Raw genomic sequence first — 144,179 nt, forward strand, 5'->3', positions numbered from 1 at the left:
TAGAAATTAGTTTAATTCAAATTTATGATTACTAATGAAAGATAATAATCTGTTTTCATTCTGACAGATTTAAAAAGCAAACAGAATATTGCTGTTGGAATTCCAAGCCTTTCAAATTCTATAACAAATCTGCTATGCACGGGTAAAGATATGAGCACCATTTTGGAGAATACATAAAATGAAATTGAGAAATGTTGACTAATTTACACAAGCTAGTAAGTGGTAGGGTTCAGAATTTTGAAGAGTTAATTTCAGAATCCCTGCTGTAAATCAACATAAGATGTTTCTTTTTAACAAAGTAATTATATTCAGGCTTCAATTAAAGTATTCTGTTTTGCCACAAATAATTTTATAATTTTTAAATGCATTTTGGAAATATATATTATGTAACTGTACATTTTAAAGACATTTTCCATGGCCATCAAACTTTTAAAAAATAATATGGAAGATGATAAATGAGAGTGCCAGTACTATAATGCAGTGAGGATATCATCAATGTTTTATTACTAACTAAGGGCTGGTATGTGATACATTGACATACTTAAACATTACTCATAAACACAGAAAAGGTACGACAAATATGACTTTTTTCCCGTATAAAGTTACTTTCCCCAAAAGCCTTCTAAATATTTTCACAAGTAGCATAATTGAGGATAAAAATTCAAATTTATTCTCATTCTGAATTGGAGCGAGCTGGTCTGGTCAGGGGCATCTTGTCCACAGGGTGGATAGAGTCTGCCATCTTGTCTTCATAGTGGAGGAAGGTGAAGCCCCTGCCACCCAGATGATGAACAACCTTGAATTCCTGGACGCAGAGGCTGAGACCTGGATGATAGGTTATTAAACCTGTCAGTCTAGTCCCTGGGACTGAGTGTTTCCTGTGACTCTGCTCCTTGAACTGGACCTGCTCAGGTCCCATTATGCCATGCCACGTGCCTCTGTATTTGTGTCCTGTGTCCTAGTTCCTGGATCCTTTCATTCTCTTGTCACCCTGGAGTCCCACTTCAGCTCTCATTCGGAACTGAATTGAGTTGACGGTATTGTGTTTCTTCTTTTGTTTCTCTCCAGGCTTCAAGGTTCAGTTTTCTAACAGTCATAAGTATATTTGCTGGCTGCTAGTCTTTGAGACAGTAGTCAACAATTCAGTCACTGGTCTTTTAATAAAGATTAAAATTCAACCTCTCAAAATATGGCTTCTCTGTTTTCTCACTTTGTAAAAGTTCCTAAGAAGGATTAGGCATTCAGTCTAAATTGTGATTCAGCATATGCAAAATTGGAAAGCCTAGTCTACCTGAAGATGAGGGAAATCAATCACTAGCTGGGATTTCTTGTTTTGGAAATCAACACTGGCTAACTCAAACTTATGTTCCAAGTGGTCTGGCCTCAAACAACCCAATCATTGGAGTTTAGTGCTTAATAGCATCTTCTGGGTAGTAGAGATGCATATGGGAAAGTTGTGAGATGCCAGAAAGGCAAGTCACTTATTTCTTACTTTTCCTTCACACTGAATGGGATATGTCAAGGCATGGTAAACGTATTGTGTAAAATATCAAAATCATGGGTTTATTTTAAATATTATCTGAGTTATGCTATTATTGGAAAGAAATAAGATAATGTAAGAAATATAAAACATTATGTATTTTAACACTGGTAGAATGAGCCAACAAAAATAACTTGTCTAGCAAGCACTATCGTATGTCTTAGATCAGGCCCTCAACCATATTCTCCTTAGACCCAACCAAAGAAAGGAAGGATGGAAAGAAGGAAGGAAGGAAGGAGGGAAGGAAGGAAGAGAGAGAGAGAAGAAAGGAAGAAAGAAAGAAAGAAAGAAAGAAAGAAAGAAAGAAAGAAAGAAAGAAAGAGAGAAAGAAGAGAGAGAGAAAGAGAGAGAGAAAGAGAGAAGAGAGAAAGACAAAAAACAAAGACGTACAGGAGAAGGAAGGAAGGAAGGAAGGAAGGAAGGGAGAAAGGGAGGAAAGACAAAAACAATGTATCTCTATTGAATGTGTATTAAAAAGATAGGATATAAAGAGTTCAGATAGAGATTTCTTCCAGAAAATGTATGTTGTTACTTAGGACTATTTTTCTAATTTTAATTTCTCTCCAGTCTTCATGAATCATACTCTTCTGTTTTTACTCCATCTACTGTGGTCATCATTTCCATTTGAAGTCTACTACCTCCATTTCCTTCCTAGCTGCTTTCACTCATGTGTAGTCTTATTTTCCATTATAACCTCCTGCATCTCAAGATTGCATATCAGAAAGGATGAATTTTAGTTTAGTTTGTTTGTTCCATTCTTCTGAACTTAGATTTTTCCCCATATTTTCACACATGTATCTACAAATTTCTTGGAGGCATATCTGTGTTCCTTGTAAATGTTTCATCAGTTCTTACCAAAGCTATTGCAAAACAGTTTTTCTTATCTCAATCCCTGTGTCAAACTAATTAAAAAATATCTGCTAATTCTATAATTTAATCCTTATAGTATAGTTAAATTAGCTTCTTTTCTAAAAAAATTGCCCTTATTATGTCTGTTTTCTACATAATTGATAAAATGTGCCTTTTTGCATCCTGTTTAAATTCATTGTGGTTCATCATGGTTGAAAGAAATTTGTTTTGATTTATACAAAAAACAAGGCCCTAATTCAGAGAAAGAAAGCGGAGGAGTAGCTGGAGGCTAAACAAGCTCTCACATAGAAAGCAGTTTTAGTGTTCCAGTGAACAGTAATAGGCTAAAGAATCACACCAAGTGTGCCATCACAGTACAGAGAGTTTGGCCAAGGAGGGAAAATCCAGGCAAGCAGACAGATCTGAGCACTTGCTAGTAGCCACAGCTGCAGTAGTTGTGGTGGAAGCGGAAGAGGTCGCAGCTGCCATACCTATAGAGAGAGTCAGGGACAAAGGTGTCAGAAGCAGCAGGTGAGCAGATTCTACTCAACACCAGCATGAATGGACAAGGAGTAGATATCTTCATCCTGCAGATCACAGACCAGACATGGCCTAGGAACCAAGACTGACATGAGTAGAACACTGATATCCCTACTCCTTCTCAGGAAGCCAAGGAGGGAAGGCTTCCCCTCTCCCACCATCAGTGATCTCCATATTTGATAGTGACAAAGGCCCAGATGAGCAGCTAGCTCCAACTGAGGCCTCATTTAGCAACTCATTTAGCAAGTCTCAGGAGCCTGACCTGCCATACCAGATTCAGTGCCACAAAGGGTAAAATCAACCCACCCAGCAGAGGAAACCTTTCCCCCCAGGAGTGACTTTCTTCACTGGGTTAACATCCAGTGGCTGCCCCTCCCTACAGAAGCCTAGACAAATGATTGAAATTCAGTAAACATAAACTCTGAGAATGGCTCCAGGCTCAGCTGTGTGAGTTTGTCCTGAGCTAGCTTCACAGGGAAAAGCTACTGTTTGCTGAAAGGCCGCAATTCTTCCCAGAACCTAGCCTCATCACATCAACTCCAAACTAGAGGAAGCAGCCATCTCGCTCTTTTGTGATACTCACTGAACTAGCCCGGGAGTAGAATCATAAAATCTTGGGTAAAGCAGAGCATTTTTCTGCCTGCTCAAACAAACTGACTTAAGAAACCAATCAAGCCACAGGAAAACCAAACACCACAAGAAGTCCAGAGACTCTACCAAGAGCCTAGTTATGGACAGAGGGGAGATATAGGATCTTCTCATGAGCACCATATGCTCCCCCACCCCCCAGGAAGATCTCTTTTTTCATTTATTTTCATTTTTATTTTTTAATGGTTTCTATTTTTTTCTGTCATAATTTTTATTTTAGGTGTACATGTATGTGTGTGTGTTTATTTTTTAAATCTCTTTTAACCTTTTGGTCTTTTTGTTTTTTAATTTTTTCTTTCTTTTTGCATGACATAAATTCTGCTCTGCTCATCCCCAGATATACACCCATCATCGATTATTAGATCTTATCCCCCATTGTGTACATACTTAACCCAGAAATTTATTACTCATTTTACAACCTCTTAGGCTTAACTTCTTTAATAGCAGTATTATCTCTTTATACTTATACAATTTTAAAGTAACTAATTTTAAAATTTTCTATTATTTAGTTTTTCATGTCTCCTTGCTATCCCCCCTGCTCTAATCCTATATTTTCGTCTCTCAATATCATTTCTTTAAACATACATAATGTTTAGTACTTCACTTTTTAAATTTAAATTTTTACGTTTCCATTCTTTTTTTTTTTATGTCTCTCCTATCATTTTGTCCAATCCATTTCCCTCTCTGAGATTAGGTCTTGGTTAAATTCACTATTCTTTAAGCCCTCCACATAGCTCTAATCGTATTTTTCCCCACATTTCTCCCTAAATCTAATAATTTCTGGTTTGCCAATTCCTACTTTGCTGTTCTTAGCCCACTAATCCATAGATTGTATCTGCAGCCATTTTGACTGGGCAACTACAGGACTTTGGTAGATGCTTGCCTTAAAATAGTGTTCTAGCACAAAATTTCTGTTATTTTCATACGAAATGGGCAGAACAAGCCAAAAAACACACAAAAAAGGCAAGTCCGAGTATCTGAACTCCAACTCATGATAGTCATGTGACAGTACAGTTAGTGAATAATCAAGAGGAGAGTTCCCAAAAAGCTCTACAAATACGACTGAAAAACATGATCAAAAAAAAAAGATTGAAAAACTGCAAAGGACTCAGGGTGAGCATGATAGGGATCAAGAGAAGGCAAACCAAAAGTTTATACAGGAATATCATAAGCGTGAGGAAGCTACTCAAAAACTGATACAGGAATATTGTGATTGTGATGATGCTACTCAAAGGTTAATACAGCAATTTCATGAGCAGGTTGAGAACACTCAAAGAGAAATAAAGGAATTTCATGAGTAGGCTGAGAACAGTCAAAGAGAAACACAGAACTTGCATGAGCAGGCTGAGAACATTCAAAGAGAACTATAAAAATTGTGTGAAAATTAGGAACCTAATCAAAGAATAATACAGTAATTTCATGGGTGTGATGAGAATATACAATGATCGAGAGGCATCCATGGAATCCATAAACAGATTGATGAAAAAATTCAGGGAGACCACAAAAGGAATGTTGATGGATCTTGACAGAAGGAATGGGAATCCAAGGAAACCATCACCAATCATTTAAATGATCCGAGAATAAACACTGACCAACAAATTAAGGAAGTAAAGAAGTTCAGACAAGATCTAAAACAAAGTTCCAACGAAGATTTTTTGCCACCAAAGCAGACCAATTAGAAGGAAAATAAATATTTTTTTAAAAAGTATAAAGACTTGACAGTAGATTACACCATGTGTAAGATCGAATCTCAGGGATTGAAGACAGACTAGATACTATAGAGAAAGAATATATAACTATCCAAGACAAATCCAAGAAATATGAGAAATCTAGTCAACATTAGGAAGACACCATCACAAGGCCTAATCTGAGGTTAATAGATGTACAGGAGCACCTAGAGACAGAAGTTAATGGTCTAGAAAAAAATTTTAATGGTATCCTAGCAGATAACTTCCCAAACATGCAAAAAGATAGGCCTACTCAGATTCAAGAAGCTTTTAGAACCCCAAACAGGACATCCTACCATCACATTATCATCTTCACAGGATCAATTCAGACCAAGTAAAAGATCTTTAAAGCTGTCAAGGAGAAGAGATCAATCACCTATAAAGGGAAACTAATTAGAATCATCTCAGATTTCTCAACAGAGACAATTAAAGCAAGAAGAACCTGCAATGATATATGCCATGTCCTCAAGACAACTATCAACCAAATATACTGTACCCAGCTAAACTCTCCTTCATAACCAAAGGTCAAATATAAAAGCCTTCCATAACAAAGGAAAACTTATAGCTCCACCTAACCAGACTTACAAAAGATACTTAAAAATGTCCTACGCATAGAAAACCAAGACCACGATAAACACTAAGAAACTACACCTAAACTGAGAATCCAAGAACCACAGGAAGAACCCAGTTGCTGCACCCCCCCAAAAGGTGGATGATATAGCAGAAACTACACACTGTTGTATCACCAGTCAGTTATGGAAGAGATTAGAAGGAAATTCAAATGTTCATGATATTCAAAGAAATGAACACACAAATTACCAGCTCCTCTAGGACACAGCAAAGTCAGTACTCACAGGCAACTGGATAGCTCTGAATTCCTACATCAACTAATTGGAAGGTTCTGAAACCAACAAATTAATTAGACTATTGAACCTCCATGAAAAAGAGCAGCAAGATAAACTCAAATCCAATAGACAGAAAGAAATAATTAAAATTAAATCATAATTGAACAAAGTAGAATCCATAAAAACTATAGAAGGAATGATCAAACTAAACAGTTGGTTCTTCAAAAAAAATAACAAAATTGACAGACCCTTAGCAAATCTTATCAGAAAAAGAAGAGACCAAAACCCAATAAATAAACTAAAAAAATGAGAATGGAAACATCACCACAGAAACAACCAAGGTTTGAGACCTTGACAGAAATGGACCTTTTCCTAGTAAATACTGACATATTGAAACTAAACCCAGACTAGTTAAACCATCTTACCAGGGCCATATCAACCACTGAAATAGAAAGAACAATAAGAGACATCCCATCTAACAAAAGCCCAGGACCAGATGGATTTACAGCGGAATTCTACAAGGCCTTCAAAGTAGACCTCACACCAATACTGCTCGAACTCTTCAATGAAATTGAAAGAGAAATTTGACAACTGAACTCATTCTATGAAGCCATCATAACCTTTATCCCAAAACCAGGCAGGGACTCATCAAAGAAAGAGAACTATGGACAGATTGCTTGGATGAACATTGATGCAAAACTTCTCAGCAAAATTTTGGCCAATAGCCTTCAACAATTCATCCAAAAAATCATACACCACAATCAAACAGGATTCATTTCAGGAATGCAAAGCAGGTTCAACATATGCAAATCAATTAATGTAATTAATCACATCAACAAGAACAAGGATAAGAACCTCATGGTTATCTCAATAGATGCAGAAAAAGCATTTGACAAGATGTAACAAACCTTTATGATGAAAGTTCTGGAAAAATTAGGAATCCAGGGTACATTCCTCAATAAATAAAGGCTGTATACGACCAAGCTTCATCCAGCATTATATTTAGTGGAGAAAAACTAAAGCCATTTCCTCTTAACTTAGGAATGATAGAAGGAAGTCCATTCTCGCCACTTCTCTTCAATTTAGCATTAGAATGCCTACTACAGCAATGAAAATATGGAAAAATTAAAGGGATCCAATTAGGGAAGATGATGTACAAGTCTCCCTTTTTGCAGATGACATGATCTTGTATTTAAAGAATCCCACAGATTCCACTCCGAAGCTGATTCAAAACTTTTGCAAAATAGCAGGGTATAAAATTGACCCTCAAAACTCATTATGTTTTCTGTGTATCAACAATGAGAAAAGCATGGCTGAAATCAGGAAAGCAACTCAATTCCTATTAGCCCCACAAAAAATAAAATACCTAGGAATTAACCAAAGAAGTGAAGGAAATCAATGATGAAAACTTTAAAACCTGAAAAAGAAAATCAAAACAGAACTTAGAAAGTAGAAAAATTTCCCATGCTCCTAGATTTGAAGGATCATTGTGAAAATGCCAATACTTCCCAAGGCTATCTAAAAATTCAGGGCAATACCTATAAATATTCCAACCACATTCTTCAAGGAAATAGAAGAGGCAATTCAAAATTCATATGGAATAATAAAAGACCCCAAATATCAAAAACGACCCTTAACAGGAAGAACAGTGCTTGAGGAATATCAATACCAAATTTTAAACTGCTACAAAGCCATAGTAATCAAAACATCGTTGGAGTGGCATAAAAACAGACCTCTTGACCAATGGAATAGAATTAAAATCCCAGAAATGAACCCTATATCCATAAATCATCTTTAAGACAGCTAAAAAATAGAGTGGAAGAAAGACAGCCTCTTCATTAAATGGTGCTGGCAAAATTGATTAATCACCTGTAGAAAACTACAGCTAGATCTTTATATTTCACTCTGCACCAGAATCAACTCCAAATGGATGAAAGATCTCATAAACAAAGCAGACATCCTGAAAATATTACAGTACGGAATAGGAGAAACTTAAGGTCCACTTGGCACAGGCAGAATTTTTCTTAATAGATATTCAGAAACACAACAAATCAAAGAAAGCTTGAACAAATTGGGTTGCATGATATTACAGAGCTTCTGCATGAGAAAGGACATAGCTAGCAAAATCAGCAGAAAGACAATGGATTGGGAGACGATTTTCAGTAGCAATAAAACTGACAAGGGTCTCATAAGTAAAATATACCTGAAACTCAAAAAATCGAATCCCCCAATAACAAATCCTCAAAGAAACAACTGCCCAATAAATAAGTGGGCTAAAACTTACGGAAAACTTCTCTGAAGAGGATAAAAAGATGGTCAATAGAGATATGAAAAGCTCAACCTCCCTAGCCATAAAAGAAATGCAAATCAAACCAACAATGAGATACCTCCTTATCTCAATTAGAATGGCTACAATCAAGAACTCTAATAACTACAGATGCTGGAGGTGATTTGGACAGAAAGGAATGCTATTGCATTGTTGGTGGGAGTGTAAACTTGTTCAACCACTTTGGAATGAAGTAAGGAGTTTTCTCAAAAGTCACCACATAGAACTTCAATACGACTCAGCAATCCCACTTTTTGGCATTTACCGGAATGATCACAAAGAAGACCATACTAACGCTACCAGCACAACTATGTTTATGGCAGCATTATTTACTGTAGCTAAGATAGGAACCAACACAGATACCCTTCAGTAGATGAACAGATTAAGATAATGTAAGATAGATAGATGGATAGATAGATAGATAGATAGATAGACAGATAGATAGATAGATAGATAGATAGATATAGAATGGAATTATATGCCTCCATCAGAAAGAATGGCATTGCCCCAGTTGTCAGGAAATAGAAATGCTTGGAAAAAAATATATTAAGTGAAGTAAGTCAGGCCCAAAGAAAGATAGTTCACATGGTTTCCCTTGTTTGCAGTAACTAGTATATGTCTGGGACAAGCAGAAACAGTTAAATAAGTGGATGTTATGCAAAATGAACCCTAAGATAAGGACTCAAATGTTTCTTTTTCTTACTATTGTTTTTAATATATTTCTAAGATGATTTCTTTGATGTTTGTATTTTCCTCCCCTATGGTACATCTCTGTTTTCAGTGTATGTTCTTTTGGTATAACTAGGGAAAGGGATGGGATAAAACAACTTGTTTAAATAGGGATACAGGTGGACCCATTGCAACAATGAGATGTAGAAGACGTTATGCTGAAAAATGAACTTTACAACTTTGACAGAGGTAGTGTGGGAGTGGGGAGGGGTGAAATGGGAGGGCAGGGATGGTAAGTAGAAACAATGGAGTTATAACAATGCTTCACAAGAAATATCCTCATTACCTTGCTCATGTAATTGTAACCCCTCTTTTCGCTATTTTTTACAATAAAAGAAAAAAACTTATTAAAAGAAAAAAATTTCTTTGGGACCATTTTTCTTCTTAAAATTATGAAGCAAAAATAGCTCTAAGAAATAATCTTTTTCAAAAAATATTTCAACCCTTAGGTAAACTACATCATACTTCAATATAACAATCATCACAAAATAGAAATTCTTCAACTAATCTATATTTTCATACACAAAATGCTGTGGCTATTAGTTTTGTGTAATTTTAATTATATTTTTTAGTTGTGCAATGATTTCTACTTACAATATTTTCTAACTTCTGTAATTATACAACAGTGGCTGTATACATTAATTTACATACAATAATATTCAATGAAAACAGAAGCTTCAGACTTTCTGAAGAAGAAAGTTTAAGCAGTAATTTAAATGTAAGGCATCCGTTGTATTGAGTCTAAAGTCTTTTCCTCCAAGTTATAATAGTGCATTCATATTATTACTTTTCTCTTCATACAACCCTGAAATCACTATTTCAAAGTAACACAAACAGAAAAACCAAAACAATCTGAAAAGAAATCACAAATCCTAAATTATAATAAAATAAGAATATACAAAATAAATATGAGCAAGAGAAAAAAACAATGGCAGAATAACAACAGAAATGTATCCTTGCTTTCTCTAATGAAGAGATTCAGAGTCCTATGAGCTACTCCACTCCTAGAGCATCACACCAAGTCTGCTATAATTATATAAAGATATACAATTCCAAGGAAGATTTTATACTGTCTTCACAAGAAAACAAAAATCTATGAAAAGTGGCACAGCCATGAAGATGACTGCTGTGAATGTGTTGGCCAACATATTCAAAAGCACAGCTGTAATGTGAAAATAATGGAACTACATGGGATAAAAACAAGAACAGAAGTGTACATCAGAGACAGCCATATCCAGACACAGACACAATTCACCATACCACTGGATAGTCCATACTGTCGCTGGAACCACATGTATTAAGATCATAGCATCTCTCCACACCGTTTCTCTCCTCCTACACTTAGTGGTCTAGACAAAAATCTAATTCCAGTAAAACAAATCACAACAGAAAATCAAACCAAGAACTGGCAAATCACCCAAGAACTTAGAGAGTTACCTATTATTAAGATCATAGATTCCCTCAAATTAAAACCAAGTAGTCCCCAAATGTGCAGTCAAGGCAGTATAATACCCACAATAAATAACCAGGTACTAGAACAGACAATCAATGAATTGGATGATATTTTTCAAAAAAAAATTTACAAATACTGTAGAAAATTGTGATTCATGAAAAGATAAAAACAACCTCTACAAGGCAATTTGGGAGCAAAATCAGACCAAATAAAGATTGGCAAAATAACTCATATTGATTATGAACAGAAAGACAAATACATTCTGAGAAAGTAAAGGATTTCAAGGAAAAAAATAGATGCTTAATTGAAAGATATGAGAAGACACAGCTAAAAACTAACCCCCTGAACCTCCCTCACAAAAACTTAAACATGTAAAGAAAGTACATACAAGACCTAAAACGAATCTTCATTAATAAACAGAAGCCCTAAACATACAAAATTAGAAGACAGTGAAATCTAAAACAAAGTAGAAAGTCTCCAAAAATCAGGGATCAAAGACAGAATAGGTCTAATAGGAAAGAGGAGATATTTATTTACAGCAAATCCAAGAAATAAGATACGTCCTTGCCAGAACTCAAGACTCAGTTCGAAGAGCAAATTTGGGACAGATAGTTACCAAGCAGTAGAAGAGCAGGAAACTAAATGAATGGGAAACAAATTACAGAATTCCAGCAGAGAACATTCTAAACATCCAAAGAGAAAGGCTCATTTAGAGAACTGATGACTTTAGAACACCAAACAGAGAGTACCAGAACAGAGCAACCCACCATCACATTGTATTCCATTAGAGGATTATTAGATATAAAGAACTGGATGCTTAAAGCTGTTTTAATGATTGATAATTTATACAGCATAAACAATCAGAATAACTACAGAGTTCTAAGTTGATTTGGTAAAAAAGGGGGCCTGGGATGATAAATGCAAAAATATTAAAGGCAACTACTACCAACAGTGAATACGGTCCCAGGGCAAACACTTCTTTACAGTTGAAGGATATATAAAAATATTTCATGACAAAGAAAACTTGAAATTATTTATTTCCACTGAATCAGCATGGTAGAAGTTAATAAAATATCATACACGGAGAAGATCAAGAAGACCAGGAACTGGGTATATAACATGGTTCCTACCAGAGAACAAGACAAATATATTAATAGATCAGACACAGGTCCTATGACAAGGTGTATAACATAGCAGTACTTATCCAATATTTCACAATCTTAACTTTCAATATCAATGGACGTAACTTTCCAAGTAGAAGACATAGATTATACACTAGTATCAAAAAACAAGACCCATCCATCTAGTATCTACAAGAGAGACAATTTATTGACAAAGTTGTAAAGTACATTTTTTTTTGTCATAATGACTTGTACATCTTAAATTGGGATACAGGTCGACATATTGCATCAAATCAATATTTTAATGATGCACCTCAAAGTGAAAGGCTCGAAGTAAAATTTTCAAGCAAATGGACACCATAATCAGGCCAAAGTAGAATTACTAACATAAGATAAAATAGAATTCAAATTAAAATTAGTAGGAAGATACATTACATATTAATAAAGGCAACTCTCCATTAGGAGGATATAACAAGTCTAAATACCATTGTCCTGAATTCTGGAGCATCCCACTTCATGACCAAATACTATTTAACCTAAAACCCTTCTCAACATATCATTGTCAACCATGGATTGGTCATCCAGGAAAAAGCAAGAAGCTGCAGACCTAAATAACTACATTGACAACATAGCCCTAACTAACTTCTACAGAATATAAATTCAGTGTCAGAATACACTTCTTCCCAGCTGCTGATGGAAGATTCTCCAAATGAGAACATATCCTATGTCAAACAGGGATTCTGTCCAAATTGAAAGAAAAATGAATTGACTTCCATATCTGGCCAGACCACAACAGAATAAACTTAGAATTCAACAGCAAAAGCAAAATAAATAAATAAATAAATTCTCAAAATCATGAAGACTGAACAACTAATTGTTGAATGACCAGTGGAGAACTGAAGAAATTATAATGTAAATGTGAAAGTTTCTGAAATTTTACAAAAATAAACACAGAAAATAGTAGCTCCTCTGGGACACAGTAAATGCAGTACTTAGAGGAAAATTTATCATTCTGAGTTCATACACCGAGTAACTGGGGAAATCTAAAATCAATATATTTTTATTGTGAAAATACTGTACAGAGGGGTTATAATTACATGAGCAAGATAACGAGTACATTTCTTATCAAGTATTGTTGCCTCCTCCTTTGTTTCCCCTTACCAGCCGCCTCTCCCCCACCCACCCTGGCCAAAGCTGTAAAGTTCATTTTTTGACATAATGACTTGTACTTCTTAAATTGGATACAAGACGACCCATTGGATCAAATCAATATTTTAATGATGCACCTCAAGCTCGATGAAAACAGGAACAAGCCCAAACCCAAAGTAGTAGAGAGAAACAAATAATAAAATTAAATACAAAATAACTAAATAAAGACAAAATAAAACAGGATGATTCAACTAAACAGAGTTGGTTCTTAGAATAAATTAACAGAATGGACAGACAATTACCAAATCTCACTAAGAAAACTACTTATATAGATAGAAACTTAAATAGAACGCCCACAGATTGGGAGATCTTTACTTGCTATGCAACAGAAAAGGCCCTTATATCTCAAATATCCTTAGAGCCCAAAAAGTTAAATAAAAAAAATCCTCAAAGAAACAACCACCCTCATAATAAGTGAGTTAAAGACTATAAGGGAGACCTCTCTGAAGAACAAATATGAATTTGCAATAGAAACATGAAGAAATTTGCAACATTTCTGGTCATAAAAGAAATTCAAATCAAAGCAAAATACACATTCCATCTCTTCCAGGTATAATGACCATTATGAAGAAAATTAATAATAACAGGTGTTAGGCAGGTGGGGATGTGGCCAAAAAGAAACTTTACTAAACTATAGGTGGAAATGTAAACTTGTTCAAATTCTCTGTAAAGAAGTATAGAGGTTCCTCAAAAGAGCTCCCCTATGACCCAGCAATCCCACCCATGGGAATTTATCCAAATGACCAAAGCCATCACCACTCTAAAGTGGCCATCACCACTTTAAAGCTTCCATCACACCCATTACAGCATTATTTTCCATAGCTATGATATGAAACCAAGCCAGATGTCCCTCAAAAAAATGAAATTCTATGCTTCTGTCAGAAAGAATGACATTACCCCATTTGTAAGGAAATGGAAAGCCTTGCAAAAACATATTAAATGAAACAAGACTGATCCAAAGAATCATAGGTTGCATTTTTCCCTCATTTGGAAAAACTAGAATATGTCTAGGATATTCTTAACAAAAAATCACAATAGCTCTGTAGCTATATGCATATCACAATAAAAAAATAATGCTTAACAAAACTAGCTCCATGAAATGGATGGAAGAGAATTGTATAATGAAGAGTTTGTATTTATTTCGTTTTACTTTTTCCCCCTTTCCTGTGGTCACTGTTTTTGATTTCTGTACCATTTGTCTTATATATAAGTTTATCTGATTTGGGGAAGGAAGAGAAATCACAGAAATGATGGGAAAAAGAATAAACCAAAGCAACTTTAATACTTTGGGAGAGTGAGATATCAGGGTGGGGGGAAGCAAGAGAAAATGAGGAAGAGTTAACATTGATCAGAAAGAAATGTACTCATTTCTGTAACTCTAACCTACCCATGTGTATATCACATTTATAATAAAAAACAACAAAACAATAAAAGAAAACAGCAAATAGACAAAAAGGAGACATTACAACAGAAATAAGCAAAACTGAGTGAAATAAATGAGCACTTTGAAAACCTTATGCCAATCACTTGGAGAATCCTGGAAAACTTGATACTTTCCTATACTCCAAGTGAACCAAGAAATGACACAAAAGAAGAAGTAATGAAACAAGAAATGTCAATATACCACATTACATACAAGAAAAATCTAGGACTCAATGGATTTGCGCTGAAATTGAGGCCTTCAAACGAGAACTTATAATATTCATGTAACTCTTCAATGGAATAAAAAGGGATACAGAATTGTCAAGCATATTCTATGAACCTAGAATCAGATTCTTCCCAAAATCAGAACTCCCCCCAAAAAGAGAACTATAAACCCAACTCTTCCATAAACCATTGATGCAGAACTTCTCAATAAATTTATCACAAACCAATTTCAACAACCTTCCAATTAATCATATGCTATGATCAAACAGGATTCCTCCTAGGATACAATTTATTTCAATAAACAAGTCAATTAACATAATACAGTCCATCAACACAAGCAGGAACAAGAACCACAATAGAAATCTGTTGACAAGGTCCATTACCCCTTTATGATTAAAAGGTCTGAGAAGCTAGGAATGCATGGGATATTCCTCAATATATACAGAGTATGTATATGACAATGATATAATAAGCATTTACTTAATGGTGGAACCATGAAAACATTGTCTAAAATAAATAGAAAAGAATGTCCACTCTCTCTGCTACTCTTCAATAAAGTAATGGACTTTCTAGCAAGAGCAATAGACCAGAGAAAAATATAAAAGAGATCCAAATAGGGAAGAAATAAAACTATCCCTTTTTCAGAGGAAATGATCCTGTATTTAAAGGACCCTATATTTCCTCCCTCAAGTTAGTAAAGGTGATGCTGCCTTCAGCAATGTAGCATGGTATAAAACCCACAAGAATCAGTAGTTTTACAGTGTTACCAACAATGAGAAGATCCAGGCTGAAATCCAAAAAACAACCTCATATGTAATTAGCCTCAAAATGAAATCATATCAAATCAAAACAAAACAAAACGACAACAGAAAGCTAGGAATTAATTAATTTAACTAAAAATGTGAAGGACCTCTACTATGAAAACTTTAAAAATCTAAAAAGGGAAATTAAAGAGATTCAAGGAAATGGAATGTCTTTCCATGCTCCTGGTTGGAAGAATTAACATTGTAAACACTGTAATACTGCCCCCAAACAATTGACAATGCAATACCCATAAAAATTCCAACAATATTCTTTAGTGAAGTAGAGAAAGCAATCCAAATTTGATATGGAATTTCAAAAGACCCTGAAAGGAAAAAGAAATGCTTAGCAGGAAATGGTGGAATATCAATATCAAACTTCAAACTCCATCAGTAAGCCAAAGTTATAAAATTAGCTTGTTAGTTATAGAAGAATGGACTTGAGACCAATGAAACTGAAGGCTTAGAAATGAACTCACGGGCCTATAGTCATCTTACACGCGCACACACACACACACACACACACACACACACACACACACAGTAATTCTATTCATCCATCAGAAAGGATGATATTGCACCAGTCTTAAGGAAAATGAAAGTGTTGGGAAAATCATATTAAGAGTAAGGAATGCAGACTCAAAGAAATATAGGTTTTATGGATTCTTTCATTTATGGTAGCTAGAAGGTGCCAATAAATCTAGAAGGAAACAACAGAGATTCGACCTCACCCTAGTTAGAATGGCCATTATCAAGAAAACTAACAATAGCAAATGCTGGCATGGATGTAACCATTTGTGAACTCTATTACACTGTTGGTGGGAAATTAAACTTGTTCAACCAATGCAGTATGGAATGCAGTATAGAGATTCCTCAAAAGAGCTCCCCTGTGACCAAGTAAGTTCTCTCCTAGGCAATAATCCAATAAATAACCAAAAACAGCTCAACCTGAAGCTACCATCATAACCATGTTCAGCGACCGGCCCAGAGTTCAAGGACTGGAAAAACATAACTGCTGGTATTTATTTCCTCAAATATAAACTTTAGTCTTAGATGCCAAATCCCTCTATTTGTCCTAACTAGCATAGGACTTAAATGTAGTGGGGTATAAAATGGCTTCTTTGTGAATGGTAAGAAAAGATGAAACCAGTCTGAGAAAAGGGGAATTTTTTTGTTGGTGGTGGTCATGGGGCTTGAAGACTGGGCTTGGGCACTGTCCCTGAGCTCTTCAAATCGAGGTTAGTGCTCTACCACTTGCGGCACAGTACTACTTCTGGTTTTCTGGTGGTTTAATGGAGATAAGAGTCTCAGGGCTTTCCTTCCCATGCTGGCACAATCCTCAGATCTCAGCCTCATGAGTACCTAGGATTAGTGGTGTAAGCCACCATTGCCAGGTATAAAATGGGGGATTTTTATTAAAAAAAAGAAAATCCATATCTTCACCTATGTCTAAACCTCAGATAGCACTATTAGAACAATTTCCCCTCAACTCATTTCATCAGATATTTGTTAATTTTCCCTTTTCTTTCATGTGGGAATACTTTGGTCAATATCATCTCAACTGTGGAAATGGTTCCATTGTATGCTAATCACTAGCACCTAAATCAAAACTGTTACAACAAAACAAATGAAACCTTCATTTGGAATAATTATTTTTCTCTTTCTTATTACAAATTTATTCTTGTTGATTCCCTAATATGATATTGCACCTCCTAACAGAGTGATGACATTTTTTTTCTGTTCAGCAATTGGTTTTCTCTCACACGTGGTCAAATATTTAAGAATTCAAAGATTTCCATTGATAATTCATTAAGATGAACTATAAGAAAATGTGCATTTCTGGAATTTGGTCTTCTTACATGCACAGGCTTTCTATGATTTGTTTTGTTATAATGAATTCTATTTTCCAATCCTCCTGTCACCAATTTTAGTCTCTCTGATCAGTCTTTCTGATCCTCTCCTTGGAGTCTCATTTCTGTCTGCCTTATAAAAATGTTAGTTGAATGACTCCCAGCTTCTGGTTTTTGCCTGACTTCATGTAGGCTGTGATAGCAGCCCTGACTGGCTCAGCTTAGTGGAGATTTTTTTTTAAAGAGGTCTATTATCAAAGAAGTAGTTTTTGTGGATCTTAGTGATCCCCTGGCCTCGTGTCAATTGGTTTTTCTCCTACAGATACAAATCATGGCTGTCTAAATTCCTGTTTTGATTGTCTCAAAATGAGGCAATCTGGAATCATTGCAAAGCCATGAACAATCCTCTGAAACCACTACAGAAATGATCTGTCAAGATGGCTTTTCAAGGTTGACGGAAAAATGATCATTTCCAAGCAGCAACTATAAAACAGGTCACATCCCTGGGAGCCGACCTTTGGAAGGAAAGCAGGCTCCCATTCCTTCTATCTCTTATTAGAATATATACCACAATATTCTGCAGTTGTGGTCAGCCTGGAGCACATTTTCCCAAGAATATTAGGTAGTGTAAAAGAGAACTATTAAAATGAATGTGGAAATACTTGTCTAATACAGACTGATTTCTCTTGCTTATATCTGTTGTTATTTTCATTACACTTGGGATTAGACAAGTGGCAATGTATTAATGAAATAAACATTCAATTTACTTTCATATATCCAATATAATACACAACCCCTTATGGAAAGTTAAATCACACTATAGAAATAATGTCAGAAAAATAAAAATAACCCCAATATGTATAATCTGGCACACACGCACACCATCATCTACTCAGAAATTCAGTCTATATAAATATTTATTTCGTACAAATAATAACAATTTAATGAATGAATATGACTTTTAAGTATCATTTGAAATACTCCTCATATATATGATTTTATACATTGCACCTAGACAGGAATTTAACAGCCATGTACACATGAAATTTCCACAAACTAAGCTACATGAAAGGAGGCATACCCTCATGTACCAGCTGGAGAACATGTGGTGTGAATTTTTCCACAGTGCTGAACACTTCCACCTAATACCAAGAGTCATGTGTAATAATTTATTATTTGATGTAAAGCTGAGTGCTAATGTAGAAAACACAGTGAGTTATTACACTAATCTACAAAAATGAAATATATTATTTAATTTCTAATGCTACTAAATTTTAAAATTCATAAAAGATTTTATTAAAGCTAAATATTTTCACTTGCTTCTGATCTATAGCTACTAAAATTAAAATTATATATGAAACATTCAATATTAAGAAGTCAGTAATAACTGACCTGTTATTAAAATGATATAGTATTAAACTGTGATTTGAATTTAGTTCTTACAAATTGTGATGTGAAAAAGATTAAATAGAATTATGAGTAATATTTTTTAAACTAACCATCTGTTATTTGTTTCCTAATTGTCTCATTTATTCCTCTTGGTCCAAATCATGTCTTTACCTTAATTGTTTAGTTTTCTATTTCATCTTTATTGGTTTATTTATTGTGCACTTTTTCAGTTTTTAGTGACAGGCATGAGGCTGAAAATGTTATGTTAGTTTATTATTTTCTAGGTTGAAGTAAATTTACTGCTCTCTACATCTGTTATATTCTTCTCTCTAAAGTATTTCCACACTCCCATTTCCTGTACTGCTGCTCTCATGAATTTTATTTTTATTTTATTGTTAAGATAATGTACAGAGGGGTTACAGTTACATAAGTACGGAAGTAGATTCATTTTCTTTTCTTGTTACCTCCTCCTCCATTTTTCTTCCTCTTCCCTCACAAAGCCACTTCAAATTATTTCCAACATAATGTCTTGTGAGTATCAGTGTTGCATAAGTTACCTCTTCGTGTTTTGTTTCACCATTTTGTTTTTTCCCCTTCCCTTCCCTACTTCAGATCAACGTATATACAATCCCCAGAGTAGCAAAATCAAATACAGTAACTACAGGGGATAAGCTATAGGTGGGGAAAACATGAAAGATAAAAAGAAATCATGTAATAAATTAAGAAAAATAACAACAAAGAATATGTATTGGAGTTCATTTTGCTTAGAATCATCTTATATAGTCATATGTACCTACCTATGGAGCTATGCTGCTCATATAAGATTATTCTTGATGTATACAATAGAGCTCACCTATTACCCAGTAATCCCACTTCTGGTCATTTACCCAAGTGACACAAACAGCGTCATTCTAAAGCTACCAGCACGACTATGTTTATCACAACATTATTTACCATACCTAAGATATGGAACCAACACAGATGTACCTCAGTAAATGAATGGATCAAGCAAATTTCACCCACCAACTCCCCCACACACATATACACAATGGAATTCCATGTTTCCATCAGAAAAAAAATGACACCAACCCATTTGTAAGGAAATGGAAGATCATGGAATAAATCATGTTAAATGAAGTAAGCCAGACCTAAAGAAACATAGGTCCCATAGTTTACATTATTTGTAATAATTTGTTTACATCATGGATAATCTCATGTATTTTAATTTGACATTTTGTTCTATGTTGAACATGCAATATACTACTACATTGTTTGTTATTATTTCTATGAACAGGCAGGGTCCAATACTGAAATTGGTGTTATGGCTCAAGTGGTGGAGTGCTAGCCTTGAGCTGAAGAGCTGAGGGACAGTGCCCAGGCCCAGAGTTCAGTCTTCACAAAAAACGAATAAAAATACAGATATTTGTTGTTCAAGAGATGTGTAGGGAGAGGACATCAATTATTCTATACAAGGCACCTTTCATAATGAATATTGCAGCAATGTGAAGGTTTGTTAAAAGTTTTAATGTCTTTTTTTTTTTTTTTTTTTTTTGGTCGGTAGTGGGACTTGAACTCTGGGCCTGGGCGCTGTCCCTCAGCTCTTCAGCTCAAGGCGAGCGCTCTACCACTTGAGCTACAGCGCCACTTCCGGTTTTCTTGTGGTTTATTGGAGATAGGAGTCTCACAGTCTCTCCTGCCCGGGCTGGCTTTGAACCGCGATCCTCAGATCTCAGCCTCCTGAGTAGCTAGGATTACAGGCGTGAGCCACCAGCGCCCGGCTTAATGTCTTTTTTTTAATTGTGAAAATATTGTACCGAGGGGTTACAATTACATGAGCAAGATAATGAGTACATTTCTTATCAAGCATTATAGCCACCTCCTTTGTTTCCCCTTCCCATTCTTTGCCATCCTCTCCTAGCCCCCCATCCAATCCTCCTTCCCTCCTCTCCCCGCACCAAAGTTGTAAAGTTCATTTTCGACATACCGACTTGTACATCTCATTGTTGCAATGGGTCCAACTAGTTAAACTATTTGTTTTTCCCTTCCCCTCCACAAATTATAATAACACCAAATACAGTGAAAGCAGGGGTTATACCATAGAGGAGTGACAAAGTAATAAAAAAAAAATCTTATAAATATGTTAGAAACAATCGCATAAAAGAAAAAAAAAAGATTTCAATACATACCTTAGGGTTCATTTCCCTAACATCAACTTATTTGGCCTTTTCTGCTTGACTCAGACATATACTAGTTATTGCAAATAAGGGAAACTATGGGACCTATGTTTCTTTGGACCTGGCTTACTTCATTTAACATAATTTTTTCCAGGGCAATGTCATTCTTTCTGATGGAGGCAAAGAATTCCATTGTGTATATATACCACATTTTCCTGATCCATTCATCTACTGAGGGGCATTTGGGTTGGTTCCATATCTTAGCTATGGTAAATAAGGCTCCAATAAACATAGTTGTTCTGGTAGCTTTAGTACAGTCTTGTTTGTGATCATTTAGGTAAATGCCAAAGTCGTCATTAGGAGGTACTTTGAGAATCTTTCTAGGATGACAACACCATTTTTTATAGGTGCATGTAAATTTGCAAAGATCAAAATTAAGAACAAATTATTGATTAGCAACTTCATTAAGTAGAGTTTGAATCAGGAGTCTTGATAAATGACCCACATCACAAATCTTAGTCCTTTGCTGAAGCAGAAGTATCACAGAGTTGAGGCCAAAAAAGTGAGAGACTGTGTTTTTTTATTCCGTTTTTTTGTTATTTGTTACTTGAACTCTGGGGCAAGGCACTGTCTCTCAGCTCTGCAGCTCAAGGATAGCGCTCCACCACTTGAGCCATGGCACCACTTCCAGCTTTTTCTGGTTATACAGTGCTGAGAAATCAAACACAGGGCCCCATGCATTCAAAGAAGCACTCTTATCACTGAGCCACCTTCCCAATACCTGAGCTACTGTGTTTTAAAAAATCATCTAAACAACATTTGTTTTCTGCTTTCGATCACATAATCAAATACATGACTATCTTTTTATATTTTTGTGAATTGTCATACTTCTAAATTTATATTAACTTCAGCCACTGTATTCTTCAATGCATTAAGTATCTCTGACAGTTTCCTTCTGTGAAGATTGTTTTTGCATTTATAATTTCTTGAGTCATTTTTGTTTTTTTATCAAAATCATTTTATATATTATGTTGATGGGTTATCATATATCAAATACCTTCAAATGAGCATGCAGAGTCTAAACATAGCAGTATGAATATTCCCATACAGCTCTTGTTTATCTGTTATGCACTTTCAATATTAGGGATTTTTTATCTCTCTTTCTCTCTCACTCACTTTGTTTCTCTTTCATGCTCCATGTCTACAACTTAGAATTTCTGCTGATCTACTATTATCCTCCAGGATCCACTGGATTTGTGGGAACATGATAGGGACCATAAATTACCCTTGCATTCTTTCAGAGTTATAATTTTGATGTGCTATCATCCTTTCCCATTTTAAATGGAGAAACAACAGATCTAGGAATTCCTGTTCACTTTTATTACTATTATAAATTTTATCTCATAGGAATCATTGGGACAGATAAGAAAATTTAGCATGTGCCCTAAAAGTTCTTTTATTTGCAAATAACATTTTTATTTTATTATTGAAACAAAACTATCTTATGGAAAGTAAACTGAAGTTGTTCAGAGGGATGAATAACAAGGTAATGGGGGAAGTGAGTACACAGGATAGACATTATAGAGGACAGATCCTCGGTGCAGTTTATCATGTACACTTTGTGAGAATGACAATGTGCTGGAACTATAGAATAAGTCATTGCATACTGATATCTGTATATATCATATGTTATTTTTATTAATATATGCATACATGTGTGAATATGCCCTTATATATGTACACATTTGTTACCATACACACAAATATACACATACACGTGTATAGATGTACACATGGAGAAAGGCACATAGTGATAGTCAACACAAATTTTACAAGTATTGAATATGGCTCAGACAGAATGCTTGGAACCAAATGTGTTGATTTTCTTTGTCTCTAAGAATTCTTTTACCACCCCTCTTATATCTTAAAAGTGGTAGGTTTTGACAGATTCAACTTGCAAAATTCAGTACAAGTGATACCAAGTCACACAGAAATCTCAGCAGCTAAAGGTCATGTGGTCATATGTTGACTGAGGTCTTGCTGATATCCTGGCCAACAAACCAAGAAAAAAAAGAAAGTATATTTAATGTATTAAAGTTTGAGAGTAAATTGTAACCTGTCAATAAATATGTAGAACACAATTATGCCTACAAAAATGATGTGCATTTCATTTATGTGCTTGGGGACTTGGCAAGTGACTTTAGGTGTGTCTACACTAGTACAATCAACGTGAAATAAGCCAGCATTTCTTCATTTAAGATACAAAGAAAGGATACAGTTTGACACATTGTAACGATATGTATAAGACACTATATTGGGGTGTGGAAGTTGAGGAAGAAGTTGGCCTCTGAGTAAAGGATGGTGTGGTAAAACAAAGGAGGGATAACAGTGTTCATTAAGAAATGTACTCATTACCTTACTCATGTAATTGTAACCCCTCTGTATAGTATCTTGAGAATAAAAAAAAACTTCTCTACTTATAAGAAGTTGTATTTGTCACCCAACATCTGTAAAGTATTGGTTTTAGAAACACAAGCATGTTGAAATTTTGGATGTTCAAATTCTCTACATAAACACAGTATATAATTTACATTAGAACCTACCCACATCGTAATGCAGTGTAATTGCTATGAAAATTGTTACTAAATTCTATGTTTGTAATTAAAAATAAAACTGTCTACAGGCACATTTTTTTCAGATATTTCTATATACATTTTTTGGATGGAATTGGGAGTGCTATTTTGAAAAGCACAAAATTCAGGACCAAGAGGTGCCTGCAAAATGTAACAAGGCTCTAATACAACATCATTGCCTAATATGCAACTCCAAGGAAAAGTGAGTTGAGACATATCTGAAAGTGTAAACAACCAAGGACTTTTTAGAAATGCAGCTGCCAGACTTCTTATGGAAAGCTGTCATTACCCTTTGTGAAACACAAGTAAACACTTCACTGAAAGGTAGGCAGAAATCAAAATGAATGCAGTTTTCCTTCACCTTTCTGTCATGCTCAGTCATTATCAATCAACAGGTAGTAAATCTTGAGGAATCTTCTAATATGAAAATGTTGATGGAGTGTTTATATGCAGAAAAACTGGGGAGGTTAACTTTTTCATTTAGGACAGTCTGTATTCTATGATCCAGAAGAGAGAAAACTAGGTAACCATCCACTTACAACTTTCTATATAATCCTGATTTTATCAACATGTTATCTATCCATATCTATACCTCAGTGAGTGGATTTTAAAGAATTTAGTGATTTAAAATTTAAATATAAATTTGGAATAAATTAGTTCCAAGGCATTACAATAAATGCTTAAAAATGCATTATATTAAGATATTTAGAAACAACTGAGAAAGCTTAAGACTTTTTATTGGCAGTGAAGGGATATTAGAATTTGGTTTTCTATATTTTAAGCAATTTTCAAAAAGCATTGGCAAAATAAAATTTACATTTGCAGCAGTCTTGACACTTACCAATTTTTGTATATTAAAAGGAGAAAGCACAAGTCTTAACAATATGTCAATGGTGTCCTCTTATTTATCTCTAAAGGTTTATGTTTCTGGTCTCAATATTAAAACTTCAATTTTTAAAAATCTTTAGCTAGTTGTGCAAAGGGGTTTACCTTCCTTACATCATTGTTGAATAGAATGTATGTGCATTTCAATGTACAATGCATCTTAATAGAACTTTCCATTTTTCTTCTTTCCCTTACCCCAACCCCACATATCCCTTGAAGTTTCCTATTGATATTCTCTCATATGTACATTGAGTGTTATGACTGTATTAGTCCACCATTTCCTTCTCCATCCTGCTGCCCTTCTCCATGTAAGCCCAGCTCTCCGTTCTAGATATGTTTCAACTTCATGGTATTTTGTTAAATTGCTGTTCCTTTCACATTTGTCTTTGGGCTTGCCATATCATCTCTTCCATGCTTGACCTACATTATTGAGGTTATTTCTCTTCATTTTTTATCTGTGAATGCCTGAGATAGGTCCTATTTACCATTCACTTTTTGTCCTAACTCCAGAATTGGACCTTCAGGGATTCGAATAGAGATTTTTTTCTCTCTACAGACTCAAGAGAGAAGGAAAATAATTACCATGCCTTAGCATTATGCTATCCATCATGAAATTCTATCATTTATTACTTCAGCAATCTAACTTTAGAGTCATGTTTTCTGCATCATATTCATACAGTTTAAGTGAATATTCAGGGTCATTGACCTAGTATTGGAAGTTAGGGATGATCTTCAATTTCTGATGATAGAAGCAGGAGTCAATTTTAATTATGCAGACTCCACTATGTAGTGATCCCTTTATCTTCTAAATTTTCAATGAATTTTGCTTTACTTTTTATTAATAATTAGGAAAGTTTTATTTCCGTATTTTAAATGTTTCCCCAATTATTTTAATTGTTCACATTAAGCTGGACTGAAATATTTGCCCCCATTTCTACTACTAGTTCAAGTTAATTCTCTTTGGCTTTTTTTTAAAGACAAAGGGAAGAGGGTAAACTGAGAGATGATCATTACTCAGATATCTCCTTTCTCTTTTATTTGTGCTATTCTTCTTGAAAGGAAGACTGGAGTAGGGAACAAAAATGATGCTTGGCCTCCCCATACACGGGAGCATTCCTGGCATGTCACTTGTTGTTTCTCTGAAACACTTAAACTGTTTACTCTTGCCTTCTACATAACAGTAACCTAATTGTGGCTTCCTTAGTGCAGGAAGAAGCACAATAACAGGTTTTCAACTGTAAATTTGTATTTTTTATCTGAACTTACTTCCACCAAAAATATAAAGCTTTGTCTATATAAATGTAAACACACTGATAATCCAACATAAGTTAGTTAGGAATAGACAATTCTACTCAGTTCCCAGCTCTTCTCCTTTCTTTCCCTCCCCTCCACTTATTTACCCACCCTTCCCTTATTCTCTGTTTGTTTCTCTCTCTTCAAAATTCATCTCTATCTTCTCTCTTTTTCTCTTCCAGTAGGAAGTGATATGGTTTATCAGACAACACATAAATAATTGAAAAAATATTTTCTTCTTTTTTGTGGTTATTTATTCTTAAGAACTGAGTTCTAGCAGAGCATCAGTGGCTTGTACCTAGCCACTTGGTACATTAAAATTTGACAATTGCAATTCGAAGCTATCCCAAGTAGATCACTCTAAGAGATTTTTTTCTTCACTTGTGGTAAAAGGAAGAAGTGGAGGTGTGGCTCATGTTGTATAGTGCAAACACTGAGAATTAAATTTCAGATTGAGCTCAAGTCCAGGAGTCAAACCTCCCAGTACCAGCAAAATATAAAACATGAGTACTCTGTATTTGAACATTGATATTTCTTCAAAAATTCATAACCAGGACAATTTTCAAGGTACAAGACATCTCATCAAAAGCTCTTTCACATCTTAAATTGATTCCTCTGCTTGATTCACATTATGGAAAATAGGAGCCACACTTCACATTAAAACATATGAGCATTGCTAATCAGTTCTTATCAATTTTCCTTTAAAGGAGACATGGAAGAAAAACTCACTTGAGTTGCGTGAGTTACATTTGACTCATTGACAGACTTTGGCAAATAAAGGAGGTTTTGTTGACATGTAAGGAAGTCTTTCAAATGGTTCATTAGGAGAGAGAACAAGCTAGCTGCTGTGCAAGATTGAATCAGAGAAAGTTTATTCCTATGATATGGTAAAGAGAAGCTCATCTCATAACACTCTATGCAGACAGTATCAAAAGGATTAAAAACGCATGTCCATCTTGTAACAGCCAAGCTTTCATAAACTAAAACCATTTCCTGAGCTATGAAAATATGTTAGACCAAAAGGAACTATGTTAAATATAGTTAATATCTGAGTGACAGGTGTACAAGGGTGTTGTAATCACAACTAAACTAATTTTTTTTCATCATATCCCTAACAAGAATTTCCAAGACAGGCCTTGATAAATCTGTCATAGAAGGCTGGGCTTATGAGAATGGTAAGTATGTTTAGGGTCCAATATCTTATACAGTCACTTAGGTTGCAAATCTCTCTTACTAATTTCCGTGTCTGGAAAAAGTGCTTTCTTGCAGGCATCTAAAGCATTTTTGTGCCACTGTGAATATTTATCATTTCAATTCTTGTAATTATATCTGCCTATGTAACGATCTTTAGTGCTAAGAATAATAGTGAATAATAGTTTCTGTACCTTTGTTCCAATAACAAATCTCAGATATACTGCATTTAAAAATATAAATGTAGCCAGGTGGCAGTGGCTCACACCTGTAATCCTAGCTAATCAGGAGGCTGAGATCTGAGGATCACAGTTCAAAGCCAGCCATGCGATTCTTAGCTACAATTAACCATCAGGAAACCGAAGTTATACTATGGCTTAAGCGGTAGAGTGTTAGCCTTGAAATGAAGAGCACAAGAACAACATCCAAGCCCAGAATTCAAGCCACATGACTGACTACACAAACTGGAAATACATCAATTTAGCAACTTACAAGTCTCAACCTTTTATTTGAATTCTTTATTCCACCTACTTTCAGTTTGCTTAGAGTCAGCTACATTTACAATCATGCATGTATATTCATATACACATATATTCCCATTCTCAAATGACGTACTAAATGTATCACTATAATAAAAATAATATAGATACTGAAAAAGACACTTTTGCAAATGTAATTAAAATTTAATTTTTTCAAATAATACATTATTAAACTATTGATGAAAACGCTGAGATGTTTCAAATATTAGAGTGCCTGCATAAAAGCAAGTTTCTCAGTATAAACATCATTATTTACATCCTTCCTTCTCCCAAATAAAAAATCCTATAAATAACTACACAATTGTACTACATGTTCCTTAATCACTGATTGAATACACACAATGGTATATTATTTAGACACACATAATAATAAAATCATATCATCTTCATGGAAATAGGACTGGAAATCTTCATTTTAAAGCAAGAAGCCAGACTGTGAAAAGCAAATATTAGATTTGTCATAGAGGAAATGTAGACTTAGAAAACAATATGACTAATCCTGGAGTAAAAGATGGAACTGATTAGAGTTGGAAACAAGTGAGAGAGGAGATGAAGAGAAATAGTGTGGAGGAAGTATGTTCAAATACTTTGTAAGTTAGTATGATGACATAAAATAATAGAATAAAAATAGGATAATGAAATTAACGAAAGCAATAAATCTTATCAAGCTATGTTACATGGACAAATGTGTATAACACAACAAAAACACTTGGTGAAATTAATATTTGCTAGTAAAATTGTAGATTCATATTTCAATTTCCATTGTTAGGCTGTTTCTCTGATAAAGTAAAAGAAAAAATTGGTTTTGCTCATTTGGAAAGGCAATCTTGTCCAATTAACATTAAATTATTCTAGATATTTATATCGAAGTGAAACTGTTCAATCAAAATAATTATTTTTTATTTGAGAACATACTGTACAGAGGGGATACAATTACATGGGCAGGATAATACATACATTTCTTACCAAGCATTGCAGCCTCCTCCTTTGTTTACCCTTCAACTCCCTTCCCAGCCTCCCGCCACCCCCCCACCCAATCATACACCCCTCCCCCCTCACCGACATTGGAAAGCTGGTTTTGACATGACATTTTGTACTTCTCATTTTTGCAACAGGTCCACCTGAATCCTTAAACGACTTGTTTGTCCCTATCTCCTCCACATGTTATACTGACATCAAATATAGTGAAAGCGGGGGTTACACTGTGGGGGAGGGACATACAAAGCAACAAAGAAATAATCTTATAAATGCATTAGAAACACATGCATGAAAGAAATGAAAACATTAAAATACATATTTAAGGGTTCATTTTCCTAACATCACATTATCTGACCTTTTCCGCTTCACTCATACCTATACTAGATATTGCAAATAAGGGAAACCATGGGACCTATGCTTCTTTGGGCCTGGGTTACTTCACTTAATATAATTTTTTCCAAGCCTTTCCATTTCCTAACAAATGGGGAAATGTCATGCTTCTGATGGAGGCATAGAATTCCATTGTGTATATATACCACATTTTCTTGATCCATTCATCTACTGAGGGGCATCTGGGTTGGTTCCATATCTTAGCTATGGTAAATAATGCTGCAATAAACATAGTTGTGCTGGTAGCTTTAGTGTGGCCTTGTTTGTAAACATTTGGGTAAATGCCCAAAAGTGGGATTGCTGGTTCATAAGGGAGATCTAGGTGAAGTCATTTGAGGAACCTCCATACTGCTTTCCAAAGTGGTTGAACAAGTTTACATTCCCACCAACAATGAAGTAAAGTTCCTTTCTGTCCATATCCCCTCCAGCATCTGTTGTTAGAGTTCTTGATTTTTGCTGTTCTAACTGGAGTGAGGTGATATCTCAATGTTGTTTTGATTTGCATTTCTTTAATGGCTAGGGATGTTGAACAATTCTTCATGTGTCTATTGGCCATCCTTCTTTCTTCTTCAGAGAAGCTTCTCTTTAAGTCTTTAGCCCACTTATTTATTGGGCAGTTGTTTCTTTGAGGATTTGTTGTTGGGTGGTTTAATTTTTTGAGTTCCAAGAATATTTTAGATATGAGACCCTTGTCCGTTGTATGGCTAGTAAAGATCTTCTCCCAATCAGTGGGCTTTCTATTGATCTTGCTAACTATGTAATTTGCCCTGCAGAAGCTCTGCAACCTTATGCAATCCCATTTGTCCAACCTTTCTTTGATTTGTTGTATTTCCAGGTCTCTATTCAGAATATTTCGGCCTGAGCCAAGGAGGCCTAGGGTTTCTCCTATTCCATCCTGTAATGTTTTCAGAGTGTCTGCTTTGAGTTCAAGGTCTTTGATCCATTTGGAGTTGATTCTGGTGCAGGGTGATATATAAGGATCTAGCTTTAGTTTTCTACATGTAGTTAACCAATTTTGCCAGCACCATTTACTGAAGAAGCTGTCTTTCTTCCATTCTATTGTTTTAGCTTCCTTATCGAAGATTAGATGGCTATACGTCTGTAGGTTCATTTCTGGGTTTTCAATTCTATTCCATTGGTCCTGAGGTCTGTTCTTATGCCAATACCAAGCTATTTTGATTACTATGGCTTTATAGTAGAGTTTGAAATTTTGTATTGATATTCCTCAAGCAGTGTTCTTTCAATTGAGGAGCGTTTTTGCTATTCGGGGTCTTTTATGGTTCCATATCAATTTTTGGATTGCCTCTTCTATTTCCTTGAAGAATGAGGGTGGGATTTTGATAGGTATCACGTTGAATTTGTAGATAGCCTTGGGAAGTAATGCCATTTTCACAATGTTAATCTTGCCAATCCAGGAGCATGGGAGGTTTTGCCATTTTTTAAGTTCTGTGTTGATTTCCTTTTTCAAGATTTTATAGTTTTCATCATAGAGGTCCTTCACTTCTTTAGTTAAGTTAATTCCTAGGTATTTTATTTTTTGTGGGGCTATTACAAATGGAGTTGCTTTCCTAATTTCAGCCACACTTTTCTCATTGTTGGCATACAGAAAAGCCATTGATTTTGGGAGGTTAATTTTATAACCTGCTACTTTGCCAAATTTTGAATCAGCTTGAGTAATTTGGGAGTGGAGTCAATGGGATTCTTTAAATACAAGATCATGTCATCTGCAAAGGGGGAGAGTTTTATTTCTTTTTCCCTATTTGGATCCCCTTTATGTCTGCATCTTGTCTTATTGCTGTAGCTAGGCATTCTAATACTAGATTGAAGAGAAGTGTAGAGAGTGGGCATCCTTGTCTTATTCCTGAGTTAAGAGGAAATGGCTTTAGTTTTTCACCATTGAGTATAATGCTGGCTGTAGGTTTGTCATATACAGCCTTTATTGTATTGAGGAATGATCCATGGATTCCTAATTTTTCCAAAACCTTCATCATAAAGGGGTATTGGATCTTGTCGAATGTTTTTTCTGTGTCTATTGAGATAACCATGTGGTTCTTGTTCTTGCTCCTGTTGATGTGATGAATAATATTAATTGATTTGCGTATATTGAACCAGATTTGCATCTCTGAAATGAATCCTGTTTGATCGTGGTGTATGATTTTTGGGATGAATTGTTGAAGTCGGTTGGCCAAAATTTTGTTGAGAAGTTTTGCATCCATGTTCATCAAAGAAATGGGTCTATAGTTCTCTTTCTCTGATGAGTCCTTGCCTGGTTTTGGGATGGGATGAGGGTTATGATGGCTTCATAGAATGTGTTCCGGTGTGAGCTTTCTCTTTCAATTTCATTGAAGAGTTGGAGGAGAATTGGTGTGAGCTCTGCTTTGAAGTCCTTGTAAAATTCCATTGAAAAACCATTTGGTCCAGTACTTTCTTAGTTAGGAGGGCTCTTATTGCAGTTTCTATATCAATGCTTGATATGGGCCTGTTAAGATAGTGTAAGTCATCCTGGTTTAGTAATGGCATGTCAATATTTGCTAGGAAGAGGTCCATTTCTGTCAAGTTGTCAAACTTATTAGCATAAAGTTTTGAGAAGTATTCCCTTATAATGTTCTGAATCTTGGTTGTTTCCGTAGTGATGTTTCGATTCTCATCTCTGAGTTTATTAATTTGTGTGTGTTCTCTCCTTTTTCTGATAAGATTTGCTAAGGGTCTGTCAATTTTGTTAAGTTTTTCAAAGAACCAAATCTTTGTTTTGTTGATTCTTTCTATAGTTTTTTTGGATTCTAACTCATTTAATTCTGATTAAATTTTGATTATTTCTTTCCGTCTACTGGATTGGGGTTTATCTTGCTGCTCTTTTTCCAGGAGGTTTAGATGTGTCATTAAATTGTTAGTTTCAGACCTCTCCAATTTATTGATGTAGGCGCTCAGACCTCTAAACTTGCCTCTGAGTACTGCCTTTGCTGTGTCCCAGAGGAGCTGGTAATTTGTGTGTTCATTTTTGTTGAATAGCATGAACATTTGAATTTCCTTTCTAATCTCTTCCATGACCCACTCATGATTCAGCAGTGTGTTGTTCAGCCTCCATGTGATACCGGACTTTCTTTGGTGGTTTTGGTGTTGAGTTCTAATTTTATTCCCTTGTGGTCAGAGAGAATGCAAGGTATAACTTCAATGTTTCTGAATTTAGACAAGTTTGCTTTGTGGCCTAAAATGTGGTCTATTTTAGAAAACGTTCCATGGGCTGCTGAGAAGAATGTGTATTTTGATGCTGCTGGGTGAAATGTTCGGTAAATGTCTGTTAAGTCTAGTTGATCTATGCAGCTGTTTAGATCTGCGGTTTCTCTGTTGAGTTTTTGCCGAGTTAAACTATCTAGTGGGGAGAGTGGTGTGTTAAAATCCCCAACAATTAATGTCTTTGGATCTATATGGGATTTGAGGGAAAGTAGTGTTTCTTTGATAAATTTGGGTGCTCCATTGTTTGGCGAATAGATATTTTGAATTGTAATATCCTCCTGAAGGAGACATCCTTTAATTAGTATGTAGCGACCATCTTTATCTCTTCTCATGAATTTTAATTTGAAGTCTATTTTATCTGAAATTAGGATTGCAACTCCCGCCTGTTTATGAGGGCCCTTTTCTTGGTAGATTTTGTTCCAGCCTTTAACTTTGAAAATGTGTTTGTTTTTACGGCCAAGATGTGACTCCAGCAGGCAGCAGATAGAGGGGTCTTGTTTTTTAATCCAACTAGACAGTCTATGTCGCTTAATTGGATTGTTCAGTCGGTTAAAGTTAAGAGATAGGACTGAGAGGTATTTGGGAGTTCCTGCCATGTTATCCACCTTCTTGGGGGCTGCGAAAACTGGGTTCTTCCTTAGGTTCTTGGATTCTCAGTTTGGGTGCAGTTTCTTGGCCTTTGTAGCAGTCTTGTTGGTTTTCTATGTATAGGACATCTTTAAGAATCTTTTGTAGGGCTGGTTTGGTGGAGATGTATTGTTTCAATTTTTCTTTGCTATGGAAGGTTTTTATTTGGCCTTCAGTTATGAAGGAGAGTTTAGCTGGGTACAGTATTCTGGGTTGATAGTTGTTTGTTTTTAGGGCATGGCATACGTCATTCCAGGCTCTTCTTGCTTTGATTGTCTCTGCTGAGAAATCTGAGGTAATTCTAATTGGTTTCCCTTTATAGGTGATTAACCTTTTCTCCTTGACAGCTTTAAGGATCTTTTCCTTGGTCTGGGTTGATCCTGTGTGGATTATAATGTGACGGTGGGATGTCCTATTCTGGTCTGGTATATTTGAGGTTCTAAAAGCTTCTTGTATCTGAATAGGCCTATCTTTTTGTATGTTTGGGAAGTTCTCTGCTAGGATCCTGTTAAACAAATTTCCTAGACCATTAACTTCTGTTTCTAGGTGCTCCTCTACACCCATTATCCTTAGATTGGGCCTTCTGATGGTGTCTTCCTGGTGTTGGATAGACCTATCATATTACTTGGACTTGTCTTGGATGGTTGTATGTTCTTTCTCTAGAATATCTAGGCTGTCTTCAATCCCTGAGATTCGATATTCTGCATGGTCTAACCTGCTGTCAAGACTCTACTTTGTTTTTTTTATCTCTTTTCCTTCTAAGTGGTCAGCTTTGAGGGTAATTATGTTGAAGATTTTGGATCATATTACTTCCAATTTTTTGAATATTCATATACTTGTTGAATGAATTCCTCTTAGTCTTCTCATCCAAGAACACAAATCGCTTCACAGTGTGAACTGCAAGAGCTTAGGAAATGAGCAAATGAGTACAGAAGTCACATAAAATCATAAATACAATACTTCCAAAGATAGTAAAGTTGTATTGTATTTCTTCATTACATCCTGATTTTTGAAAGTCTGTAATTCCTGATAGTCCATTTTATTTCATCAATGTGATGTATTTACAAGAGTTTTGTAAACTTTGTGTAGGCTTATGTATTCACCAGGACACAAAGTGTGAGAAGTTAGATCTACACGATAGAACTTATGCAATGACTAGTGTGAAAATAATATTGCATGACAAATGACAATGTGGAAACCTATGTAACACAATACTCATAAGACAATATGTTGGATATGATCTGTACAACACTGGGGTTAATGGATAATGGCAAATAGAGAGAAAAATGAGGAAGAGGGTAACAATTTCAACTAGCAGTGAACTCATAGCTTGTATAACTATACCCCTATGTAGGTCACTATGACAATAAAATTTAAAAAGAAAGAAAATATTAGACGTAAATGATAGCATTGATGGGAACACAAGTGTATATCTTCAACTCTTTTTCAAACTTAATAATGAAAATATCTATTAAGTCTTTGAATTCCAATTTTGCAATTAGCTTATTTTTGCATATACAAGACAAACACAACAGAAAAGAATTTTAGGCTCATTAGACAATTATTATTTTAGAATTGTATCTATAACAATCCTATGAATATCCTTGTTAATTATTTCCAGATTACAAAGGCATAGAAAGGTCTTTTGCACAGATCATATATTAATATGGTTTAGTTAACAGTGAATAGTATTCTTCCATTTATTTACTATTTTTAGTACCAAATAAATCATTAAAAAGTTAATGTTCAACACAAATTTAATGTGGATATGTATTCTACACTCAAGGATGCACACTGATATTGTAATGATAACTTTCAACACATTATTTAGACATGAATACACTACTGCTAGAGCTTTGATATAATCATTCTATCACAGATGACCACTGAATAAGTGCGTGAAAATTGTATCATACCTTTAGATTGCAGAAGTTACTCATAGCAAAATGAAACCTACAGATAGGGAGAACACATGTCAAATTTTTAAAATACGTGATTTGTTAAAAACTCTATTGAACCTTGTTATAAATATAATTATACTATAGGGTGAAATTCATAAATTTTAGAAAATATTCTACACCTCAATACAACTGTGGTCAAGTGGCACTTCCACCTACCCACACCACACAAAACAAGGGTATACTAAGCAAAGTTCCTCAGACGTTCTTTGCCCACTATGAATCCCAATTTTAACACTATGTGTAATTACTTCTTTTTATTTTCTTACCACTTGAATGAATTACTGCTTACATTGAAGTTGATAAGCTGTCCCTACTTTTGGATGCACATTGAACTATAATGAAAGTGGGGTTTTTGTTTATTTTTTTCTGTTTGCCTTAGGGCACATTCATTTCGAAACCAGAATTTAATCTTCTCGTTTCATAACATTTGTTTTTTATTTATTTCAAATCAGAATGCATTTGACAACAACTTTTGAGGAGATTAAGTCATTGTGAATAGTAATAAATGTGAAGTAACATTATACTTGAGGTCAATAGGCTTTCATTTTTCTGCATGTATCAAATTCTATTTTGATAATAGAAAAGAAGATCATCAATCTGTTACAGTTTGGTCGACAACATTTCATAATTATTACAGTTTAATGTCAAACAGTATATTGTTTGTATCAACTTTTTATGTCCTGCTCATATGTGCAGTATCGATCAGGGAAGACTAATTTCCTTGGAAAACTTAAAAAGAACAAAATCTCCCAATGCAATAAGAGTCACATGTGGTAAAGCTGCCTCTATTTCATTCAGATCAATAGGGCATTTGAATACCATAATCAGTTTTTTTTTCTGTTGTTATTTTTTGTCTCTGTTTTTGAATCATTTTCTTCAAAAGATGACGTAAAGAGAAAATGCAAGGAAGACTAAAAAACGTTTTTGTCAAAAGATGATTAAGTTCTAGAAGGGTCTTTTTTGTGAAACTCTTAATAAAATTATTGATGACTAAAGAAACTAAACAAGAAAAAATAATACCTAAAGATTGATTTATTGTGGGTTTATAGAATATAGAATGTGTAGAGATGTCTAGGCAGAACCATTTACAAAGAATGAGTAGTTGTTGTGAAGATGAAAAGTGTGACACATCCATTCACATTTTTCCTCTACTGAATATTCACACATTTCTCTTATACCGAATCGGAGTCTACCAATGCATACTAAAAGGAAATGGGACTTTGTCGTCCGAGATCAGGCCGGAAGTCAGCACTTCCATTGCCATATGCGGAAGTGTGGCTGAGTTCTGTCAGTTCCTAAAACGGAAGTGAGGTTTATGAGCTACCTCACAATAACGGTGACTCCACCTACAGAAGTCATTATACAGAAGTAGCTGTTGCTGTGGAAAACCAACTAGTGGGACATCATCCGTCGTGGGGAGGAGGAGATCCTGACTTGTTTGGTGAATCCAGTTAACTGAAGGACATAGGTAACAGTCCCTTGCCTTCTCTTCTTTCTTTTAAGTCTTAGATATGTAAATCATCTCTTTGGCTCTTGTATGTGATTAGAACTTTTCTCACTTTCTACCCCTGACATCCCAAATGTAGTTCTAATAATTTTCTCCAACTAGGCTCCTTGTTCTAAGGGAAAAGAAAGAAAATTCTTTACTTTCTTAGACTGCAGAAAATAGCTATTTCCATTCTGGAGAACTCGAAATTTACTTTTATACCCCTCACATTTATGTGCATCAAAGCAATCATATGTTTAATGTCTTCTGGCTCTACTTCGCCGCCACTAGACACTGCACAACTGAAATTCACAACCCATTGAACCAAAGCCCAATCTGAAACATTGACTAACGAGTCTCAATGATTCCTTTGCTTTGCAATACATATCTGCTCTAAGAAGCAGTTACTTGAATAATATTCCATACTGATCTTATAATCTGAATAGGATATCACAGTATATCTGAGAGAATAGCAAATCCTCATTCACATAATTGCATATGTTCAATAGGTATTAGATATTTATACATTATAATTTGGATATTGTGAACTCAGACATCCATAATTAAGAAGACCTTTTCCAAATTCACTTAAAAGTTGTCATGATGCATCATCCTCTCATTTCATAAGGTAGAAAGGCCTGAAAAATACAAAATATTTTGAGTTCAAAAGTTATACATTTCCATAGCGTGTTATAATCTGTGAAGTAGACAGGGAATATCCATGCATTTCAATTCAAGTGTGTCCAGAACCAAAACGTATTAGAGATGAATAGGGTTTACCCAGTTTTTTTTTTTCATATCGCAGAGTAACCACATTTATAATGTGGTTTTGATGTATTTAGTCATGTTTCCTCCCAGAATTTTTTTTTATCCGCAGGACTTGCTAATATTTATCTGCCTGTCACAATGGAAAAAGGTAAGAATGTTTACACATTTGTTTGGGGAAATTATCTTAAATGGTCTTGTTCACACTATTTTTTGGAATAACAGAAAATATATTGATGGGAGCTGAGAGAATGGGATAATGAGATTTCTCCTGATTGAATCTGAAACTTTAGACATTTTGATAATTATTACTGTGACTTTTGATGTTCTAGATTGAAAAGTGAAAACGAATGTAAATGATGGGCATATTGGAGATTGAAAGGTAAGAAAGCAATTAAATAAGGGGTGCTCAGTGGATGTATGCTCTCAGAAGATAAAACAAGCTAACAGTTCCACTCGACCTCATTGAATAATTTTTAACTAGAATAAATATTTTTCATAATGCTAAAAAGTAACAACTCCCTATTAGAAACAGAATACATAAGAAATTAAATTCCAGAGTAATACTCTTTGTCAAATTTTGAATCTATATTCTCCAAATACTGATTCCTAAGTTAAGCTAGAGTTCATAAGGGAAATAAGATTGAAGACTTGGCATGTTCCCATTGCATTGATTTTCCCGAGGTATTTTTCTCTTTCAGAGTAATGTGTGGATCCTGAGAGGTTATTGCAGTGTCCCTATGTTAAAAATCACAAAATCAGATCATGCAGGTTCCCATACCATCTTGTGAAATGTAGAAAGATAATGTTTCATTAGAACATGTTGATATTATGTAATTACTTTACTTCATAGATCAATTTGCATATTGTTTTTAAGATAAATTCTGGGAAATGTACGTGAAAGATATGAAAGATTGTGGGCACAAATGTAATAGATTTTTGTATTTCTTTTGAAATCTCTTCAGCACGTAATGGAAAGTCAGACAATTGAAGCCCAGCTCGGTTATTTCTGGAGATGTATATCTCAATCTCTATTCAAAACAGAACAAAGGCAAGATGTGTGCAATTATGTTAAACTGTGTGTGCCATATTTCACAAAACGTAGAGGTGGTTTCCTTTTCCTCCCCAGTGCCTAATGGCCGAAATGTAAATTAATTTGATTATTAAACATTATTTTGTTAAAACAGCCACTGTATTATCATATGCCCTAGAATTCAGTTTGGATAATTAAGTTTTGATGCTATGGTTAAAAACTGTTACATGGTAGATGCATTGTGTCTCTATTCTTTATTTAGGGTATTGATTAAAAACTTGCTTTTAGTTTCATCCAAATTTCACCAAATTTGAAGGTTCACATAACTGTGGGGAGAACATTATGTTTTTCTTCATGTAACACTGCTATACTAAGTTCCAGATCAAATGGGGCAATGTCATTCTTTCTGATGGAGGCATAGAATTCCACTGAGTATAAATCCATTTTCTTGGTCCATTAATTTAGGGAGGGGCATCTGGGTTGCTTCCATATCTTAGCTAGGATAAATTATGCTACAATAAATCTAGCTTTGCTGGTAGCTTTAGTGTGGTCTTGTTTGTTATCATTTGGGTAAATGCCCCAAAGTGGGATTGCTGGGTCATAGGAGAGCTGTATGTGGAGTCTTTTCATGAAACACCATGCTACTTTCCAAAGTGGTTGAAGAAGATCACACTCCCAATGACAATGCAGTAGGATTCCCTTCTGACCACATGCCCTCCTGCATCTGATGTTATGAGATTTCTTGAGTATAGCCATTCTATCTGGGGTGAGGTGGAATGTCAATGTTCTTTTGATTTGCATTTATTTTATGGCTACATATGTTGAGCATTTCTTCCATCTTTTCTCTCCAGAGAGGTTTCTCTTTAATCTTTAGCTGACTTAATTATTGGTCAGTTGTTTTTTGAGTATTTGTTGTTGGGGGATTTAATTTTTTGAGTTCAAGGTATATTTGAGATATGAGACCCTTGTCAGTTGTATGGCTACTGAAGACTTTCTGCTAATCTGTGGGCTTTCTATTGATATTGCTAGGTATGTCCTTTCCGATGCAGAAGCTCTGCAGCTTCATACAATCCTATTTTCCAAACTTTCTTTGATTGTGTTTCTGAATCTCTATTACTCAAATTTTGGCCTGTGCCAAGGAGACCTATAGTTTCTCCTATTCCATCCTGTATGGTGTCAGGGTGTCTGTTTTAACTCAAAGGACTTTAATCTATTTCAAGTTGATTCTGATGCAGGTTCATACATGAGGATCTAGCTTTAGTTTTCTACAGGTGATGAATCAGTTTTGTCAGCACCACTTACTGAAAAGGCTAACTTTCTTCCATTCTATTTTTTACCTCTTTTATGCAAGTTTATGTAGCTATAGGACTGTGGGTTGATTTCTAGGTTTTCAATTCTATTCCATTGGTCCTGTGGTCTCTTGTTCCAGTAGCAAGCTCTTTTAATTACTATGTTTTTGTAGTAGAGTTGGAAATTTGCTATTCATATTCCTCCAGGACAATACTTTCTGTTGAGAATTGTTTTTGCCATTTGGGATCTTTTGTTGTTCCATATGAATTTTTGGATTGTTTCTTCCATTTCCTTGAAAAATGAGTTTGGAATATTGATATCCATCTTATTGAATTTCTAGATCGCTTTGGGAAGTATTGCCATTTTCAGGATTTGATCCTTCCTATCCAGGAACATGGGCGGTTTTTCCAATTTCTAAGTTCTGTTTAGATTTTCCTTTTAAGATTGTTAAACTTTAATCATAGAGGTCCTTCACTTCTTTGGTTAAGTTTATTCTTAGGTATTTCAATTTTTGTGGGGTAATTAGGAATGGAGTTGCTTTCCTGATTTCAGGCACACCTTTCTCATTATTGGTATTCATAAAAGCCATTTACTTTTAAGTGTGAATTTTATACGCTGCGACTTTGCCAAAGTTTCTAATGAGCTTGAGTCATTTGGGAGTGGAGTCCATGGGAATTTGTAAATACAAGATCATGTCCTCTGCAAAGAGGGAGCTTTTTTACTTCATTTTATGGTATTTGGATCCCCTTTATGTTTCCATCTCGTCTTAGTGCTGTTGTTGAGCATTCTAGTGCTAAATTGAAGAGAACTGGAGAGAGTGGACATCCTTGTCTGCTTCCTGAGTTAGACGGAATGGCTTTAAATTTTCATCATTGTGTAAAATGCTGGCTGTAGGTTTGTCTTTATTGTATTGAAGAATGTTCCATGGATTCCTATTTTTTTCCAGAGCCTTCATCATAAAGGAGTGTTGGATCTTGTCATTGGCTTTTCTGCATCTATTGAAGTAACCATGTGGTACATATCCTTGCTCTGGTTGATGTGGTGAATTATAGCAATTGATTTGTGTATATTGAACTAATTAATTTGTGTATATTTGCATCCCTGAAATGCTCCCAGTTTGATGTTGATGTATGATTTTTTTGTATGAATTGTTGAATTTGATTGACCAAAATATTGTTGAGTACTTTTAGTTCGATATTTTTGAAAGTAATGGGTCCTTAATTTCCTTTCTTTAATGAAACCAGGCCACATTTTGGGATTGAGGGTTATGATGGCTTCATACAGAGAGCATAGAAATCAAATTTTCCTTCAATTTCATTGAAGATTTCAAGGAGTATTGGTATAATTCTGCTTTGAAGGCCTTGTAGAATTCCATTGAAAATCCATTCTGTCTTGGGCTTTTCTTAGATGGGTGGTCTGTTATTGCTGTTTCTATTTAGATTCTTGATATGGGTCTGTGAAATTGGTTTAACTCACTTTGGTTTAGCTTTGGCATGTCGAAATTTGATAGGAAATAGTCCATTTCTTCCAGATACCAAAAATTATTAGCATAACGGTTTGAGATGTATTCCCTTATAATGTTCTGAATCCTGGTTCTTCCTGTGGTAATGTTTCCATTTTCCTCTCTGTTTACTTGGTGTTGTCTCTTCTTTTTCTGATAAGATTTGCTAAGACTGTCAATTCTTTAAATTTTTTCAAAGAAACAAACCTGTATATTTTATTCTTTCTATTTTTATAAAAATTCTAATTCATTTAATTCTGATTTAATTTTAATGACTTCTTTCCATCTAAGGATTGGGTTTATCTTGCCAATCTTTTTCAGTTAGGTTCAGATGTCTCCATTAATATTGGTTTCAGATATCATCAATTGTTCTTGATGGAACTCAGAGCTGTAAACTTGCCTCTGAGTACTGCTTTTCCTGTGTGTCAGAGGAGCTGGGATTGTGTATGATCATTTTTGTTGAATATCATGAGTAATTGAAAATCTTTTCTAATCTCTTCCATGACCCACTTGTGATAGAGCAGTGTGTTGTTTAGCCTCCATGTGTTCTAGGGTTTTCTTTGGTGGCTTTTGATATTGAGTTCTAATTTTATCCCCTTGTGGTCTAAGGGAATGCAGGGTGTAATTTTTACCTCTTCTCAATTTTAAATTGTAGTCTATTTTATCTGACATTAGGATTGCAACTTCTGCCTGTTGATGTGGGCTCTGTGCTTAGTAAATTTTAATCCAGCCTCTCCCTTCCAAATATGTTTATCCTTATGGGCAATGTGTTATGAATTCTTGGAGGCAGCAGATAGAATGATCTTGCTATTTCATTGATCTAGACAGTCTATGTTGCTTAATTGGAAAGTTAAGTCTATTAATATTAAGAGTTAGGAATGAGCGATGTAAATGTACTCATTATCTTGCCCACGTAATATTAACCCCCCTGAACAATATTTTCACAACAAAAGATAAAATAAAATAAAAATGAAAAAAATAAAAAATGATAGATAAAGCGTCCTTTGAATTTTGGGGATGGGGGCGGCGAATCTTGTATGTCGATTGTGTCTGTAACCTGTCTCTTCATAGAGTCTCTAGTCTGCTTATGATGTTTGCTTTTCTGTTGCTTGATTGCTTCCTTAAGTCATTTTGTTTGATTAGGCAGAAAAATGCTCTGAATGTTGATGGAATTTATTGCTTTCCTCCCAGGATAGTTGAATGGCGGGGAGATTGGCTTGAGTATCTCAAATGAGTGAGATGCCTGTTACCTCTAGCTTGTAGTTTATGTGATAAGGCTAGGTTCTGGGTAGTGTTAAGACCTATGACCAATGATAGCTTTTCCGTGAGGACCTAGCTCCTAAAAAATTCACAGAGCCCAGCCTGGAGCCATTCTCAGTGTTTAGGTTTACTGAGTTTCAATTCTGTGTCTAGGATGCAATGGGGAGGGGCATATTCTGACTCTGTTTACCCAGTAATAAAGGTCACTTTTCATTGGATGGAGCTTCTCTACTTGGGCAGGGTGACTTTCCCCTTGGTGGAACTGAGCCTGGCAGTTCAGGTCAGGTACCTGTAACCTGCTAAATGGCTCTTTGTTTAAAGTTCTTCCAAAGCCTAGAGCTAGCTGCTCAGCCAGACCTTTGTCAGTATCAGAGCTCTGGTGGTGGGGAGGAGCAGACTTTCTACAGCTGCTCTCTGAGAATGAATGACATGTCATGGTTCTACTTATACCATATTCTTGGTTTCTGGGCCATCCTTGGTTTGTGATCCTTAGGATGAAGATTTCTGCTCCCTGTCAGTTCTGACTGATTGTGAGAAGGTTCTGTCACCTATGTCTCAGACTCTGTCTGTTAGTATGTTGGCCATGGCCACCACATCCACCACAACCTCTGCACCCACACCTACCAGCAAGTGCTCAGATGTGTGTCCATGATGGATTTCCCTCTCTGGCCAAAATCTCTATACTGTGATGGCTCACTTAGTGCAATTCTCTAGTCCAGAAAATTTCTCTGGAACACTAAAACTGCTTTCTCATCGAGAGATTTTCCTCCAGGTTCTCTTCTGTACTCTTCCTCAGCTGTTCCAAAAAATAGGGGTTATTCTGTGGGGGAGGTATATACAATGGAACAAAACGTCATTTGGTACTTTTGAAGCAATATGTTTGAACTCTAGCAAGAAAGAAAAATACACCTCTGTCCTTATCTTGGGGTTCCTTTTAATTAATATTTACTGCTTGTCTCAGACATATACTAGTTATTGCAAACAAGGAAACCATGGGACCTATGTTTCTTTGGGCCTGGCTTACTTCACTTGATATAAATTTTCCCTGTCTTCCGATTTGCTAACAAAATTGACAATACCATTCATTCTGATGGAGACATCAAGCACTTTTGCCTCCTCCTTTGTTTCACCCTACCATCCCCTCCCTCCAACCTCCTCAACTACACTCCCAACTTCCCATCACCCCTCCTGTAATTGTAAAGTGCATTTTTTATGGTCCCATGTACATCACTTTTGAACATTTCTGCTTATCCTTAACATACACTACTTATTCTAACTAAGGGAAACAATGGACCTATGTTTCTTTGGGCCTGACTTGTTTCAATTAACCTATTTTTTCTGAATCTTACCATTTACTAACAAATGGAGCAATATCATTCTTTCTGATGGAGGCATGGAATTCCGTTTTACATATAATTACCATATTTTCTTAATCCATTCATCTACTGAGGGACTTCTGAGTTGGTAGATTTACCATGGTCTTGTATATGATCATTCGTGTTAATGCACAAAAGTGGGATTGCTGGATCATAGAGGAGCTCTACATGTAATCTTTTGAGGAAACTCTATACTGCTTTGGGATACAGGTTGACCCAATCAACAATTATATATACAAGAAGCTATGTTAAAAATGAGCTTTACAACCTTAGCTATGAGGGCAGGATAGGGCAGGAAGAGTTGGGATGATAGGGAAGGAAGGGATCATAGAGGAAAACAAAGGAGGCAGTAACAATGATCTATAGGAAATGTACTTATTCACAAAATTCTAACTCTTCTGTACAGTATCTTTACAATAAAAATATGTATTTATAAAAAACAGGATGGACTGGCAGAGTACCCATATCGTGGTGTCAAGCCCATGGTAGGCATCCTGCCCAAAGAAATCCAAAAAGAGAAAAATTGAAAATATTTCTTAATATTTGAAATTTTGTTACACAGAATCACCCTGATATTGCTGCCAGATTGGCTACTTGTCCCTTTAATGCTCGCCACCTGATTCCACGAGATCAACTCAGTAAACATATTGCATCTTGTATGGACAAAACTCTTGTAGTTGATGTAGGTAAGCCTTAAAACGAAAAGAGAAACTAAATCAATTTAGGCCATTTTCACCTACTCAGATGGTTGATTTCTGTTTATTTGTAGATAACATCAAATGGAACGGGAAACAAGACAATAGTTCTAAAAATACATGGCCATAGGTTTCATCTGAGGAAGACTGGGATAAAGGTACAAAGCTTGTTGATTTGGGGGCTGGGAAGGTGGCTCAGTTGTAGAGGGCTTACCTTGCATTCATGAGGGTCTTGGTTCAATTCCTGAGGTACATATAAGCAGAAAACTAAAGCTGGAAGTGGTGCTATAGTTCAAATGGTAGAGCACTAGCCTTGAGCTGAAGAGCTGGGGTACAGCGCCCAGGCCTAGAGTGCATGCCCCACGAACGGATTCCTCCCCACTCCCCAAAAAAGCTTGTAGATTTTTCTGCATTTCCCATTATTGAATTACACCTTACTTTATGATTTTGTATGATTTCTTCCTTTAGGAGTGAAATTAAAATCTATGTTCAACTTGCATTTTCTTCTCTGCTAATATCAATAACATATATGATCATATGCAGTCATAAATGATTCAAAACCTTGTCAAACATTTAAATGATTTGTTTTTGCACCTGGCTAAGAACTCATTCTTTTCCATGTTTATTATCAGGTAAATGTTCCTCATAAGACTCTTAAGGCCGTTAAGCTTGTTGTTTTTCTATATCAATAATGGTATAATGTTAGAGCCCATCTAATCTAGCACCTCAATCGAGTATGTATTTCTATCTTTGGCAGAATCCTTGGAAGATCCTAGCCCAAGTTTTGTTTGGGGCACAATCAAACCCTCTGGGGACAACAAGTAAAGAAAATGCTGTTTTTTAATGACACACTATTGTCTGTCAAAATTCAAAATGAAGAAATAGGATAAATGAATAACTAACTATATACCCAAGTATTTTGCTCAGTACAAATAAAGTTTGTATTGCTCTTTGACTGGTGATCCTGTGATTGGTGGCAGGCAAATTCAAGGATAGTTTCACTAGAACCAAGAAGAAAATCACCCAATTTACATCATATCTGAATTACTGTATATGAATGTTCTTCTCATTCTCTTATAATCAATTTAAATCAGTAAAGCCATAGATAACCGTATTATGTTGGACCAATAGTTTTTGTCCTTATTTCCTGGTTTCAAGATTCACTCATCACATCAATTATGATAGTGTGAATGGCAGTATCTTCACCTGTTAATTGATCAATGTACGGACTGATTGGTGGGTTACCCTGTCTTCCTACTGAAATTGATTAATGAATATTTTAAAATTGACTATAGGATTTAAATTTAATCCATGAATTAGTATAAAATATTTGAGATTCTTGAGATGATTACAATTTGCACTTTTCAAAGATACATTTTAATAAAATGTGTTCAGAGCTATTTTTTACGCAATAATTTGTACATGGATTTCAAATCTCTCATTCCTGAATAAAGATTGAATATATTGGATATGTTTTAGATTGGAAATTCAAAATTAGATGTGTAACTATAAAGGTTTTGCTCTCTTAGTACTTATGAGATTGTTTAAAGAATTGTAATTGCTAGCATGAACGTCCTTCTAGATTCACAAAATAACAGTACATATTATTGTATGGAATGTGAAAAATTTTCATCCTGATATACTAGATGGAAAAATTGAACAGTAATGGTTTTGCTTGGAATTTTTCATAAGCATTTATTTAACCCGGAATCATGTAATTTGTCTTCCTGGAAATATGTGACATCATAATTTTTATAAATGAGGTAATAAATTCAAATTGTATTGATATTGTCAAGTACTTTTTCTGTTCTGTACATAAAAAACAAGCTTATTCAACATTAGACCTAGGTGAATTTATGTGCGTCTGTCCTCACAATAGGGCCTCATATATTTTTCTCTCAAAAGGCAGTAAGCACACTAAGAACTTATATTCAAACGTCTGTTCTATGTCAAATGTATTACAATATTATGTGAAGGATGAATGGGAAGTTTATATAATGCAAAAGTGCTATGGAAATGTAATGGGAATAGATAAATTCACGTTTGCATCTGGTGACAATTTTCTAATTGAAGAAGATTATGGAAATGACTGAAACTCATCATGTTTACAAACTGAACTGATCAATTTAGTAATTGAACATCAGGATACATTTATTCTTGTGGTTAGGGAGTTTGTCATCTGCTGTAATGCAGGAGGAAAAGATTATGTCATGTGAAATTAATTTGGGGTAGAAAATCACACTTGAGACCGACCAGGTGAAAATGTTGTTGATTCTAGCATCTCATGCATTTGACATATAAGGATCTAATTACAAATTAATAAAGAGAAGAATTTTTTTCAGATTCATTTCTGGAAATCATCTCTTCAAAATCAAATACTATAGAGAATCTTATCCTTAAGGAAAACCATGGTTACTCATAGACCTGCAGTATGCACGATTGTTGGGAACATACAAACTCAAAAATCATTTGCACATTTTGGATAACACAAAAAAGAAGAAGCCTGGTACAGGTCGCTTAAGAAACTTAGAATGATGAAATCTGAGAATCAGTTTTCAAAGTAGCCTAACAGGAATAGTTTTCCCACTCTCATCACAAATTAACCACTTCAAAAATGGATGTGGCACTGTAGATCAAGTGGTAGAACATTAGAGTGGTGAAGAAATCAGGGACTCTGCCCAAGCCCAAAGTGCAAGGCCAGCGACCAACAAGAAGATTAACCAAAGACAGGAAGGTAATGACATATTCATCAACAATGCCACATATTTACTGGTTTTTCCGAAATCTCTGAATTTTTCCTTCCACATAAGAGCCACTTAGATTTTATGAACTCCCTACACTTACTATCATGTATTTTCTCTCCAAATTTCATACAAAAATGTTTGATGGGGCAGTGATATTTATTTATTTCATTGGTTATTAGAACACATAATGTGACCCCATGGGATTACTAATTCTATTCCCTTATGATAGTATTTCTTACTTATTTAATCATAGCTTTTCTGGCTTCTAAAAAGTACATCATACTAAAGACCCTGAGAGAATCTGTGACAAAGTAGGAGGCCATGTTACTTGCTGATTTTTCTCAAAGATTTATTCAATCCTAGTTGGTCATTATATATATTTGAGCTGATTTGTGTATGTGATCAGATATTTCTGTTGCCCGTCCATTTGTAGGTGCAAGTTTTGTGTCTGTGTGTGTACAAACTGAAAAGGAGTACAGTTTTTCCTACTGTTTCAACACCCATAAGTTGTTACAGGACATATTTCTATTATTTTTGGAATTTCTCCTGCCTTCTTTTGATTTAAATCAATTATGATAAAATTATTCACAGGTTATCAAGGATTTTTATGTGTCTTCCTTTGTAATAAGTATTGAATCCTTGATTGGGCCGTTGGTATTCAAGCCCCTAACCTGGGCTTGATCCCATTGATATATTCCCAACGTTGGTGTCCTTCAGGCATAGAATTCTCAGAACCATATTTATTTGAGTAAGCAATATTAAGGTAGAAATGTTACTCTTAGTCAATAGAAATTTTCTATGTTCATTTCAAAGTCCAATATTTCAGTATTCATATTGAGAGTGACATGCATGTCGTTTTTAAAGGTCAATTATTTTTACAAACTGCTGAATATATTTACCTGATACCACTGCACAATGTGATTGTGACTTCACAATAGCATTTGTTTTGTCCACATATAAGAATAGAAAAGCTGTTTATTTGTTTGAGCCACGGATTATTTCTTGTAATTGTACCTGTATGTATTTGCATGGTATCCCTTCATATTTTACTTGCATTCCCTAAAGCATGTATGCTTTGGTAGATTACATCTCATGAAACAATCACTCTTTGTGAATGCATATATTCAAAATTATTGAAATGGAGATCAATTTATCATGTTGATTTACATTCATTGCAATAACATTGTATAGTAAAAACACTATGGATTTTGTTTTCTATACAATCACATGAATTATTTCTTCCTTTTTTCCTGGATGCATGATACATCCATAAATATTTAACAAGAGACCGGTTTCAGAAAATGTGCGAAGACCTGGGTGAGCCTGAATTGGTGGTATTAGAAAAATTTTGATGAACTGGACAATAATCACTCAAGTAATACAATAATTAGCATCACACTTCAAATGTTCAATGAAGTTTGAATGTTCTGAGACAGCGTGTCCACGTGTAATTTGTGAGGTTTGTTTACAGTGGTCAAATTTCTGTAGTAATGGAAGTGGAAGCAACCATGAAATTTTTTGAAAATAACTGGGGATGTGCTCCCACTAGTTTTTGAGTATTTCTCCAACTACTAGTGAAGTTATTGTTCATATGGAGAATACAGGAATATATATTCAAGTATTTTCCATTGAAAGTAAAATAATATTTTTTCTTTATTTCTTTGCAGGAGTCATTCTATGAGCAAACCATGAGTTCAAACCATTTCCCATTGTACCATCTACATCTTACATTTATTACTATATTCTGATGCTCACTCAACCAAATGACTTAATTTTGATTTCTACTACCTATTCACTCCCTATTGCCCCTTACCTTGAATCCAGAAGTAAACCCTGGTGTTTATGTCCTATTTGGAATTCACCATGTCCCTCTCCCCATAGACATGGTAAGGTTCGAATATAGAAAGTTCAATAATCAAATCGAAATCTAATTTGTTTCCCAATGGAGAATAAATCATACTTCATTTTTCACTGTCGTTGTTTGCCTGTGAAAATCATCTTCCATTTCATACATTGTTATAATTCAGAGCCTAATACATAATAAAACTGTAATGACATTAGACCTCTTACAAAAATCTTACACCAATTATATATTCCATACAGAATGTTCATTAAAATTTCAATTGGATTTTTCAACCAACATTCTGAAGTATATTCCTTACTATACAATCTCGTCCATCTCAATGATTTCCACATGTAAACTCATCTAAAGAAGGATTCTGGGAGTTCCTCCTAAAAGCTGTGGCATAAAAAAACAAATTCATGGATGTGTACACAAACTAATATTCAAACCATATTCTTTTGAGGGGCCAAATTGCAACTTGTGAAGATGCCATGATTTTGTGCTAGAAGTGTGACATTTTGAGTGCGAGAGTGTGTGCATATTTTGGCAATTTCCCAATGTATTTCCAAAGTGTTCCAAGAAGAGTGGACTGTATCTGTCGAGTGTAACACAATATTATGGAAACATATTTGATGGCTATCTTCATATTCAACTTGTGTGGGATTTGCTCCACATATATAAGGCCCTACATATTTATACTGGACTTGGCAGTGTGGTCCAAAACCTTTTAGATGCAAAATGGAATAGTTTTTGAAACCTACTTTAGGAAAACTTATTGGTAGGCTCCTCTGAAATAAATAGAGTTGAATCTTTTGGATACAGATGCAGAAGTTAAAGATGTGTGAATGTTGCTCATATTTATCATGGTGTTGAAAAGGGAGCATTTCTGATTATGGCCATCATTTGCAAATAGTGTATAATTTTAAATATTTCTTGGTTTTCGTTCAGATAGTGTGAGCAGGAATGCATTAAACACTAATTTGTGAAGGATAGTTTGGAACCTGTATACTCATGGAAACCTGGGCCTTTTCTAGTCTGGTAATGATATGAAGAGGACAGGGTTATCTAAACATGTCTGTGTATAGACTGCAACCCAATCTACATACGTATCCATTTGTAAACTTATGAAAACTAAAATCAATATATGTACCAATACCCTTCTTTTTCATTAAACTTATTGTCAATGTGATGTACAGAGGGATTATAATTATGAAGGTAAGGCAGTGAATCTTTTTCTTGTCATATGATATCCTATTCCTCATTTTTATAACAGTTTATTCAGCTTAAAATCGCTCCTTGATGTAACTGATGTAAAGGTAATTTTCTACATGTGGCCTTGTAAAGAATTGTATGGCAGTGGGTCCGCAATTGTCCTCTATGAAAAAATTTTGATTCCCCTTCTTTGCCCTATTCAAATTAAAGTTTCTACAATCCACCGGTTACCACACTCTAATATAGTGACAAGGAGAGAGAAATCCTATGAAAACTAAAGGAAATAAAGAAAAGAAAAAGAAATTGTGGTTGTTTATATTAAAAAAAAACACCATCAAAGATAAAACTTATGTTTCTTGGAGTTCATTTTGCTCACCATGAACTTCTTGTTCCTATATATCTAGAAATTAAGCACTTGCATTCCTCTTCCAGGATGAAATTGGATATACACCAATTAAGACAAAAAGAGAAAGTAGGGCACCTATGTTTTAAAAGTCACTGCTAAAGAAAAAAACTATGACTTCATTGGCTAAGTTTAAATAGAAGCAGGATAGACGCATTGAACGGAAATAGCAATATTCAATAAATAGTCTTGTAATGCTCGTTAAATGCCTATAACAAAGTTACATTATACACCACCCTGTGTCAGAACACTTTGCAAAGGAGTCAGACCTCTATGTTAAAAAAAAATACTCATAATGGAAACAATAGAGAAATACGAAGTCTCTTAGAACAGGTTGAAACTTTCCATTACAGATGCACAAATGCATCAAGCCAAAGAAAGGTTAGACAAAGTCTATAAATTGAACCTGCCAGCTTCTTTATACCAAAGGACATAGCTATGTAGGAAAAAAGGAAGGCAAAAATACTGGGAGAAAATCTAACTAGGTAAGAAAGAGAAAAGTGTCTTAGCGCTGAAATATATTCAACATTCAACAAGTCATATCCCTCAGCCCCAAAGAATCCTGAACTATAAGCCCGCTCTATGAAAGAAGTCTATTTAAAGAGAGACTTCAATGATGGCTAATTGAGAATGGCCTAAGGACATATGAAGAAATGCTCAAAAACTCTGACAATAAAAAAAAAAAAAGACAAATCAATTCAACATTGAAATTCCACCACATTCCATTAGAATGGCAAAGTTATATTCATTGCAGAGGGAAAATCAGGAACCACTCCAGATGCCTGAATGTAGATTAATGGATCAGTAAATGTGGGGTATAAACACCTCAGAAATCTACTTTCCATTAGAAAGAATGGCACAGTGCCCTTTGTAAGGAAATGCAAAAATTGTAAAAAAAAACAAACAAACATGAATTAAAGTGTGCCAGACCCAACGAACATAGACTCCATAGATTCTCTTATTTTAAAAACTGGTATATGCCCATTTTAGTCCTAGAATATTATCACAATAGCTTAATAGTAATACACATACGACCATAGAATATTAGGTTAAACAAAATAAGCTGTGAAATACAAAATCAGTTGGTTTCACTTTCTTGATTTTTTAAAATGTGCTATGTGAATCTATTTCTCTTTACTCGCCTTTTTCCTTTAGTTTATGTTTTATACAATGTTGCCACTGTATTGGATTTTGGTACATACTGTATTTCATGTAATTTGATGAGAATTAGGCATGTGCTAAAATGCCTTTACAAGAAGATGTTAAATGAAATGCACCCCTAGATAGGGACACAACTTATTTCTACTTTCTTGCTATTGTTTTTCATGATTCTAAATTCTTCTATGTGATTTGTTTTTCTTCAGTGTTCTTTCCCAAGTTTTATCCCTGTTTTCATTGTATTTGATGACAGTGGCCTGCCTCTTACATATATATATATATATATATATATATATATATATATATATATATACATATATATGTGTATATATATATATATATATATTTTACATTGTGGAGGGAAGGGAAATAATAAATTGCTGAAACAGAATACTAGTTGATGTATTGTAACAATGAGATGTAAAAGACTTCAAATTTCACAATTTTAGGGTGTGGGGACGAGGGGCGGTAGGGGAAGTAACAATGCTCGATAGAAAATGTACTCATTACCTTAATCATGTAATTCTAACCCTTCTCTACACAATTTTTAGAATAAAAAAGTATTTTTTAAAGGAACTGAATTAGTTCCTGCTACCTCATAGTCAAAGTGGTAGAACATGGTAAATTTTGGATCAATGACATATTAGTGAAAAAGCTTTCTCATAGGAGGACATGTCTTTAGTTGGTGATCAACAATTTTGAGGGGTCATGATGAAGAATTGTCTTCTACTGCACTTTATGCACACAAATTTATGTCTATTTTATACTATATGAAATTCTGATTTCTTATTCTCATTCAAACTGCCATAAAAAGAATAAAATCTGCATTGGCAATTAGTGCACCCATCAGTCAAGACAGTATGGTAGGCACAAGCATATATCCTTCTAATTTATTATTTATGTATTTTTGTTTTTTTCAGGCATGGGGCTTGAATTCTGGACTTGGGCGCTATTCCTCAGCTCTTCCGTTCAAGAGGAATGCTCTACTGCTTGAACCACAGTGCCACTTCCAGTTTTCTAGTACTCTCTTGGAGAAGAGAGTCTCACGGAATTTCCTGCTGGGGCTTGGTTTGAGCCACTATCCTCAGATCTCAGCATCCTGAGAAAGTATGATTTCAGCATGAACCACAGAAACCCAGCTTAGTATGAACTTATTATATATGAGTGAGAAAGGGTAGGAAATCCACCAGATGTTCAATTCTATTGAACAACAGCAGAGTTCTCAGGAAATCAACAAGGGGAAAAATAGAGCATGCTGTGGAACCTTCGCTTTTAACATTTGTAACTGCAGGGAACAGTTGACTTATTATAAGTTGGGATGATGTTCATTATCTTGAGTAATCATGACAAAGATATTATTGTTCTATCATGATAGAATACATGTAGCCCCATCCTTAAGACACACTGCAAGCAAGTGACCACTGCTGGTGAGATACCTACTTGATGTTAGTCCTTCTTTCTCCAGAGGGTAAGGATTTCTTGTCGACTTAGTTGATCATTTCACTTGGACAACCCCAGAACGGATCAATTTATTTTCAATCTTCTAGCATATACTCATTTTTGTTTTTCAACCCCCTCTTGTACATAAATACCACACATTGTTCTCAGTTTCTCTAAATCACTGGTATGGTTTCTCACAAGTTCACTCTCCTATTCTATTTCCTTTATTTTACAGTAACTCCAATCCACTGACTACACAACTAAAATGATCTGTCCCTGTGTAAGCATAGTTGAAATCTGTGAAAGCGAGTATCAATCTTCCCTTACTTTCCTCATATTATACATTAAATCGTTCATAAGAACTTGGTGGGTCGGACTTCTTTCTGTTAATCCAGTTACAAAACTGAGCTATAGTTTGTGTAAATGACATGATACTGGTAAAGACACCTTCATCCCTTTCAATTTTGCAAGAATATTTTACTATGTTAGGAATTGTTATGCATGTTGCTTTTGGGTAAACAACATTCCATTCACAGAGCAGTCAAAGAAATGTTGGAAAAATGGGATTGCATGACATTGCAGAGCTTCTGCATGGCACAGGACATAGCTAACAAGATCAATTGAAAGCCCAGGGATTGGGAGCAGATCTTTACTAGCCATAAAACGGACAAGGATTTCATATCTAAAATATACTTAGAGGGTCTGGGAAGGTGGCTCCGTGGTAGAGCCCTTGCCATGCATGCTGGAGGCCCTGGGTACCATTCCTCAGCATCACAGACGAAAAGAAAAAAGCCAGAAGTGGCGCTGTGGCTAAAGTGGTAGAGAGGTAGCCTTGAGCTGAAGAGTTGGGGGACAGCGCCCTGGCCCAGACTTCAGGCCCACGTCTAGACCCCACCCCAAAAAATAATAAATAAAATAAAGTATTCTTAGAACTTAAACAATTGAATGGTCCAAAAACAAATCCTGAAACAACTGCCTGGTCAATCAGTGGGCCAATGAATTAGAAAGAAACTTCACTGAAGGAGAAATAAGAAAGGCCGAAAGATCCATGAAGAAATGGTCAACTTCTCTAGCCATAAAAGAAATGCAAATCAAAACAACATAGAGATTCCACCTCACCCAGGTTGAATGCCTATAACAAAAGAATCTAATAACATTTACTGGTAAAAAGGGAACACTACTACATGGTAGGTGGTTATATAAACTTGTTCAGCCACTTTGGAAAGTAACATGGAGTTTCCTGAAATGACTCCACATAGAGCTCTCCTACACCCCAGCAAATACCCATTTGGGCATTTAACCAAATGATCACAAACAAGACTATACTGTAGCTACCAACACTACTATGTTAATCATAGCATTAATTACCATAGCTAAAATATGGAACCAATCCAGGTGCACCTCAGTAAATGAATGGATCAAGAAAATGTGATATATATATATATATATGAATGATATATATATGAATTCTTTGTCTATGTATATGAATTATATATATATATATATATATATGAATAGTATGCCTACAGCAGAAAGAATGGCTATCGCCCAATTTTTTAGGAAATGGAAACGTTGGAAAAATTATGTAAATTGAAGTAAGCCAGACCAAAGACACATAGGTCCCATGGATTCCTTTATTTGCAATAACTAATATAAGCTTAGGACAAACAAATAAGTCAAAGGCTTTTTCTCTCTCTCCCTGTCTATCTGTATTATGTATAATATATATATATATATATATATATATATATATATATATATATATATGTTGGTGGTAAGAGAAATGATCACAAAGTTTGGGACACAGTATTTTTTCTGTGCTATGGTTTTAATATATTTAAAATGAAGTATATAATTTTTTGGTTCTTTGATATATTCCTCTGCCACCCCTATTTTCACTGTATTATATTCCAGTGTCTTGCCTCCTGTATATACATTGTCTTATTTGGTTAGGTGAAGGGAAAAAACAAATTGTTCAAATTTGGATAAAGGTTGACCCATTGTTACAAGGCGATGTCCAAGACTGTATGTGGCAAATGAAGTTTACAACCTAGATGGGAGGGAGTAGTTGGGGACATGGGGAAGGAAGCAGTGGTATGGGAAATACAAAGGAGGAGGCAACAATGCTAGATAAAATTGCACTCATTACTATATTCATGTAACTGTAACCCCTCTGTACAGTATTTTTACTATATACATATATATAAATAAATGCATGCTGGGCTTTATTTTACTGGCTTTTTCCAATATTCCCATATCCTTTTCTATATCTTGTTTCTGTCATGAGGATAAGTATCTCATCTCTGGTTTCACTCATTTCGGTACATTCTCTCTCTCCATTGCTCTTCACTCACTATCTCTTTTCTGATTTGCTAAGTTTTATCAGTTGTGTTATTTTTTCACGTAACCTGTTTTGGTTATTCTGTCCTTGTTATGGTTTTAAGAATTGTCATTTTTAATTCCTCTTGAATTTTGAATATTTTTATCCATGCTTCCCTGTGGTGTATTTATTTCCTCTTCCAAGTCTATTTAGTTTAAAACCAGAGAAGCTGAGGAGATAGAAACAAGTATCATTCTAAGATTTCTTTTGATGACTTGTCAGTAAATGATATGAAGTTTTGCTATTACATATAGTAACTGAACGTTCTACAGAAGAGCTGTGCCCTTCCAAATCATGCAGTCTTACTTCTTTTGCCACAACTCTCTGAACGGTCTGCAATTGTCAAATTGGTACAATAATTAGTTGATTGATTTTTCTAAATTAGTGATATAGGAACTTCAAAATTTTGTCCTAAAAATACCTGGTTTATATGATGTCATAGAGCAATAAAAGGCATTCATATTTCTCCTCTGTAAGTGGTTTAGTTACTTCCATGGAACATTACTACTAATTATGTATCTGCAAATTGAAAGAGAGTTCCATTCTCAACATTTTAAATTCAATGAGTTCAAAATACAGTCAATGTTTTTGATGAAAATTATCTGCAATTAAACCTCACAGATAATTCCTTGCAATGTCTCAATCAACCGTGGGAATAAAAAAAGAAATAGAATTGTGGCATCAAATTGACAACTCCTCCTAGCTAGATGTACACATTCACAATAGGGTTTCTGATTTAATTGGCTACCTTTCAATCTGTAACAATTAGTTACATATTCTAGTCAAAAGAATGTAGGCTTAATATTTTAGATGTGGTTCCAGAGCTTCATGAAAATATACAAAGAATGCTATATATTATTGTGTACATCAATGTGTCATATTATAACATCCATTTTATTGCTTCTTCCATTGCAATATCACTTCACAATAATGCAACTCAATCATTGATCTTCTGTTTCAATGATTCTAATGACGTTGACATCATTTCACAAGAAAAATTATAATTTAGTATAACAGAGTATTGATGGACAGAACCTCAAGGATAAAATTCCAAGATAAAAAATCATATGAGTAATAAAGTGATATATAGGTATTGAGAGCACACCCTTACAAATGTGTAGTTGAAAAAAAGAATGCATTCTAGGTTATTGCTTAAAGTAATCTATATCTTTATTGGCAATTGGAATGCCATATGTGCAGTGTGAAATATGTAACAATACTCTTTGTTGCCAATTTTCATCCAGACGGTGTAATTTATTTGCTTCCAGAATTGAAGACATGATTTTGTATTTTTCCATTTCTCTTCCTGCCACATTAGAGAATTACAGGACTTCACGTATCATTCAGAGGACTTAAAACTTTGTCCCCAATGTTCTGTGTCACAGTTGGTTGGCAACTTTCATAAAAAGTCCTCCATTCATATTGTCTATCTACACACACAGTTTAAGATTCCAAACTATACTGGTTATGCTGATTTTGTATTTTATGCTGTGATCAATGCTATAACACAACTGTAAAATTTCCTATGATTTTATTTCTGCAGAGGCAGTGGAAGAGAATAAAGCGGTGTTCTGTGTTCAAAAGCAATAAATAATCCAAGGAAAGGTGCAATACCTGTTTGTCGAATATTGGAACATACAGATAACTTAAACAAGGCCCATATGTCCTAATAATAGCACAGTTGGATGAAATTAAATAAATCATAGAGTGACCATAATTTATACTTTTTGGGTTGTCTGTGCTATAAGTTTCAATTGACTGATGCACAGGTTGATTTGGGAGTCCTGAGTTCATAAACTGGAAATGACCATTCTTTGCCCTATCACAATGACTAAGATAATCTCCAGGGGCATAGTCAAAAATGTTACAATTGTTTGTAAAAACAAACCAATGTGGATGTTTTCCTCCTTCTTAAGGGAGAATCCTGCTTCATTTTACTGCATCTGATTCCCTTTAGGAGATATCAATGAAAATGTAACTTTTTGTGCATCTTCCAAATACTATTTCTACAGGTCATTTGGCTCTTGGTTGTTCATAAATTATCATATACTGATATTATTCTTTTATTTCCCCTTTTTGCTGTGTGTTTTGATGTCACATTCTCTTTTTTTATTCATTGTTTGTTTGTTTTTTTGGTTGTGGGTCTTGAAGTGTGGTCTTGGTTGCTGTCCTTGTGCTCTTCAGCTGAAGACAAAGGTTTATCACTTGACCCGAAAGGGCACTTGTGGTTTCCAGTGTTTTTTTGGAATAATCATCTCAAAGAGATTCCTACCAGGGCAGGATTTGAAACTTCATCCACAGATCTCAGACTCCTTAGTAGATAGAATTAATGGCATGAGCCACCAGGGTCCAGCTCTAAGTTACATTTAAAGGCACAGAATTTACAAACCTTTTAATTCTGTACATAGTGTAAAATATTTCCTAAAATACCATTATTAATATATATACTAATATATATGCACACAAACACACATATATATATATATGTACATATATGTATGTATGTGAATATATATATGTATATATATATATATATATATATATATATATATATATATATATATATATATATATATATGCAAGCAATTACTTCAATCCTAGCTGGATATACTTCATTAAGGAATCATCCTGTTTCAGGGCATGAAATAAAACAAAGATGTTATCTTTTTTTCTGGGAATATTTTTAGGGAACTGAATACTTCTCTAGAACCAACAGACTATCCAAACAAGAGTGATGTAAAAGCAGTTCTATGTAGCTATAAACAGTATGATCATAGTTCAGATGAGTTAGAAGTTAAAAATATTAGCAGTAACCTTCTATTGAACCCTTATTGAATTCTAGTGAATTTTATGTTGAAAACTATAGCACTGAAAAAAGAAATCTTACCTTTGGTCTTTGGGCCAGAAGGGAACATTTCAATTGACAAAGGTTGGCTTGCTGAAGGACCTGAATTCATGAACGAGAATATTATTATGTCAATAGAACAATAATTGAGGTCCCATACAGAGGAGAAACTGGAATTGACCGCTGCAAGTGAAATGTGTTTTTGATTGAAGGGCTTTAGGCTGTCTTTGGTCAGTTCACTTATCCTTAGATAAGCAGCATACACCTAAATGTGGTCAAATTTCCTTTTACTCTCAGTTTTATACATTACTCATATTCAGAGCTTTTCTGAGTATCAGTTGTCTTCCTATAAGTTCAATATCAGGTTGTATTCTATAGATTATATTTTAATGTCAATATATTCCACTCTGAATTGCAGTGTTGTTTCTATCATAAAATCATAGAATCTCTCTAAATTTCTCTCTTGCTAGTGTGTCTAACATATGTACAAGCTATTTCTTTATTGCTTTCTCTGTCCCTCCCCCACGGTATAACCCCTGTTTATACTGTACTTAATGTTGGTACAATGTGGGGAGGGGAAAGGAATTGTTTAAATAGCCATACAGGTGGACCATTTGCAACAATGCGATGTACAAGATGGTATGTCGATAAGGAACTTTACAACTTTGGCTGGTGGTGGTGTGTGTATGGGAAGAGGTCGGATGCAGGGGCTTGGAGATGAAAAGGGATGGAAAGGGGAAACAAAGGAAGCATCAATTATGTTTGATAAGAAATGCACTCTTTACTTTGCCCATTTAATTGGAATCACTTTGTATGGTATTTTCATAATTAAAAACATCAAAATAAAAACAAAAATATAAATACCTGGTCCATATTCCATCAACTAACCAAATTTAAACCTATATCTTTGCTAGGAAGCTCTTTAGCATAATTTCCTCACAGTTATTAATAACAGGCAAATAAGTGTCAAAATACACTTTCTTAAATGATATAAGCTAGGCACATGAACTTTTGGGACTATACATTTTTCAGTAGTTTCCTGAGAATTTGCTTGCAAAATTCACAGTGTGATCCACCATGTAGAAGGCTCTTTGAAATACAATAAACAAAATATACATTTTAAAATACAATTTTATTAAAATCATTAAATTATATGAATACCTATGTGAATTTACCTGCTTATCCTTCATATGTACCAGTTAATGGCAAAGGATTAATTCCACAAAGATTACTGAAATTTAAGTTCAAAATATGTATTGAATAAATATTCAGAAATCATATCTAAATCAGGACTTCAAATGAAGTTAGAAGTTATTCAGAGGTCCTGAGATAGTATTTCTATATTTTCATGTCAATATAATTTCTAAACATGGGCCTAGCAAGACATAGTAATGCCCTGTTTTGAGGAAAACTTGAAAGTATTAAACATCTTCTGTAATAATTTTTCCTAACAACCTTTCAGGTACTCTGGAGAGAGAAATCCAAAAGGCAAGCACCTTTCCCGAGAGAGGGAGGGAAGAAAGTAGGAGGGAAATATACCAAAATGTAGATACTTCTGATGAGAGAACATGTGAAAATATAGTTGCCGAATTAATACTTTCCGTTCCCCCCCCCCCAGGAATCATTTAAATCATTTTGATTTGCTTCTTTGTGGTGAATTGTGTTAATGTGTACACTTTCGTGTCCATTCCTTTGGGTAATTCTCTCTTGTGCAGTTTCTGGCATATTTGGTTTGACATGATGCAAAATTGGATTCAGCTGATATCTCCTTGGTTGCAAGTTCAAAAACTTTTTTTTTACAATATTTAGGGAAGTGGAGAAGTTCGACTTCTTGTAATAGGATTTAAACAAATATAAATATGAGCAGTATGGAACTTTGATATAATACTGAAAGTAAATTATCTTTTACCTGTCTTGTGATTGCAATACTCTCTTTACATCACTCTATTTGGATAACCACTGAGTTTTCTAACATCTACAGGGTTTAAAGCTATTAATATTCCCTTTCAGTAGTGTTCTGAGGTTTTGATATGTTAAAAGTATTTTTTAAACAGAAGTCAGTGCTGTTAAATTGTAATATTCACATGAAGAGGTAACATTCATATATTTATGAAAATATAAATCCCACACCACTCTATATCTTTCGTTATTATAATTACTTACTGTGAAAGTTATGGGTTCATAAATATTGTGCACTTCTTAAGGGAACCAAAGTGATTCTCTGTTTAAACATAGGGTCAACATTATGCCCCATTATGACAGGCCTTTTGTAATTATATTGAAGTTTTTTATCATATCATTGACAATTTCTGTAAATTGATTTACTTCTTGAATCAATTAATATTATCTTCTCATTATAGATTATACAGCCCTTCACACTGTGATATGCAAGAGACTTTTTTGTTGTTGTTGTTTTAGTCTGTTGTGGTACCTGAATTCTGGGTCTCAGCATTGTCGCTCACTTCTAAAGATCAAGGATACTGTCCCAGCACTTGACCTACAGCACTCCTTCTGGAATTTTCTGTTCATGTGGTGCTGACCAATCGAGCCCAGGGCCTCATGAATGCAAAGCAAGCACTCTACCACTCAGCCAATTTTCCAAGCCAAGACAAGTGCTATTTTCAGAATTGGTATCTATAGCAATCCCTATGAATATACGTGCCAGTTATTTCCCCATTACAGAATGTATGTTAAGGTGTTTTGCACAGAATATATAAATATGGTGTTGTTGACAGTGAGTAGTAGAATTCAATTCAGGTAATTTTAGTACCAAATAAATCATTACAAAACCTGATATTCTCCAGAAATTTCCTAAGGTATGTATGCTCCAAACACAGGAATATACACTGACAATGGAACAAGAACTTTCAAGAAAACTTTTAGACAAGAATGGATTACTGCCAGATTTTGGACAAAATCATTCTATTAGAGTTGATGAGAATAAATTGATTAATATACTACAAACACTTTAGATTGCAGTAGTTACCTGTATTGAAGAAGGAGCTACATAGAGAAAGAACATATGCTTAATATTTTAAGAATGTGATTTGTCAAAACTGCATGGAAAAAAGAAATATGTAAAATTACACTACCTGTTGATTTGCGGGAATTCATAAATTTTAGGAATCATTCCACAGCATGTTAGAACTATTGGCAAGTTATACACACACACAGACAGACACACACACACACACACACACACACACAGACACACACACAGACAGACACACACACACACACCCACACACACACACACACACACACACACACACACACACCACCGCTAAAAATGTGTGGGGAGGGAATGGAGGTGGGGGGAGTAGGAGATGGTAAGGGATGGTATGGGGAAACAAAGAAGGATGATACAGTACTTGATAAGAAATGTACTCGTTATTTTACCCTTGTAAATGTACCTTATCTGTATGGTATTCTCACAATAAAAAAAAAGAAATGTACTCATTATATTGCCCATGTGATTGTAAACCCTTTGTATGGTATTTACACAAATTAAAAATATTAAATGTTATACATATTTACGTTGCTAATTCTAAGTTATTTCCTCTCATTTTCTTGTCATTTCAATGATTTACCATTTATAATATTATTGATCCACTATCCTGTATCTTTGTTTGACATTGCAAAATAATTAAAGTGATGTGTTTTTATTGTTGTTATTTAGTTTTCGTTTTGTTTTCTTTTTTTCTTTTTGTTTAAGATGCTTTCATTTCATTATTATTGTTTTCTTATTTCAAATTGGAATATATTTGACTAAAATTCTTTGAGTGATTCACTCATTCTGAATATCCATTAATATTATATTTATATATCATTTATATTATATATATTATATTATACTTATAATATATTTCACATTGGTTTAATTGCTTTTCACTTTTCTCCTAAATCAATCGAATACAACCCTTGAGAATAGTGAAAACATGGTCAGTCTTTCACACAGGTTTTTTAATTATTTTGGTGGTCCTGGGTCTTGAACTCTGGGCCTGCGTGCTGTCCTCCTGCTCTTCAGCTCAAGGCTAGCACTCTATCACTTGAGCTCCGTGCCACTTCCGGTTTTCTGATGGTTTATTTGAGATCAGCGTTTCACAGAATTTGCTGCACGGGCTGGGTTTGAACCGCGATCCTCAGATCTCAGCTTTCTAAGTAGCTGGGATTGCAGGCATAAGCCACCAGTGATGGGTCCATACAGATTTATTGACAGCGTTTAGGGAACAATACAATTTCATCTCAAATTGTAGAAACAAAAAAAATCATTATATGAAAGTCAAGGAAAACAAAGAAAAACTCTTCTGTCCATATCTTGCACTTCATTACCTTTTACGTTATTTTATATAGAAATAAAATATCTATTTCTGTCTATCTATCTATCTATCTATCTATCTATCTATCTATCTATCTATCTATCTATCTATTTATCTATCTATTTATGTATCCATCTATCTATCTGTCTGTGTGTCTCTCTGTGTTTCTGTCTACCTATCTAAATATCTATAATCTATTTATCAATCTATGTAATATTTGAGCTTTTCTGATCATCTGATAAATTACCATAGACCTATGCTAATTATTACAAATAAATCATCACTTTTGTGTTGTTCATTTGGAAGAGATAAACCAAATAATTCTGAACAGAAGTGACTCTATTAGGATTTTGAAACTTTCTTTACCAGTCACATCAAGAAGAGATAAAACTTTTCTCAAGAAATATTCAGTAGATACTGCTCAAGTACAGTGAGATAAAATTATTACTTTTCCACTCACAACTACATGCAGTGTATTTGAATATTGCAAATTCATGCATTTTGACATATTTTCATTAAGTTTGATATCTATTTTTCCTGTCATTTGGGATGATTAAAATTGGAGACCTGGACTTGTGTTCAAAAACTAAAAGGACACAAACATTGTTTGACTGATGGATGGTAAGTTGGACAGAACTCACATATGTATTAAAATTCGAAGTCTTATTTCAAATACATTTTTCTTTTCTTAATTTCAAGAGATAATTATCAGGGCTAATACTCTGAGATTTCCAGTACTTAGTAATAAATGCATAAATAAGATATGGAATTTGTTTATTGCATCTTAACAAAATATGCAACAAACAAAATACATGGAATATAAAGGAGAAAGGTAGTCAAGGAAGGTTCTTTCATAGACCACCAGGAAAAATAAGTACCTGATAACATTTTGCTTGAAATGAATGCAATCTTGGTTTTCCAAAATTTTTCTCCATGAGAATTTCAGAGGAATAAAAAATGGTTATATTGTTTCTTACTTGAGTCCCTCAAGAATTATAGTCTTCTCATGTTCAATTAGGATAAACACTAAGAACAATATTAGCTGCACACTTTGAAAGTACTGTTGGGACAGAAGCCATTGTTACCAAAGTTCAGAAAAATTTTACCAGGTTTCCACATGGATTGAAGGACTAAGTGCTACTTTGTTTCCATATAAACTATTTAATTTTTCATACAAAACCATATTATGTGTATCATGATTTCTGAAATTACAATTTGTTTTCAGAATAAATTTTACAGTAGAAACAGTCCTGTTGCTAATTGGACTGGTTTTTAAAGCATGTTTTTTGAAGTTCTACCTTGTGAAAGATATTGGAACAGTGTAGTTAGGGTAAAGGTTAGATATGTAAATTCAGAATGTGATCAACAGATATAGTGGTTTTGAAAACAGTTTGTTTCTGGCGTTGTGCATAATCAGTAATCAATACATTTCCCTTTGAATACCATAAAATATTGGCAGAAATCTGGAGAAACTTGGAACATGAGCACAATTCTTAGGATTGACTCATAATACTGGAAAAGAGAGTCTATGGGTAACCACGAGAATTTTCCATTCATATTGGATAGTATAGATTATAGAAGGTTCAAGAAACCAATACAAGGAGAAACCTATCACAGGGCATATTAAAATGGAAAAAAAAATTGAGAATATAAAGAGATTGAGTAATTCTGAACTTCCAAACAGTGGCCAGCACCAACTAAGAAACAAATCATTTTCTATAAATTTCCATGCATTTCCATAAGTGTTCATGTCAGGAACATGACAGACTATTTGTGGTGAGCAGAAGTAACTATTAATGTTTACATTTTCTGATTCAGTGTTAGGCTGTTGTCCAAGCATGAATTACCTGGTAAAGTAATTAAAGCCACTGTAGTCATTGAGAATTGTATAAACTCCTCAATTTTAGAGGTACCATAATTTCCCTATAAACAATCAATTCATAGATGTTTACATCAGAACACTGATTTGTGAGAATCCATTTTGAGATAATTTTGGTGATTGTTCCTAACAATTCTGACTAAAATATTGCCATGATGGAAGCAATTCATTGAATCATATTGATTGTTACTAATCCTGTGTGCACATTTGGCCCTGATATTCTTAAAACAAATTCCGGATATTCATAAATCCTTGTATATCACTAACTACAATAAAACTTCAGTGATTTTTTTCTGTTTCTTCATGAGTCCCACTATCCTATCAAATTACATTTTACCAACACATACTATGTGGACTAATTATTAGTAATTGTAGCTGTTAGGCTACTGTTATAAAGAAAACCAGTTGAAGCCTATCCCATCTGTGCATTGTGCTTAGTTATTTCAAATGTAGTGTCTATTTTATCTCTATTACTTTCAGTGAAAATGGAGTTCACAAAAATATCTAGTATGGGGTAGCCTACACAATGGTGAGAAAGAAAAGAGCACTGGCTTATTACAAGGAATTTGAATGAGGATCAGATTGCAGGTTGGTCAATAACAGTGAGCAATCCATCTAGAACTCCAGGCAATGAAATGAATTGTTGTTCATTGAAGCAAAAGCACTTGTTGAATGTTTTGTATACTTTGACTGAACTGAAAGACGCCCATGTTAGGTTGGAAGCCTGGAGATCTTGATTCTTACATGAACTCGATTTCTCCTATCACAAGAATGATGAACACATCCACAATAGAAACAAAACCTCATCTTTCCTTGTCAGACGCCATCTGATGGATGGCATTTCTGTCTATTTCAGAGAGGGCTCCTGCTCTGCTTCATGAGATATCAAGCCCATCCATACCATCCTTTCTTTTATCAGTAGCTAAGTGTCCATGTTTTGGTTTTTGCTTAGGGATGTTGCCTGATTCTCCATTTAAAGTCAAATCATGGTTTTGTAATACTTTTCTCTCTTCTTGGTCTTGTTAGAATAGTCTCAAATCAGGTTCTTTTGTTCTACACATAGCATATTTAAATTCTTCAGTTCTTCAGGTTCAGAAAACAATTGCAAACACAGAGTTTTGAAAACCCACATTTTCCTTTCCTTATTATTTTCATACAACTCCTTATATTTCCAGTACTTTGTTCAGATACACTAGATATTTCATGAAGTAACTTGACACTGAGGAATACATATTACACTATCCTTAAGTCTTTATTCTCTCAAAGTTTTCTGAATATTAACCCCAAAACACTTGGTAGGAGATTTTTAAATAAAATTACTGGTATTTATGAAAACTATGGCTAAGGAATTTATCTAATACTAGAAGAGTGACAAATACAATGGACCACCTGCAATTTGATATTAAATGAATTAATTCTACTTTTGAAGATCATTGAATAATAAATATTTTTAATAATACCTAACTTAATTTCATGTGTTCTGGATAAGACTGACAACCGAGGCATTAAGTGAAAATTCTACAAACTAAATATAAATAAATTTATTTCCAGGAAATTTCCTAATACTTAATATCAAAATGTTTTTGTTTTGTGTTATGTACTAACTGTAATTGTTTTATAAATATAAATGTATATGTGTGTAAATGTACACACACATATATTTATACATATGTACACATATATACATATATACGTGACAAACATTCTGGGATCTTGTCTCTTTTGCTCTTATTGTTTAATATTTGGAAGTACTTGCTTTAAAAATTCTTAGCTCATTTTACTTTTACTTTACATGGATATGAATGTAAGATGTGAATTCAAAAGATACATAGAAAGATGAACCACATCCATTAAGGCAGAGGAACGTTTTTGACATTGTTGAACATGTTCTGAAAATGTCTTGTTTTGAATCTACCTCCTAAGAAAAATATTGATAAGTGGCATTTCTGTTCATCAAAATAAATAGACACTGTCATTCTGAGACAAAGTCTATCCTTACAACAGTATGGTGAACTTTGTGTCAGAATAGAAACAGAACGATCATGAAAGATTTATAAGTAAACAGGATTCCAAGCTAACCTTAATCAATTTGTTTTAGTAAATTTGCACAAGTAAGATTTATTTTGTAATGGTTCTCCAGGTCCCAATTATGACCATGAAAATTTTCCTAATGCCCAAATGTTTCATACCGTTTTTTTTTTTTTTTTTTAACAACTAGGTAGCATTTCCACCATCTTCATGACTCTCAGTAGGAAAATACAGAAATGAAGAAATGAAGAAAATTATAATGTTAAGGATTGATTAATTGAGGGAATATGAGACATAGAATGTATGATATTGTTTAGGCAGAACAAATAACAAATAGACTTTGAATATGAGGCTTGGGCATTTAAGTTGGAGGCTTGTCCTTGAATTGAAGTCCTGGGACTTGAACTCATGGGTTGGGACCTGTATTCAAGGTCAGGGACCAGAAATTATTGCTTGGGCCCTGAACCAATGTCCTGGCCCTTGAACTCAGGATGGGCCTTGAAACTGTTGCCTTGGTCATGAGTTCACCTCCCAGAAACTCAAATTAAAGCAGGGGGGCCTGAAACTTGTCCTGGCCCTTAAACTCAGGATTTAGGAGTTGAACAGTGGCCCACCACTTGGAATAGGGTGCCTAGGACATGAACTGGGGTTCGAGGAATTGAACTCCTATTTTGGCCAGAAACTCTTGGCTGGGGCTTAGAACTCTCAGCTTGGGCCGGTATTTGAACTAGGCCCCTTGTGCTTGAATTTGATGGGTATTCAAACTGAGGCCTTGTCCCTGAATTCTGAGCCTAAAACTCTCGTTTGGAACCAGGGATTTTTTACTCATGACTTGGGACTTGAATTCCTGCCTGGGCCTAAATTCAAAGTCTTGGGTTAGCATTCAAAACTCGTCTTTGAACCAGGATCCTGGGCCTTGAACTTGGGACCTCGAATTTGAACTAGTGCTTGGGAGTTGAATTCAGGCTTGGGGCTGGTACTCTCACGCTGAGCCTTGAACTCACCACCTGGACTTGCACTGGAAGCCTGGATCTTGTACTCAGCTTTGGGACTTTAACTCACAGTATTTAATTTTAACATGGGGTGAATGATGTTAACACTGCCTGGGACATGAATTCTGCCTGGAAGTTGTACTTGGAATTAGGGAGTTGAACTCAAGTTTGGTACTGAAACTCACATGCTGAGCCTTGAACTCACAAACTTGGATTTGAGCTGGTCCCTGGACCTTGTACTCAGTGTCAAGGCTTTGAACACACAGTTTGCAAGTTGAATATGTGCGCAAGAATATTAACAAAGCCAGGGACATGCACTTGGCCTGTACTTTGAACACAGGATCTGGGCCTTGACCTCATGGTCTAGGATTAAACTCAGAGACTGGAAGTGGAACTCATAGCCTAGGGATTGCTCTGATGTAATGTTTCTCTGGATCTTGAACACTGAGCATGGGCTTCAATTCACAGCCTGGGCTTTGAATTCACAACCCCGATCCTGAACTGGGTGCATGAGTCTTGAACTTGGAGCCTGGGCCTTGAACTCACAGCCTGGGCCTTGATCTTATGTCCTGGTTATTGAACTGGATCCCTGGACTTTGAACTTGACAAGAAGAGGGTATTTAGATTAATTTTCAGGGCCTTGGATTTTAACTCATGGTCTGGACCTGGAATTTAAAGCTTGGGATTTGATCTCTGGGCCTGGGCCTTTAATTCAATGCCTTGCCCTTCAAGTAGTAACAGGGCCATGAACTTGGTGCCTCATTCTTGAATTAGGACCTGGAACTTGAACTCAAAGATTGGGCCTGAAACTCTGGGTCTGGATCTTGAATTCACAGAGTAGTCCTTAAACTCACAGCTTATTCCTTCATCTCACCATATTGAGCTACAGGATGAATTGGGGGCCTGGGATTCCAACATGAGGCCTAGGCCTTAAACTCACAGGCTGGGCCTTAAACTGGCACCAGGGCTTTGAAATCCATGTTTGGGAATTCCATTGCAGCCTGAGACGTGAATTCAGGGCCTGGGACTTGAATTTGCAGCCTGTGATTTGAAGTTTTGTTTCTGGGCTTTAGCTATCAGACTGAGACTTGAATTTGGTGCCTGGAATTTTACCTGCATTCATATGACTTCAATTCAGGTTTAGGCTTGACCTTAGTGCCTTGGAGTTGAACTGTAGGCTTGGGCATTGAATGATCAGCCTGAGACTAAAACATGGGGATTAGGGATGAAATTCACATCCTGGCATTAAAATCAGGACCTGGGCTCTTACTGGGATTTAAACAGTGGCCTTGGACATTCAACTCGAGGGCTGGTCCTTGAACTCAGGGTCTGCAACATGAATTCTTAGCCTAGAATTTTTATTCATGGTCTGTTACTTGAAATGAGGGCCTGGGGGATGATCTCCTAGCCTACACTTTGAACCCTTGGCATGGGATCTGAACTGCCTGGATCTGAACACATACTTGGGGTATTTAACTCAATGCTTATGTCCTGAACTCATAGGCCTGGGCCTGGAACTCACTACTCAGGCGTTGAACTGTGGTCCTGGGACTTGGACTCATTGCCTGGTCGAGACACTCTTGACTTGGGCATGGAACTACAAGATTGGGCCTAAAATATAACCTGAGCCTTGAATTCATGGACTGGTACTTGAACTGGGGCCCTGGATCTTGCACTCAGTAGGAATTGTGGAACTGGGACTTCAAATTAGGGCTGGAGTCTTAAGCTGATGACTGAGCCTTAAACTCATGGTCCTTAGTATCAACTTCTTTGCCTGGAACTCAACGTTTGGGATTTAAACTCAGGACCTAGGTTTTGAACTTGGGTCCTATGGCTTGAAATGGAACCTTACAATAAACTCTGAGACTGTGCCATGAATTCTCAGCCTGGTATTTTTACTGGGGCCTTTGACCTTGAATTCTGGGCCTGTGACTTAAACTCAAAGATTAGACTTTGATTGCAAAGCCCAAGCCTTGAACTTCTGTTTGGTCCTTGAACTGTTTGCCTGGGACTTGAACTTATAGCTGGGCCTGAATCTCTGGGCCTGTGCCTAGAAACTAAAAGCCTATGCCTTGAACTCATAGCCTAGGTCATGATCTCATGGGCTGGTAGTTTAACTGGTGCCCAGGACCTTGAAATCAGGGATTGAGGATTGAAGGCATAATCTAATCCTTGAACTCAGGGCCTGAAACTTGAAGAGCAAACCTGGAATTTTTGTCTGGAGTCCTTGGTTCCTTAGCCTGGGCAGGCAGGCTCAGGTATAAGCATTATCTATACTGTGGGTTCCTTTCACTGTGGATTCGTATCCTGGGGTCCTTGGTTTTGTCATTGCTCGTTATCCTTCTACTGCACATGCGACATTGGTATTGAGGGCACCAGTCCAGTGCATTGTAGCCTGAAATGCTTGGGTCTGTTAGCACAAGTGAATCTGCTGATACACAAGATGATCTGGATGCAGCTGCATGCTGTTTAATCACGTGCATTTTTGTTATGACAAAATACTGTCTGTAAAAATCGAAATAAAACAAATAGCATAAATGAAAATAACAAACTTTCTGTTCTGCAAAACTATAAAATTTGGTTACATATGAGATTCTTATTAGAAATCCATAAAGTCAATGATTTTTTCAGATTCATTGAGGGAATGAATCCCCTCAAAATTGAGTACCATAGGGCCTTATCCTTGAGGAAATCCTTGTTACTTGTAGACCTCGAGTTGGTATGAAATTCGCAGACCAAGAAGCAAAAAGTACCATCAACACACTATCAATAACAGAGAAAAGATGCTTGATACAGGTCACTTAGAAACCTACAGGAGGCTGAAATCTGAAGATCAGGTTTCATGGCAGCCCATCAGGAGATTCTAGGAGACTCTCATCACCTCATGGGCTGGGAAGGTGGCTCAGTGGTAAAGCACTTTTCTTGCATGCATGAGGCCCTGGGTTCGATTCCTCAGCACCACCTAAGCAAAAATTAAAAAGCTGGAAGTGGCACTGTGGCTCAAGTTGTAGAGCACAGGCCTAGAGTTCAGTCCCCATAACCAGAACCCTACCCCTAGAAAACAAAAGCAAAAACAAAAACAAAAACAAACTAATTCATCACCTCAGAATTGAAAGTGGAATTGTTGCTCAATTGGTGGATTATTAGCCTTGATGTGAAGAGCTCTGGGCTTGCACCCAAGCACAGAGTTAACCCCCAATGAACAGCACCACCAAGAACCATAGAAAGAAATGTAAAGCAATATTCATCAACAATGTCCCATACCCAAGGTATTTCCAAAGATTTATTTTCACTGAAAAAAAGGTGATTTCATTTTTATTCACTCTTTATTTGGACCATATTGCATAAGTTTTGATGCAGCATTGATATTTCCCTAACTTCCTCAGTTTCTAGGAAACTTAATGTGACTCCATGGTAATATGAATCCTGTTTCCTTATGCCTTTATATCTTATAGATTCATTTTTTTCTGGTTTCTAAAAAGAGAATTAGAGAACTACAGAAATAGAGAAATAGGAGAACATGTTACTTGCTGATTTGTCTCTTAAAGATTTAAGCAACCCTATATTTGCCATTATACATATGTGAGATGATTTGTACATGTAATCAGATATTTTTGTTATCTGACAATGCAAACCTTTCCATGTATGTGTGTGTGTGTGTGTGTGTGTGTGTGAATGTGTGTGTGTACAAACTAGAATGTTGTCACAATTTTGCCTACACTCTTTCAACAGCCATAAGGGGAAGCATGGCAAATTTCTAGAAAATTTGAATTTAACACTGAGGAGATTTTGCCTGCCTACAATTCTTGATTTTATTCAGTCATGATATACAGTAATCATAGGTTGTCCATGATAATTTTCTTATATTTCTTCTTTGGTAATGAAGATTGAAACCATGTTTGCACCGTTGGTTTCAACCACTTACCCTGGGCTTACTACCAGTCAAGTATTCCAAATGTTGGTGTACATCTGGCATAGAGTTCTCTAAGTCATACATATTTGAGAAAAGAATCTGAACAAAGAAATGATAACCAAAGTTAATGGAAAATCATTTAAATATTCGTAACAAAGTCCATGTTCATATTGTCAGGTGTTATGAATATATTACTTAAATACTAATATATGTCTGACCTGATGAACATACTTGCCTGATAATATTTCACGATGTGATTGTGTCTCTACAATGAAAAACTACATTATCAGCAATAACCAAAAAATCATTGGCAATTCTGAAAAAGAAAGCATATTTCATGTATAAACATAATATGAGGAACAACTCCCCAAAAAATCTTGCATTACCTAAACATCGGAAAATGTGTAACATTTTAAATTATCTGTACTAGTTTTTGACTTAAGTTATTCATTCAATTAATATATTTCATGGGAATGGGTAATGATTAACCGAATGTCCTCTAATAAGATCAACATTCCATGTAGTTTATAGGAATTTTACTCACATCTTTTGTCATTAGATGTAGGTGTTATGTGCGTCTGACCTAACAAGAACAACAATATGAGTTCATACAAAATCACCAGCTACTTTTCATTTCAGATTAGGGTAATTTAATCATGAAAATTTATTCACAATTCTAAGAGTTGTTCAAATTGCGTCAGCACTACATTTGCTGAATCTGAAATACACTCCATTCTCTCTGAATTTCCTAAAAAGTCCCCAAAGGCAGATTGTCAGGGATCATGTGTGTGTGAGTGTGTGTGTGTGTCTGTATGTGTGTGTGTGTCTGTGTGTGTGTGTGTGTAAAATAAAATGTCCCATTGGTAAACTTAGGCAACACTGCTTTATGTGACTCATGATTGTTCAAATATTTTCCCTGGTTCCCCATTTAATTGGCAGCTTAAAGTACAATTTTTAGGTCTGAAGAATAACAATAATCTAGATATTTGTGTTGAGAGGACGTGTAAAAATATAAATAACAGAATAATATTTTCTGTCTTTAATTTATTGTTAAAATCATTGATTTGCTTCTTTGTGATGATCTGTGTTAATGTGTATATATTCAACCTTTCTATGTTTCTGTGAATTTCTTCATGTACTTCTCTCTTTTCCATATTTCTGAAGTATTTGGTTTGACATGGTACAATCTTTTTCAACGTATGCCTCCTCAGATGCAAAAAGAAAATCTGTATTATATTAATTAGGCAAGCACCAATATTCCCTTAATTTTCACGAGATTAACCCAAACATACATATGTGCAATTTAGCACATTGGAATTGTATTTAAAATAAATCAATTTTTGCATGATTTCTGCCTAAAATCCTCACTTATTAACATGCATTTAGGATAAGAATTAATTTCTCTAACATATGTACAGTTGACAAACATTGATACTCCCTTTTCCTAGAGTTCTGATGATACAGGTAAGTTAAAACGGCCTTTATCAAAAATCAGTCTTTAGAAACTGTTCAATTGCAATATTCAGGGTTGGGAAGGTGGCTCAATGATAGAGTGCTTGCCTTCATGCCTTAGGCCCTGAGTTCGATTTCCCACCACAACATAAGCAAAAAGAAAAAAGCCGGAAGTGATGATAAGGCTGAAGTGGTAGACTGTTAGCCTTGAGCTAAGAGCTGAGGGACAGCACCCAGGCCCAGAGTTTAGGCCCCACGACCTGACCCCCCAAAAATAATTGCAATTATCACATCGACAGATATTAATATATTTATGAAAATACTACTAATTCTACAACATTCTATATTTTTCCCTACTATCACTAAGTAATGTTACTGTAATTACTTTACAAAATTTTGCATGATTCACACTTGATATGGAGATTAAGCGATTCTCTTATTAAATATAGGGGCAGTATTTTGCATGACACATCTTTTGTAATTGTGTTGACGATTTTGGATCATATTACTTCAAATTTTTTGAATATTCATATACTTGTTGAATGAATTCCTCTTAGTCTTCTCATCCAAGAACTCAGATCCCTTCACAATGTGATCTGCAAGAGCTTAGGAAATGAGCAAATGAGTACAGAAGTCACATAAAACCATAAATACAATACTTCCAAAGATAGTAAATTTGTATTGTGTTTCTTCACTACATCCTGATTTTTGAAAGTCTGTAATTCCTGATAGTACACTTTATTTTATCAATGTGATGTATTTCCAAGAGTTTTGTAAACTCTTTTGTAAAGCCTCTGTGGAGGCTTATTTATTCACCAGGACACAAAGTGTGAGAAGTTATATTTAAACCATAGAACTTACACAATGACTAGTGTGAAAATAATATTGAATGACAAATGACAATGGGGAATCCTGTGTAACACAATACACATAAGACAATATGTTAGATATGATCTGTACAACACTGGAGTTAATGGATAATGGCAAAAAGAGAGAAAAATGAGGAAGAGGGTAAAAATTTCAACAAGCCTTGAACTCATAACCTTTATAACTATACCCCTATGTAGATCACTATGACAATAAAATTTAAATAAGAAAGAAAATATGAGACATAAATAATAGCATTTATGGGAACACTAGTGTCCATGTTGAACTCTTTTTCAAGCATAACAATGAAAATATCTATTAATTATTTGAATTCTAATTTTGCAATTAGCTTCTTTTTGCATATACAAGACAAACACAACAGAAAAGAATTTTGGCTCATTAGACAATTATTATTTTTAGAATTGTTGTATCTATAACAATCTATGAATATCCTTGTTAATTATTTCCAGATTAAAGAAGGCATAGAAAGGACTTTTGCACAGAAGGAATATTAATATGGTTTTGTTTACAATGAATAGTATTCTTCCATTTATTTACTTTATTTAAAAAGTTAATGTTCAACACAAATTTAATATGGATATGTATTCTCCACTTAAGGATGCACATTGATAATGTAATGAGAACTTTCAACACATTTTTTAGACATGAATACACTACTGCTAGAGCTTTGATATAATCATTCTATCACAGGTGACCACTGAGTAAGTGGGTGAAAATTGTATGATACCTTTAGATGGCAGTTGTTACTCATAGCAAAAGAAGACCTACAAATACGGAGAACACATGTCAAATTTTTAAAATACGTGATTTGTTAAAAACTCTATTGAACCTAGCAATACATATAATTATACCTCAGGGTGAAATTAATAAATTTTAGAAAATATTCTACACCTCAGTACCACTGTGGTCAATTGCACTTCCACCTACAAACACCACAAAAAACAATGGTATACTAAGCAAAGTTCCTCAGAATTTCTTTGCCCACAATGAATCCCAATTTTAAAACTATCTGTAATTACTTCTTTTTATTTTCTTACAACTGAAATGAATTACAGCTTACATTGAAGGTGATAAGCTGCACCTACATTTGGATGCAGATTGAACTATAATGAAAATGAGGTTTGGGGTTATTATTTTTTTTTTGTTTGCCTTAGGGCACATTCATTTCGAAACCACAATTTAATCTTCTCATTTCATAACATTTGTTTTTTTATTTAAATCAAAATGCATTTGACAAGAACTTTTGAGGGGATTAAGTCATTGTGTATAGTAATAAATGTGAAGTTAACATTATACTTGAGGTCAATAAATTTTCATTTTTCTGCATGAATCAAATTCTATCTTTGATAATAGAAAAGAAGATCATCATTCTGTTACAGTTTGGTCGACAACATTTCATAATTAGTACAGTTTAATATCAAACAGTATACTGTTTATATAAACTTTTTATGTCCTGCTCATATTTTCAGTATCGAACAGGGAAAACTAATTTCCTTGGAAAACATTAAACGAACAAAAATCTCACAATGCAGTAATAGTCACATGTGGTAAAGCTGCCTCTATTTCATTCAGATCAATAGGGCATTTGAATACCATAATCAGTTTTTTTCTCTTGTCATTTTTTGTCTCTCTTTTTAAATCATTTTCTTCAAAAGATGACGTAAAGAGAAAATACAAGGAAGACTAAAGAACGTTTTTGTCAGAAGATGATTAAGTTCTAGAAGGGTCTTTTTTGTGAAACTCTTAATAAAATTATTGATGACTAAAGAAACTAAACAAGAAAAAATAATACTGAAGATTGATTTATTGTGGGTTTATAGAACATAGACTGTGTAGAGGTGTCTAGGCAGAACCATTTACAAAGAATCAGTAGTTGTTGTGAAGATGAAAAGTGTGACACATCCATTCACATTATTCCTCTACTGAATATTCACACATTTCTCTTATACCGAATCGGAGTCTATCAATGCATACTAAAAGGAAATGGGACTTTGTCGTCCGAGTTCAGGCCGGAAGTCAGCACTTCGGTTGCCATAAGCAGAAATGTGGCTGAGTTCTGTCAGTTCGTAAAACGGAAGTGAGGTTTATGAGCTACATCACAATAACGGTGACCCCACCTAGAGAAGTCATTATACAGAATTAGCTGTTGCTGTGGAAAACCAACTAGTGGGACATCGTCCGTCCTGGGGAGGAGGAGATCTTGACTTGTTTGGGGAATCCAGTTAACTGAAGGACACAGGTAACATCCCTTGCCTTCTCTTCTTTCCTTTAAGTCTTAGACATGTAAATCATCTCTTTGGCTCGTGTATGTGACTGGAACTTTTCTTACTTCCTACCCATGACATCCCAAATGTAGTTCTAATAATTTTCTCCAACTAGGCCGGCTTGTTCCATGGGAAAAGAATGAAAATTCTTTACTTCCTTAGACTTCAGAAAATAGCTATTTCCATTCTGGAGAACTTGAAATTTACTTTTATTCCCCTCACATTTATGTGCATCAAAGAAATCATATGTTTAATGTCTTCTGGCTCTACTTCACGGCCACTAGACACTGCACAACTGAAATTCACTACCCATTGAACCAAAGCCCAATCTGAAACATTGACTAACCAGTCTCAATGATTCCTTTACTTTGCAAAACATATCTTCTCTAAGAAGCAGTTACTTGAATAATATTCCATACTGATCTGAAGAGGACATCACATATCTGTGAGAATAGCAAATCCTCATTCACATAAGTGCATTTGTTCAATAGGTATTAAATATTTGTACATTGGAATTTGGATATTGTTAATTCAGACATCGATAATTAAGAAGACCTTTTCCAAATTCTCTTGAAAGGTGTTATGATGCGTCTTCCTCTAATTTGATAAGGTAGAAAGGCCTGAAAAACACAAAATATTTTGAGTTCAAAAGTTATACATTTCCATAGCATGTTATAATCTGTGAAGTAGACAGGGATATCCATGCATTTCAATTCAAGTGTGTCCAGCAACAAAAAGTATTAGAGATGAATAGGTTTTACCCAGTTTTTGTTTCATATCGCTGTGGAACCATATTTATGATGTGGTTTTGATGTAATTAATCATGCTTTCTCTCGGAATTTTTTTTTAATCCGCAGGAATTGCTAATATTTGTCTGGCTGTCCCATGGAAAAAGGTAAAAAAGTTTACAACTTTGTTTGGGGAAGTTATCTTAAATGGTCTTGTTCACACTATTTTTTGGAATAACAGAAAGTATCTTGATGGGAGCTGAGAGAATGGGATAATGAGATTTCTCCTGATTGAATCTGAAACTTTAGATATTTTAATAATTATAACTTTGACTTTTGATGTTCTAGATTGAAAATTGAAAACGAATGTAATTTTTAACTAGAATAAATATTTTTCATAATGCTAAAAATAACAACTCCTTACTAGAACAGAATACATCAGAAATTAAATTCCAGAGTAATACTCTTGTCATCTTTTGAATCTATATTCTCCAAATACAGATTCCTAAGTTAAGCTAGAGTTCATAAGGGAAATAAGATTGAAGACTTGGCATGTTCCCAATGCATTGATTTTCCCGAGGTATTTTTCTCTTTCACAGGAATGTGTGGATCCTGAGAGGTTATTGAAGTGTCCCTATGATAAAAATCAGAAAATTAGATCATGCAGGTTCCCATACCACCTTGTGAAATGTAGAAAGGTAATGTTTCATTAGAACATGTTGATATTATGTAATTACTTTGGTTCATAGATCAATTTGCATATTGTTTTTAAAATCAATTTAGGGAAATGTATGTGAAAGATATGAAAGATTGTGGGCACAAATGTAATAGATTTTTGTATTTCTTCTGAAATCTCTTCAGCATGTAATGGAAAGTAAGACAATCGAAGCCCAACTCAGTTATTTCTGGAGATGTATATCTCAATCTCTATTCAAAACAAAACAAAGGCAAGATGTGTGCAATTATGTTAAACTATGTGTGCCATATTTCACAAAACGTAGAGGTGGTTTCCTTTTCCTCCCAAGTGCCTAATGGCCAAAATGTAAATTAATTTTATTATTAAACATTATTTTGTTAAAACAGGCACTGTATTATCATATGGCCTAGAATTCAGTTTGGATAATTTAGTTATGATGCCATGGTTACAAACTGTTAACATGGGAGATGCATTGTGTCTCTTTTCTTTATTTAGGGTATTGATTAAAAACTTGCTTTTAGTTTCATCCAAATTTCACCAAATTTGAAGTTTCACAGAACTGTGGGTAGAAAATTAGGTTTTTCTTCATGTAACACTGCTATACTAAGTTTCAGATCAAATGGGGCAATGTCATTCTTTCTGATGGAGGCATAGAATTCCACTGAGTATAAATCCATTTGCTAGATCCATTTATTTACGGAGGGGCATCTGTGTTGCTTCCATACCTTAGCTAGGTTAAATAATGCTGCAATAAATTTAGCTGTGCTGGTAGCTTTAGTGTGGTCTTGTTTGTTATCATTTGGGTAAATGCCCCAAAGTGGGATTGCTGGGTCATAGGAAAGCTGTATGTGGAGTCTTTTCATGAAACACCATGCTACTTTCCAAAGTGGTTGAACAAGTTCACACTCCCAATGACAATGCAGTAGGATTCCCTTCTGGCCACACCCCTCCTGCATCTGATGTTAGGAGAGTTCTTGAGTATAGCCATTCTATCTGGGATGAGGTGGAATGTCAATGTTCTTTTGATTTGCATTTATTTTATGGCTAGATGTGTTGAGAATTTCTTCAGTGTCTAGTGGCCAGAGAGGTTTTCTCTCCAGAGAGGTTTCTCTTTAATCTTTAGCTGACTTAACTATTGGGCAGGTTTTCTTTGAGTGCTTGTTGTTGAGTGATTTAATTTTTTGAGTTCAAAGTATATTTTAGATATGAGACCTTTGTCAGTTGTATGGCTAGTGAAGACCTTATCCTAATCTGTGGGATTTTTATTGATATTGCTAGGTATGTCCTTTGCAATGCCGAAGATACGCAGCTTCATACAATCCTATTTTCCAAACTTTCTTTGATTGTGTTTCAGAATCTCTATTAACCAAATTTCGGCCTGTGCCAAGGAGACCTAAGGTTTCTCCTATTCCAACCTGTATGTTGTCAGGGTGTCTGTTTTAACTCAAAGGACATTAATCTATTTGGTGCTGATTCTAATGCAGGTTGATAGGTGAGGATCTAGCTATAGTTTTCTACAGGTGATTAATCAGTTTTGTCATCACCACTTACTGAAAAGGCTAACTTTCTTCTATTCTAGTTTTTTTAGGTCTTTTTTGGAAGTTGATATAGCTATAGTACTATTGTTGCTTTCTTGGTTTTCAATTCTATTCCATTGGTCCTGTGGTCTCTAGTTCCAGTAGCAAGCTGTTTTAATTACTATGGTTTTGTAGTAGAGTTTGAAATTTTGTATTGATTTTCTTCCAGGACAATTCTTTCTGTTGAGGATTGTTTTTGCCATTTGGGATCTTTCATTGTTCCATATGAATTTTTGGATTGTTTCTTCCATTTAATTGAAAAATGAGGTTGGAATATTGATATCTATATTATTGAATTTCTAGATCGCTTTGGGAAGTATTGCCATTTTCAGGGTTTGATTATTCCTATCCAGGAAAATGGGCAGTTTTTCCAATTTCTAAGTTCTGTTTAGATTTCCCTTTTCAGATTGTTAAAGACTTAATCATAGAGGTCCTTCACTTCTTTGGTTAAGTTAATTTTTAGGTATTTTAATTTTTATGGGGCTATTAGGAATGGAGTTGCTTTCCTGATTTCAGGCATACCTTTCTCATTATTGGCATTCATAAAAGCCATTTACTTTTAAGTGTGAATTTTATACGCTGAGACTTTGCCAAAGTTTCTAACCAGCTCAAGTCATTTGGGAGTGGAGTCCATGGGAATTTGTAAATACAAGATCACGTCCTCTGCAAAGAGGGAGCTTTTTTACTTCATTTTATGGTATTTGGATCCCCTTTATGTTTCCATCTCGTCTTAGTGCTGTTGTTGAGCATTCTAGTGCTAAATTGAAGAGAACTGGAGTGAGTAGACATCCTTGTCTGCTTCCTGAGTTAGACAGAATGGCTTTAAATTTTCATCATTGTGTAAAATGCTGGCTATAGATTTGTCTTTATTGTATTGAAGAATGTTCCATGAATACCTATTTTTTTCCAGAGCCTTCATCATAAAGGAGTGTTGGATCTTGTCATTGGCTTTTCTGCATCTACTGAAGTAATCATATGGTACATATCCTTGCTGTTGTTGATGTGGTGAATTACCGTAATTGATTTGTTTATATTTAACTAACTGATTTGTGTATATTTGCATCCCTGAAATGTATCCAGTTTGATGGTGATGTATGATATTTTGGATGAATTGATGAATTTGATTGACCAAAATATTGTTGAGTAGTTTTAGTTCGATATTTTTGAAAGTAATGGGTCCTTAATTTCCTTTCTTTAATGAAACCATGCCACATTTTGATATTGAGGGTTATGATGGCTTCATACAAAGAGCATAGAAATCAAATTTTCCTTCAATTTTATTGAAGATTTTGAGGAGTACTGGTTTAATTCTGCTTTGAAGGCCTTGTAAAATTCCATGGAAAATCCATTCGGTCCTGGGCTTTTCTTAGATGGTTGGTCTGCTATTGATTTTCCTATTTAGATTCTTGATATGGATTGGTCAAGTTGGTTTAACTCACTGTGGTTTAGTTTTGGCATGTCGAAATTTGAAAGGAAATAGTCCATTCTATAGTCCATTTCTTCCAGACTCCAAAATTTATTAGCACAACGGTTTGAGATGTATTCTCTTACAATGTTCTGAATCCTGGTCTTTCCTGTGGAAATGTTTCCATTTGCCTCTGTGTTTATTTGGTGTGGTCCCTTCTTTTCGTGATAAGATTTGCTAAGCCTGTCAATTCTTTAAATTTTTTCAAAGAAACAACCATATTTATTATTCTTTCTATTTTTAAAAAAATTCTAATTCATTTAATTCTGATTTAATTTTAATTACTTCTTTCCATCTTCTGATAGGGTTTATCTTGCTGCTCTTTTTCATTTAGGTTCAGATGTCTCCATTAATATTGGTTTCAGATATCTCCAATTGTTCTTGATGGAACTCAGAGCTGTAAACTTGCATCTGAGTACTGCTTTAGCTGTGTGTCAGAGGAGCTGGGAATTTGTATGATCATTTTTGTTGAATATCATGAGTAATTGAAAATCTCTTCTAATCTCTTCCATGACCCACTTGTGATAGAGCAGTGTGTTGTTTAGCCTCCATGTGTTATAGGATTTTCTTTGGTGGCTTTTGGTACTGAGTTCTAAGTTTATCCCCTTGTGGTTTAATGGAATGCATGGTGTAATTTTTACCTCTTCTCAATTTTAAATTGTAGTCTATCTTACCTTACATTAGGATTGCAACTTCTGCCAGTTTATGTGGGCTCTGTGCTTGGTAAATTTTAAACCAGCCTTTCCTTTTCAAAATATGTTTGTCCTTATGGGCAATGTGTTATTTATTCTTGGAGGCAGCAGATAGAATGATCTTGTTTTTTTATCGATCTAGATAGTCTATGTTGCTTAATTGGAGAGTTAAGTCCATTAATATTAAGAGTTAGGACTGAGAGATGTTTGGTAGTTCCTGCCATGTTATTCACCTTCTTAGGGGCCATAACAACTGGCCTCCTCCTATGGTTCTTGGATTCTCAGTTTCGGTGCAGTTTCTTGCCCTATATTGTGGTCTTGTTGTTTTTCTATGTGTACGACATTGTTAAGTATCTGTTGTAGGTCTTGTATGGTGGAAATATATGGTTTTTGTGTTTCTTTGATATTGAGGGTTTGTTTGTTTTTCACAGTGGGGGGGTCCGGCCATGGGGCTGAACTATGGGAATGGGCACTCTCCCTCAGCTCTTCAACTCAAGGCTAGCGCTATATCACTTGAGCCACAGCAGCACTTCTGGCTTTTTTCTCTTTTTGCTTATGTGGTGCTGAGGAATCGAACACACAGCCTCAGGCAGGCAAGGTAAGAACTCTACCACTGATCCACCTTCTCTGTCCCCTAAAGAGGGTTTTTATTTGTCCTTTGCTTATGAAGGATATTTTTGTTGGGGACAATAAGATTGTTGATAATTGTTTCTCTTTATAACATGGCATACATCATTCTTGGCTCTTCTTATTAATTGTCTCTGCTGAGAAATCTGGTTTTTCTAATTGGTTTCGCTTTTGAGATGATTGATTTTTTTCTCCTTTACAATTTTAAGGATCCTGTCCTTGGTCTGAATTGGGACTGTGCACATTATAAAGTTACAGTGGAATTTCCTGTTCTGGTCTGTTCTACTGGGGGTTATACAAGTTTCTTTTGTCTTAATAGGCCTATCTTTTTGCATGTTTGGGAAGTTCTCTGTTAGCATCCTCTTAAATTCCTTAGATTATTTAACTTCTGTCTCTAGCTGTTCCTCTACACCCACTATCCTCTGATTAGGCCTTCTAATGTTGTCTTCCAAATGTGGAATAAATCTCTCTTGGGTTAGTCTTGGATAGAGGTATGTTTTTCACTCTATTATCGAGGTTTTCTTCAATCTCTGAGATTCAACCTTCTGCTTGGTCTAACATAATTTCAAGAATTTCTACATTGTTTCTTATTGCCTTTCTTCTAACTGGTTGACTTTGATGGTTTCAAATTCTTTGTTGGAGCTTTGTTTTACATCTTGTATGTACTTCTTTACTACCATAACTTGGTGTTCAGTGTTTATTCTCAAATCAATTAGTTGATAGGTTATTCTTTTTTTGGATTCCCATTCCTTCAGCATTCCATTTGTGGTATCCCTGGATTCCTTCAGCTGTCTATTTATGCATTCTATGAATGCCTTTTGATTTTTATCTCTTGTCATTCAACTCATGCAATTCCTCCATTGCCCTTTGATTAGCTTCTGCTCACCACACAATTCCTGTGTTTCTATTTAACTCTTCTCAGCCTGCTCACACAATTCCTGTCTTTCTTTTGCACTGTCCTCAGCCTACTCATGCAATTCCTACATTTCTATTTGTCTCTTCTCAGCCTGCTTACAAAATTCCTATATTAACCTTTGAGTAGATTCCTAACACTCCTGCTATTCCTGTATTAAACGTTGGTTTGAATCCTCTTGTTACCTATGAAACTCACAGTGAGTAATTTGCAGATTTTCAATCTTTTTATAGGATGAGAGGAGGGGAGAAATAAAAAGAACATGAAAACTAATAATTAAAATTCCTAAAATTGGAATACTTGAAAGTTATATATGTATAAAGACATAATATGACTAATAAAAAGTTAAGCCGAAGAAGTTGTGTATTGAGTAATACATTTCTGGTTTAAGTAAGGCCACATGTGGGATAAGGTCGAATAATTCACAATGGGTATATATCAATGGATGAGAAAAATAGCAATTAAGTCATGTGAAAAAGGGAAGAATAAAAAAATGACATCAAAAGAGAAAAAATAATATAAAAGCACAAAAAGGTCACAAGAGGTTAAAACATAAAAGCATACACACATACACACTTAAAATAAAAATTATGACTTTGTTGTGGAGTGGTAGCAGGGAGGATTTGGTGGGGGGGAGCAGGAGGAGGAAGGGAAGGGATGGGAAGGGGAAACAAAATTGGAGGCTACAATGCTTGATAAGAAATTTACTCATTATCTTGCTTATGTAATTGTAACCCATCTGTACAATATTTCAGTATAAAAAATAAAAATAAAAAATAAAAACTATCAGAGTAAATAATGGAAAACATTTCTTAAAGACATTCATTGTATTTGTTGTTGGTATAATTGGTATATGGGAAAAGAAAAAAACAAATCGTTTAGGAATAGAGGCAGACCCATTGCAATAATATGATGTGCAAGTTGTTATGTCAAAAACGAACTTTACAAATTTGTTGGGGTGGAGGAAGTGTGTTGGGCTGGTGGGGTTAAATGGGAAGGGATGGGAAGGGGAAAGCAAGGAGGAGGCTACAATGTTTGATAAGAAATGTACTCATTATCTTGCCCAGGTAATAGTAACCCCTCTGAACAATATTTTCACAACAAAAAATGAAAAAAAAAATAAAATTAAAATACAAATATAAAAATATGATAGATAAAGGTTCCTTTGAATTTTTTGTGGTGTGGTGGTGGGAATCTTGTATCTCCCCTGGGTCTGTAACCAGTCTCTTTATGGAGTCTCTAGTCTGCTTATGGTGTTTGATTTTCTGTTGCTTGATTTCTTAAGTAATTTTGTTTGAGCAGGCAGAAAAATGCTCTGAATGTTGAAGGAATTTATTGCTTTCCTACCAGTATAGTTGAATGGCAGGGAGATTGGCTTTGAGTATCTCAATTCAGTGAGATGCCTTTTTCCTCTAGCTTGGAGTTTATGTGCTAAGGCTAGGTTCTGGGTAGTGTTAAGACCTATGACCAATGATAGCTTTTCCCTGAGGACCTACCTCCTAAAAAATTCACAGAGCCCAGCCTGGAGCCATTCTTAGTGTTTAGGTTTACTGAGTTTCAATTCTGTGTCTACGATGCAATTGGGAGGAGCATAATCTGGCTCTGTTTACCCAGTGAAAAAGGTCACTTTTCATGGGATGGAGCTTCTCTGCCTGGGCAGGGTGACTTGGCCCTGGGTGGAGCTGAGCCAAACATTTCAGGTCAGGTACCTGAACCCTGATAAATGGATTTTTTTCTTTAAGTTCTTCCAATGCCAAGAGCTAGCTGCTCAGCCAGGTGTTTGTCAGTATCAGAGACGGAGAGCTCTGGTGGTGGGGAGGGGCAGTCTTTCCGCAGCTGAACTCTGAGAATGAGTGAGGTGTCCCGGATGTACCCATGCCATATTCTTGGTTTCTGGGCCATCCCTGGTTTGTGGTCCTTAGGATGAAGATTTCTGCTCCCTGTCATTTCTGGCTGATTGTGAGTAGGATCTGGCACCTATGTCTCAGACTCTGTCTGTTAGTATATTGGCCATGGCCACCACATCCACCACAACCTCTGTACCCACACCTACCAGCAAGTGCTCAGATGTATCTCCTTGATGGATTTCCCTCTCTGGCCAAAATCTCTATACTGTGATGGCTCACTTAGTACAATTCTCTAGTTCTAAAAATACATGGCCATATGTATCCTCTGAAGAAGACTGGGATAAAGGTACAAAGCTTGTTGATTTGGGGGCTGGGAAGGTTGCTCAGTGGTAGAGGGCTTACCTTGCATGCATGAGGCTCTGTGTTCAATTCCTCAGCACCATATAAGCAGAAAACAAAAGCTGGAAGTGGTGCGATAGCTCAAATGGTAGAGCGCTAGCCTTGAGCTGAAGAGCTGAGGTACAGCGCCCAGGCCTAGAGATCAGGCCCCACGAACGGATTCCTCCCCACCCCCCAAAAAAGCTTGTAGATTTTTCTGCATTTCCCATTATTGAATTACACCTTACCTTATGGTTTTGTATGATTTCTTCCTTTAGGAGTGAAATTAAAATCTATGTTCAACTTGCATTTTCTTGACTGCTAATATCAATAACATATGTGATCATATGCAGTCATAAATGATTCAAAACCTTGTCAAACATTTAAATGATTTGTTTTTGCACCTGGCTAAGAACTCATTCTTTTCCATGTTTATTGTCCAGGAAAATGTTCCTCATAAGAGTCTTAAGGCCCGCCGGGCGCCGGTGGCTCACGCCTGTAATCCTAGCTACTCAGGAGGCTGAGATCTGAGAATCGCGGTTCAAAGCCAGCCCGGGCAGGAAAGACCGTGAGACTCCTATCTCCAATAAACCACTAGAAAACCGGAAGTGGCGCTGTAGCTCAAGTGGTAGAGCGCTCGCCTTGAGCTGAAGAGCTGAGGGACAGCGCCCAAGCCCAGAGTTCAAGCCCCATGACCGACAAAAAAAAAAAAAAAAGAGTCTTAAGGTTGTTAAGCTTGTTGTTTTTCTATATCAATAATGGTATAACGTTACAGCCCATCTAATTTAGCACCTCAATCGAGTATGTATTTCTATCTTTGGCAGAATCCTTGGAAGATCCTAGCCCAAGTTTTGTTTGGGGCACAATCAAACCCTCTGGGGACAACAGGTAAAGAAAATGCTGTTTTTTAATGACACACTATTGTCTGTCAAAATTCAAAGTGAAGAAATAGGATAAATGAATAACTAACTATATACCCAAGTATTTTGCTCAGTACAAATAAAGTTTGTATTGCTCTTTGACTGGTGATCCCGTGATTGGTGGCAAATTCAAGGATAGTTTCCCTAGAACCAAGAAGAAAATCACCCAACTTACATCATATCTGAATTACTTTATATGAATGTTCTTCTCATTCTCTTATAATCAATTTAAATCAGTAAAGCCATAGATAACTGTATTATGTTGGACCAATAGTTTTTGTCCTTATTTCCTGGTTTCAAAATTCACTCATCACATCAATTATGATAGTGTGAATGGCAGTATCTTCACCTGTTAATTGATCAATGTACGGACTGATTGGTGGGTTACCCTGTCTTCCTACTGAAATTGAATAATGAATATTTTAGGATTGACTATAGGATTTAAATTTACTCCATGAATTAGTATAAAATATTTGAGATTCTTGAGATGTTTTACAATTTGCACTTTGCAAAGATACATTTTAATAAAATGTGCTCAGAGCTATTTTTTACGCAATAATTTCTACATGGATTTCAAATTTCTCATTCCTGAATAAAGTTTGAATATATTGGATATGTTATAGATTGGAAATTCAAAATTAGATGTGTAATTACAAAGGTTTTGCTCTCTTAGTACTTATGAGATGGTTTAAAGAATTGTAATTGCTAGCATAAACGTCCTTGTAGATTCACAAAATAGATAGTACATTTTATTGTATGGAATGTGAAAACATTTTCTCTCTGATATCCTAAGGTGGAAAATACAAGAAAAAATGAACAGTAATGGTTTTGCTTGGAATTTTTCATAAGCATTTATTTAACTCGAAATCATGTAATTTGTCTTCCTGGCAAATATGTGACCTCATGCTTTTTATAAATGAGGTAATAAATTCAAATTGTATTGATATTGTCAAGTATTTTCTTCTGTTCAGTACATAAAATACAAGCTTATTCAACATTAGACCTAGGTGAATTTATGTGCGCCTGTCATCACAAGAGGGCCTCATATATTTTTCTCTCAATACGCATTAAGCACACTAAGAACTTATATTCAAACGTCTGTTCTATGTGAAATATATTACAATATTATGTGAAGGATGAATGTACAGTTTATATAATGAAAATGCTGTGGAAATGTAATGGGAATAGATAAATTCACGTTTGCGTCTGGTGACAATTTTCTAATTCAGGAAGATTATGGAAATGACTTAAACTCATCATGTTTACAAACTGAACAGATCAATTTAGTAATTGAACAACAGGATATATTTATTCTTGTGGTTAGGGAGTTTGTCATCTGCTGTAATGCAGGGGAAAAGATTATGTCATGTGAAATTAATTTGGGGTAGAAAACCACATTTTAGAAAGGCCTGGTGAAAATGTTGTTAACTCTAGCATCTCATGCGTTTGACACATAAGGATCTAATTACAAATTAAGACAAGGATTTTTTCAGATTCATTTCTGGAATTAATCTCCTCAAAATCAAATACTATAGAGAATCTTATCCTTAATGAAAACCATGGTTATTCATAGACCTGCTCTGTGCACGAATGTTGGGAACATACAAACTCAAAAATCATTTGCACATTTTGGATAACAAAAAAAACGGAGAATCCTGGTACAGGTTGCTTAGCAACCTTAGGACGATGAAATCTGAGAATTAGTTTTCAAAGTAGCCTAACAGGAATAGTTTTCCCATTCTCATCACATATTAACCATCTCAAAAATGGATGTGGCACTGTAGATCAAGTGGTAGAACATTAGAGTGGTGAAGAAATCAGGGACTCTGCCCAAGCCCAAATTTTGAGGCCAACGACCAACAAGAAGATTAACCAAAGACAGGAACGTAATGACATATTCATCAACAATGCCACATATTTACTGGTTTTTCCGAAATATCTGATTTTTTTCCTTCCACATAAGAGACACTTAGATTTTATGAACACCCTACACTTGCTATCATGTATTTTCTCTCTAAATTTCATACAAAAATGTTTGATGGGGCAGTGATATTTATTTACTTCATTGGTTATTAGAACACATAATGTGACCCAATGGGATTACTAATTCTATTTCCTTATGATAGTATTTCTTACTTATTTAATCATAGTTTTTCTGGCATCTTAAAGTAGATCATACTAAAGACCCTGTGAGAATCTGTGACAATGTAGGAGGCCATGTTACTTGCTGATTTGTCTGATTTATTCAAAGCAAGCTTTGTCATTATAAATATTTGAGCTGATTTGTGTATGTGATCAGATATTTCTCTTGCCCATCCATTTGAGGTGCAAGTTTTGTGTCTGTGTGTGTACAAACTGAAAAGGAGTACAGTTTTCCCTATTGTTTCAACACCCCTAAGTTGATAAAGGACATATTTCTATGATTTTGGAATTTCTCCTGCCTTCTTTTGTTTTAAAGCAATTATGATAAAATTAATCACAGGTTATCAAGGATTTTTATGTGTCTTCCTTGGTAAGAAGTATTGAATCCTTGATTTGGCCGTTGGTATTCAAGCCTCACCTGGGCTTGAAATCCAATGATATATTCCCAATGTTGGTATGATTCTGGCATAGAATTTTCAGAACCATATTTAATTGAGAAAGCAATGTTTACGTAGAAATATTACCCTATGTATATGGAAATTTTCTATGTTCATTTCAAAGTCCAATATTTCAATATTCATACTAAGAGTGACATGCATGTCGTTTTTAAAGGTCAATTATTTTTACAAACTGCTGAATGTATTTACCTGATACCACTTCACAATGTGATTGTGACTTCTCAATAGCATTTTTTTGTCAACATATAAGAATGGAAAAGCCGTTTATTTGTTTGAGCCACGGATTATTTCTTGTAATTTTACCTGTAGGTATTTACATGGTATCCCTTATTAGTTTATTTGGATAACCTAAAGCATGTATCCTTTGGTAGATTACATCTCAAGAAAACTCTTTGTGAATGCATATATTCTCAGTAATTGAAATGGAGATCAATTTATCATGTTGATTTACATTCATTGCAATAATATTGTATAGTAAAAACACTATGGAGTTTCTTTTCTATACAATAACATGAATTATTTCTTCCCTTTTCCCTGGATGCATGATACATCCATGAATATCTAACAAGAGACCCGTTTCAGAAACTGGGCTAAGTCCTGGCTGAGCCTGAATTGGTGGTATTAGAAAAATTTTGATGAACTGGATAATAATCACTAAGTAATACAATAAATAGCGTCACACTTCAAATGTTCAATCAAGTTTGAATCTGTTGAGACAGCATGTCCACGTGTAATTTGTGAGGTTTTTATACAATGATCAAATTTCAGTAGAAATTGAAGTGGAAGCCACCATGAAATTGTTTGAAAATAACTGAGTATGTGCTCTCACTAGTTTTTGAGTATCTCTCCAACTACTAGTGAAGTTATTGTTCATATGGAGAATACAGGAATATATATATATTCAAGTATTTTCCATTGAAAGTAAAATAATATTTTTCTTTTATTTCTTTGCAGGAGTCATTCTATGAGCAAAACCTGAGTTCAAACCATTTCTCATTGTATCATCTACATCTTACATTTATTACTATATTCTGATGCTCACTGAACCAAATGAATTAATTTTGATTTCTACTACCTATTCACTCCCTATTGCCCCTTACCTTGAATCCAGAAGTAAACCCTGGTGTTTATGTCCTATTTGGCATTCACCATGTCCCTCTCCCCATAGACATGGTAGGTTCGAATATAGAAACTTCAATAATCAAATCGAAATCTAATTTGTTTCCCAATGGAGAATAAATCATACTTCATTTTTCACTTTCGTTGTTGCCTGTGAATCATCTTCCATTTTTTTAAATTTTATTTTATTTTATTCGAGAACATACTGTACAGAGTTGTTACCATTACAAGGGCACTATAATGCATACATTTCTTACCAAGCATTGCAGCCTCCTCCTTTTTTTACCCTTCATCTCCCTTCCCAGCCTCCCCTCTACCCCCCACCCAATCAATCCCCCACTCCCCCAAACCGACATTGTAAAGCTGGTTTTGACATGACATTTTGTACTTCTCATTGTTGCAACAGGTCCACCTGAATCCTTAAACGACTTGTTTGTCCCCATCTCCTCCACATGTTATACTGACATCAAATATAGTGAAAGCGGGGATTACACTGTGGGGGAGGGACATACAAAGCAACAAAGAAATAATCTTATAAATGCGTTGGAAACACATGCATGAAAGAAACGAAAACATTAAAATACATATTTAAGGGTTCATTTTCCTAACATCACATTATCTGACCTTTTCCGCTTGACTCATTTTATACATTGTTATAATTGCAGAGCCTAATACATAACAAAACTGTAATGACATTAGAGCTCTTACAAAAATTTTACACCAATTATATATTCCATACAGAATGGTCATTAAAATTTCAATGGGACTTTTTAACCAACATTCTGAAGTATATTCCTTACTATACAAACTTCTCATTCATCTCAATGATTTCCACATGTAATCTCATCTAAAGAAGGATTCTGGGAATTCTATCTAAAACCTGTGGCAGAAAAAAAACAGACTCATGTATGTGTACACAAACTATCATTCAAAGCATATGCTTTTGAGGGGGCAAATTGCAACTTTTGAAGATGCCATGATTTTGTGCTAGAAGTGTGACTTTTTGAGTACGAGAGGCTGTCCATATTTTGGTAATTTCCCAATATATTTCTAAAGTGTTCCAAGAAGACTGGACTGTATCAGTCGAGTGTAACATAATTTAATGGAACCATATTTGATGGCTATCTTCATATTCAACTTGTGTGTAATTTGCTCCACATATATAAGGCCCTACATATTTATACTGGACTTGGCAGTGTGGTCCAAAACCTTTCTGATGCAAAATGGAATAGTTTTGAAACATATTTTAGGAAAACTTATTGGTAGGACTCCTGTGAAATAAATAGAGTTGAATCTTTTGGGTACAAATGCAGAAGTTAAAGATGTCTGAATGTTGTTCATATTTACTATGTTGTTGAGCATTTCTGATTATGGCCATATTTTGCAAATAGTGTATAATTTTAAATGATTCTTGGTTTTCCTTCAGATATGTGAGCAGGAAGGCATTTGACATTAATTTGTGAAGGATAATTTGGAACATGTATACTCATGGAAACCTGGGCATTTTCTATTCTGGTAGATATGAAGAGAACAGGTTTATCTACACATGTCTGTGTATAGACTGCAACTCAATCTACATACGTATCCATTTGTAAACTCATGAAAACTAAAATAAATATATGTACCAATACCCTTCCTTTTGTTAAACTTATTGTCAATGTGATGTACAGAGGGATTATAATTATGAATGTAAGGCAGTGAATCTTTTTCTTGTCATATGATATCCTATTCCTCATTTTTCTTACACTTTATTCAGCTTAAAATCGCTCCCTGATGCAACTGATGTAAATGTAATTTTCTACATGTGGCCTTGTAAAGAATTTTATGGCAGTGGGTCCCTCATTGTCCTCTATGAAAAAATTTTGATTCCCCTTTTTTGCCCTATTCAAATTAAAGTTTCTACAATCTACTGGTTACCACACTCAAATATAGTGACAAGGAGAGGGAAATCCTATGAAAACTAAAGGAAATTAAGCAAGAAAATAAATCATGTTTTTTTTTTAAAAAAAAAAACGATCAAAAATAAAACTTATGTTTCTTGCAGTTCATTTTGCTCACCATAAACTACTTGTTCCTATATATCTAGCAATTAAGCACTTGCATTCCTCTTCCAGGATGAAATTGGATATAAACCAATTAAGACAAAAAGAGAAAGTAAGGCACCTATATTTTAAAAGTCACTGCTAGAGAAAAAAAATATGACTTCATTGGGTAAGTTTAAATAGAAGCAGGATAAATGCATTGAAATGAAATAGCAATATTCAATAAATAGTGTTGTAATGCTAGTTAAATGCCTATAACAAAGTTAGATTATACATCACCCTGTGTCATAACACATTCCAAAGGAATCAGACCTCTAGGTTAAAAAAAAATACTCAGAGTGGGAACAATAGAGAAATACGAGGTCTCTTAGAACAGGTTGAAACTTTCCATTACAGATGCAAAAATGCATCAAGCCAAAGAAAGTTAAACAAACTCTATAAATTGAACCTGCCAGCTTCTTTATACCAAAGGGTATAGCTACGTAGGAAAAAAGGAACAAATGCTCAAAAACTCTGACAATAAAAAAAAGACAAATCAATTGAACATTCAAATTGCACCACATTTCATTAGAATGGCAAAGTTATGTTCATTGCAGAGTAAAAATCAGGAACCACTCCAGATCCCTGAATGTAGATTAATGGATTAGGAAATGTGGGGTATAAACACGTCAGAATTCTATTTGCCATTAGAAAGAATGGCACAGTGCCCTTTTTTAAGGAAATGCAAATATTGTAAAAAAAAAAAAATAACATGAATTAAAGTGTGCCAGACCCAAGGAACATAGACTCCATAGATTCTCTTATTTCTAAAAACTTGTATATGCCCATTTTAGTCCTAGAATAGGATCACAATAGCTTAATAGTAATATACGTTGGACCATAGAATATTTGGTTATACAAAATAAACCGTGAAATACAAAATCAGTTGGTTTCACGTTCTTGATTTTTTAAAATGTGCTATGTGAATCTATTTCTCTTTACTTGCCTTTTTCCTTTAGTTTATGTTTAATACAATGTTGCCACTGTATTGGATTTTGGTACATACTGTATTTCATATAAGTTAATGAGAATTAGGCATGTGAAGGGAAACATCTAATTCTGAGACTAAGGACAATGGGTGAAACATGTCAAAAGAATCTCAACAAAACTACATATTGGGAATAAACATTACGCCCGGTTGGAGGAGATAGATATTTTAGGCTGAAATCCAGTAAAAATGAACAATGGGTAAGAACCTGTGATGAGACCAGTACTTGTTTATTGCTTACATATATAATTCTAATCCCTGTGTACATCACCTTACCATTCCCTTAAAAAGAAGAGTATTGATAAATACACGTCTCAATTCTCATAAATTTACATGTAGACACTTAAGTCGATGGGTCCTATTACATATACAGACACGTGGATATAGTTATGATCTGTTGACGTTCCTAAAAGCATAGAAAAGGTTGGCCTAAGTTACCAGGTTCCAAGCCAACACTGACAAATTAATGTTGAAATCATTTTTATTCAAATATTTCTGTGGGAATCCCAATAATAATTTCATATTACAAACTATAAGAGACCTGATGCTCAAATATGCCCCAAACCCTCATATTTTCACACCTATTTTACATGTGAGCAGGATTCTCTCATGTAAATCTTCCTCATCTGGACTCAAATACTTCACGACTTTTGATTACATAGCAATCTAACCACTGATAAATATTTTTTCACAAGGGGTATCTTCCTAAAATATACTTCAAAGGCTATTCCATTTAGCAATAGGAATGTTGTGGACCCGGAATGCCAAATGAACTATATAAGGGAGTGTGTGGGGGTGCTTCAATATGAGAGGCAAATTACACACAAGTTGAAAACAAATATTCATTAGCTATGGTTTCATGAACTGGTCTTCAATTACAATCCAAATTTGCAAATTAATATTCCAAGAGCATTTTAGTAATATAGTGCAACATTTCTGAAATGGAGCACATATTATTGTCTGGTAAGTCACAGATTCTCTGAATAAAATATGGAACCTTCAAAGAGTGAATATTGTTCACCCAAAGTCATAAATATTGGCTGATATTTGTTATACACGAGCAAGAGCCTATTTGTTTCCCTGCCACAGAAAATGGGTATAAGTCACAGATTTCTGCTGCAGATTAGGTGTCCGATGAAAAATATTGAGATGATTTAGAATCTTGTGTCCAGAAATACCTTGCAATATTAGGTGGTTTAAAAAAATCCATAAAATTTTCCTACCCATCTTTTTGGAAAACAGACGTTGCTTGGAAGTTTGTGTTAGGGACCAAATATTGTACCTTGACTATATTGTTTATGATATTTTACATTATTAATAAGTGAAATGGAAGATGTTATTCCCAGAAAAATGTAACTACTGCGTGTGGTGAACTTACTTTTACAAGTTAGGAAATAGTCCTTTACTCACGTTTCTTTCTTTACCCAACAACCTAGGCATGCTAATTAATGGGCTCTTGGATAAGTCCAAGGTGTCCCTGAAAGACCCGCTTATGTCTGGTATACCCTTCGATACCACACTTTGTTTGACTGAATGTTCTCCAATTAGGCACAATTATTGTGTAAAATAGTCAAGATTCTTGACTTCCCCTAAGATCCAAAAAAAAAAACTGAGTTTTTAAAATCTACATTGACATTTGCCTGTAACTCTTGTCCCTGTCATTGCAAGAAAAAACAGTCATATAACATTTGTATTCTTAGGAGGCATAATTCCAAATTCCGTATTGGGGTCTCAATATTCTCAAAGTTTCATTTGGGCATTGTTAAATGTCTGCTCTCAGTAAAACCTCCAAGGAAGACTCATGATATGTCATAACACATTGATAGGAATCAAGATATGTGTGGGAAAAGGCCATTAATATCACACAGACTCCCTCATATGGAAACCCTATAGTAATGACTTTGAGATTTTTTTAAGTAAAATTTTGAATTGATTGAGTCTGATCTTTGCAATTTGGCAAAGCTCTCTCTCTATACAATTCCTACAAAAATCCCATCTCAGGTGGACCCATTGAAACACTGAGATAAGAAATGTACTCATTATCATGCCCATGTAATTGTAACTCTCCTGTATCGTATTTTCACAATAAAAAAATAAAATTAAAAAAATAAATGCCATCTCATCATAAGGGAGTTAGTAATTTGAAGTACTTCAGTGTTACACAGAAATATTTTATATGCTTCTTTTCTTGCTTTTTTCTTTTTGTCTGTCTGGGAGTATGTAGTGTGGGCTTGGGCATTGTCCCTGCACACTTTAGCTCAAGCCTTAAGCTCTGCCCCTTGAGAGAGAGTGACACTTTCAATTTACTCCTGGTGATTTGGAGAAAAACTCTCATGGACTTTCCCGTCCCTGCTGGCTTTGAACCTCCACCTCAAGATCTCAGTTTCCTGAGTACCTGGGATTACAGTTCTAAGCCATTGGCACTCACTCTTACTCTTCTCTAATGAAATAGCATAGTAGTCACTAAAAAAGTATCCACGGGTATTTAAACAACATTGAAGAAATTTGGCATCATTTCCAAAGAGAAAATTCGCACTGAAGTATGCCATTCCACTTTGATGCTGCTTCCTCCTGAAGAGGAAACTTCTATATCAATGAGGAAGGAAAATGTAAATTATCAGAGACATGTAAAATATATAACCATGTACACAAGATATTAAAGATTTTGTAGAAAAATTATCTTTCAGTTGGACAGAATTGATTCATTTAAATGAGATTATATTAATAGTCAGTGTTTTTATTTTTAACCACTGCATTATAAAAATCAATAAACCTCTAAATGGGTGCTAATATATACCTCTTTGTTTGAAAATTAGACTTTCTACACACTATTTAGTATCTACACACTGAAATATATTTCTCATATAATATTCCCTGTTTGAAGACATTTACCAATTATTTGTAATCAAGGGTGGACAAAACTCATTTTTTTCTCAACATTCACTATTCCTCACTATTCCCACATTTATCCTTCTAATCCTCATTTAGAAACAAATTCAATGACTCCATCAGAATGAATAACATCACCTCATTTGTTAGCAAATGAAAAACTTGGAAAACATTTATATTAAGTGAAGTAAGCCAGGCCCAAAGAAACACAGGTCCCATAATTTCCCTTATTTGCATTAAATAGTATAAGTTAAGGAGAAGCAGAAAAGTTCAAAAACTGTGTAAATGTGACCGTACAAGAAGAAATGAACCCCTAGATAGGGACACAACTTATTTCTACTTTCTTGCTATTGTTTCTCATGATTCCAAACTTTTCTATGTGATTTGTTTTTCTTGAATGTTCTTCCCCAAGTTTTATCCCTGTTTTCATTGTATTTGATGACAGTGGCCTGCCTCTTACATATATTTTTTTTTCTAAATTGTGGAGGGAAGGGAAATAATAAAAAGCTGAAACAGAATAACTAGTTGATGTATTGTAACAATGAGACGTACAAGACATTAAATTTTAAACCAATTTCAGAATTTGAGGGGTGGGGGAAGAGGGGAGGTAGGAGAAGTAATAATGCTCCATAGAAAACTTAGTCATTACCTTAATCATGTAATTTGAACCCCTCTCTACACAATTTTTAGAATAAAAAGTATTTTTAAAAGGAACTGAATTAGTTCCTACTACCTCATAGTCAAGGTGGAAGAACATGGTAAATTTTGGATAAATGACATATTAGTGAAAAGCTTTCTCATAGGGGGACATGTCTTTAGTTGGTGATCAACAATTTTGAGGGGTCATTATGAAGGAATGTCTTCTACTGCACTATATGCACACAAATTTATGTCTATTTTATAATAGAGGAAATTCTGATTCCTTATTCTTATGCAAACTGCCATAAAAAGAATAAAAGCCTCATTGGCAATTAGTGCACCCATCAATCCAGACTGTATGGTAGGCACAAGCATATATATATATATATATATATATATATATATATATATATATATATGCAGTATGATCCTTCTAATTTATTATTTATTTATTTTTGTTTTGTCAGTCATGGGACTTGAATTCTGGACCTGGGCGCTATGCCTCAGCTCTTCCGTTCAAGAGGAATGCTCTATTGCTTGAACCACAGTGCCACTTCCAGTGTTCTAGTACTCTCTTGGAGAAGAGAGTCTCACGGAATTTCCTGCCTAGGCTGGCTTTGAGCTGTTATCCTTAGATCTCAGCATACTGAGAAACTAGGATATCATCATGAACCACTGGAAGCCAGCTTATAATGATCTTATTATATATGAGTTAGGAAGGGTAGGAAATCCACCAGATATTCAATTCTATTGAACAACCGCAGTGTTCTCAGGAAATCAACAAGGGGAAAAATAGAGCATGCTGTGGAACTTTCGCTTTTAACATTTGTAACTGCAGGGAACCATTGACTTGCTATGAGGTGGAATGATGTTCATTATATTGAGTAATCATGACAAAGATATTATTGTTCTATCATAATAGAATACCTGTAGCCCCATCCTCAAGAAACACTGCAAGCAAGTGACCACTGCTGGTGAGATACCTACTTGATGTTAGTTCTTCTCTCTCCAGAGGGCAAGGATTTCTTCTCTGCTTGGTTGATCATTTTATTTCGACACACCCCAGAACGGATCAATTTATTTTCAATCTTCTAGCATATACTCGTTTTTGTTTTTCAACCAACTCTTGTACATAAATACCACACTTTGTCCTCACTTTCTCGAAATCACTGGTTTGGTTTCTCACAAGTTCACTCTCCTATTCTATTTCTTTATTTTACAGGAACTTCAAGCAACTGACTACACAACTAAAATGATTTCTCCCTGTATAAACATAGCTGAAATCTATGAAAGCGAGTCTCAATTTTCCCTTACTTTCCTCAAATTATACATTAAATCATTCGTAAGAACTTGGTTAATCCAGTTACAAAACTGAGCTATAATTTGGGTAAATGACATGATACTGGTAAAGACACCTTCATCCATTTCAACTTTGCAAGTATATTTTACTATGTTACGAATTGTTATGCATGTTGCTTTTGGGTAAACAACATTCCATTCACACAACAGTCAATGAAAGGTTGGAAAAATGGGATTGCATGACATTGCAGAGCTTCTGCATGGCACAGGACATAGCTAACAAGATCAATTGAAAGCCCAGGGATTGGGAGTAGATCTTTACTAGCCATAAAATGGACAAGGATTTCATATCTAAAATATACTTAGAGGGTCTTGGAAGGTGGTTCAGTGCTAGAGCGCTGACCTTGCATGCCTGAGGCCCTTGGTATGATTCCTCAGCATCACAGACTCAAAAAGAAAAAAGCCAGAAGTGGCGTTGTGGCTCAAGTGGTAGAGCGCTAGCCTTGAGCAGAAGAACTAAGGTACAGCGCCGTGGCCCAGACTACAGGCCCACGTCTAGACCCCACCCCCAAAAATAATAAATAAAATAAAATAAAATATTATTAGAACTTAAACAATTGAATTGTCCAAAAACAAATCCTGAAAGAACTGCCTGGTCAATCAGTGGGCCAATGACTTAGAAAGAAACTTCACTGAAGGAGAAATAAGAAAGGCCAAAAGACCCATGAAGAAATGATCAACTTCTCTAGCCATACAAGAAATGCAAATCAAAACAACATTGAGATTTCACCTCACCCAGTTTGAATGCCTATAACAAAAGAATCTAATAACAGATACTCGAGGAGAAGTGGAAAAAAGGGAACCCTACTACATTGTAGGTGGGAATATAAACTTGTTCAACCACTTTGGAAAGTAACATGGTGATTCCTGAAATGACTCCACATCCCCTACGACCCACCAAATATCCTTTTGGGCACTTAACCAAATGATCACAAGCAAGACTAATCTGTACCTACCAACACTATTATGTTAATTATACCATTAATTACCATAGCTAAAATATAGAACCAATCCAGGTGCACCTCAGTAAATGAATGGATCAAGAAAATGTGATATATATATATATATATATATATGTGTGTGTATATATGAATTCTATATATACATATATTAATTCCTTCTCTATATATATGAATTATATATATATATATATATATATATATATATATATATATATATATATATGAATACTATGCCTACAGCAGAAAGAATGGCATTGCCCCATTGGCTGGGAACTGTAAAGCGTTGGAAAAATTATGCAAATTGAAGTATGCCAGACCCAAAGAAACATAGGTCACATGGTTTCCTTTATTTGCTAGTATAAGCTTAGGACAAACAAATAAGTCGAAGGCTTTTTCTCTCTCTCCATGTCTATATAAATTATGTATAATATATTCTTTATACATGTTAGTGGTAAGAGAAATGATCATAAATTTAGGGACATAGTATTTTTTCTGTGCTATGGTTTTAATATATTTAAAATGAAGTATATACTTTTTTGGTTCTTTGATATATTCCTCTGCCACCCCTATTTTCACTGTATTATATTCCAGTGTCTTGCCTCTTGTATATACATTTGTCTTATTTGTGGAAGGGAAGTTAAAAAACAAAATGTTCTAATTTGGATAAAGGTTGACCCATTGTAACAAGGCGATGACCAAGACTGTATGTGGAAAATGAACTTTACAACCTAGGTGGGAGGGAGTAGTTTGGGAGATGGGGAAGGAAGCGATGGTATGGGAAATACAAAGTGGGAGGCAACAATGATAGATAAAATTGCACTCATTACTATATTCATGTAACTGTAACTCCTCTGTACAGTATTTTTACTATATACATATATATAAATAAATTCATGCTGGGCTTTATTTTACTGGCTTTTTCCAATATTCCCATATCCTTTTCTATATCTTCATTCTATCATAAGGATAAATATCTCATCTCTGGTTTCACTCATTTCATTACTTTCTCTCTCTCCAATTTTCATCCAGACGTTGTGATTTATTTTCTTCCAGAATTGAAGACATGATTTTGTATTTTTCCATTTCTCTTCCTGCCACATTAGAGAATTATAGGACTTCACGTATCATTCAGAGGACTTAAAATTTTGTCCCAAATGTTCTGTGTCACAGTTGGTTGGCGTCTTTCATAAAAAGTCCTCCATTCATATTGTCTATCTACACACACAGTTTAAGATTCCAAACTATACTGGTTAAGCTGATTTTGTATTTTATGCTGTGATAAATGCTATAACACAACTGTAAAATTTCCTCTCATTTTATTTCTGCAGAGGCAGTGGAAGAGAATAAAGCGGTGTTCTGTGTTCAAAAGCAATAAATAATCCAAGGAAAGGTGCAATACCTGTTTGGCGAATATTGGAACATACAGAAAACTTAAACAAGGCACATATGTCCTAATAAAAGCACAGTTGGATGAAATTAAATAAATCATAGAGTGACCATAATATATACTTATTGGGTTGTCTGTGCCATGTTTAAGTTTCAATTGACTGATGCACAGGTTGATCTGAGAGTCCTGAGGTCATGAACTGGAAATGACCATTCTTAGCCCTATCACAAAGACAAAGGTAATCTCCAGGGGCATAGTCAAAAAGGTTACAATTGTTTGTAAAAACAAACCAATGTGGATGATTTCTTCCTTCTTATGGGAGAATCCTTCTTTATTTTACTGCATCTGATTCCCTTTAGGAGATATCAATGAAAATGTAACATTTTGTGCACCTTCCAAATACTATTTCTACAGGTCATTTGGCTCTTGGTTGGGCATAAATTATCAAATACTGATATTATTCTTTTATTTCCACTATTTGCTGTGTGTTTTGATGTCACATTCTCTTTTTTTCTTCATTTTTTTTTGGTTGTGGGTATTGAACTGTGGTCTTGGATGCTGTACTTGTGCTCTTCAGCTGAAGGCAAAGGCTTTATCAATTGACCGGAATATATATATATATATATATATATATATATATATATATATATATATATATATATATATATACATATGTATATATATGTGCATATATATGTATATATATATATATATATTAATAATGGTATTTTAGGAAATATTTTACACTATGTACAGAATATATATATATATATATATATATATATATATATATATATATATGCAAGCAATTACTTCAATCCTAGCTGGATAAACTTCATTAAGGATCATCCTGTTTCAGGGGCTGAAATAAAACAAAGATGTTATCTTTTTTCTGGCAATATTTTTAGGGAACTGAATACTTCTCTATAACCAACAGACTATCCAAACAAGAGTGATGTAAAAGAAGTTCTATGTAGCTATAAACAGTATGATCATAGTTCAGATGAGTTAGAGGCTAAAAATATTAGCAGCACCCTTCTATTGAAGCCTGATGGAATTCTAGTGCATTTTATGTTGAAAACTATAGCACTGAGAAAAGAAATCTTACCTTTGGTCTTTGGGCCCGAAAGGAGCATTTCAATTGACAAAGGCTGTCTTGATGAAGAAGAACCTGAAATTATGAATGAGAATATTATTATGACAATCGAACAATAATTGAGGTCCCATACAGAGGAGAAACTGGAATTGATCGCTGCAAGTGAAATGTCTTTTTGATTGAAGGGCTGCAGGCTGTCTTTGGTCAGTCCACTTATCCTTAGATAAGCAGCATACCCCTAAATGTGCAAAAATTGTTATTAATTTCCATGATATCAGTTTACATTTTTCCTTTTCCTCTCAGTTTTAAACATTACTCATATTCAGAGCTCTTCTGAGTATCAGTTGTCTTCCTATAAGTTCTATATCAGTTTGTATTCTCTAGATTGGATTGTCACGTCAATACATTCCACTCTGAATTGCAGTGTTTCTATCATATAATCATAGAACCTCTCTCTACATTTCTCTCTTCCTAGTGTGTCTAACATATGTACAAGATATTTCTTTATTGCTTTCTCTGTCCCTCCCCCACGGTATAACCACAGTTTATACAGTACTTAATTTTGGTACAATGTGGTGAGGGGAAAGGAATTGTTTAAATAGCCATACAGGTGGACCATTTGCAACAATGCGATGTACAAGAAGGTACGTCGATAATGAACTTTACAACTTTGGCTGGTGGTGGTGTGTGTATGGGAAGAGGTCGGATGCAGGGGCTTGGAGATGAAAAGGGATGGAAAGGGGAAACAAAGGAAGTGTCAACCATTTTTGATAAGAAATACACTCTTTACTTTGCCCATTTAATTGTAATCACTTTGTATGGTATTTTCATAATTAAAAACATCAAAATAAAAACAAAAAAATAAATACCTGGTCCATATTCCATCAACTACCCATATTTAAACCTATATCTTTCCTAGGAAGCTCTTTAGCATAATTTCCTCACAGTTATTAATAACAGGCAAATAAGTATCAAAATACGCTTTCTAAAATGATATAAGGTAGGCACATAAACTTTTAGGACTACATTTTCCTGAGAATACAGTTTCCTGAGAATTTGCTTGCAAAATTCACAGTGTGATCCACCATGTAGAAGGCTCTTTGAAATACAATAAACAAAATATACATTTTAAAATACAATTTTATTAAAATTATTGAATTATATGAATACCTATGTGAATTTAGCTGCTTATCCTTCATATGTACCAGTTAATGTCACAGGATTAATTCCACAAAGATTACTGAAATATAAGTTCAAAAAATGTATTGAATAAATATTCAGAAATCGTATCTAAATCAGCACTTAAAATGAATTTAGAAATTATTCAGAGGTATTATGTCTTGAGGTAGTATTTCTAGTTTTTCTTGTCAATATAATTTATAAACATGGGCCTAGAGAAAACATATTAATGCCCTTGTTTTGAGTAAAACTGGAAAGCATTAAACATCTTCTGCAATAATCTGTCCTGGCAACCTTTTAACTACTCTGGAGAGACAAATTGAAAAAGCAAGCACATTTCCTGAGAGTGGGAGGGAAGAAAGTAGGAGGGAACTATAACAAAATGTAGATACTTGATGAGAGAACATGTGAAAATATAGTGGCTGAATTAATACTTTCCGTTCCCCCCTCCCCCAAGAATTGTTTAAATCATTTTGATTTGCTTCTTTGTGGTGAATTGTGTTAATGTGTACACTTTTGTGTCAATTACTTTGGGTAATTCTCTCTTGTGCATGTTTCTGGCATATTTGGTTGGACATGATGTAATCTTGGGTTCAGCTGATGTCTCCTTGGTTGCAAATTCAAAAACTTTTTTACAATATTTATGGAAGTGGAGATGTTCACATTCTTGTAATCGGATTTAAACAAGTATAAATATGTGCAGTATGGAACCTTGAAATAATATCAAAAGTAAATTATTTTTTACCTGTCTTGTGATTAAAGCTATTGATATTCCCTTTCAGTAGTGTTCTGAGGTTTTGGTATGTTAAAAATATTTTTTAAACAGAAGTCAGTGCTGTTAAATTGTAATACTCACATGAAGAGGTAACATTCATATATTTATGAAAATATAAATCATACACCACACTATATCTTTCCTTATTATAACTACTTACTGTGACAGTTATGGTTTCATAAACATTGTGTACTTCTTAAGGAAAAAAGTGATTCTCTGTTTAAACATAGGGACACCATTATGACCTATTATCACAGGCCTTTTGTAATTATATTGAAGTTTTATTTGTCATATCACTTGACAATTTTTTGTAAATTGATATACTTCTTGAATCAATTAATCTTATTCTTCTCCTCATAGAATATTCAATGCTTCACACTTTGATGTGCAAGAGATTTTGGTTTTTGTTGTTGTTTAAGTCTGTTGTGGTACCTGAATTCTGGGTCTCAGCATTGTTGCTTGCCTCTAAAGCTCAAGGATACTGCTCTACACTTGACCTACAGCACAACTTCTGGAATTTTCTGTTCATGTGGTGCTGATCAATCGAGCCCAGATGTTCTCCAGAAATTTCCTAAGGATATGTGTGTTCCAAACACAGGAATGTACACTGACAATGGAATGAGTACTTTCAAGAAAACTTTTAGACAAGAATCGACTACTGCCAGAGTTTTGACAGAATCATTCTATTACAGATGATGAGACTAATTTGATTAATATAGTACAAACACTTTAGATTGCAGTAGTTACTCGTATTGAAGAAGGAGCTACATAGAGAAAGAACATATGCTTAATATTTTAAGAATGTGGTTTGTCAAAAACTACATGGGAAAAAGCAATATGTAAAATTACACTACCTGTTGATGTGGTGGAATTCATAAATTTTATGAATCAATCCACAACATGTTAGAACTATTGGCAAGTTACACAGACACACAGACACACACAAAGAGACACACACACACAGACACACACACACACCACCCCCAAAAAATGGGTGGGAAGGGAGTGGAGGTGGGGTGAGTAGGAGATGGTAAGGGATGGTATGGGGAAACAAAGGAGGAGGCTGCAGTGCTTGATAAGAAATGTACTCTATATTGCCCATGTAATTATACGCATCTGTATGGTACTCTCACAATAAAAAAAAATTGTACTCATTATTTTGCCCATGTATTTGTAAACCCTTTGTATGGTATTTTTACAATTTAAAAATATTAACTTTTTTACCAAATCAATTTGCTCAGAAGTTCATTTAGCCAAGAACAATTTCTAATTTACGTCTAATTCTAAGTTATTTCCTGTCATTTTCTTGTCATTTGAATGATTTAACATTTATAATAAAGTAGATCAATTATCCTGTATCTTTGTTGGACATTGCATAATGATTAAAATGTTGTGTTTTTATTGTCGTTATTTAGTTTTCCTTTTGTTTTCTTTTTTTCTTTTTTTCTTTAAGACGCTTTCATTTCCAGACCAAAATGTATGCTGCTTATTTCATGAGGTTTATTCTCTTATTTCAAACGGGAATGTATTTGACTAGAATTTTTCGGGTGATTAACTCATTCTGAATATCCATAAATATATTCATATTACATTTATATTATATACATTATATTATATTTATATTATATTTCACATTGGTTTAATTGCTTTTCAATTTTCTGCCTAAATCAATCGAAAACCACCCTTGAGAATCTTAAAAAGATGGTCAGTCTTTCCCACAGGTTTTTTTTTTTTTTTTTTTGTTGGTCCTGGGTCTTGAATTCTGGTCCTGTGCGCTGTCCCTCAGCTCTTCAAGCTCAAGGTTAGCACTCTACTACGTGAGCTCCAGTGCCACTTCCGGTTTTCTGGTGGTTTATTGGAGATAAGAGTTTCACAGACTTTCCTACACGGGCTGGCTTTGAACCGCGATCCTCAGATCTCAGCCTCCTGAATAGCTAGGATTGCAGGCATGAGCCACCAGCGATGGGCTCACACTGATTTTTTGACAGCATTTAGGGAATAATACAATTTCATGTCAAATTGTATATAACAACCTTACATCCTGCTCATAGTTTAAGTACCTTTCAGGAAATCCTATTTTCCTTTGAGAACTCAAAAAGAGCAAATATCTCACAATGCAATTGTTGTCACATATGATAAAACTCTCTCTACCACATATAGAGTAATAGTGCATTTGGATTAAATATTAATTTCCAGTATATTTGCTGGTAGTATGTTTTGCCCTTTTTGATTAATTTTTTTTCTTCAATAGATGCGGTACCGAGGGGTTACAGTTAGGTCAGAATGAGTACATTTCTTGTGGAGCACAGTTACCTACTCCTTTGTTTTCTCCTAATATACTTTCAAGCCTCTGTCTCCACTACTACGGCTCCACCCCAATTCAGTAAAGTTCATTTCCAACATAGTGTCCTCTGAATTTTGTTATTCTAATTGGTGATCCTGTGTTCTAGTTACTAATGTATTCCTTCTTACTAATACTTTGTTCACATTTGGCCCTGATGTTCTTAAAACAAATTCCGGATATTCATAAATCCTTGTATATAACTGACTACAATAAAACTTCAGTGATTTTTTTTCTGTTTCTTCATGAGTCCCACTGTCCTATCAAATTACATTTTACCAACACATACTATGTGGACTAATTATTAGTAATTGTAGCTATCAGTAGGCTACTGTTATAAAGAAAACCAGTTGAAACCTATCCCATCTGTGTATTGTGCTTAGTTATTTCAAATGTAGTGTCTATTTTATCTCTATAACTTTCAGTGAAAATGGAGTTCACAAAACTATCTAGTATGGGGTAGTCTATACAATGGTGAGAGAGAAAAGAGCACTGGCTTAGTAGAAGGAATTAGAATGAGGATCAGATTGCAGGCTGGTCAATAACAGTGAGCAATCCATCTAGAACTCCAGGCACTGAAATGAATTGTTGTTCATTGAAGCATAAGCACATGTTGGATGTTTCTTATACTTTGACTGAACTGAGAAACGCCCATGTTTGGTTGGAAGCCTGGAGATCTTGATTCTTACATGAGCTCGATTTCTCCTATCACAAGATGATGAACACATCCACAATAGAAACAAAACCTCATCATTGCTCGTCAGACGCCATCTGATGGATGGCATTTCTGTCTATTTCAGAGAGGGCTCCTGCTCTGCTTCATGAGATATCATGCCCACCAATACCATCCTTTCTTTTATCAGTACCTAAGTGTCCATGTTTTGGTTTTTGCTTAGGGATGTTGCCTGATTCTCCATTTAAAGTCAAATCATGGTTTTGTAATACTTTTCTCTCTTCTTGGTTTTGTTAGAATTGAATCACATCAGGTTCTGTTGTTCTACACATAGCATATTTAAATTCTTCAGTTCTTCAGGTTCAGAAAACAATTGCAAACACAGAGTTTTGAAAACCCACATTTTCCTTTCTTTATTATTTTCATACAACTCCTTATATTTTCAGCACTTTGTTCAGATACACTAGATATTTCATGAAGTAACTTGACAATGAGAAATACATATTACCACTATCCTTAAGTCTTTATTCTCTCAAAGTTTTCTGAATATTAACCCCAAAACACTTGGTAGGAGATTTTTAAATAAAATTACTGGTATTTATGAAAACTATGGCTAAGGAATTTACCTAATACTAGAAGAGTGACATATACAATGGACCACCTGCTATTTGACATTAAAGGATTTAATTGTATTTTTTAGATCATTGAATAATAAATATTTTTAATAATACCTAACTTAATTTCCTGTGTTCTGGATAAGCCTGACAATCGAGGCTTTAGGTGAAAATTCTACAAACTACACAAACTAAATATAACTAAATTTATATTCCAGGAAATTTCCTAATACTTTCTACAAAAATATTTTTGCTTTGTGTTATATACTAACTGTAATATTTTTATAAATACAAATGTATATGTGTGTCTATATACACAAACACATGCACACCCACAAACACACAAACATATATACATATATATCCGACAAACATTCTGGGAACTTGTCTCTTTTGCTCTTATTGTTTATATTTGGAAGTATTTGCTTTAAAAAGTCTTAGCCCATTTTACTTGTACTTTACATGAATATGAATGTAACATGTGAATTAAAAAGGTATATAGAAAGTTGAAACACATCAAGTAAGGCAGAGGAACGTTTTTGACATAGTTGAATAAGTTCTGAAAATTTCTTCTTTTGAAACTACCTTCTACTAAAAATATTGATAAATGTCATTCCTGTTTATCCAAATAAATAGACATTGTCATTCTGAGACAAAGTCTATCCTTACAACAGTATGGGGAACTTTGTGTCAGATTAGAAACAGAACGAACATGAAATTTTTATAATTAAACAGGATATCAACCTAACCTTAGTCAATATGCTTTAGTAAATTTACAACAGTAAGATTTATTTTGTGATGTACTATTATTATTTTCCTCCAGGTCCGATTTATGATCATGAAAATTTTCCTAATGTCCAAGAGATTCAGCCTATTTTTTTTTTGTTTTCTTTTGTTTTGTTTTGTTTTTACCAAAAGTAGCATGTTCAACACTTTCATAACTCTCAGCATGAAAATAGAGAAATGAAGAAGTGAAGAAAATAATAATACTTAAAGATTGATTAATTGAGGGAATGTGGGCCATAGAATGTATGATGTTGTTTAGGCAGAACAAATAACAAATTGGCCTTGAATACTAGGCTTGGGCATTTAAGTTGGGGACTGGTCATTGTATTGCAATCCTGGGACTTGAACTTATGAGTTGGGACCTGTATCAAGGTCTGAGAACAGAAATTATTGCTTGGGCCTTGAACCAATGTCCTGGCCCTTGAACTCAGGATAGGCCTTGTAACTAGAGCCTTGGCCTTGAATTCACCTCCCAGAAACTGAAATCACAGCAGGGCTGAAACTTGTCCTGGGCCTTAAACTTAGGATCTAGGAGTTGAACTGTGGCCTACTACTTGGAACAGGCTGCCTAGGACATGAAATGGGGTGCTAGGACTTGAACTCATATTTTGGCCAGAAACTCTTGGCCTGCACTTTGATCTCTCAGTTTGGGCTGGTATTTGAACTAGGTACCTTGTGCTTGAATTTGTGGGATGGGTATTCAAGTTGAGGCCTTGATCTTGAATTCTGAGCCTAAAACTCTAAATTAGAACCTGGGATTTTTACTCATGACTTGGGACTTGAATTCCTGCCTGGGCCTAAATTCAAAGACTTGGCTTAGCATTCAAAACTGGTCTTTGAACTAGAATCCTGGGCCTTGAACATGGCACCTGGAATTTGAACTAGAACTTGGGTGTTGTTGAATTCAGGCTTTGGGTTGGTACTTTCATGCTGGGCCTTGAACTCACCACCTGGGACTTGAACTGGAAGCCTGGATCTTGTACTCAACATTGGGACTTTAACTCACAGTGTTCAATTTGAAGATGGGGTTGAGGATGTTAACACTGGATGGGACATGAATTCTGCCTGGAAGTTGTACTTGGAACTTGGGAGTTGAACTCAGGCTTGGTACTGGAACTCACATGCTGAGCCTTGAACACACAAACTTGGATTTGAACTTGTCCCTGCACCTTGTACTCAGTGTCAAGTCCTTGAACACACAGTTTTCAAGTTGAATATGTGCTCAGGAATATTAACAAAGCCAGGGACATGAACTTAGCCTGGACTTTGAACACAGGATCTGGGACTTGACCTCATGGTCTAGGCTTAAACTCAGAGACTGGAAGTGGAACTCATAGCCTCGGGATTGCATTCATGCAATGTTGCCCTGGATCTTGAACTCTGAGCATGGGCTTGAATTCTCAGCCTGGGTTTTGAATTTACAACCCCAATCCTAAACTGGGTGCCTGGGTCTTGAACTTGGAGCCTGGGCCTTGAACTCACAGCCTGGGCCTTGATCTTATGTCTTGGTGATTGAACTGGATCCCTGGATTTTGAACTCGACAAGAAGAGGGTATTTAGACTAATTTTCAGGGCTTTGGATTTTAACTCATGGTCTGGACCTTGAATTTAAAGCTTCGGATTTGATCTCTGGGCCTGGGCCTTTAATTCAATCCCTTGCCCTTCAAGTAGTAACAGGGCCATGAACTGTGTGCCTCATCCTTGAATTAGGACCTGGAACTTGAACTCATAGTTAGGGCCTGAAACTCTGGGTCTGGGTGTTGAACTCACAGAGTAGTCCTTAAACTCATAGCTTAACTCTTCATCTCACAATGTTGAGCTACTGGAGGAAGTGGGGGCCTCGGATTCCAACATAAGGCCTAGGCCTTAAACTCAGAGTCTTGGCCTTAAACTGGCACCAGGGCTTTGAAATTTATGCCTGGGAATTCCATTGCAGCCTGAGACTTGACTTCAGAACCTGGGGCTTGAATTTGCATCCTCTGCCTTGAAGTTTTGTTTCTGGGCTTTGAGCTATCAGACTGAGACTTGAATTTGGTGCCTGAAACTTGACCTGTTCTCATATGTCTTCAATTCAGGTTCAGGCCTTGAACTCAGTGCCTTGGAGTTGAACTGTGGGCTTGAACTGTATGATCAGCCTGAGACTATAATATGGGCTTAGGAACAAAATTCACATACTGGGCATTAAAATCAGGACCTGGGCTCTGACCTGGGATTTAAACAGTGGCCTTGGACATTCAACTCAAGGGCTGGTCCTTGAACTCAAGGTCTGTGACTTGAATTCTTAGCCTAGAATTTTAAGTCATGGTCTGGTACTTGAAATGTTGGCCTGGGGATTGAACTCCTAGCCCACACTTTGAACCCTTGTCATGGGATCTGAACTCCCTGGATCTTGAACTCATAGCTGGGGTAACTAAATAAATGCTTTTGACCTGAATTCATAGGCCTGGGACTTGAATTCAGGACCTGGGCCTAAAACTCACCACTCAGGTCTTGAACTATGATCCTGGTATTGAACTCATAGCAGGGTCCAGACAGTCTGGACTTGGGCATTGAACTACAAGATTGGGCCTAAAACACACAACATGAGCATTCGTGGACTGGTACTTGAACTGGGGCCCTGGATCTTGAACTCAGTAGGAAAGGTGGCACTGGGAATTCAAATTAGGGCTAGAGCCTTAAGCAGATAAGCTGGGCCTTAAACTCATGGTCCATGGCATCAACTTCTAGGCCTGGAACTCAACGTTTGGGATTTAAATTCAGGACCTGTGTTTTAAACTTGTGTCTTAAACTTGTGCTTTAAACGTGGGTCTTGAAATGAAACCTTACCACATAAACTCAGAGACTAGACATGAACTCTCAGCCTGGTATTTTTACTGGGGCCTTTGACCTTGAATTCTGGGCATGTAACTTAAACTCAAAGATTAGACTTTGATTGCAAAGCCCAAGCCTTGAACTGCTGTTTGGTCCTTGAACTGTTTGCCTGGGACTTGAACTTATAGTTGGGCCTGAATCTCTGGACCTGGGCCTAGAAACTCAAAGCCTAGGTCTTGAAGTCATACCCTAGGTCATGATCTCATGGGCTGGTAGTTTAACTGGGGTCCAGGGCCTTGAAATCAGGAACTGAGGATTGAAAGCATACTCTAATCCTTGAACTCAGGGCCTGAAACTTGAAGAGCAGACCTGGAACTTTTGTCTGGAGTCCTTGGGTCCTTAGCTTGGGCAGGCCTGCTCAGGCATAAGCATTATCTATACTGCGGGCTCCTGGCACTATGCATTCTTATCCTGGGGTCCTTGGTTTTGTCATTGCTGGTGATCCTGCTACTGCACATGTGGCATTGGTATTGAGGGCACCCAGTCCTGTGCATTGTACCCTGAAATGCTTTGATCTGTTAGTACCAGTGAATCTGCTTATACAGAAGATGATCTGGATGCAGCTGCATGCTGTTTAATCACCCGCATTTTTGTTATGACAAACTACTGTCTGTAAAAATGGAAAGAAAACAAATAGCTTAAATGAATAACAATCTTTCTGTTTTGCAAACCCATAAAATTTCCTTACATATGCGATTCTCATTACAAATCCATAAAGTCAAGGATTTTTTCAGCGTTATTTACGGAATGAATCTCCTCAAAATAGAACACTATAGAGCATTATCCTTGAGGAAACCATCGTTACTTGTAGACCTCCAGTTGGCATGAAAGTCGGGACAAACAATTAAAAAATGCCATCAACACACTATCAATAACAGAGAAAAGAAGCCTGATACAGGTCACATAGAAACCTGTAAGAGGCTGAAATCTGAGGATCAGGTTTCATGGCAGCCCATCAGGAGACTTTAGGAGGCTTTCATCACTAATTCTTCACCTCAGGGGCTGATAAGCTGGCTCAGTAGGAAAGCAGTTGCCTTGCATGCTTGAGGCCCTGGGTTTGATTCCTCAGCACCACTTAAACAAAAAGTAAAAAGATGGAAGTGGCACTGTGGCTCAAGTGGTAGAGCACTAGCGTTGAGCTGAAGAAATGAGGGACAGTGCCCAGGCTCAGAGTTCTGGCCTCATGACCGAACCCCCCACCCAAACAAAAACAAAAACAAAACAAAACTAATTCATCATTTCAAAATTGGAAGTGGAATTGTTGCTCAATTGGTGGATCATTAGCCTTGATGTGAAGAGCTCTGTGGTTGCACCCAAGCACAGAGTTAACGTCCAATGAACAGCAAAAACAACAACCATAGAAAGAAATGTAAAGCAATATTCATCAATAATGTCCCATACCAACGGTATTTCCAAAATCTTTGAATTATTTTCACCGAAAGAAAGGCGATTTCATTTTTATTCACTCTCTATTTGGACCATTTTGCATTTTCTCTTTGAAACTCAGAGAGTAAGTTTTGATGAAGCAGTGATATTGCCCTAACTTCCTCAGTTGCTAGAAAACTTAATGTGACTCCATGATAATATGAATCCTGTTTCCTTATGCCTTAATATCTTATGGAATCATAATTTTTTGGCTTCTAAAAAGAGAATTCGATAACTAGAGAACTAGAAAAATAGGATACCATGTTACTTGCTGATTTGTCTCTTAAAGTTTTAATCAACCCTATATTTGCCATTATACCTATGTGAGCAGATTTGTACATGTAATCATGTATTTTTGTTATCTGTCAATGTAAAACTTTGTGTGTGTGTGTGTGTGTGTGTGTGTCTGTGGGTGTGTGTGTACAAACTAGAATCTTGTCACAATTTTGCCTACTCTCTTTCAACAGCCATAAAGTGAAGCATGGCAAATTTCTAGAAAATTTGAATTTAACACTGAGAAGATTTTGCCTGCCTACAATCCTTGATTTTATTCAGTCATGATATACATTAATCATAGGTCGTCCATGATAATTTTCTTATATTTCTTCTTTGGTAGTGAAGATTGAAAGCATGAATGCACCATTGGTTTCAACCTTTTCCCCTGGGCTTAATACCAGTCAAGTATTCCAAATGTTGGTGTACATCTGGCATAGAATTCTCTAAGTCATACATATTTGAGAAAATAATCTTAACAAAGAAATGATAACCAAACTTAATGGAAAATCATTTAAATGTTCGTAACGAAGTCCATGTTCATACTGGCAGGTGGTATGCATATATTCCCTAAATACTATATATTTCTGTCCTGATGAACATATTTGCCTGATAATATTTCACGATGTGATTGTGACTGTACAATGAAAATTGTTTTGTCTCCATATAAGAATAAAAAAACTTTTATTGTTTGAGCAATGTCACATCGCTTTTAATTGTACCTGAAGGTATTTGCATGGTATCCCTTCACAGTTTACTTGCCTAACATTAAGCATGTATCTTTGCTAGGATACATCTCATGAAATAACCATTTGTGTTTTGTTTATATTCATTCCTTCACATATATTGAAATGGAGGTCAAAAAGACATTTGAGATATTGGAAGGGCCCTGAATTGAAGACAAATGATTTTTGCAAAAGAATAACTGGTATAAGATGCCATTGAAATATAGGAAATTTGGGGAAAAAGTCATTATGGCTAGTGGCTATTACACATCATTAAGGACTTCACAGTTTCAAATCCCAATATGTTTGTGAATTGATTTCTTTTTTCAGCTGTTATCAAGAAAAGGTCTACTAAATACAGGTATTGTATGGGAATTCTAGGTATGGGAAGCTATAAGAATTACCTGCCACTTTATATCTATTTTGATTGATTTCCTATATAATAAACACCTATATTGAATCCTTCCCTCTGTCTTGCTCTCGGTAGTAGTTTGGCAAAACCACAGGAGCTGTGGCATTATATGAGAATATGACATAATTTTCCCTTCACAATCCTTAAATTTCTGACAACAGTTTTATATGTACAGGTATGATATCATATACTTCAATATCATATTCTAAGGCACAAGTTTACATAATTTTATATATGATACACAACGTAAAATATTTCCTAGCTAAAGATACATTTATTAAGATAGACACACGCATTCATATTATCAAGCAAGTACTTCATTCCTTGCTCCATAAATTTCATTAATGAGGAACGTATTCTGCACTCTAGTCACCTTGTTTCAGGGGCTGAAATGTTACAATCAATTATTTGTTGGGGGCTTGGGGATTGGCTTGGAATATTTGTAGGAAAGAGAATAATTATTTCCCTACCACAAAGAAACCTTCGAAATAAGAGTGACGTAAAGCACTTCAATGTAGGCATAAACACTATGATAGTAGTCCACATCATTTATAGGTGAAGAAAACACCAACGGCACCCTTCTGTTGAAATATATCAGAATTCCATTGAATTTTATGATGAAAATCATAGTACTCAGAAATGGAATCTTCCCTTCTATCTTTGGGCCAGAAGGGAGCATTTCACTTGACATAGACTGGCTTGCTGATGAAGGACCTGAGATCATGAAAAGGAAATTTATTATGTCAGTACAACAATAATTAGCAGCCCACATAGAGGTGACAGTGGATGTGACCAGTGCAAATAACATGTCTATTTGATGGAAGGGCTTCCTGCTATTATGGTTGGGTTTACTTATCTTTCACACACATCTTAATGTGGCCACATCAATTATTAATCTTCCCACGTGTATCCATTTATGTTATTCAATTTACTCTTGGATGTAAACAGTACACATTTTCAGAGATTTTCTGAACCTTACCTGTTGTCCCCTAGAAGTTCATTCTCACATCCTATTTACTGGTTTTGTTTGAAAGACCAGGCCAGTATACTCTGAAGTGTAGTACTGATTCTATCATGGAATTAAATTACTATCCCGATTTTCTGTCAGCTCCCCAAATTTAAGCATTAATCTTTGCTAGGAAGCTCTTTAGAAATATTTCCAAGCAGTTATTTATAGTACACAGATAAGTATCAAATTATACCTGGAAAAATGATATTATCAGCACATGAGCTTTCCAATATCTGCAAATTTTTAGTACCTTCCTGAGAATTTTCAGGCATAATTATCGATGTAATACGTAATGTAGAAATATTCTACTAAATTTAGCAAAATATACAATTGAAACCAATTTTTATTAAAAATGTGTAAAGGTCATCTTAATATTTCTGTAATTTGGCTGTTTATCATACATATGCTATGCACCAATAGCACTGGATTAATTGAGCAAATATGGCTAAATTTTAAGGTCAAAATGTACACTGAAGAAATATTGGCAAATCTTCATATCACAAACAGGATTTCAAAAAAAAGTACCTATTTTCATTCATTATTTCCTGAAATAAAATTTCTATTTTCTTCATATCAACATAGTTTCTAAATATGGAACTAGAGGAGACTTAGCATGGCCTTTGATTTGAGGAAAGCAGGAAAGCATTTAAGCGTCTGCAATAATCAGTCTTAATATGATGAAACAACTCTGGGAATAGGAGTAGAGAAGGCAAACACATTTTCAGGCAATCATATGGGAAATAAAGTGGAAAGTAACAAAAAAAGGACACAAGAAACCTTAATGAAGAACAAATAATTTAGGGTTGATACTGACTGAGGATACTGACTGATACTGATACTTACAATCACCTAATGAGTCAAAAACTACATTATCAGCAATAACCAAAAAATCATTGGCAATTCTGAAAAAGAAAGCATATGTCATGTATAAATATAATATGAGAAACAACTCCCCCAAAAATCTTGTGTTACCTAAACATAGGAAAATATGTAACATTTTAAATTATCTGTACTATTTTTTGAATTAAGTTATTTATTTGTTCAATTAATATATTTCATGGGAATGGATAATGATTAACTGTATGTCCTCCAATAAGATCAACATTTCATGCAGTTAATAGGAATTATACTCACATATTTTGTCTTTAGGTGTAGGTGTTATGTGCATCTGACCTAACAAGAACAACAATGTATGAGCTGTTATAAAATCACCAGCTACTTTTAATTTCAGATGAAGGTAAATTTAATCATGAAAATTCATTCACAATTCTAAGAGTTGGTCAATATGCATCAGCACTACATTTGTGAATCTGAAATACACTCCATTCTCCCCGAATTTCCTCGAGAGAAAATCCCAAAAGTCAGATTGTCAGGAATCATATATGTGTGTGTGTGTGTGTGTGTGTGTGTGTGTGTGTGTGTGTGTGTGTGTGTGTGTGTGTGTGAAATAAAATTTACCAAGGGTAAAATTAGGTACGACTGCTTTATTTGACTCCATGATAGTTCAAATATTTTACCTGGTTCTGCATATAATTGGCAGTTTAAAGTACAATATTTTAGGGGGGAAGAATAACAATAATCTAGATATTTGTGCTGAGAGGACGTGTAAAAATATAAATTCCAAAATAATATTTTCTGCTTTTAATATATTGTTAAAATCATTGATTTGCTTCTTTGTGAAGATCTGTGTTAATGTGTATATCTTCAAACTTTCTATGTTTGTGTCAATTTCTTCATGTAATTCTCTCTTGTATATTTCTGAAGTATATGGTTTGACATGGTACAATCTTGTTTCAACATATGCCACCTCAGTTGCAAAAACAAAGTCTGTGTTATATTAAATAGGCAAGCACCAATATTCCCTTAATTTTCATGTGATTAACCCAAACATACAAATGTAAAATTTGGCACATTGCAATTATATTTGAAATAAAGCAATTTTTGCATGACTCCTGCCTACACTCCTCACTTCTTATCATGCAGTTAGGATAAGTATTAATTTCTCTTACCTATGTAGAGTTGACCAACATTGATACTCCCTTTCCCTAGAGTTCTGATATTACAGGTAAGTTAAAACAGCATTTATCAAAAATCAGTCTTTTGAAAAACGTAATATTGCACTGTTCAATTGCAATATTCACATCGACAGATTAATATATTTATGAAAATAAAACTAATTCTACATCATTCTATATTTTTCCATACTATCACTAAGTACTGACTGTTAATACTTTACAAAAATTTGCATTTTCACACTTCAAAGGAAACCAAGCAATTCTCTAATTAAATATAGGGGCAGCATTTTGCATGACACATCTTTTGTAATTATGTTGAAGATTTTGGATCATATTATTTCAAATTTTTTGAATATTCATATACTTGTTGAATGAATTCCTCTTAGTCGTCTCATCCAAGCAGGCAGATCGCATCACAGTGTGAACTCCAAGAGCTTAGGAAATGAGCAAATGAGTACAGAAGTCACATAAAATCATAAATAAAATACTTCCGAAGATAGTAACATTGTATTGTATTTCTTCATTATATCCTGATTTTAGAAAGTGTGTAATTCCTGTTTTATCAATGTGATGTATTTCCAAAAGTTTTGTAAACTCTGTGGAGGCTTATGTGTTCACTATGACACAAAGTGTGAGAAGTTAGATCTACACCATAGAACTTATGCAATGACTAGTGTGAAAACAATATTGTATGGCAAATGATAATGGGGATCCTGTGTAACATCAATACTCACAAGACAATCTGTTGGATATGATCTGTACAACTCTAGGGTTAATGGATAATGGCAAAAAGAGAGAAAAATGAGGAAGAGGGTAAAAATTTCAACAAGAATTTAACTCATAGCTTGTATAACTATATCTCAATGTGGGTCACTATGACAACAAAATTTAAAAAAAGAAAGAAAATAGACATAAATAATAGAATTGATGACAAACTAGTGTTACCAATTACATCTTCAAATCTTTTTCAAACATGATAATGACAATATCTATTAATTCTTTGAATTCTAATTTTGTAATGAACTTCTTTTTGCATATACAAGACAATCAGAGCAGAAAAGAATTTTAGGCTCTTTAGACGAGTGTTATTTTTGGAATTGTTTTATTTATAACAATCCTATGAATATCCTTGTTAATTATTTCCAGATTACAGAAGGTATAGAAAGGTCTTTTGCACAGAAAATATATTAATATGGTTGTGTTAACAGTGAATAGTATTCTTCCATTTATTTACTATTTTTAGTACCACATAAATCATTAAAAAGTTAAAGTTCTATACAAATTTAATATGTTTATGTATTCTCCACTCAAGGAAGCACACTGATAATGTAATGAGAATTTTCAACACATTTTTTTAGACATGAATGCACTACTGCCAGAGTTTTGACATAATCATTCTATCACACGTGATCACTGAGTAAATGGGTGAAAATTGTATGATAGCTTTAGATTGCAGTAGTTACTCATAGCAAAATAAGAGCTACAAGTACGGGGAACACATGTCAAATTGTTTAAGTACCTGATTTGTTAAAAACTCTATTGAACCTAGCAATACATATAATTATACTATAGGGTGAAATTCATGAATTTTAGACAATATATTCTACAGCCCAATAAAACTGTAGCCAAGTTGCATTTGCACCTACCCACACCACACAAAACAATGGTATACTAAGCAAAGTTCCTCAGAAGTTCTTTGCCCACTATGAATCCCAATTTTAACACTAACTCTAAATTACTTCTTTTCATTTTCTTATCACTTGGATGAATTACTGCTTACATTGAAGTTGATAAGCTGCACCTACTTTTGGATGGACATTGCACTATAATGAAAGTGGTTTTTTTTGTTATATTTTTTCTGTTTCCCTTATGGCATTTTTGTTTCCAAATCATTTCCTAACATTTGTTTTTTTTTATTTCAAATCAGAATGCATTTGACAAGATCTTTTGTGGGGATTAAGTCATTCTGAATATTAATAAATGTGAAGTTAACATTATACTTGACTTCAATTCAGTGGCTTTTCATTTTTCTGCATGAATCAAATTCTACCTTTGAGAATAGCACAAAAGATCATCATTCTTTAACAGTTTGGTCAACAGCATTTAGTTATTATTACACTTTAATGTCAAACAGTATATTGTTTATATCAAATTTTTATATCCTGCTCATATATTCAGTATCGGTCAGGGATCATAATTTCTTTGGAACACTTAAAAAGAATAAAAGAACTCACAATGAAATAATAGTCACATGTGGTAAAGCTGCCTGTACTTCATTCAGATCAATAGGGCATTTGAATGGCATAATCTGTTTTTTTTCAGTTGCTATTTTTTGTCTGTCTTTTTAAATCATTTTCTTCAAAAGATGCTGTAAAGAAAAAAACAAGGAAGGCTAAAGAATTTTTTTGGCAGAAGATGCTTAAGTTCTAGAAGTGTCTTTTTTGAAACTGTCTCCAAATAAAAATACTGATGAGGAAAGACCCTAAACAAGAAAAAATAATATCTAAAGATTGATTTATTGTGGCTTTATAGACCATAGGATGTGTAGAGATCTAGACAGATCAAGTTGCAAAGAATCAGTATTTGCAGTGAAGATGAAAAGTGTGACAAATCCATTCACATTATTCCTCTACTGAGTATTTACCCATTTCTATTATACCGAATCAGAGTCCACCAATGAATAGTAAAAGGAATTTGGACTTTGTCGTCCGAATTCAGGCCGGAAGTCAGCACTTCTGCTCTCATTGCGGAAGTGTGGCTGAGTTCTGTCAGTTCGTAAATCGAAAGTGAGGTTTATGAGCTACGTCACAATAATGGTGACCCCACCCAGAGAAGTCATTATACAGAAGTAGCTGTTGCTATGGAAAAGCAACTATTGGGACATGGTCCATCATAGGAAGGAGGAGATCCTGACTTGTTTGGTGAATCCAGTTAACTGAAGGACACAGGTATCAGGTCCTTGGCCTTCTCTTCTTTCTTTTAAATCTTAGACATGTAAATCATCTATATGGCTCGTGTATGTGACTGGAACTTTTCTTACTTTCTACCCATGACATCCCACATGTAGTTCTAATAATTTTCACCAATTAGGCAGAATTGTTCATGGATAAAAGAATGAAAATTCTTTACTTCCTTAGACCAGAAAATAGCTATTTCCATTCTGGAGAACTTGAAATTTACTTTTATTCCCCTCACATTTATGTGCATCAAAGCAATCATATGTTTAATGTCTTCTGGCTCTGGTTCACGGCCACTAGACACTGCACAACTGAAATTCAATACCCATTGAAAAAAAGCCCAATCTGAAACATTGACTAACGGGTCTCCATGATACCTTTGCTTTGCAATACATGTCTTCGCTAAGAAGCCTTTGCTTGAATAATACTCCATACTCATCCTATAATCTGAAGAGGAATTCACAATGTATGTATGAGAATAGCAAATCCTCATTCACATAAGTGCATATTTTCAATAGTATTAGACATTTGTACATTGGAATTAGGACATTGTTATTCAGACATCCGTAATTAAGAAGACCTTTTCCAAATTTGCTTAAAAGTTGTAATGATGCATTATGCTCTGTTTGATTTGATAAGGTAGAAAGGCCTGAAAAATACAAAATATTTTGAGTTCAAAAGCTATTCATGTCTATAGCTTGTTATAATTTGTGAAGTAGACAGGATATCAATGTATTTCAATTCAAGTGTGTCTAGCAACAAAAAGTATTAGAGATTAATAGGTTTTACCCAGTTTTTTTTTTTTTTCATATCGCTAAGGAACCACATTTAAGATGTGGTTTTGAAGTACTTAGTCATGTTTTCTCTCAGAATTTATTTTATCCGCAGGACTTGCTGATATTTATCTGCCTGTCACAATGGAAAAAGGTAAGCATGTTTACACATTTGTTTGGGGAAATCATCTTAAATGGTCTTGTTCACACTATTTTTCGGAATAACAAAGTACATTGACAGGAGCTGAGAGAATGGGATAATGAGATTTCGCCTGATTGAATCTGAAAGTTTAGACATTTAGGTAATTATAACTGTGACTTTTGATGTTCTAGATTGAAAAGTGAAAACGAATGTAAATGATGGGCATATTCTAGATTGAAATGTAAGAAAGCAATTAAATAAGGGGTGCTCAGTGGATGTATGCTCTCAGAAGATAAAACAAGCTAACAGTTCAACTTGACCTCAGCGAAAAATTTTAACTAGAATAAATATTTTTCATAATGCTAAAAAGTAACAACTCCCTACTAGAAACTGTGAATACATCAGAAATTAAATTCCAGAGTAATACTCTTTGTCAAATTTTGAATCTATATTCTACAAATACAGATTCCTAAGTTAAACTAGAGTCATAAGGGAAATAACATTGAAGACTTGGCATGTTCCCAATACACTGATTTTCCGGAGGTATTTTTCTTTTTCAGAAGATTGTGTGGATCCTGAGAGGTTATTGCATTGTCCCTATGATAAAAATCACAAAATCAGATCATGCAGGTTTCCATACAATCTTGTGAAATGTAGAAAGGTAATGTTTCATTAGAACATGTTGATATTACATGATTACTTTAGTTCATAGATCAATTTGCGTATTTTTTTAAGATAAATTGTGGGAACTGAACATGAATGATATGAAAGATTGTGGGCACAAATATAACAGATTTTTGTATTCCTTCTGAAATCTCTTCAGCATGTAATGGAAAGTAAGACAACCGAAGCGTAACTTGGTTATTTCTGGAGATGTATATTCCGTTCTCTATTCAAAACAAAGAAAGGCAAGATGTGTGCAATTATGTTAAAATGTGTGTGCCATATTTCACAAAACGTAGAGGTGGTTTCCCATTCCTCCCCATTGCCTAATGGCCAAAATGTACATTAATTTTATTATTAAACATTATTTTGTTAAAACAGCCACTGTATAATCATATGGCCTAGAATTCAGTTTGGATGATTTAGTTATGATGCCATGGTTATAAACTGTTAACATGGGAGATGCATTGTGTCTCTTTTCTTTATTTAGGGTATTGATTAAAAACTTGCTTTTAGTTTCATCCAAATTTCACCAAATTTAAAGGTTCAGAGAACTGTGGGTAGAAAATTATGTTTTTCTTCATGTAACGTTGTCCCAGGTCAAATGGGACAATGCCATTCTTTCTGATGGACGCAACGAATTCCACTGAGTATAAATCCATTTTCTTGAGCCATTAATTTAGGGAGGGGCATCTGGGTTGCTTCCATATCTTAGCTAGGTTAAATAACGCTGCAATAAATTTAGCTGTGCTGGTAGCTTTAGTGTGGTCTTGTTTGTTATCATTTGGGTAAATGCCCCAAAGTGGGATTGCTGGGTCATAGGAGAGCTGTATGTGGAGCCTTTTCATGAAACACTATGCTACTTTCCAAAGTGGTTGAACAAGTTCACAGTTCCAATGACAATGCAGTAGGATTCCCTTCTGGCCACATCCCCTCCTACATCTGTTGTTATGAGAGTTCTTGAGTATAGCCATTCTATCTAGGGTGAGGTGGAATGTCAATGTTCTTTTGATTTGCATTTATTTTATGGCTAGATGTGTTGAGCATTTTTCAGTGTCTAGTGGTCCTCCTTCTTTTCTCTCCAGAGAGGTTTCTCTTTAACCCTTTAGCTGACTTAATTATTGGGCAGTTGTTTCTTTGAGTATTTGTTGTTGGGGGATTTAATTTTTTGAGTTCAAGGTATATTTTAGATATGAGACCCTTGTCAGTTATATGGCTAGTAAAGACCTTCTCATAATCTGTGGACTTTCTATTGATATTGCTAGGTATGTCCTTTGCCATGCAGAAGCTCTGGACCTTCATGCAATCTTATTTTCCAAACTTTCTTTGATTGTGTTTCTGAATCTCTATTACTCAAATTTTGGCCTGTGCCATGGAGACCTAAGGTTTCTCCTATTCCATCCTGTATGGTGTCAGGGTGTCCGTTTTAACTCAAAGGCCATTAATCTATTTGTAGTTGATTCTGATGCAGTGTGATACATTAGGATCTAGCTTTAGTTTTCTATAGGTGATTAATCAGTTTTGTCAGCACCACTTACTGAAAAGGCTATCTTTCTTCCATTCCATTTTTTTAGTTCTGTTATGGAAGTTTACATAGCTATAGGACTGTGGGTTGATTTCTAGGTTTTCAATTCTATTCCATTGGTCCTGTAGTCTCTTGTTCCAGTAGCAAGCTCTTTTAATTACTATGGCTTTGTAGTAGAGTTTGAAATTTGCTATTGATATTCCTCCAGGACAATTCTTTCTCTTGAGGATTGTTTGATATGAATTTTTGGACATTTTCTTTCATTTCCTTGACAAATGAGTTTGGAATATTGATAGCTCTATTACTGAATTTGTAGATTGCTATGGGAAGAATTGACATTTTCAGGATTTGAACCTTTGTATCCAGGAGCATGGGAGGTTTTTCCTATTTTTAAGTTCTGTTTAGATTTCCTTTGCCAAATTTTTAAAGATTTCATCATGGAGGTCCTTGACTTCTTTGGTTAAGTTAATTCTTAGGTATTTTAATTCTTGTGAGGCTATTAGGAAAGGGTTGCTTTCCTGATTTCAGGCAAACCTTTCTCATTATTGACATTCATAAAAGCCATTTATTTTTGAGTGTTAATTTTATACCCAGCTTCTTTGCCAAAATTAATAATGAGCTCGAGTAATTTGGGAGTGGAGTCCATGGGAATTTGTAAATACAAGATCATGTCCTCTGGAAAGAGGGAGTGTATTACTTCATTGTATGGTATTTGGATCCCTTTATGTTTCCATCTTTTCTTACTGCTGTGGTTAAGCATTCTAGTGTTAAATTGAAGCGAAGTGGAGAGAGAGTGGACATCCTTTTCTCCTTCCTAAGTTAGAGGAAATGGCTTTAATTTTTCATCATTGTGGACAATGATGGCTGTAGGTTTGTCTTTATTGTATTGAAAAATGTTCCATGGATTCCTATTTTTTTAGCCTTCATGTTTTATAGGACTTCCTTTGGTAGCTTTTGGTACTGAGCTCTAATTTTATTCCCTTGTGGTCTCAGAGAATTCAGGGTATAATTTTTAGCTCTTCTCAATTTTAAACTGTAGTCTAATTTATCTGACATTAGGAATGCAACATCTGCCTGTTTATGTGGGCTCTGTATTTGGTAAATTTTAATCCAGCCTCTCCCTTTCAAAATATGTTTGTCCTTATGGGCAATGGGTTATTTATTCTTGGAGGCAGCAGATAGAATGATCTTGTTTTTTCATCGATCTAGACAGTCTATGTTGCTTAATTGGAAAGTTAAGTCTATTAATATTAAGAGTTAGGCCTGAGAGATGTTTGGTAGTTCCTGCCATGTTACTCACCTTCTTGGGGACCATAACAACTGGCTTCTTCCTATGGTTCTTGGATTCTCAGTTTGGGTGTAGTTTCTTGGCCTTTATTGTGGTCTTGTTGTTTTTCTATGTGTACGACATAGTTAAGTATCTGTTGTAGGTCTCGTTTGGTGGAAATATATGGTTTTTGTTTTTCTTTGATATTGAGGGTTTGTTTACTTTTCAGAATGGGGGGGGGGTCCGGTCATGGGGCTGAACTATGGGCCTGGTCACGTTCCATCAGCTCTTCAGCTCAAGGGTAGTTCTATACCCCTTGAGCCACAGCACCACTTCTGGCTTTTTTCTCTTTTTGCTTTTGTGGTGCTGATAAATCGAACCTAGGGCCTCATGTAATGCAAGGCAAGCCCTCTACCACTGAGCCACCTTCCCTCTCCCCTATAGAGGGTTTTTATTTGACCTTTGCTTATGAGGGAGATTTTTGTTGGGTACAGTATGCTTGGTGATAGTTGTTTGTCTTTATAACATGGCATACATCATTCCTGGCTCTTCTTGTTAATTGTCTCTGCTGAGAAATCTGGTTTTTCTAATTGGTTTCCCTTTTGACATGATTGATCTTTTTACAATTTTAAGGATCCTGTTCTTAGTCTGAATTGGTCCTGTGAACAGTATAATGTGACAGTGGAATTTCCTGTTCTGGTCTGTTCTATTTGGGGTTCTACAAGTTTCTTTTGTCTTAATAGGCCTATCTTTTTGCATGTTTCGGAAGTTCTCTGTTAGGATCCTCTTAAATTTCTTAGATTATTAACTTCTGTCTCCAGGTGTTCCTCTACACACATTATCCTCTGATTAGGCATTTTAATTATGTCTTCTAAATGTGGAATAAAGCTCTCTTGGGTTTGTCTTGGATAGTTGTATGTTTTTCACTCTATTATCTATGTTTTCAAGAATTTCTACTTTGTTTCTTATTGCCTTTCTCCTAACTGGTTGACTTTGATGGCTTCAAATTCTTTGTTGGGGGCTCTGTTTTACATCTTGTATGAACTTCTTTACTTCCTTAACTTGGTGTTCAGTGTTTACTCTCAAATCATTTAGTTGATTTGTTATTCTTTCTTTGGACTCCCATTCCTTCAGCATACCATTTGTGGTTTCCCTGGATTCCTTCAGCTGTCTATTGATGAATTCTATGAATGCCTCTATTGATCTTTGTCTATTCTCATCCAACTCATGCAATTCCTCTATTACCCTTTCATTAGCTTCCTCTCACACACACAATTCCTGTGTTTCTCTTTAATGGTTCTCAGCCTGCTCATGCAATTCCTATCTTTCTCCTGCACTGTCCTCAGCCTACTCATGCAATTCCTACCTTTCTATTTGTCTGTCTTGAGCCTTCTCACAAAATTCCTGTATTAACCTTTGAGTAGCTTCCTAACGCTCTTGAGATTCTTGTACTAAACCTTGGTTTGAAACTTCTTGTTCGCTATAACACTCACATTGAGTCCTTTGCAGATTTTCAATCTTTTATAGGATGAGAGGAGGGGAGAAATAAAAAGAACATGAAAAACTAAAAATTAAAATTCCTAAAATTGGGATACTTGAAATTTAGATATAGGAGAGGGATCCTTTCCAGCATTTCATGTAGGTATTAGTGTTGAATCAACCGAAAGAATTGTATTCATGTTCAAAATTTGCTTCAAAAATTGGGCAGTAGGGATGGTAGGGGAAAAACAAAGGAGGAGGCAACAATGCATGTTAAAAAATGTACTTATCCAAAATAAAATACTTAGGAATTAACTTAACAAAAGAAGTGAAGGAACTCTACAATGAAAATTTTATAAACTTGAAAAAGGAAATCAAAACACAACGGCAAAAAACTCCCATGCACCTGGATTGGAAAGAATAATATCGTGAAAATGGCAATACTTCCCAAGGTTAACTACAAATTCAATGCGATACGTACCAAAATTCCAATCTCATTCTTCAAGGAAATCGAAGAGGCAATCCAAAAATACATATGGAACAATACAAGACTCCGAATAGCAAAAATGCTCCTCAACTGAAAGACCACGGCTGGAGGAATATCAATATCAAATTTCAAACTCTACTATAAAGCCACAGTAATCAAAGCAGCTTGGTACTGGCAGAAGAACAGACCTCAGGACCAATAGAATAGAATTGAAAACCCAGAAATGAACCTACAGACCTATAGCCATCTTCGATAAGGTAGCTAAAAAATAGAATGGAAGAAAGACAGCCTCTTCAGTAAATGGTGCTGGCAAAATTGGTTAACTATTTTTAGAATACTAAAGCTAGATCCTTATATATCACCCTGCACCAGAATCAACTCCGAATGGATCAAAGACCTCGAAGTCAAAGCAGACACTCTGAAAAGTTTAACGGATGAAATAGGAAAAACCCTAGATCTCCTTGGTGCAGGCTGAAATTTTCTTAATAGAGACCTGAAACACAACAAATCAAAGAAAGGATGGACAAATGGGATTGCATGAAGTGGCAGAGCTTCTGCATGGCAAAGGACATAGCTAGCAAGATCAATAGAAAGCCTACGGATTGGGAGAAGATCTTCACTTGTCATACAACGGACACGGGTCTCAGATCTAAAATAAACCTGGAACTCAAAAATTAAATCCCCCAACAATAAATCCTTAAAGAAACAACTGCCCAATAAATAAGTGGGCTAAAGACTTAAAGAGAAACTTCTCTGAAGAAGAAAGAAGGATGGCCAATAGACACATGAAGAAATGGTCAACATTCCCAGCCATAAATGAAATGCAAATCAAAACAACATTAAAATACCACCTCACCCAAGATAGAATGGCAAAAATCAAGAACTCTAACAACAACAGAGGCTGGAGGGGATGTGGACAGAAGGGAACCTTATTTCATTGTTGGTGGGAGTGTGAACTTGTTCAACCACTTTGGAAACTAGTATGGAGGTTCCTCAAAAGACTCCACATAGAGCTCCCCTACAACCCAGCAATCCGACATTTGGGCATTAACCCAAATGTTTACAAATAAGACCACACTACAGCTACCAGCACAAACTATGTTTATTGCAGCATTATTTACTATAGCTAAGATATGGAACCAAACCAGATGGCCCTCAGTAGATGAATGGATCAAGAAAATGTGGTATATATACACAATGGAATTCTATGCTTCCATCAGAAAGAATGATATTGCCACATTTTTTTTGGAAATTGAAAGACTTGGAAAAAATTATATTAAGTGAAGTAAGCCAAGCCCAAAGAAACATAGGTCCCATGGTTTCCCTTTTTTGAAATATTTAGTATATATACGAGTCAAGCAGAAAAGGTCAGATAATGTGATGTTAGGATAATGAACCCTAAAATATGTATGTAAATGTTTTTTTTTTCTTTCATGCATTTGTTTCTAAAGCATTTATAAGATTATTTCTTTGTTGTTTTGTATGTCCCTTCCCCACAGTATTACCCCTGCTTTCATTGTATTTGATGTCAGTATAATTTGTGGAGGGGAAGGGAAAAAACAATTCGTTTAAATAAGAATAGAGGTAGACCGATTGCAACAATGAGAAGTACAAGTTGTCATGTCGAAAACGAACTTTAAAACTTTGGTGTGGGGGGGGAGGTTTGTGGGGGGGCAGAGGAGGCTGGGAAGGGATGGGAAGGGGAATCAAAGGAGGAGGCTTCAATGCTTGATAAGAAATGTACACATTATTTTGCCCATGTAATTGTAACCCCTCTGTACAGTATTTTCACAATAAAAAATAAAAATTAAAAAAGTAGCTGGTGATTTTGTATCCACTCATATATTGTTGTTATTGTTAGGTCAGATCTACATAACACATATACCTAAAGAGAAAACATGTGAGTATAATTCCTATTAACTGCATGAACTGATGATCCTATTGGAGAACGTCCAGTTAATCATTACCTATTCCCATGAAGTAAATGAATTGAAAGTATAAATAACTCCATTCAAAAAATAGTACAGGTAATCTAAAATGCCACTCATTTTCCAACATTTGTTAACACAAGACTATTTGGGGGGAGTTGTTTCTCATATCAGGTTTATACATGAAATTTGCTTCCTTTTCCAGAATTGCCAATGTCTATTTGGTTATTGATGATAAAGTAGTTTTTCATAAATTGAGTGATTGTGAATCCTCAGTCATTATCAACCCTAATTGATTTTTTCTTCATTATGGTTTCTTGTGTCATACCTTTTTTTATTTTCCACTTTATTTCCAACATGATTGCCCGAAAATGTTTTTGCCTTCTGTACTCCTGTTCCAGAGTTGTTACAAGCCTAGTAGGATTGACTACTGCAGAAGATGTTTAATGCTTTCCTCTTTCCCTCAAATCAATGGCCATGCTATGTCTCCTCTAGGTTCATATTTAGAAACTATGTTCACATGAAGAAAATAGAAATGTTATCTCAGGGAATAGTGAATAAAAATATGTACTATTTTTTAAAATACTATTTTAGATATGAATATTTGCCAATATTTCTTCAGTATACATGTTGACCTTAAAATTTAGTAATATTTGCTCAATTAATCCAGTGTTATTGGTATATAGCATATGAACCATAAGCAGCCAAATTTACAGAAATATGAAGATGACCTATACAAATTTTCAAAAAATTGTTTTTAATTGCATATTTTGCTAAATTTGGTAGAATATTTCTTCATTATGGATAACAGTTTTAATTATGCCTGCAAATGCTCAGGAAGGTACTGAAAATTTATAGTTATAGGAAAGTTCAGGTTGCCGATAATATCATTTTTACAAAGTATAATCTGATATTTATCTGCCTACATTAAATAAACTGCTAGGAAATATTTGTAAAGAGCTTCCCAGCAAAGATTAAAGCTTAAATTTGGGAACTCACAGAAAATCTGGATAGAAATTCAGGTATTGTTGCTATAATTCCATGATAGAATCAATACTACATTTCAGAGTAAAGTGGCCTAGTCTTTCAATCAAAACTAGTAAATAGGATGTGAGAATGAACTTCTAGGGGACAATAGTTGAAGTTCAGAAAAGCTCTGAAAATGTGTACCGTTTAGATCCAAGAGTAAAATGAATAACATAAATGGGTACACTTGGGAAGATTAATCATTGATGTGGGTACATTAAAGTGTATGTGAAAGGTAAGTAGACACAACAAAGGTAGCAGGAAGCCCTTCCACCAAATGGACATGTTATTTGCACTGGTCACATCCACTTTCTCCTCTATGTGTAGTGCTAAGTATTGTTGTTTTGACATAATAAATTTCCTTTTCATGATCTCAGGTCCTTCATCAGCAAGCCACTGTATGTCAAGTGAAATGCCCCCTTCTGGCCCGATAAAAGGGAAAATTCCACTTCTGAGTACTATGATTTTCATCATAAAATTCATGGAAGGGTGCCGGTGGTATTTTCTTCACCTCCAACTCATGTGAACTAGGATCATAGTGTTTATATCTATATAGAAGAACTTATTTATTTCGAAGGTTTCTTTGTTGTAGGGAAGTAATTATTCTCTATTCTACACATATTCCCAGCTGCTCCTGCATCTCTCCCCCGGAAATAACTTGATTGTAACATTTCAGCCTCTGAAACATTGTGACTGAAGAGCAGAATCCTTTCCTCATTAATGAAATGAATGCAGCAAAGAATGAAGTACTTGCTTGATAATGTGTGTGTGTGTGTGTGTGTGTGTGTGTGTGTGTGTGTGTTTGTGTGTATGTATGTGAGTGTGTGTGTATCTTAATAAAGGTATCTATAGCTAGGGAACATTTTACGCTGTGTAACATATAAAATATGTCCCTTAGAAATGACATTGAGGTATGATATCATACCTGTTCATATAAAACTGTTGTCAGAAATTTAAGGATTTTGAAGATAAAATTATATCATGTTCTCATATAATGCTAAACCTCCTATGGTTTTGATAAACTACTCTGAGTAAGAGCAAGACAATATAGGTGCTTATTACATAGTAAATCAATAAAAAAGAGATGTAAAGTTGCAGTTCTTATAATTTTCCATGCCCAGAGTGTATTACCTGTATTTCGTAGAACATTTCTTGATAAAAGCTGAAAGAAGAAAACAATTCATCCACATATTTGAAATTGTGTGAAACTGCGAAATACTTACTGATGTATAATACCCACTAGCCATAATGAATGTTTTCCCAAATTCTCAATTTTGCAACTGGCATCTTCTGATACATATCAGATAGGCTTTTGCAAAGGTCATTTGAACTCAGGGCCCTTCCAATATCTCTTATGTCTTTTTGATCTCCATTTCAATATTTGTGAAGGAATGCGTAAAAACAAGCACAAAGTGATATTTCATGAGATGTATCCTAACAAAGATCATGCTTAATGTTAGGCAAGTAAAATAAGAAGGGATACCATGCAAATACCTTCAAGTACAATTAAAAGCGATGTGTCATTTCTCAGAACAATAAACTTTTTTTCATTCTTATATGTAGATAAAACAAATTTCATTGTAAAGTGACAATCACATCGTAAAGTATTATCAGGTAAATACGTTCAACAGGACAGAAAATTATTAGTATGTAAGAAACATATGCATGTCTCCTGCCAGTATGAAAACGGACATATTGGTTTTTGCTATGAACATTGGAAAGATTGCCATTAACTTTATCATTTTTTGTTGATTATTTTCTCAAACATGTAAGAAATAGGGAATTCTATGCCAGAGGTATACCAACATTTGAAATACTTGACTAGGATTAAGCCCAGGGGAAGAGATTGAATCCAATAGTGCTATCATGGTTTCAATTTTCATTACCAAGGAAGAAATATAAGAAAAATATGTCAGATAAACTATGATTAAGGTTTATCATGATTGAATAAAATCAAGAACTGTAGGCGTGCAAAATCACTTCAGTTTTAAATTCCACTTTTAAATTTAATTTGCCTTGCTTCACTTTATGGGTACTGAAACAGAATAGGGAAAAATTGTGACAACATTCTAGTTTGTATACACACACACACACCCACACGCACACACACACACACACACACACGCACACACACAAATGGACAAGTAACAAATATGTCTGACAAGTAACAAATCGGCTCACATATGTATAATGACAAATATAAGGTATTAAAACTTTAAGAGACAAATCATCAAGTAACATGCTCTGCAATATTGATATAGATTATCTCATTAATTCTCTGATTCTCTAGTATCATCAACTTTTTAGAAGCCAGAAAAAAATATGATTCCATAAGATATATAAGCATAAGGAAACAGGATTCATATTACTATGGAGTCACTGTAAGTTTTCTAGCAACTGAGGAAGTCAGGGAAATATCACTGCCGCATCAAGCATTATTCTCTGAGCTTCAATGAGGAAATGCAAAATGGTCAAATTGAGAGTGAATAAAAATGAAATGGCCATTATTTCAGGGGAAAAAAAAGATTTTGGAATTACTGTGAGTATGGGACATTATTGATGAATATTGCTTTACATTTCTTTCTCTGGTTGTTGGTGGTGCTGGTCATTGGGCTTAAACTCTGTGCTTGGATGCAAGCTCAGAGTTCTTCACATTAAGGCTAATGATATACCAACTGAGCAACAATACCGCTTCCAATTCTTTTTTTTATTATTATTATGTTGTGAAAACACTGTATAGAGGGGTTACAATTACATGGGCAGGATAATGCGTATATTTTTTATCAAGCATTGCAGCCTCCTCCTTTGTTTACCCTTCATATCCCTTCCCAGCCTCTCCCCCCAACCCCATCCAATTCTCCCCTTCCCACCCCCCCTAACACCAACGTTGTAAAGCTTGTTTTCGACATGACAACTTGTACTTCTTCTTGTTGCAACAGGTCCACCTGTATCCTTAAACAACTTGTTTTTCCCCATCTCCTCCACATGTTATACTGACATCAAATATAGTGAAAGCAGGGGTTATACTGTGGGGGAGGGACATACAAAGCAACAAAGAGATAATCTTATACATGCATTAGAAACAAATGCATGAAAGAAAAAACATTAAAATATATATGTAAGGGTTCATTTTCCTAACATCTCATTATCTGACCTTTCCTGCTTGACTCGTACATATACTAGATATTGCAAATAAGGAAAACCATGGGACCTATGATTTTTTGGGCCTGGCTTACTTCACTTAATATAATTTTTTCCAAGATTTTCCATTTCCTAACAAATGTGGCATTGCCATTCTTCCTGATGGAGGCATAGAATTCCATTGTGTATATATACCACGTTTTCTTGATCCGGGTCTCATAACTAAAATATACTTGGAACTCAAAACATTAAATCCCCCAACAACAAATCCTCAAAGAAACAACTGCCCAATAAGTAAGTGGGCTATAGACTTAAAGAGAAACTTCTCTGAAGAAGAAAGAAGGATGGCCAATAGACACATGAAGAAATGCTCAACATCCCTAGCCATAAAAGAAATGCAAATCAAAACAACATTGAGATACCACCTCACTCCAGTTAGAATGGCAAAAATCAAGAATTCTAACAACAGATGCTGGAGAGGATGTGGACAGAAGGGAACCTTACTTCATTGTTGGTGGGAACGTAAACTTGTTCAACCACTTTGGAAAGCAGTATGACCCAGCAATTCCACTTTTGGGCATTTACCCAAATGTTTACAAACAAGACCACACTAAAGCTATCAGCACAACTATGTTTATTGCAGCATTATTTACTATAGCTAAGATATGGAACCAACCCATATGCCCCTCAGTAGATGAATGGACCGCTTCCCATTCTGAGGTGATAAATTAGTAGTAAAGTCCTGCTAAAAACTCCTGATAGACTGCCATGAAACCTGATGCTCAGATCTCAGCCTTCTACAGGTTTTTAAGTGACCTGTATCAGGCTCTTTCCTGTTAGTGATACTTTGTTGATGGCAATTTTGCTTGTTTGTCCTTTACTTTCATGCCTACTGGAGGTCTACGAGTAACCATGGATACTACTCTATAGTATTACATTTAGAAGGGATTCATTCCCTAAATGAAGCTGAGAAAAATTCTTGCTTTTATTGATTTGTAATAAGAACCTCCTGTGTAAGGAAATTTTAGAGATTGGGAGAACAGAAACTTTGTTATTCATTTATCCTATTTGTTTTCTTTTGATTTTGACAGACAGCATTGTGCGACAGCAAAAGTGCACGTGACTAAAGAGCATGCAGCTGCACCAGATCAACACTGGTACTGACAAACCCAAGCATTTTAGGGTACACATGCCCACAGTACCAATGCACATATGCAGTAGCAGGATTTCCAGCACTAACAGACTCACTTACCCCAGGATACACATGCACAGTGTCAGGAGCCTAATGTACAGATAATACTTATGCCGGAGCAGGCCTGCCAAAGCTAAGGCACCAAGTGCTTCAGAGCAAAATTCCCACGTTTGCACTTTAAGTTTCAGGCCCTGAATTGAAGGCCCACGCTATGATTTCAATCTTCAGTCCCTGAATTCAAAGCTGAGGCTGTGGATTCAAGCCCTATTCTTAGAGTTCAAGATCTAGGGCAACATTTCAAGTACCACCTCATGAGTTCAATCTCTAGGCTATGAGTTCCACTTCCATGTTCTGAGTTTAAGGCTAGACCATGAGGTCAATTCCCAGATCCTGAGGTCGAAGCCCAGGCTGAGTTCATGTCCCTGGCTTTGTTAATATCCCTGGCCCCATGTTCAACTTGCACACTGTGAGTTCAAGGCCTTGACACTGAGTAAAAGGTCCAAGGATCAGTTCAAATTCCAGTTTGTGTGTTCAAGGCCCAGCATGCAAGTTCCAGTCCCAAGCCTGACTCCCAAGTTCCAAGTACAACTTCCAGGCAGAATTCATGTCCCATGTTGTATTAACACCCCTGGCCCCATCTTCAAATTGAACACTATGAGTTGAAGGCCCAACTATGAATACAAGATCCAGGACCCCAGTTCAAGTCCCAGGTTGTGAGTTCAAGGCCCTGCATGTGAGTATCAACCCCAAGCCTGAGTTCAACTCCCAAGGTCCGAGTTCAAATTCCAAGTCCCAATTTCAAGGCCCCCAATTAAATTCCAGGAACATGACTTTAAGACCTAGGCTGCAAATTCAAGTCCCAGGCTGATAGTTAGAGGCACAAGCCTCAACTTCAATGCTCATGATTCAAATTAATTTCCAGGTGCTGAGTTAAAGGCTTTGTCCCTGAATTCAAGGTGTTCCTGGAATTTAATGCTTGATGCGGCAGTGATATTTCCCTGACTTCCTCAGTTGCTAGAAAACTTACAGTGACTCCATAGTAATATGAATCCTGTTTCCTTATGCTTATATATCTTATGGAATCATATTTTTTTCTGGCTTCTAAAAAGTTGATGATACTAGAGAATCAGAGAATTAATGAGATAATCTATATCAATATTGCAGAGCATGTTACTTGATGATTTGTCTCTTAAAGTTTTAATACCTTATATTTGTCATTATACATATGTGAGCCGATTTGTTACTTGTCAGACATATTTGTTACTTGTCCATTTGTGTGTGTGCGTGTGTGTGTGTGTGTGTGTGCGTGTGGGTGTGTGTGTGTGTATACAAACTAGAATGTTGTCACAATTTTTCCCTATTCTGTTTCAGTACCCATAAAGTGAAGCAAGGCAAATTAAATTTAAAAGTGGAATTTAAAACTGAAGTGATTTTGCACGCCTACAGTTCTTGATTTTATTCAATCATGATAAACCTTAATCATAGTTTATCTGACATATTTTTCTTATATTTCTTCCTTGGTAATGAAAATTGAAACCATGATAGCACTATTGGATTCAATCTCTTCCCCTGGGCTTAATCCTAGTCAAGTATTTCAAATGTTGGTATACCTCTGGCATAGAATTCCCTATTTCTTACATGTTTGAGAAAATAATCAACAAAAAATGATAAAGTTAATGGCAATCTTTCCAATGTTCATAGCAAAAACCAATATGTCCGTTTTCATACTGGCAGGAGACATGCATATGTTTCTTACATACTAATAATTTTCTGTCCTGTTGAACGTATTTACCTGATAATACTTTACGATGTGATTGTCACTTTACAATGAAATTTGTTTTATCTACATATAAGAATGAAAAAAAGTTTATTGTTCTGAGAAATGACACATCGCTTTTAATTGTACTTGAAGGTATTTGCATGGTATCCCTTCTTATTTTACTTGCCTAACATTAAGCATGATCTTTGTTAGGATACATCTCATGAAATATCACTTTGTGCTTGTTTTTACGCATTCCTTCACAAATATTGAAATGGAGATCAAAAAGACATAAGAGATATTGGAAGGGCCCTGAGTTCAAATGACCTTTGCAAAAGCCTATCTGATATGTATCAGAAGATGCCAGTTGCAAAATTGAGAATTTGGGAAAACATTCATTATGGCTAGTGGGTATTATACATCAGTAAGTATTTCGCAGTTTCACACAATTTCAAATATGTGGATGAATTGTTTTCTTCTTTCAGCTTTTATCAAGAAATGTTCTACGAAATACAGGTAATACACTCTGGGCATGGAAAATTATAAGAACTGCAACTTTACATCTCTTTTTTATTGATTTACTATGTAATAAGCACCTATATTGTCTTGCTCTTACTCAGAGTAGTTTATCAAAACCATAGGAGGTTTAGCATTATATGAGAACATGATATAATTTTATCTTCAAAATCCTTAAATTTCTGACAACAGTTTTATATGAACAGGTATGATATCATACCTCAATGTCATTTCTAAGGGACATATTTTATATGTTACACAGCGTAAAATGTTCCCTAGCTATAGATACCTTTATTAAGATACACACACACTCACATACATACACACAAACACACACACACACACACACACACACACACACACACACACATTATCAAGCAAGTACTTCATTCTTTGCTGCATTCATTTCATTAATGAGGAAAGGATTCTGCTCTTCAGTCACAATGTTTCAGAGGCTGAAATGTTACAATCAAGTTATTTCCGGGGGAGAGATGCAGGAGCAGCTGGGAATATGTGTAGAATAGAGAATAATTACTTCCCTACAACAAAGAAACCTTCGAAATAAATAAGTTCTTCTATATAGATATAAACACTATGATCCTAGTTCACATGAGTTGGAGGTGAAGAAAATACCACCGGCACCCTTCCATGAATTTTATGATGAAAATCATAGTACTCAGAAGTGGAATTTTCCCTTTTATCGGGCCAGAAGGGGGCATTTCACTTGACATACAGTGGCTTGCTGATGAAGGACCTGAGATCATGAAAAGGAAATTTATTATGTCAAAACAACAATACTTAGCACTACACATAGAGGAGAAAGTGGATGTGACCAGTGCAAATAACATGTCCATTTGGTGGAAGGGCTTCCTGCTACCTTTGTTGTGTCTACTTACCTTTCACATACACTTTAATGTACCCACATCAATGATTAATCTTCCCAAGTGTACCCATTTATGTTATTCATTTTACTCTTGGATCTAAACGGTACACATTTTCAGAGCTTTTCTGAACTTCAACTATTGTCCCCTAGAAGTTCATTCTCACATCCTATTTACTAGTTTTGATTGAAAGACTAGGCCACTTTACTCTGAAATGTAGTATTGATTCTATCATGGAATTATAGCAACAATACCTGAATTTCTATCCAGATTTTCTGTGAGTTCCCAAATTTAAGCTTTAATCTTTGCTGGGAAGCTCTTTACAAATATTTCCTAGCAGTTTATTTAATGTAGGCAGATAAATATCAGATTATACTTTGTAAAAATGATATTATCGGCAACCTGAACTTTCCTATAACTATAAATTTTCAGTACCTTCCTGAGCATTTGCAGGCATAATTAAAACTGTTATCCATAATGAAGAAATATTCTACCAAATTTAGCAAAATATGCAATTAAAAACAATTTTTTGAAAATTTGTATAGGTCATCTTCATATTTCTGTAAATTTGGCTGCTTATGGTTCATATGCTATATACCAATAACACTGGATTAATTGAGCAAATATTACTAAATTTTAAGGTCAACATGTATACTGAAGAAATATTGGCAAATATTCATATCTAAAATAGTATTTTAAAAAATAGTACATATTTTTATTCACTATTCCCTGAGATAACATTTCTATTTTCTTCATGTGAACATAGTTTCTAAATATGAACCTAGAGGAGACATAGCATGGCCATTGATTTGAGGGAAAGAGGAAAGCATTAAACATCTTCTGCAGTAGTCAATCCTACTAGGCTTGTAACAACTCTGGAACAGGAGTACAGAAGGCAAAAACATTTTCGGGCAATCATGTTGGAAATAAAGTGGAAAATAAAAAAAGGTATGACACAAGAAACCATAATGAAGAAAAAATCAATTAGGGTTGATAATGACTGAGGATTCACAATCACTCAATTTATGAAAAACTACTTTATCATCAATAACCAAATAGACATTGGCAATTCTGGAAAAGGAAGCAAATTTCATGTATAAACCTGATATGAGAAACAACTCCCCCCAAATAGTCTTGTGTTAACAAATGTTGGAAAATGAGTGGCATTTTAGATTACCTGTACTATTTTTTGAATGGAGTTATTTATACTTTCAATTCATTTACTTCATGGGAATAGGTAATGATTAACTGGACGTTCTCCAATAGGATCATCAGTTCATGCAGTTAATAGGAATTATACTCACATGTTTTCTCTTTAGGTATATGTGTTATGTAGATCTGACCTAACAATAACAACAATATATGAGTGGATACAAAATCACCAGCTACTTTTTTAATTTTTATTTTTTATTGTGAAAATACTGTACAGAGGGGTTACAATTACATGGGCAAAATAATGTGTACATTTCTTATCAAGCATTGAAGCCTCCTCCTTTGATTCCCCTTCCCATCCCTTCCCAGCCTCCTCTGCCCCCCCACAAACCTCCCCCCCCACACCAAAGTTTTAAAGTTCGTTTTCGACATGACAACTTGTACTTCTCATTGTTGCAATCGGTCTACCTCTATTCTTATTTAAACGAATTGTTTTTTCCCTTCCCCTCCACAAATTATACTGACATCAAATACAATGAAAGCAGGGGTAATACTGTGGGGAAGGGACATACAAAACAACAAAGAAATAATCTTATAAATGCTTTAGAAACAAATGCATGAAAGAAAAAAAAAACATTTACATACATATTTTAGGGTTCATTATCCTAACATCACATTATCTGACCTTTTCTGCTTGACTCGTATATATACTAAATATTTCAAAAAAGGGAAACCATGGGACCTATGTTTCTTTGGGCTTGGCTTACTTCACTTAATATAATTTTTTCCAAGTCTTTCAATTTCCAAAAAAAATGTGGCAATATCATTCTTTCTGATGGAAGCATAGAATTCCATTGTGTATATATACCACATTTTCTTGATCCATTCATCTACTGAGGGCCATCTGGTTTGGTTCCATATCTTAGCTATAGTAAATAATGCTGCAATAAACATAGTTTGTGCTGGTAGCTGTAGTGTGGTCTTATTTGTAAACATTTGGGTTAATGCCCAAATGTCGGATTGCTGGGTTGTAGGGGAGCTCTATGTGGAGTCTTTTGAGGAACCTCCATACTAGTTTCCAAAGTGGTTGAACAAGTTCACACTCCCACCAACAATGAAATAAGGTTCCCTTCTGTCCACATCCCCTCCAGCCTCTGTTGTTGTTAGAGTTCTTGATTTTTGCCATTCTATCTTGGGTGAGGTGGTATTTTAATGTTGTTTTGATTTGCATTTCATTTATGGCTGGGAATGTTGACCATTTCTTCATGTGTCTATTGGCCATCCTTCTTTCTTCTTCAGAGAAGTTTCTCTTTAAGTCTTTAGCCCACTTATTTATTGGGCAGTTGTTTCTTTAAGGATTTATTGTTGGGGGATTTAATTTTTGAGTTCCAGGTTTATTTTAGATCTGAGACCCGTGTCCGTTGTATGACAAGTGAAGATCTTCTCCCAATCCGTAGGCTTTCTATTGATCTTGCTAGCTATGTCCTTTGCCATGCAGAAGCTCTGCCACTTCATGCAATCCCATTTGTCCATCCTTTCTTTGATTTGTTGTGTTTCAGGTCTCTATTAAGAAAATTTCAGCCTGCACCAAGGAGATCTAGGGTTTTTCCTATTTCATCCGTTAAACTTTTCAGAGTGTCTGCTTTGACTTCGAGGTCTTTGATCCATTCGGAGTTGATTCTGGTGCAGGGTGATATATAAGGATCTAGCTTTAGTATTCTAAAAATAGTTAACCAATTTTGCCAGCACCATTTACTGAAGAGGCTGTCTTTCTTCCATTCTATTTTTTAGCTACCTTATCGAAGATGGCTATAGGTCTGTAGGTTCATTTCTGGGTTTTCAATTCTATTCTATTGGTCCTGAGGTCTGTTCTTCTGCCAGTACCAAGCTGCTTTGATTACTGTGGCTTTATAGTAGAGTTTGAAATTTGATATTGATATTCCTCCAGCCGTGGTCTTTCAGTTGAGGAGCATTTTTGCTATTCGGAGTCTTGTATTGTTCCATATGTATTTTTGGATTGCCTCTTCGATTTCCTTGAAGAATGAGATTGGAATTTTGGTACGTATCGCATTGAATTTGTAGTTAACCTTGGGAAGTATTGCCATTTTCACGATATTATTCTTTCCAATCCAGGTGCATGGGAGTTTTTTGCCGTTGTGTTTTGATTTCCTTTTTCAAGTTTATAAAATTTTCATTGTAGAGTTCCTTCACTTCTTTTGTTAAGTTAATTCCTAAGTATTTTATTTTGGATAAGTACATTTTTTAACATGCATTGTTGCCTCCTCCTTTGTTTTTCCCCTACCATCCCTACTGCCCAATTTTTGAAGCAAATTTTGAACATGAATACAATTCTTTCGGTTGATTCAACACTAATACCTACATGAAATGCTGGAAAGGATCCCTCTCCTATATCTAAATTTCAAGTATCCCAATTTTAGGAATTTTAATTTTTAGTTTTTCATGTTCTTTTTATTTCTCCCCTCCTCTCATCCTATAAAAGATTGAAAATCTGCAAAGGACTCAATGTGAGTGTTATAGCGAACAAGAAGTTTCAAACCAAGGTTTAGTACAAGAATCTCAAGAGCGTTAGGAAGCTACTCAAAGGTTAATACAGGAATTTTGTGAGAAGGCTCAAGACAGACAAATAGAAAGGTAGGAATTGCATGAGTAGGCTGAGGACAGTGCAGGAGAAAGATAGGAATTGCATGAGCAGGCTGAGAACCATTAAAGAGAAACACAGGAATTGTGTGTGTGAGAGGAAGCTAATGAAAGGGTAATAGAGGAATTGCATGAGTTGGATGAGAATAGACAAAGATCAATAGAGGCATTCATAGAATTCATCAATAGACAGCTGAAGGAATCCAGGGAAACCACAAATGGTATGCTGAAGGAATGGGAGTCCAAAGAAAGAATAACAAATCAACTAAATGATTTGAGAGTAAACACTGAACACCAAGTTAAGGAAGTAAAGAAGTTCATACAAGATGTAAAACAGAGCCCCCAACAAAGAATTTGAAGCCATCAAAGTCAACCAGTTAGGAGAAAGGCAATAAGAAACAAAGTAGAAATTCTTGAAAACATAGATAATAGAGTGAAAAACATACAACTATCCAAGACAAACCCAAGAGAGCTTTATTCCACATTTAGAAGACATAATTAAAATGCCTAATCAGAGGATAATGTGTGTAGAGGAACACCTGGAGACAGAAGTTAATAATCTAAGAAATTTAAGAGGATCCTAACAGAGAACTTCCGAAACATGCAAAAAGATAGGCCTATTAAGACAAAAGAAACTTGTAGAACCCCAAATAGAACAGACCAGAACAGGAAATTCCACTGTCACATTATACTGTTCACAGGACCAATTCAGACTAAGAACAGGATCCTTAAAATTGTAAAAAGATCAATCATCTCAAAAGGGAAACCAATTAGAAAAACCAGATTTCTCAGCAGAGACAATTAACAAGAAGAGCCAGGAATGATGTATGCCATGTTATAAAGACAAACAACTATCACCAAGCATACTGTACCCAACAAAAATCTCCCTCATAAGCAAAGGTCAAATAAAAACCCTCTATAGGGGAGAGGGAAGGTGGCTCAGTGGTAGAGGGCTTGCCTTGCATTACATGAGGCCCTAGGTTCGATTTATCAGCACCACAAAAGCAAAAAGAGAAAAAAGCCAGAAGTGGTGCTGTGGCTCAAGGGGTATAGAACTACCCTTGAGCTGAAGAGCTGATGGAACGTGACCAGGCCCATAGTTCAGCCCCATGACCGGACCCCCCCCCATTCTGAAAAGTAAACAAACCCTCAATATCAAAGAAAAACAAAAACCATATATTTCCACCAAACGAGACCTACAACAGATACTTAACTATGTCGTACACATAGAAAAACAACAAGACCACAATAAAGGCCAAGAAACTACACCCAAACTGAGAATCCAAGAACCATAGGAAGAAGCCAGTTGTTATGGTCCCCAAGAAGGTGAGTAACATGGCAGGAACTACCAAACATCTCTCAGGCCTAACTCTTAATATTAATAGACTTAACTTTCCAATTAAGCAACATAGACTGTCTAGATCGATGAAAAAACAAGATCATTCTATCTGCTGCCTCCAAGAATAAATAACCCATTGCCCATAAGGACAAACATATTTTGAAAGGGAGAGGCTGGATTAAAATTTACCAAATACAGAGCCCACATAAACAGGCAGATGTTGCATTCCTAATGTCAGATAAATTAGACTACAGTTTAAAATTGAGAAGAGCTAAAAATTATACCCTGAATTCTCTGAGACCACAAGGGAATAAAATTAGAGCTCAGTACCAAAAGCTACCAAAGGAAGTCCTATAAAACATGAAGGCTAAAAAAATAGGAATCCATGGAACATTTTTCAATACAATAAAGACAAACCTACAGCCATCATTGTCCACAATGATGAAAAATTAAAGCCATTTCCTCTAACTTAGGAAGGAGAAAAGGATGTCCACTCTCTCTCCACTTCGCTTCAATTTAACACTAGAATGCTTAACCACAGCAGTAAGAAAAGATGGAAACATAAAGGGATCCAAATACCATACAATGAAGTAATACACTCCCTCTTTCCAGAGGACATGATCTTGTATTTACAAATTCCCATGGACTCCACTCCCAAATTACTCGAGCTCATTATTAATTTTGGCAAAGAAGCTGGGTATAAAATTAACACTCAAAAATAAATGGCTTTTATGAATGTCAATAATGAGAAAGGTTTGCCTGAAATCAGGAAAGCAACCCTTTCCTAATAGCCTCACAAGAATTAAAATACCTAAGAATTAACTTAACCAAAGAAGTCAAGGACCTCCATGATGAAATCTTTAAAAATTTGGCAAAGGAAATCTAAACAGAACTTAAAAATAGGAAAAACCTCCCATGCTCCTGGATACAAAGGTTCAAATCCTGAAAATGTCAATTCTTCCCATAGCAATCTACAAATTCAGTAATAGAGCTATCAATATTCCAAACTCATTTGTCAAGGAAATGAAAGAAAATGTCCAAAAATTCATATCAAACAATCCTCAAGAGAAAGAATTGTCCTGGAGGAATATCAATAGCAAATTTCAAACTCTACTACAAAGCCATAGTAATTAAAAGAGCTTGCTACTGGAACAAGAGACTACAGGACCAATGGAATAGAATTGAAAACCTAGAAATCAACCCACAGTCCTATAGCTATGTAAACTTCCATAACAGAACTAAAAAAATGGAATGGAAGAAAGATAGCCTTTTCAGTAAGTGGTGCTGACAAAACTGATTAATCACCTATAGAAAACTAAAGCTAGATCCTAATGTATCACACTGCATCAGAATCAACTACAAATAGATTAATGGCCTTTGAGTTAAAACGGACACCCTGACACCATACAGGATGGAATAGGAGAAACCTTAGGTCTCCATGGCACAGGCCAAAATTTGAGTAATAGAGATTCAGAAACACAATCAAAGAAAGTTTGGAAAATAAGATTGCATGAAGGTCCAGAGCTTCTGCATGGCAAAGGACATACCTAGCAATATCAATAGAAAGTCCACAGATTATGAGAAGGTCTTTACTAGCCATATAACTGACAAGGGTCTCATATCTAAAATATACCTTGAACTCAAAAAATTAAATCCCCCAACAACAAATACTCAAAGAAACAACTGCCCAATAATTAAGTCAGCTAAAGGGTTAAAGAGAAACCTCTCTGGAGAGAAAAGAAGGAGGACCACTAGACACTGAAAAATGCTCAACACATCTAGCCATAAAATAAATGCAAATCAAAAGAACATTGACATTCCACCTCACCCTAGATAGAATGGCTATACTCAAGAACTCTCATAACAACAGATGTAGGAGGGGATGTGGCCAGAAGGGAATCCTACTGCATTGTCATTGGAACTGTGAACTTGTTCAACCACTTTGGAAAGTAGCATAGTGTTTCATGAAAAGGCTCCACATACAGCTCTCCTATGACCCAGCAATCCCACTTTGGGGCATTTACCCAAATGATAACAAACAAGACCACACTAAAGCTACCAGCACAGCTAAATTTATTGCAGCGTTATTTAACCTAGCTAAGATATGGAAGCAACCCAGATGCCCCTCCCTAAATTAATGGCTCAAGAAAATGGATTTATACTCAGTGGAATTCGTTGCGTCCATCAGAAAGAATGGCATTGTCCCATTTGACCTGGGACAACGTTACATGAAGAAAAACATAATTTTCTACCCACAGTTCTCTGAACCTTTAAATTTGGTGAAATTTGGATGAAACTAAAAGCAAGTTTTTAATCAATACCCTAAATAAAGAAAAGAGACACAATGCATCTCCCATGTTAACAGTTTATAACCATGGCATCATAACTAAATCATCCAAACTGAATTCTAGGCCATATGATTATACAGTGGCTGTTTTAACAAAATAATGTTTAATAATAAAATTAATGTACATTTTGGCCATTAGGCAATGGGGAGGAATGGGAAACCACCTCTACGTTTTGTGAAATATGGCACACACATTTTAACATAATTGCACACATCTTGCCTTTCTTTGTTTTGAATAGAGAACGGAATATACATCTCCAGAAATAACCAAGTTACGCTTCGGTTGTCTTACTTTCCATTACATGCTGAAGAGATTTCAGAAGGAATACAAAAATCTGTTATATTTGTGCCCACAATCTTTCATATCATTCATGTTCAGTTCCCACAATTTATCTTAAAAAAATACGCAAATTGATCTATGAACTAAAGTAATCATGTAATATCAACATGTTCTAATGAAACATTACCTTTCTACATTTCACAAGATTGTATGGAAACCTGCATGATCTGATTTTGTGATTTTTATCATAGGGACAATGCAATAACCTCTCAGGATCCACACAATCTTCTGAAAAAGAAAAATACCTCCGGAAAATCAGTGTATTGGGAACATGCCAAGTCTTCAATGTTATTTCCCTTATGACTCTAGTTTAACTTAGGAATCTGTATTTGTAGAATATAGATTCAAAATTTGACAAAGAGTATTACTCTGGAATTTAATTTCTGATGTATTCACAGTTTCTAGTAGGGAGTTGTTACTTTTTAGCATTATGAAAAATATTTATTCTAGTTAAAATTTTTCGCTGAGGTCAAGTTGAACTGTTAGCTTGTTTTATCTTCTGAGAGCATACATCCACTGAGCACCCCTTATTTAATTGCTTTCTTACATTTCAATCTAGAATATGCCCATCATTTACATTCGTTTTCACTTTTCAATCTAGAACATCAAAAGTCACAGTTATAATTACCTAAATGTCTAAACTTTCAGATTCAATCAGGCGAAATCTCATTATCCCATTCTCTCAGCTCCTGTCAATGTACTTTGTTATTCCGAAAAATAGTGTGAACAAGACCATTTAAGATGATTTCCCCAAACAAATGTGTAAACATGCTTACCTTTTTCCATTGTGACAGGCAGATA

This window comes from Dipodomys merriami, unplaced genomic scaffold (assembly GCF_024711535.1).
Source record: "Dipodomys merriami isolate MVZ:Mamm:240054 unplaced genomic scaffold, mDipMer1.0.p SCAF_18, whole genome shotgun sequence".
NCBI lineage: Eukaryota > Metazoa > Chordata > Mammalia > Rodentia > Heteromyidae > Dipodomys > Dipodomys merriami.